Source organism: Lithobates pipiens, unplaced genomic scaffold (assembly GCF_037356315.1).
Source record: "Lithobates pipiens isolate NorthernLeopardFrog02 unplaced genomic scaffold, aLitPip1_a1.2 Scaffold_28, whole genome shotgun sequence".
NCBI classification, from domain to species: domain Eukaryota; kingdom Metazoa; phylum Chordata; class Amphibia; order Anura; family Ranidae; genus Lithobates; species Lithobates pipiens.
Window position 1 is genome coordinate 175,557,581 of NW_027507789.1, and position 144,179 is coordinate 175,701,759.

General features: G+C 43.3%; 1 protein-coding gene across 2 annotated transcripts; it reads right to left on the minus strand.

Moving 5' to 3' along the window:
- Positions 1–5,662: 5,662 nt before the first annotated feature.
- Positions 5,663–120,369, minus strand: TMEM98 (transmembrane protein 98). Of its 2 annotated transcripts, none has more exons than XM_077459967.1 (7): positions 120,256–120,369; positions 33,167–33,345; positions 31,897–32,028; positions 21,973–22,006; positions 18,894–19,009; positions 17,675–17,734; positions 5,663–8,142 (listed from the first exon to the last, which is right to left on the minus strand). In XM_077459967.1, exons 2-7 carry the CDS (start codon positions 33,295–33,297, stop codon positions 7,935–7,937), a joined length of 681 nt encoding a protein of 226 aa, XP_077316093.1. In that variant the 5' UTR covers positions 33,298–33,345; positions 120,256–120,369; the 3' UTR covers positions 5,663–7,934. The 2 variants fall into 2 exon arrangements, with proteins under 2 accessions (XP_077316093.1, XP_077316092.1); XM_077459966.1 differs by lacking the exon at positions 120,256–120,369 and adding an exon at positions 68,449–68,552.
- Between the last annotated feature and the right edge of the window lie 23,810 nt (positions 120,370–144,179).

Consider the following 144,179-nt stretch of genomic DNA (forward strand, 5'->3'; position numbering starts at 1 on the left):
TCTGTCTGCTTGGAACAAAACGATCCAAACTTTGGACTTGCCAATGGGGCTGACCCAAGAGTGTCCCAAAGCCTCAGTTGGTGGTTACTAACCCAGAATCTGCTGAAAGGAAAGTCCTTCAGACCAATTATCTGGAAACTAGTAACGACAGATGCCAGCCTTTTAGGCTGGGGAGCAGTACTAGAGAAGATGACTGTCCAGGGGCGGTGATCAAGAACCCGAAAGAGCCTTGCCCATCAATATCCTAGAGATTTGGGCAGTGCATCTGGCTCTGGAAACCCGGACTTCCAGGTTAAAGAATTGTCCTGTCAGGATCCAATCCGACAACGTCACAGCTGTGGCTTATATCAATCACTAAGGGGGCACAAAGAGTCTCTCAGCTCAGAGAGAGGTGAACAATAGTCTAACTTGGACAGAAAAGAACATTCCGTGCCTGTTGGCAGTCTTCATTCCAGGAGTAGAGAATTGGCAGGCGGACTACTTAAGTCGCCAGCAGTTATTCCCGGGGCAATGGTCTCTTCACCCCAATGTTTTTCGAGCTGTTTGCCAAAAATGGGGGACTCCAGAAGTAGATCTTCTAGCGTCCAGATTCAACGTGAAGTTAGTCAACTTTGTGCCCAGGACAAGAGATCCACTTGCATGCAGAACAGATGCGCTGGTAACCCAGTGGGATCAGTTCTCACTGATCTATGCATTTCCCCCTATTCAGTTTCTGCCACAACTTCTTTGCAGGATCAAGCTGGAAAAGAAAGCTGGTAATTCTGGTAGCACCAGCAAGGCCCACAAGGTCATGGTACGCAGAAATCATAAAGATGGCAGTAAAGGGTCCATAGTCCCTTCCACTAAGGCCAGACCTACTCTCACAAGGGCCAATATTCCATCCTACTTTACGAACACTAAGTTTAACAGCCTGGCTATTGAGACCTACATTCTGAAGAAACGTTGGTTTTCCAGGTCAGTTATCTCCACTTTTAATGCAAGGAAGCCAGCTTCCAGAACTATATATTATAGGGTTTGGAAGGCTTATGTTTCCTGGTGTGAATCCAAGGGTTGGCATCCTCGGAGATATTTCATAGGCAGAATTCTTGCCTTTTTACAATTAGGCGTAGAAATGAAGTTGGTGTTGAATACTATAAAGGGCCAAGTCTCAGCCTTATTGATCTTATTTCAAAGACCGCTTACTATGCATTTTTTAGTCCAGGGTTTTATGCAAGGGGTGATGCTGATTAATCCGCCAGTTAAATCACCTTAATTTAGTTTTGTCAGTGTTACAAAAACAGACATTTGAACCGATACCAGCTTCTTTGTCAGGACTAAGAGAATATGCTGTATGTTTGGTTGCTATATATCCTCAGCAAGGAGGGTTTCAGAATTGGCTGCTCTTTCTTTTAAAGAGCCATATTTGATTTTTCATGAGGACAGGGTGGTGTTGCACCCTCGTCAATTTTTTTTTTTTTTACCAAACGTAGTCTCGGGTTTCCACCTGAACCAAGATATTGTCCTGCCATCCTTTTTTTTCCAAAACCATGTTCCAGGGAAGAGAAGTCACTACATTGTCTTGATGTGGTGAGAGTAGTGAAAATCTATTTAAAGGCAACTGCTCAGATTCATAAGACTGATGTCTTATTTATTCTGCCAGAGGGTCCTAAGAAAGGACAGGCAGCGTTGAAATCCACTGTCGCCAAGTGGATTCAGCAAGTTAGAATTCAAACTTTATGATTAAAAGGATAAGATTCCCCCTTTTCAAGTTAAGGCGCACTCTACCAGAGCTGTTAGTACTTCTTGGGCAGTGCGTCACCAGGCCTCCATGGCTCAGATCCGCAAGGCCGCAACTTGGTCTTCAGTACATACATTCACAAAATTTTATCAAGTGGGTGTGTAAGGAGGACTGACGATATTGCCTTCGGGCGCAGTGTGCTGCAGGCAGCAGTATAAGTCCTCAGGTCTCGGGATGCCATTCGGGTTGTGTCTCCCTCCCCTCAAGTAGCATTGCTATGGGACATCTCATTAGTAATTACTTGAGGCTCTGTGTCCCATGATGTACGATAAAGAAAATTGGGTTTTTATAACGGCTTGCCTCTAAAATCCTTTTCTTGGAGTACATCATGGGACACAGAGGTCCCCCCCCTCTTTTATCGGGTTTAAGTCAATTGCTCAGCTACAAAAACAGAGGTACCAGTGTCAACACCTGAAAGGTGGTCCATAACCCATTAAGTAATTAAGGCTTTGTGTCCCATGATGTACTCAAAGAAAAGGATTTTACAGGTAAGCTGTTTGTTTTTTATTGGTCTTATGTAATAATCTAATTTTCGGAGATACTGGAGTTTGGGTTTCCTTAGCTGTAAACCATAATTATCAGAAAAAAATGCTTGAAATATATTACTCTGTGTGTAATGCATTGATATAAAATGAGTTTCACTTTTGAATTGAATTACTGAAATTTTAACTTTTTGATATTCAAATTTTTTTGAGATGCAACTGTATACCCTGTCCTGCTCCACCATCATATATTGAATTATTACCCAGCAAAATAACACTGCTGCCTTGATTTCCATGTTCCACACACTGTTAGATGTTCCAAGGGGTGTGCCTTACATCAGTAGAAGCTGATCTCCTAGCAGCTACCACTGCAAAAATGTTACAAGCCCGGAAGTAGTAAAAACAGTTTTTTGCTCATACAGTGTATGAGCATAGGCAGATGTTTTGGTTATATACTGGTACCTTCAGGTGATTGGACACTGGCAAAGCAGAGTTGGGTCGACCCCTATATAACCCCTACCATTCAAAGCAATCTTCACTTTTGTTTGCTTGTGTCTTTTAGGTGATGCATGTCTTTTGTCTGAGGAAGTTAAATGCCACTTACTGGAATGTTTTCCCTTTCTGGATTCCTGCTCTAAGTTCCCAGATGTGCATTGGCAACACATGCTAATCGCACAGCTTCTGGATTGGTACCTTAGGCACACCACTGGGACCATGTGGAGATTTGGGCCTGTAAAGTCCCTTTTAGGCACTGGATCCTGCATTTGGTGCTCCTCTTTGGCACGTAGTGGAACACATGAAGTTAACCAGGGTGCTATTCAGGTCCAAGACATTGGCAATCTGCACTGGTGTGACCCAGTCCCTAAATACCACAAGTCATATGCCTTTCCGCAGTAGGTGTACCTTGTCCCCCCCCTTACTCTGGTGAGTTGGATCTGAGCCTTTAAAGGCCTTATTGGTGTCCCCTGTGCTGCTGTTTTTGTCCCCTACAGCGGCATTCCATGGAGAGTAGCCTTACCTGCAAACAAAAGTTGTATGTGTCACAGCCCTAGTAATGGCTGCAACTGTTTAAGCATCTGCCGCTCTCTCTCAGCAGGCACTTCAGCAGGTGGCCTCCCTCACTATTCTGGGTCATTGAGCAGGCTCTGTGCCATCTTTTCTGAGCCTCCATGCATTCTCTGAGCTCCCTGCTCCCTACAGGACTGGTAGCATAGGCTTGGGCTAAATGGCCGGGCACCTACAACCTGAGAGGATACACTGGACAGCTGTAAACCCTTTCCACAGCAAGCTAGGAGTAACCCTTTGGGTACCCCTCACAGCGACTCACATATGACAAAAGGGATTCATACACCCTCTCAGCTAGTGTGTCACTTGGTAGGTTTTTCACATTCTGTAGAGACCATGTATTGGATAGCCAGGGTATATTTTCTTCTGTCGGGATCCCACCCTACCTCTTATGCCTCTCCCAGGTCTCAGGTGTTCCCCATTTCTGCTTCCTGAGCAGGAAGGAGTTTTCTGCCACCATTGCAAAAATCATAGGAAAGATTACTGTGCTCTAAAGGAGGGCTGTGGCCTCCCGGAGGAGGAAGTGGAGCATATGAATGAAGAGGAAGAAGCTATATCCTCTTTGTAAACAGGTTTCAGCAAAGGAGGCAGCTAATGCTGCCATCCCCCCTAAGGAGATAGTGTAAACATTGCAAAACTCTGGGTGGATCCCCAACTTTCAGAAGTCTACAGTGGATCTCTCTCCATCTGGAATTCATGGAAATTGGTACTGGATATGGGTCAGACTCTGGTCTTTATTCCTAAGGAAAAGATCCTTTCCCCTTGCACTCAAGTGTGGACTCTTCTATCCAGAAAGTGCCCCCCAGTTCTCTTTTGCCTTATAGTCCTGTACCTGATGGTAGCCTCATTGAGGCCATGCCTTTTGTCCAGTTTCACTCCAAGGTGCTGTTGCTCAGTTTCCTGTCTGCAAGGGAGGAGCAGAGGAAACTCCATCCTGGTCGATACTCTGTGGAACATGTTCTGGCCTTTATCCAGTTGAGTCTGGATCAATGCTTGGCCATAGGCACCATCAAGGCACAAATCTTGTCCCTGACTATCCTTTTTTTAGTGACTCCTGACCTCACTCCCTGGAGATGGCCTTTGTACAAGCGGTCACTCTGGTGACAACTGTGGGATTTTAATCCTGGTCCTCTCAGCCCTTCCAGAGGCCTTCCCTTTAGCATATCAGGGAGATCTCTTGGCAAACCTTACACACAAATTGGTTTTCCTTGTCACAATCACCTCCAGCAGGTTCTTGGGTGCCTTGCGTGCTACAATTATCTGTTTCACAGATTTGCAAGTTCTCCACCTGGTGTTCTGTTCACTCGTCTTATAAGATTTACCAGATGGGTGCACAGGCCTTTGCTGATGCCTGCTTTGCCCCGATTGCTCCTGGCTAATTTCTAATGTTGTGTCCCTTGACCTTAGGTTTTGTGTTGGGCCTGTTTTTTGCTGTTGTCCACCCCTCATGTTGTATTGCTTTTGGATCTCCCAGTTGTTTAAGACTGCCTGTGTCCTGCACTGTACGAAAAAGAAAACTAGATTTTTGTCTTGCCAGTAAAATCTGTTTGGAGTAATGTACAGTATAGAATGAGTTATATGGGGTGCTTGAGTTCTGCTTTTGCCAGTCTTCAATCACTTGACACTATGATCTTGTAACCCAGTCATCTAAAGCGTCATACAGACAATAAGAATATCAGACGAATGATCGTCCTATTTTTTTTCTTTTCTTTTCTTTTTTTGCATGCTAGTCTTGTATCGAAAAATTAGGCGGTTACCCAACTTATGAAATTCTCATGCGACAGAATACAGCTTCGGACGTGATGCAATGTATTGTATTTGTATTGTATTTTCAGGTGAAAACTGAAAGAAATTTTTTTTTTTTTTTTGTCCCTTCGGATAGTTTTGAATGAGCTGTTGTGGACGGCTTCTGAAAGCTGTGTTTTAACAATCAGATTATTGTATGATCACTTCAAAAGCAGTATTCTTTGTACAATTTTCTGATTTATGTGTTCTACGTTTAAGACTCTATGTCCTGTACTCCAAGAAATGGATTTTATAGGCAAGACAAAAATCCTGTTTTTTAGCTGTCTGGAGAAGGTCAAACAGTCGTTATCTAGAGTGTGGGTGGGGTAAATGTAAACATACCGGCCATGAGCTAGTTTAAATAAGGCCGTGCTAATCCTAAAAGCTAATAACTGGATTCATGCATCTGGTGTGAATTCAACAGCGTGGTCTTGAAATGCATAATATATTTTAATTCTGTACAATGTAGAGTTGTGAAAAGGTTTACATCTAATAAAGAAAGTGAACATTAAAGATGCAACATTAAAGTAAAACCAAGAAATAGAAACGGAAGTTACATAAAATATATATTTATACGAACAAAAAAAAACATACAAAGAAAAGCACTTAAAGCAAAGCAAATGAAAACCTTGTTCTACCTTATTCATTAGGAAAAACGGAAGTGCTGTAGTTACTAATTCTGTGAGTATTTACAAGTTGATGTCTCTACGTCAACTCAACTCTCTTTAAAAGTGCACCCTTGCTTATAAAAGCTGGACGAAAGAAAATGATTACAAGGGCTTTTCATTCTGCAGCCCTGATAGATCTGAATCCTGAAAGCTTCACAACCCCTGAGTATTTTTCTTCCTTTTTTTTTTTTTTTCTCACCTTTTCCAGATGCCTTATGCCATGTACACACGCCGGACTTTCCAGCAGACTAGGTCTGACGGTCTTCCTGACGGACTTTTGGCGGAGTTCCAACGGACTTAACGAACGGACTTGGCCACACACAATCACACCAAAGTCCGACGGATTCCTCTGTGATGACGTACGACCGGACTAGAATAAGGAAGTTCATAGCCAATAGCTGCCCTAGCGTCAGTTTTAGTCCGTTGGACTAGCATACAGACGAACTGATTTTTCGACTGGACTCAAGTCCATTGGAAAGATTTGAAACATGTTCTAAATCTAAAGTCTGTCTGATTTTTCGACAGCAAAGGTTCCATGAAGCCCACACGTATACGTCCGACGGACTTTTGCTGTCAAAGTCCGGCCATGTGTACACGGCATTAGGCTTAGTACACATGAGCCCAATGTCGAGCGGCATCAGTTTCAATAGAAACTGTCTGACATTCGGCCTGTGTGTACAGCAGCTAGGCTGAAAGAAGCCGGCCGTTCGGCCTGCTTCTTTCAAAGGGGTATGACATAAAAAGGTTTGCCAATCGGCTCCCGATGGCTGAGAGCACGGACTGGAGTGTAGTCGTCCATCCCCCCCCCCGTCGGAATACAATAGCACAGCAGGGGAGATCGCTGTACTAACATCGGGTAGTTAGTACAGTGGCTTCTCCTGAGCCATCTGTTTTTTTTTTTTATACAGCCCTGCTGGGTTGAACAAAAAAAAAACTAGTAGTGTTTACCAAGCTGGTCTTGGAACAACCATGGGTCCTTTGTGAGTGTGAGTTGCTGTCCTAGGGGCTCAGTCTTCTGGCCAAGTGACAATCCTGAAGTTTTTATAAATTAACCTGGAGTTTGGCTTTAAGTCAAACCGGTTCTGGTGGGGTGAACAACTTTAGATATCTTGAGTATAAGTGGTACAGCCAGGCAGCTGTGTGGTGCTGCTTCTTGAAGCAGCTGACCAACACTATTTTGTGGTAGTGGGGAAGATATGCAATAATGTAATGTAAAGGATCAGAAGCCCCAGGTCCTATGCTTATTCTAACCATGATGATCATCAAAATTGTTTGCATATTCTTTTGTGAAATTCTTGGGGTGGTACACGAGAGAAGACTATTATAGTAAATGCTAACAGCTTATCCTGTCAGCTGTTTACTCATCCTGGTTGTTTTATATCCCCATACAGGTCGCCCTAATCTCCATTTTAAAACCTAAATTTAAAAGATCTCAATTTGGAACTTTTGATGAGAATGAAGAAGGGGTGAAACCTCTGTCCCATTTGGGCCGATGCACTTCACTATTGAGATACCTGGACAGGAATGGGTGGCACAACATTAGGTAGGGTCACATTTTCATATTTGTAGACAGAGGAAGTGTCAGAACCCTCTCATGGTTTTTGTTCTTATGAGCAACTTTGTTAAGGTTCTCTAATTTCCTGCTGTGTCATTGGGAGAAAAAAATAAGTGTAATCTTCCCAATATATCATTAGAATGTTCAGAGGTTATACACCTTTCACGCTCCGTGCAAAACCTTTGTTTTACCTTTTGGTTGTATAAACATAATTGATATTCTCTGACAACTGGATTTGAGACATATAACTCCATCATCCAGAAATGTGACCCAAAGCCTAGGGTACAACAAAAAAAGCTTGTACTATGTGGCATTAGCATAGACCAGTGATAGAGAACCTTGGCACCCTAGATGTTTTGGAACTACATTTCCCATGATGCTTATGCACTCTTCAGTATAGTCAAGCATCATGGGAAATGTAGTTCCAAAATATCTGGGGTGCCAAGGTTCGCTAGCACTGGCATAGACACTGACCGGAAAAATTTGCTACAAGTCCCATAGGTAAACAAAATTACAATGAGTAAAAAAATTTAAATTCTCAAATACAGGTATCTGTGTGTGCTTGGTTCCAACTGATGTCATCATGAGTATAATCGTAAGTGTTATATTGTTGACTGTTCTTGCAGAAAGTTTTCCGTTCCTGGGATGATTCTTTCTGGTTCTGTGGCCATAGCAGCTTCTCGAAGAACTTGCATGTGCTCCTCTGCAGCTGACAATGATTGGTCTATCCAGTCCAGCCCAACTGACAAGTGGCATGCATTTTTGGTCACCAATACAAGATGGCTGACAGACAAGAGAAGAGCAGTGGTTCTGCAAAAAGAAAATGAAATATTACATACTAAACATTTGTGGTTTCTGGTCATAGCAGTGGTTACCCCCATCCATGTCAAGTACCACCAAAAGTTACATATCTCAGCAAGATTGGATATCTACATTGACACGAACTGGAGGTGGACTGATAGGACAGTCAATTGGCCAGGTTGGAAATTGGTTAGCTATTGACAGTAGTTTCATCACATGGAAAAGAGGGGTCAGAATATTCTATGAGCATGCAGGCTCCCAAAGGCCTTTCTGATTTTTATCAACTTCCCAGACTTTGGATAGTGAGACATCCATTGAAAAGGCTAGACACAAAATCACAGTACCGTTTTAGCCACTAAGGCTCTCTCACTTAATTTAGGAACTTCACAGGGGAGGACTTTAGGTCCAAAGCTGAACCCTCCGTAGCAAAGAGCATCCTTTGCTCTTAAAGCGGAGCTCCACCTCATTTAACATGTTTTGCTTAATCGCATGCCATAAATCTATTCAGTAATAAACTGATATTTTTTTCTTTCGTACCTGTGTTTTTGCAGAAGTCCTCCTCTGCTTCCTGTCTCGGCTCTCTGCGGATATGGGCGGGTAATCTACGGGTATCACGTAATTTCCTCTTTTCGAGTAATGTCTCCTGGGAGCTCCTGTCATTATTCCCATGAGTCATTGCGGATGCCTGCCGCGAGTTATTGCCGGATTTCGCGATGATGCTGCTATTGTGATGGCAACCCCTCAAGTTTACAGCGCTGCCCACTGTAAACACTGAGCATGCGCGGGAAATAGCGGTGAATGCTGGGAGCTTAGCATTCACCATATCCAGGAAATCCATGCTTGTGGGCTTCACATGGCCACAATCTTTTTTTTTTTTTTTTTTTTTTATAAATATTTAAAACAGACAGCAACAGTAAAAAAAAAAACGAAACAGTGTTTTTATGATTTTACATGTGTATCAATGACTGCAAAAAAAAAATAAAAATAGGAATGGTCGCTGGAACCCCGCTTTAAATGGGGGCTTTTAGTCTTGGGGTTTTAAAGGGTTATTTTTTTGACGAATGCATAATTGGAGTTTAAGGGTTTTTCTTGATCTACAGTACAGAACCCAGGCTTGTTCTTCGTTAACTAGGTTATGTGGTTATATATTGCTACCTTCAGGTGATTTGACACTGACAAACAGAGCTTTTAGGACCCCCATATAATCCCTCCTACTGACCGTTAAACCCTGTGTCCTTAGATAATGATTTTTCTCTCTCTGAGGTTTTTCTTTTTTGACTTTTTTTCTTGTTTCTGCTCCAACTCGGCTATGTACAAGCCCTTCTAGCTACTTACACAGCTTCTGATAGGTACCCTAAGCACGAAACTGGGACTGTACCCAGACCCCTCCAAAATAATGGCTCGAGATCCTATGTTGGGTGCTCCTCCTTGTTGTGCAGCACATGGAGTTAGCTGCAAGGTGCTATTCAGATCCAGGGCAGTGGTGATCCAGTTCCTCAAGACCCCCTTGGCAATGTTCTCATCCAAACTGGGGGGGGGGGGGGGGGGGGTGGAACGCATTCGCCCCTAAATATTGTGATAGTGGTTTCCACAGGATGGTAAGAGAACTGTTTTCATAAGAATCTGCCCTTTCCTGTCACTTTGCCAATTCCTTCCTGCCTATTTTTTGTTGGATACCATGAATGGCTATTTATACTTTTTCTAATGTTGGTACTAGTTTACCAAAGAAATAATGAACAGAGCAAAGGTGAAACTGCTTTATTTTTTTACAGAGAGGGATACCTTAGGGGAGTATTGAGGCACACTGATTTTGGAATGCCTATTTGGTGCAGCAGCCTTGCTTGGGGCTGCAACTCTCTCTCCATGTGATGCATTTTATTTTGCTTATGGCCATGATTATATTACTGTTTTTTAATCTGGTTTCAGCGAGCAGCTAAATGACACACTGACCTCTGGGTCAGATATGTTGTCCCAAGGGGGCACAAGCTGGAGTTACTTTTTCCCTCCTCCCCGATTCATGTCTTCTAAGCTGCCTACTCCTCAAATGTTGGAGGATGTGCATGATACTCTTCCGCATCTGCTCACCTCGTGGGACATTGTTCCTATATCTGTAGGTGAAAAGTTTTAGGGGTTTTACTTTTCAACCTATTCAGTCCCGAGAGCCAAGGGTAGCATTCATCCTATCCTGGTTGTAAATTGACATAAAGTCCTTCTTTGGAATTAGACATTTTTTATGGAATTAGCCAGGCCAGTCATTGCATCCCTGCAGCAGGGGGATCTACTTGTATCTGTGGACATCAAGGACACCTAGTTACATATTTTAATGTTTCCCCAACACTAGGGATTTTTACATTTTGCAGTCATTTTCAGTTCGTGGCTCTGCCATGTAGCCTAGCCACGTGCTCCTCCAGTCTTCACTGATCTATTGGTCCCTGTTCTGGTTCTTCCTTGTTTTTTTTTGTTTTTTTTAGGCTGTCCACATTGTGGGCTACTAAGACAACTAGCTAGCGAATGACTTATCCCTGTCCAGGCTTCAAAGAGACTGTGTAGATTTTGCAGAAGTTTTGGTGGATCCTCAACCCTCGGTTTGCACTGCATCCAAATGACCATCTCTATGCCTGGGTCTTTGTTCCTTCGGAAAAGATCAGGTACTTCTGTTCTCAAGTATGGATAGTCCTATCTAGCCAACATCCCTCAGTGCGCTTTTGTACTGTACTGAGTCTGATGGTAGCCTCATTAAAGGCAGTGTCCTAAGCCCATTTCCACTGTAGGCTGCTGCAACTCTGCATCCTGTCTGTGTGGGACAAGCAGACTCTGGACAGTCCCATAAGTCTGTCTTCCTCAGTCCACTTTTCCCTGACTTGGTGGATTTGTTTTCCAGCGTTGGAAGTAGTTTTCTTCCAATGACTTGGAAAATTCTCAGATGCCAGTCTGTTGGGCTGGGGAGTCTTCAGGATGTAGACGGTGCTGGGAAGCTGATTGGCAGAGGAATCAAAACTTCAGATGAATGGCTATGAGCTCCAGAACATCTGATTGTCTCTTTAGCACTGGATGTCTCAACTTTGAGTACTTCTGACACAGTTTTAGTCAGATAACTGTGGCTGTGGCCTATATCGACTTTCAAGAAGGCAGAAGCAGTTTCACTGCCTAAAAGCAAACTGACTTAATTCTGACCTTGGCAGAACATTACGTTCTGGCCCTGATCACAGTGCACATTTTAGGTGTAGAGAATTTGCTGGTTGACTTGCTCTGCCATCAGCGACTGGACCAAGCATTGCCTTCAGCCAGAGGTATTTTCAATATGTTTGTAGCAGGTGGGGGGACACCAGATGTGGACTTGTTGGCATCTTGGTGCAATAACAGACTGGAGAAGTTTACTGCTAGGTCCAGAGATCCTCAGGCTTTTGCAGTAGATGCTCTGGTAACTCGGAGGACAGTCTCAGTGATTTTTGTGGCACTCTGCTTCTGCTCAACCAAAGGTCTCTGGCATGGGGTCCCTTAAATTACCAGTCTGCTTGGCTTACATGGGGAAGGCATTTGTTTCCAGAATTCTTTGCACAGCAATATCCCATTGAGGTAATTTTTTTCTGTGAAAATGGGTGGTTCCTGTCGTAGTTCCTTCCTTTTCTTGTCTTTTAACCAGTCCCCCCATGGCTCATGCAAAAGACCTTGTAGATAAGAAGTTGCATGCCCTTTTTTCCTTAGTGGGCCCTGCCATGAAGCCTATGGTTGCATCTTCTATTGCCTTGATTGTCTGACTTTCTCAGACATCATTGTCTGGATTTAGAGATATGGGCTCAAGCAAGCTTTGCCCGAGATGGAAGACACTGAATGTGGATCAGCTGGCATTCCGATTCAACAAAAAACAGGACAGGTTTGTTACCAGATCTGTGGGCCCCCTTGCAATTGCAGTGAAAGCTCTGATGATGCCATGGGATCAGTTCAATCTAATCTACGTGCCCAGATTCTCCCTCGTGTGATCTGCAGTGTCAAAATGGAGACTCTACAGTGATTCTCATTGCACCAAATTGGCCTAGAAAGACATGGTACTCTGACACACTTGGGACTTGACATTCTCCCTCCTGGATTGTTTGGATCTTCTGTCCCAAGGACCAGTGCTCCATTCTGCTTCTTGGTCTTTGGCTTTACCAGCATGGCTGCTAAAGCCAAGATTCTGAGAGAAATAGGCCTATCAGACCTGGTCCCCCCTACTCTGCAGGCTATGAAATCGACTTCTTTCAAAGTGTACCATTGCATCTAGAAGGCTTTCTTCTCTGTCGCTAGCATTGACAGTCTTTTATTTTTTCCCAAAAGATGTCATTGACAGACTGGCTTGTTTGAGTGTCAAGGAATTCTACCCTAGCAAATACTCCTTCCTCCAGTCTTTTTTGGATCAGTAACTAGCTTTGAGTACCAACAAGGGCAAATCTCGGCTTTGTTCATTTAGTTTCAGAAATTTGACCCTAGTTAATGTCTTCATACAAGGTGTCATACACCTCTCCCTCCTGTACCTTCATGGGACCGTTAATCTACTTTCTCGACCCTGCAAGGGCCACCCTTTCCTCGTTGCTATCACCTCTGCGCAGAGCATTTCTGAGTTATCAATCTTATGCCATAAGGAGCCCTTCCTAGTTTTGTACAAAGACAGGGTTATCTTGAGGCCTAAATGTGATCTTTCCATCTCAACCAAGACATTGTCCTTCCTGCTTTATGTCCTACTTCAAACACCCTAAAGTAATTTCTCTTCACTGTCTTGACAAGGTACGCACTGCACAGTCTCTGCCTTTTCAAGTACTGCCCCATTTTAGGCAGTCTGATTCCCCCTTAATACTTCCTGAGGGTTCCTGCAGAGGCCTTCCTGCTTTTCTTTCTACCATTGCTAGGCAGATCGTACAAGTTGTCATTCAAGCCTATGGTTAAAAAGATATTCCCTTCTTCCCTTCCATGTTAAGGTTTATTCTACTAGAGCTATTTTTGCTTTACCGGCTTTTCAGCATCAGGCATCTGGTCTTCTGTATTCCTAGTGGATGTTTAGGCCTCATCTGTAGCCAGTTTGAATTATGGTGCTACAAGCTGTTTTCTATCAAGCCTATCTTGACCCACTTGTTACGTTGACTTGTTAGCACTTGTTACCCACCCCTCAGACTGCTGTTGGCTGTCCCATGGTAATGATTAAAAAGCTGTGTCCTGTACTGTACAACTAAGAAAATAGGATTTTTTACCAGTATAATTTGTTTCTTGGAGTGCAGTTCCGTAACACAGGTCCCTTCCCTCTGTTCTTGTGATCTCTCTCAATCATTGCTTGCTAATAAAACTGAGGCTAATTGGAAGTGGGATTATATAAGGGGATGTTCCTGCAGACTTTTCATTTTGTCCAGTGTCCAATCAACTGGAGATCTGCATATATGACCTGTGTTAATGACTAAGGATTCTGTGTCCCAAACTGTACTCCAAGAAACAGATTTTAAGGACAAGTATAAAGTCCTGTTTTATTGTTTGCTCATCAGTAGGGATGAGCTTTGTGTTCGAGTCGAACGTACGTTCGACTCGAACATTGGCTGTTCGTCCGTTCGGCGAAATCCGAACATTTTGGTCCGTTCGCGTCAAATTCGTGTGCGATGGCGCAGTGCATTGCTGGCTCATGATTGGCCAAGCATGCACTGTGACCCCGCATGCTTGGCCAATCGCAGCGCCAGCAGCGAGGAGAGCCATGATTGGCCACAGGCAGGATGCCTGTGGCCAATCATAGCTCAGGCTGTGTAGTGCACGCCCCACACTATATAAGGCTGCCATCGCGGCCGCCTCGTGTAGTGTGTTGGCGTCTGAAGCAGTGGGTGTTCTGTGTACCTTCAACACAGTACACACCGATCGTTTTCGCCCGATTTTTCTATCTTGCTGTTGTGTAGTGGTTATTGTCTGTGTGTCCTGACCGCAGTATACACCGCTATATTCACCTCACCTATATAGCTAGTGATCTATCTTTTATAATGGAGCTTGCAGTCAGTAGTGTTAGGAGATAGTGCGTGCTGAGTTAGAGTAGGATTTTGCAATATCAATCAATTGGATCGCTCTGCAAATGCTGTCTCATGTACCCCTTAAATGGACAAAGCCTACTTGATCTTTATGCGCAGCCACTGCGCCCATCAAGCGCAGCCACTGCGCCCATCAAGCGCAGCCACTGTGCCCATCAAGCGCAGCCACTGTGCCCATCAAACGCAAGTACTGTGATCATTAAAAGCAGCTACTGGTGCCACTAGCGGCTGGTGCTCAAAATTTTTGGGGAGGCGCAAACAAACTGAAAAAAGAAAATCAATTGCGGCCATTGTGCCATCAAACTAAGCCACTGTGCCCATCAAGCCCAACCACTGTGTCTATCAAACGCAGCCCCTGTGCCCATCAAGCGTAGCCCCTGTGCCCAGCAAGTTCAGCCACTGTGCCCATCAAATGCAACCACTGTGCCCATCAACCACAGCCACTGTGCCCATCAATTGCCACCACCGTGCCCATCAAATGCAACCACTGTGTCTATCAAACGCAGCCACTGTGCTCATCAAGCGCAGCCACTGTGCTCATCAAGCGCAGCCACTGTGCCCATCAAGCACAGCCACTGTGCCCATCAAACGCCGCCACTGTGCCCATCAAGCGTAGCCCCTGTGCCCAGCAAGTTCAGCCACTGTGCCCATCAACCACAGCCACTGTGCCCATCAATTGCCACCACCGTGCCCATCAAATGCAACCACTGTGTCTATCAAACGCAGCCACTGTGCTCATCAAGCGCAGCCACTGTGCCCATCAAACGCCGCCACTGTGCCATCAAACGCAAGCCACTGTGCCCATCAAATGCTGCCATTATGCCCATGAAACGCAGCCACTGTGCCCATCAAATGCAACCACTGTGCCCATCAAACGCCGCCACTGTGCCCATCAAATGCAGCCACTGTGCCATCAAACGCAAGCCACTGTGCCCATCAAATGCTGCCATTATGCCCATGAAACGCAGCCACTGTGCCCATCAAAGGCAGCTACTGTGCCCATCAAGAGCAGCCATTGTGCCAACTACCATACCTATCAATTGCTGCCAGTATGCCCATCAATTTCTGCCAGTGTACCCATCAATTGCCGCTCCTGTGCCCCATCAAATGCTGCCAGTGTGCCCATCATTTGCCGCTGCAACTGTGCCCCATCAAATGCTGGCAGTGTGTATTACCCCGTCACTTGCCTGTCTCGCAGCGGGTCAGTGGCGGTGTCCTGCGTGCTCCTTGATGTCTTCTTCCGTCCTCTCTATCAGGCGTCCAATCACAGCGTCTGATGTTTCAGCCAATCAGGTGACAGATAACAGACCCGAGCACCTGATTGGCTGAGAGGTGGTTCAGTGTTAGCAAAGTGAATTCCTTCGCTTTGCTAACAAACAATTGAGTGAGCAGCAAACGCACAGCATTGCACCCGCTGTTCACCTTTTTGGGTGCCTATTAGAGTCTACGGCTCTAATCAGGTGCTTCCAAAAAAAAAAAAACATCACTATAATTCAGGTGCCCAGCGCCAGAAAAGGGGCCAGACACCTGAATAGGGGGTGTCAGCGGGGACTATAAATAGATTCATGCAAGGCATGAATCTATCTATGGTGATAGAGCGGTGACAGAAGAGAGGGGGCAGCGCTCCTGCGCCCTTTACGGACGCACTGCCACTGTATGTTATACTTTTCATTTAAAGCCCCTCTCAGAGATAAAATCCACACCCCTGCCTGTTGTAGCCACTTCCTATTGGATGGGCTATGGTAAAAAAAAGGTGGACGTCAGCAGAGAGGATTGGAGGAGACTGGTGGTCCCCTGGGTCGGTGGTACTCCTAACAGTGGGGATGTGGGATCTAGTTTGGGGATTTAGGTGGGTATATCTGGCTTCACACAGTAAGGGGGAAAAGGCCTAATAGAAAAAGATAGTGGGTATTTAAGTCAAATAATGAAGAGGTAGAGAAAACATTTTGGGAGCCCAATGGATCCAGCAAATTATGCATTCTAATTATTTTCCTATTGCATTCTTCTTTCTTTTCTCCAGTACCACTACATTAAACTCCCACTTAAATTAATATTTTATTGCTTCATAGGCAGAACAAATGTCATTTGTAATTATATGGCAGAGGTTGCAGTGTGGTGGCACCAGCACCAGTGCCTAAGGCCCAATTTTTCTGCCCCTGTTTAACAGGGACATGTAATTACAATTCTTGATATAATATTTCACAGGAGGGCCCCTTCCTGTGCCCACCCAGAGTAACGGTGAGGACCACAACCACCAAAGGTCAATTTTTCTACCACTGTTCAACAATGGCATGTAATTACAATTCTTGATATAATCGTTCACAGCAGGGCGCTCCAGCGCCCACCAAGAGTCACTTTGAGGGCTTACAATGTTGTGGCAAAACCAACACCTTGTTCCGCCATTTCTGCAGAGCATATAGGGCAGGCCCCTACTTTCAAACATCCAATTTACAAACATCTCCTACTTGCAAACGGAAGGAGACAACAGCAAGTGAGATGAAAAAAGATGGACGACAAAACAAATTATACAGGGGTGATAACCCTTCCCTATGTTTTCCAAAAAGATGAAAAATAGTTTTTTGGACTGGAGCTACACTTTAAAAATGTACCAGTTGAAAATTACAAACAGATTCAACTTAACACAACAAACCTACACAGTCCCTGTCTTGTTTGCACCGCCTGTATACTGCTGTTCTGAGTATATAGGGCCTGGGGGCCACACGCATTTCCTTTTTTTAATATGGGTACAGGGTTCCCCTTAATATGCGTACAAGACCCAAATAGGCTGGTAATGGGCAGGGAGGGCTACCCATGCCATTTTTCTCAATGATTTTCAACCATATTGCAGGAACCAGATATAACATTAAAACCGCAAGCAGTTTTAAATGGTGTTATTTCCGTTTAATGTCATTTTTTGCAGGGACTGTTCTAAACACGGGAAACACGTGGCACTTCACAGGCATACTACAGACACCCCCCAGGCACGATATTTAAAAGAATATTTCACTTTTTTTTTTTCACTTTAATCGTCATTAAAATCAGTGCTCCCGCCAAAACGGCAGTTTTTAAAACTTTTTTTTGCAGTGACCCATGTCCCCTCAGGCAGGAGTCAGGTCCCCAAACGCTTTTTAGGACAGTATCTTACATATTAGCCGTTAAAATTAGCACTTTTCATTTCGAACGTTCGAGTCCCATAGACTTCAATGGGGTTCTAACATTCGTTCGAATTTGGGGTCCGTTCGAAAGTTCTGGTGCGAACCGAACCGGGGGGTGTTCGGCTCATCCCTACTCATCAGTCTAGCTAAACCAGGGGTCTTCAAACTATGGCCCTCCAGTTGTTCAAAAACTACAATTCCCACCATGCCTAGTCATGTATGTGAATGTCAGAGTTTTACAATGCCTCATGGGATAACAGCTGGAGGGCCGTAGTTTAAGGATTCCTGAGCTAAACTATTAACATAGATGAATAGCTTGTTAGGGAATGCATATTGGCCTGCTGTCATACGTACCTTGCATCAAGCAATTTTGGGTCTAGAGGAGGGTACATAGACCGGACCACATCATCGACTCTAAATAAAAAATAAAAATGGGTAAAATTTCAACTGGCAAACACTGTGGATCATCATCCTTTCAAACATTGTTTATAATATTAAAGTCATTATTATGTCTTTTCTTCCTTTTTATATTGTCGGGAAATTACTTCAACACCCCCCCCCCCCAAAACATATTTTCTGAATGCAGAGGTCCCATAGAACCAAAAAAAGGTTGTTTCGTTAGTTGTGTTATCTTAGTAGAACCCAGATTGCTTGAGAAGATTTTCCACAGGATGGTGCTGGTATGACGCCTAATACATCAATTTAGGCAAGTACACTATATTACCAAAAGTATTGAGACACCTGCCTTTATACACACATAAACTTTAATGGCATCCCAGTCTTCGTCCATAGGGTTCAATATCGAGTTGGTCCACCCTTTGCAGCTACAACAGCTTCAACTCTTCTTGGAAGGCTGCTCACAAGGTTTAGGAGTGTGTCTATGGAAATGTTTGACCATTCTTCCAGAAACGCATTTGTGAGGCCATGCACTGATGTGGACGAGAGGGCCTGGCTTGCAGTCTCCGCTCTAATTCATCCCAAAGGTGTTCTATCGGGTTGAGGTCAGTCATGTTTCTCCACCCCAACCTCGCTCCGCCATGTCTTTACGGACCTTGCTTTGAGCACTGGTGTGCAGTCATGTTGGAACATGAAGGGGCTATCCCCAAACTGTTCCCACAAAGTTGGGAGCATGAAATTGTCCAAAATGTTTTGGTATGCTGACGCCTTAAGAGTTTTCTTCACTGGAACCAAGGGGCCAAGCCCAACTCCTGAAAAACAGCCCCACACGATAATCCCCCTCCTCAACCAAATGATTCGGACCAGTGCATCAAGGTTGTCATAGCAACATCCCCACTGTGCTTTGGTGTGGTCTAAGCCCCATTGGTGTTTGGTCATCAGCAGATTCTTCCCAGTAGTCCTGGTGGCCCTGTTAGACCACTTCCAGTGCGGTCCCCGGTCTAGAAAAGGAGTGCTTCCTGCTGCATGGAGTAACACAGGGTATACCTGTCCGGCTTTAAAATTTTGTGTTTAGCCTGTCACAACCACTTTTAAGTTGGGCAACAACTTCCACAATGTGCGTTTTTTATATAATAAATATAATATAATTATTTTTTTTAGATGCACAGAAACTCACCGTGGGCTGATCCTCTTGGCAACAATAATGATTTCGCTAAGACTGGATGGGGATTTCATTTTAGCTCCAGATCCCATTGTCATAGCCACCAGTCTTTCTGTCAGGGTGTGGCAAATCTACAAACAAATAGTACAAAGTATTGTAAATGTAGTGGTATATGATCATTTGGGAAAGGTGGGGGGGGGGGGGGGGGGGTGGAGGAGAAGTCAAAATTGTAGTGTGCAGGGTTCTGATAGGACTGGAATGCAAAGGCTTTGATTTAATAAGCCATTGGTTCAAATCCCATCAATAAAAAATTCTTATGCTTAAAGTGGTTGCATGGTTTAAGAGATATCCCCTGTATAATTTGTATGTGCCGTGAAGCAATGGCACGTACATGCTGTTTGCTTCAGTGAGTGTGCCGTTACTGGAGTGACGTTATCGCGGCTCCGCCCAATCACATCGCCGGAGCCACGATACCTGGAAGTAACTTTGGGGAGAAATGTGTCTGGCTGGTGCTGTGTACGGGAACTGCATCAGGGGCTTCGATCTCAGGTGAGTTACATAGTGAGCTAGCTCATTATGCCTTTGTCTTGCAGGTCTTTTTTTTTTGTTTTTGTTTTTTGTTCCATGTGGGTTTACAACCACTTTAACCACCTCAGAACTGCACTATAGCTATAGTGCAGCTCTCTCGTTCCTCGAGGGTGTCCATGGACATCCTCCCATAACCATGCCCCCTAGGGCACGCATCAGTGTTCTGATGATCAATGCAGCCTTTCAGTGCACAACAGTGAAGGAGAAAACTTAGTTTCTGTTATAAAATTCTGCAAATAAAAAAAACTTTTTTTTTATTTGCAAAAAAATTAAAAACCGAATGATAAATACCACCAAAAGAAAGCTCTGTCTCAAAAAATGATACAAAATTGGGTACAGTGTTGCATGATCACGCAATTGGCATGCAAAGCACTGAAATCTGAAAATTGGCCTGGGCAGGAAGAGGGTGAAAGTGCCCAGTATTGAAGTGGTTTTAAAGGCTCAATTTTTTTTTTTTTTACCTCCATGTATATACAACAGCCCCCCCCCCCCCAATACTTATCTGAGCCCCATCCTAATCCAGCAATGTGCACAAGAGCAGCGGCTCTCCCGGGTTTTTCTCCTTATTGGCTGAGACAGCAGCGGAACCCATTGGCTTCTGCTACTGTCAATTACAGCTGGTGAGAGTGTGGAAGCAGGGGCCGAGCCACGCACTGTGTGAATGGATACACAGAGTAGCGGCCTGGGTGTCCCCATAGCAAGCTGCTTGGAGGGAGGGGCCAGGAGTGCCAGCAGGGGACCCGAAAAAAGGACTCGTGGGTTGCTCTGTGAAAAAACATTTTACAAAGCAGGTAAGTATGACATGTTTGTCTGCAGTGAAATCTCAACCAGGGTTATTAGCCCTGTCTGTTGAACTACAAATTGATGCATTTCCTCAGCCTTCTGTGTCCTACCCCATATACTTTTATTGATTTCTTTCCAAAGAAGAAATTGCTGCAGCTTTGACTTCCAAGAATCTGCCAACACACTGTGTTGGGGGAAAAAAAAGCTCTTGAGAGCTGTAATTCTGGAAGTGTGCTTACTGTAGGTCAGTATTTATTGATCCCCTAGCAACTGATTTTGGAAAAAGTATACAATATATAGTAATGAAATGTCTAAAAAATACAACCTGCTAAATCCAAAAAATGGTAATTTGCTCAGAATGCATTTATGTTTATGGTGCCCAGAGAACAAGTCGTGGGTTATGGCTGTTCTGAGACCTACCTGTTTCTTGAGAATGTCAAAGTAACAAAAATATTAGTTTTTAATACAGCTAACCTCTTCAATACAGGACATATTCACCCCCTTCCTGCCCAGGCACATTTTCAGCTTTCAGGGCTCTTGCACTTTGACATTTGCAGTGACAGCACGGGAGGAGAGGAATGCCGATAACCAGTAATTATGTTTACATGTGATCAGCTGTGATTGGACACAGCTGATCAGATGGTAAAGGGTCACTTTGGGCCTTTAGCCAGCTGCGTTTGAAGGGCACAGCGATCACGGGAGGGGGGGGGGGGGCATGGTTCTGAGAGGAGGTCCACCGACACCCTCCCAGAACTGGACGACGACGCTGTAGCTGTCTTTTGGCTATAGCGATGTCGGGAAGTGGTTAAAGACGGGCTCTCACAGAGAGGAGCAAATCACTTTTTGTAGCTTTAAAACATCTCATGCTACAGAATGGAAGAGGTCCTAGGGTTAAGTGGGCCAAAATTAACCAGGTTAGATAGCAAGGCTGCAGATACGGCCTTGTATATCATGGGACAGTGTCCAGAATGTGTTGAATCTGTGGCAGTACAGAAGGGGAATGCAGGCTTTAGAGCCAACCTCAAGCGATGGTATCTGTGGCAGACCTCTAACACTATAAAACTAAGAGGGACACTGAGGTCTAAAACTGCAGGAGAAGCTTTTTAAACAAATTAGACTGGCCAACTACATGAGAGGTCCAGCACCAGGGGTTACTAGTGTATGTGCTGTAGACTCCGATGAGGACCATGCATGTCTACCTTTTCTCATTTGCCTTAGTCTTTTCTAGAACATTCAACATATAATAAAGGCTGATCTCCAGGCAAAAAAGTAAATACACAGTTGACACACCTTTGGTAACTGCTTTAACGGCCAAAGGATTTGTTTTTCTATCTATTCGATACTTTGATTTACGCCAGCCTGATTTCTGTATAATGCATTTAAACAACACAGATAGGTCACCTCCTCACCTCTATTCTAGGATTGGACAGTGGCAAAACAGGAACAAACTGATAGTCATCTTTCTGCTCTCTCCTCCTCTCAGCATCAGCACATGTGCACTGTACAATATCTCACTGGCCCTAAATGCGTGCCCCTACCTCTCCCAATCCCAAGAGTTCTACTGTATGGGCATTGCAAGAGCCTAAAAACAAGTAAAATTCAGGTATTTACAGCAGATGCATTTAAAAAAAAAATTTTTAAATAAATTCATAGCTGCATTAATTGGTATGTTTTTTTTTTTTCTGCTTTGAGTTCAGCTTTAATAGGCTCTTGATATACATACCTTTAGAATTGAAATGCAGTGAGACACAAGACCGCTACAAAATGAGAAGAAAAAAGATTGTTTTAATTTAAGTCACTATTGTTAAAAACATAGTTTTCATGGTCTTTAAAAAAAAAGTCAAATACATGCACATTTTTTAAGGAAAAAAAAGTTTTATGATTCCACCAGCAATAATTCAATAACTGTAGAGGGACATCAACAATGAGGACAGGACTGAATGGCATGGCAGGCTGAAATGTGTTACTAATCATCATCAACATCAAATGGAGCTGGTTATGTCCTGCCTCTAAAGACCTACAAACCTAGACCATGGGCTAGGGTAACTACACAAAAACCTGACCCCAACAATGGGCAGTGGCATCTCAAAGCTGTACAAGAAGCCCCTGGGTAATTCTGTGCACTAGCAGCCACCCATGACTAAAGGCATTACAAGGGTAGTTTTTTGTCTCATTCCTGGAGCTCAGCTTTAAAATATTCTGTTGCTAATTGCTCAACAGTGCCTGCAACTACAGAGGTTAGTAAAGGTTGTTTTTTTTATTTGTGTTTTAAGCTCATTTACTGCTTGTTACAAATATGATGGCAAAGGGTGCTGAAGGGTCTATTGATGCTGGCTGCTGGGGGTCAGTTATTGCTGGGAGGGATCTACTGTTGAGGTTGGGGTCTATTGATGCTGGCTGTTGGGAGTCTATTATTGGATGAAACAAAGCCACTCTGGTGAGTGAGACTTCAGTTAATCTCAACAGATACTAGTCGGGTGCTAGCCCAGCTCGCATGCTGTATGTCACAAAGCAAATTATTCCAGACGTTTGCACATCCAAAAATGCTCTTTCTTTATCATACATCATAGGACACAAAGCCTTAAGTATTTATGGGTTATCGGCCATCTTCAGGTGTTGACACTGGTAAACCCTTATTAAGGAAGTTGACTCCATATATAACCCCTCCTCCTTCCAGGAACACATCAGTTTTTTCGCCAGTGTCTCAGGTGTTGGTCACGTGAGAAAATGTACTTAGCTGAGCTCTACTGGAATATTCCTTACTAGGGCAAGCCATGCAACCGGATCCATTCAAAGTGCTTTTTCTATGCCAAATTGAATGGTACCCGGGTCTCATGTCCGAAACGAGGTTCAGCATGTGATGCTTCTGTTTTTAGAGAGCTGGACCCTGGTATCCAGTATTTTTTTTTTTTTCAGCCATATCCCTTCCAGGGTGCCTTACAGGTCCAGAGCTAGGATCCCCCTTTTAAAGTAGGCCCTAGTCCCTGAAGGTTTCTCAAATGGAGCCCACCGTGAGAGGTGAAGATTGGGTATGTTACAACAGAACCCTGCAGCTGGATAAGATAAGGGAGAGTCCTAAGGAATTGTTCTAATTTATTATGTTTTTTTTCTCCTTAAAGTGGGATGCCCCCTAAAAAAATTTAATAAAAACAAAATTAAGTCAGCAGCTACAAATACTGCGGCTGCTGACTTTTAATAATCGGACACTTACCTGTCTTAGGGTCCAGCGATGCGGGGGAACGAAGCCCCCCCTCATTCCTGCTCCGCTCGCGGCGCCGTCATTCTTACTGTGGGCACCGGGGTGTGGCTTTACAGCCGGGCACCCACTGCGCAGGGCGCCATGATACGCCACACAGTCATCTGGGACATGTGACAGGTCCCAGATGACGGTGCGAGGGGAAGTGATGTCACCAGCCCGCCAAGGAAGAAGGCAGACTAGGAGGGACCCCCTAGCAACAGGTATTTAGAGGTGAGTAAAAAATGTTTTATTTTTTTTTAAGAATTTTTAACTATTTTTTATTTTTTGTTGGCAACACCACTTTAAGTAAAATGTTGTTATGTCTAAAGTCGCCACCGGGGGCTGTCAAGAGCATGTACCCGATTCCATGCTTGTCTGTCTTGTCTCTCTGTTTATGCTGCATGCTTCCACTGAGGCCATGCTCTTGGTAGGATGTGGGAAAGGGGGGGGGGGTCTTCAGGAGTATACCCCACAGCCCGCTTCAGGCTAAAAAGCATAAACGGATTAGAGGAAAGACTGATGGCCTTGATCACAAAGTGGAAGAAAGCGCATTAGGTCCCCTTCTACCCAGGACCCCCAAACAGAAGAACTCTGGGGAAAGGGGAAGTGTCTGCTTCACAAGCTGAGAAATTGCTGGTGCAATCTCTTAGGCCGCGTACACACGCGGGGACTGTCTGCCGAAACTAAGTTCGTCAAACAGTCCGCTCAAACTTTTGAATGAACGAACACGCCCACACACGGCACTTTTTGAGCGGACAAATACGGCAAACTTTGTTCGTCGTACTAAGTCCGCGCAACTTTTGAAATGAACGGACTCGCCCACACACGAGGCAACAGTCCGCTCATTTCGAGCGCGTGTGCAGGTAGGCGGGGCCCGCGACGGAGACGTCGCGGGCTCCGCCGCCTGGAATGTACTTAAAGGGGAACCCCAACGCCGAAAAAAAAATCGGCGTGGGGGTCCCCCCAAAGTCCACAACAGACCCTTGTCCGAGCACGCTACCCGGCCGGCCAGGAAAGGGGGGCGAGCGAGCGCTCCCCCCCCTCCCGAGCCGTACCAGGCCGCGTGCCCTCAACATGGGGGGTGCCTTGGGGAAGGGGGGGCCGCGCGGCCCCCCCACCCCAAAGCACCTTGTCCCCATGTTGATGAGGACAAGGGCCTCTTCCCGACAACCCTGGCCGTTGGTTGTCGGGGTCTGCGGGCGAGGGGCTTATCGGAATCCGGCCCCCCACCCTATGTGAATGAGTATGGGGTACAATGTACCCCTACCCATTCACCTGTAAAATAAAAGTACCCAAAAAAAAAACACAACACACGAGATAAAATATTTTATTGCACAGCTCCGGGGGTCTTCCGTCTTCGGGGGTCTTCTCGCCGGACTCCTCCGCTATCTTCTTGTAGCTCTTTTGCTAGCGGAGGAGTCCGGCTTTCTTCCTCCCCACCGCCGGCCTCTTCTCCCGACTTCGGGGGTCTTGTCCCCCTCTTCGGTTCTTCTGCCGGGCCACCGCGCCTTCTTATAGCTCTTTTAGAGGCGGTGGCCCAGTCTTCTGTCGCCGCTGTCGCCTTCCGGTCACCTTCCGTTCTTCTTCTTGTTCTTCTTCTTCTCCAGGAGATGTTGACACGTCGCTCTCTCCGGCCGGAATGCCAGAGCCGCGCTGTGCGGCCACTTATGTAGTGACAATGGGGCGGTGTCACATGGTATATGTCACATGGGTTGGTCACATGGGTTGATGTCACATGGGGACTATGACATCGTAAGGGGGCGGGGTCACCATGTGACCAACCCATGTGACATATACCATGTGACACCGCCCCATTGTCACTATATAAGTGGCCGCACAGCGCGGCTCTGGCATTCCGGCCGGAGAGAGCGACGTGTCAACATCTCCTGGAGAAGAAGAAGAACAAGAAGAAGAACGGAAGGCGACCGGAAGGCGACAGCGGCGACAGAAGACCGGGCCACCGCCTCTAAAAGAGCTATAAGAAGGCGCGGTGGCCCGGCAGAAGAACGGAAGGCGACAGAAGACCGGGCCACCGCCTGTAAAAGAGCTATAAGAAGGCGCGGTGGCCCGGCAGAAGAACCGAAGAGGGGGACAAGACCCCCGAAGTCGGGAGAAGAGGCCGGCGGCGGGGAGGAAGAAAGCTGGACTCCTCCGCTAGCAAAAGAGCTACAAGAAGATAGCGGAGGAGTCCGGCGAGAAGACCCCCGAAGACGGAAGACCCCCGGAGCTGTGCAATAAAATATTTTATCTCGTGTGTTGTGTTTTTTTTTTTGGGTACTTTTATTTTACAGGTGAATGGGTAGGGGTACATTGTACCCCATACTCATTCACATAGGGTGGGGGGGCCGATATCCGGGGGCCCCCTTATTAAAGGGGGCTCCCGGATTCCGATAAGCCCCCCGCCCGCAGACCCCGACAACCAACGGCCAGGGTTGTCGGGAAGAGGCCCTTGTCCTCATCAACATGGGGACAAGGTGCTTTGGGGTGGGGGGGCCGCGCGGCCCCCCCTTCCCCAAGGCACCCCCCATGTTGAGGGCACGCGGCCTGGTACGGCTCGGGAGGGGGGGGCGCGCTCGCTCACCCCCCTTTCCTGGCCGGCCGGGTAGCGTGCTCGGACAAGGGTCTGTTGTGGACTTTGGGGGGACCCCCACGCCGATTTTTTTCGGCGTTGGGGTTCCCTTTAAGTCCATACCAGGCGGCGGGGCCCGCGACGTCTCCTTCGCGGGCCCCGCCTACCTGGAGACGCGCTCGAAATGAGCAGACTTTCCTCCGAGCGGGAACAGTTTGCTCATTTCGAAAGTGGCCTACACACGGGCGGACTGTGCGCTCAAACCAAGTTTCAGCGGACAGTTTTTCGGAATTTCCGAAAAACTTTGTTCGTCAAACTGTCCGCTGAAGCCCCACACACGAGCGGACTGTCCGCTGAAACACTGTTCAGCAGACAAAGTTGAGCCAACAGTCCGCCCGTGTGTACGCGGCCTTACTGAAAAAGTCTGCTGTACATTTGTTACCCGTAGCTGAGCCAGTTGAGAAATCTACGTCTAGTTTGGGTTCACCGAATCCCTCTCAAGCTGCGCATGCTTTCTTGTTCATTTCTTGCTGGAAAAGCTTATATATTCTGAGTGGGGTCACCTAGATAAACATTTTTTTCCCTCCTAAAATGTTTTCAACACTTTATCCTATGAAGGAAAAAATTCACAAAAATGTGGGGTATACCGTAATTTGACGCCGCTATCGCCTCTGTGAATAAAACATTTTTACTTGTCCTGTTGACAACGTTTAAATGCTTACGGATTCAACCGATAATAAGACTCTATCCACCAGGCATCCCGCCTTGCGCTTTTGCTAAAACACATGCATAGAACCCTGTGGTTAAAAGATTGGTCAGCCAAAGCATCTTGCAAAGGGTGTCTGACTAGTTCCCCTTTTTTCATTGGGGAAGATTTGGTGAAATACATCCAAATGATTTCTAGCAGGAAAGCTCTTTTGTCCAAAACAAGGTATAAACGTCCTTTTATTTAAACAGCCTCCTTCCCCTGCACAGGGGAAGTTGCCTCTAGACAGCGGTGATGGCCTCCACCGTCAGACTCTAAGGCATGATTTCCAATGAGTACTCTTCATACCTAAGAGAAGAAAACATTCAGCCCCCGTATACATGATTAAAAATGCTTTTTCCTCTGCCCTGCAGGGCAATTAGCGACTTACTCTGCTATCCAAGGATGGGAAGTGTTAGATCCCCCTCCCCCACCTTAGATCCCTTTATCAAGGGAACAATGGGTAGAGGATGAAGGGTTTCCCTCAGGTAATCAGGAAGAAGGGCAAACCGAGTACTCCTCTGCGGAGGCAACAACTAGAGTTGAACCTTTTTTTCAGCCTCGCAGTCTGAGAAATTGCTGGTACAAATCTCTTACAGAAATGATTTGTGCCTCTTTCAAGCTACCTCTAGTATAGTCAGCTGATCTGTTTTTTCTTAGGTTCCTTAAAACCGTCACTGCCTTTTTTGTGCGTTTCCTGTACATGTACAGATCCACGCAGAAATTCAAACGATCCATTCTAGATCTAAAAGAATCTAAATCAGTTCCTGAAGATCCGCTCCTTTCTATGGAGTCGATCAGGTCAGTAGTTTCTATCCTACAAGGAGGAATACTTGTGGCGCCTATCGGCATCAGGGATGCATATCTGCATGTCCATATATTTCCCACTCACCAAAGGTTTCTGCGGTTCGAAGTAGAACAGCAGCATTTCAGTTTATAGCCTTGCTCTTCGGGCCAGCTACAGCACCCCGAGTGTTCATAAAAGTGCTAGCCCCACCTCTAGCCAGGTCAAGGGCATAGGGCTTAAACAGTCTTGGCATACCTAGACGATCTATTGCTAATAGACCAATCAGTGTTCGGAGTAATTTTTACAGGTAACTTTTTGTAATGTGTACACGTCTGGGTTGCATTCTCAACCTAATGAAGTCTCCCTTAAAATCACTAAAAAAGCTGGAGTATTTGGGTCTGATCATATATACAGAAAAGGGGTCTTCTTGCCCAGACAAAAAAAAAGACAAAAAAAACTCCATAAAAGAGTTGATGTGGATGATCAGGTCAAAAGGAGATCCCTCCATTCGCCTTTGCATGAGGTTGTGAGAAAGGATGGTGGCTTCATTCAAAGCAGTTCCCTATGCACTGTTCAATTCGAGACTGTTGCAAAACAGTATTCTATTTGCTTGGAACAAAACGATCCAAGCTTTTGACTTGCCAATGCGGCTGTCCCCAAGGGTGTCTCAAAGCCTCAATTGGTGGTTACTAAAGAATGTCCCAAAGGGTAAATCATTCAGACCACTTTTCTGGAAAGTGGTAATGACAGAGAAGACAACTGTCCAAGGACAGTGTTCAAGAACCGTAAGAACCTTGCCCATCAACATCCTAGAGATTCGGGCAGTACGTCTGGCTCTAAAAGCCTGGACTTCCAGGTTAAGGGATTGTCCTATCAGGATCCAATCCGTCAATGCCTCGGCTGTGGCCTATATCAATCACCAAAAGGGGCACCAAGAATCTCTGTGCAGAGAGAGGTGAACATATTCTAACTTGGGCAGAAATAAATATTCTGTGCCTATTGGCAGTCTTCATTCCATTGGCACGTGCACTACTTGTGCCACCAGCAGATTATTCCCAGGGGAATGGTCTATTCACCCCGACATGTTTCGGGCAGTTTGACAAGTTTGGAGAACTCCGGATGTAGATCTTCTAGCATCCAGTACAACATAATCAACTTTGTGTCCACAACAAAGGATCCATTCGCATGCAGAACAGGTGATACCGTGCGATCAGTTTTCACTGATCTATGCATTTCCCCCTATTCAATTGCTGCCTCAACTTCTTTGCAGGTTCAAGTTAGAAAGAAAACCGGTAATTCTGGCAGCACCAGCATGGCCCACAAAGTCATGATATGCAGAGATCGTAAAGATGGCAGTGGAAGATCTGTGGTCCCTTCCACTAAGGCCAGACCTGCTCTCACAGGGGCCGATATTCCATCCTACTTTATGAACCCTAAATTTAATGGCTTGGCTATTGAAACCCGAATTCTGAAGAAACATGGGCTTTCCAGTTCAGCTATCTTAACTTTAATCAATGCAAGGAAACCAGCTTCCAGAACTATATATTATAGAGTTTGGAAGATCTATGTTTCCTGTTGTGAATCCAAGGGTTGGCACCCTCAGATATATCATAGACAGAATTTTTGCCTCTCTACAAGTGGGTGTAGAGAGGAAGTTGGCCCTGAGTACTATTAAGGCTGAGACTTGGCCCTTATCTGCTTTATTTCAAAAGACCGCTTGCTACTCATTCTTTAGTCCGGGGTTTCATGCATGAATAATACAGATTAATCCGTCAGTTAAATCCCCTTTTAAGCCCTTGGGACTTGAATTTAGTTTTGTCAGTGTTACAAAAACAGCCATTTGGACCAATACAGCATAGTCCATTAGTCTTCTGACTAGGGAGCTGGTATTTTTGGTTGCTATATCCTCAGCAAGGAGGGTTTCACAATTGGCTGTTCTTTCTTGTAAAGAGCCATAGTTGACTATTCATGAGGACAGCATGGTGTTACACCCTCTTCCATGCTTTTGCCAAAAGTGGTTTCAAGCTTTCATCTGAATGAAAAGATTGTCCTGCCATCGTTTTCCCCAAAACTCTGTTCCAGGGAAGAAAAGTCACTACATTGTCTTGATGTGAGAGCAGTGAAAATCTATTTAAAGGAAAACTGCTCAGATCCGTAAGACTGATGTCTTTATTCTGCCAGAGGGTCCTCAAAGGACAGGCAGCGCCAAAATCCACTGTTGCTAGGTGGATTCGGCAAGATAGAATTCAAACTTATAATCTAAGGGGTAAGATTCCCCCTTTTTCACGTTAACCAGAGCGGCGGTGCTTCATGGGCAGTGCGTCACCAGGCCACCATGACTCAAATCTGTAAGGCCGCGACTTGGTCTTCAGTGCATATATTCACCAAACTTTATCAAGTGAATGTAAAATGGAAGGAGGATATCGCTTTCGGGCGCAGTGTGCTTCAGGCAGCCATATAAGTCCTCAAGTCTGGGGGTGTCCTATGGGTTGTGTCTCCCTCCCCTCAAGTAGCATTGCTCTGGAACATCCCATTAAGTAAATACTTAAGGCTCTGTGTCCTATGATGTACGATAAAGAAAATAGGATTTTTATAACCGCTTACCTGTAAAATCCTTTTCTTGGAGTACATCATAGGACACAGAGATCCCGCCCCTCTGTTTATGGGGTATAAGTATATTGCTTGGCTACAAAACTGATGTGCTCCTGGAAGGAGGAGGGGTTATATAGATAACTTCCTTAATTATGGTTTACCAGTGTCAACACCTGAAGATGGCCTATAACCCATTAAGTAAATACTTAAGACTCTGTGTCCTATGAGGTACTCAAAAGGATTTTACAGGTAAGATGTTATAAAAATTCTAATATTGAAGGTCAGGTAGTTAACAGATGAAGCAGGGGACAAGGAGGTAGATGTATTTCGTGCAAATATTAGCTCTCCGTCATTACCTTTTGGAACTAGTCACCACAATCGCCTATATACTTCTCAAATGAGCCTTCCAATTTTTATCCAGTCTATTATTGCTGGGGTGGATTTATTGTTGCTGGGGGTCCATTGTTCTGGGGAGGTCTATTGTTGCTGGAGGGTCTATTGTTGCTAGCTACTGGGGATCTATTTTACTGCTTTTCTTGTTGTTAACAAATTACATCCAAATTCCTTAGCACCACAAAATTAGGCTTTTTTTTAATTCTATAAAAAGTTGGTGCTGAGAGGTGGGTTGGAGGGGGAACCAAGGAACTGTGCTCGGGGGTGGAGACAAAGGGGTGACTTGGGAGGGGGAAGTTCCTGTACCTATTCTCTGAGGAATAAAAACCCTGTTTAAATGCCTAAATGTACATAGTCTGTGTGCAGAGTCTGTTTAAGGAGAGAGAAATGCCATGGTAAAGCAATGTCTTGTAGAGGACAAAGTAGATCCAGACCTACAATCAAGCCATTTTGTTCCTATAGAGAGGGGTGCTTGAACAAAAACATAGCACATAGTAAAATGATTAGCAACTATTTTTCAAAAAGGATGTTTGTTTTTAGAATGCTGGTTAATAGTGTAAACTTACGGCAACAGCTTATCCCTTATTTATCTGATGAGGACTGGGAGGAAGCATGCTCATCCCAATTATCTGTGTCCGCAGCTGTCAATAATAAAATGATCCACCTTTATATGTTACATCAATCATATCTGACCCCAGTTTGATTGCATGCAATGCATCATCTACCCTGTCTACGACCGGTCTTCGCACACGTTATGTGGCTTTGTCCAGTCATAGCAAGGTATTGGCAGCACGTGACAGAGGTTTTGACTGCAGTTTTAATAGTTCCTGTTCCATGTACCCTACTGGTGTGTTTGCTAGGGTTCCTGGACAGAGAACTGTGGTGGAGACATACTAGGACCATGTTAATGAAAACACTATTTTTGGCTCGTAAAGCTGTAGCACTTAAATGGATTCAGCCCACCTCTCCTTCCACACTTAAGGGGCTTTGATTTGTAAATCAGGTATTACCTTATGTAATACGTATTTTTGAACACAGAGGTTGCCCAGCTAAATATAACAAGGTGTGGGATGCTTGGTGTTCTTGCGCTCAATTCTTGAGACTGTTGCTAAGGGTATTAAGTAGCACTTATCTATAATTCTGCGATTCTATGCTATTAAACATATGTATCTGGATTGGTTTGAAGGGGATTGTTGCATAATTGTACTTATGAAAAACCTTTGGCGTTGTAAATTTACCTCATTGTTCTCTATGCTCATGTTGAGTGCTTTGATTCATGCCAATGTCTTATACCTTTTTCAATTAAAAAGACTGTAAACTTACGAGGCATCTTCAATCCAGTCTTCGTCTTCCAGAATTGCTTCAATCTGGGGGTTTGTGATGACAACATCATCCAGTTCTAGTTCGGATGGTTCTGACTGGGTTTCCATTGCTCCAATTAAATCCACGGTTGGCCTGTTAAAATAGAGCATTAGAAATATTTGCTAGCATGTACTATTGACCCTATTTTTACCCAAAAATATTATGTGAAAGAATGAGGTTTTTGACCATAAACCATAATATGATAAGGTATATCTTTAAGCCATGGGAGCCACATTAAATTAATCACAAAGTAGAACTAGACACTGTGTAAGATAGTTTTGTGATGCACTCATCAGTTTCATGTTTTTTTGCATTAAAACTACTTCAAGAGTCATCTACCAAATTCTCATCCTTTCTTTGTATAGGCTCGGCGACCAATTTATGCCAATCAATTCCTGTGTTCAACAAGCAATGTGCTAAAACTCTACCAATGCATAGAACTTCTACAACTGCTCAATAGAACTGCTTCCTGGGGCTGAAATTGTTTGACTGAACCTTCTCCCTGAAAAGGATTCATCCATGCTCCCTGTTCTCCAGCTGGGGCAGAAAAAAGGACCATTCTCTTCAACTATGTGTAGATTAGCAGGAGCTTAACAAGATTACTGTTTAAAACATTTCCCTCTCCTGTTGATGCATGAAAGACTCAGGTCTGCTATTTTGATTATGTGGATGAATCGGTTTAGTATTGCTGAACGAAAAGGAACTAAATCATCTACGGCCAGCTATTGACTAATTGCATTGAGCCACTGCCTGCTCCCTATAGCGGCCCTTCTGTAATTGTATTTAATACAATTAAGAAAGTATGGATCTTGTTAAAGGTAGAAGCAATAACTGAAAACATGTGATCACTTTAAAATAAGTTATCTACGACCATCTAAAAGGTAAAACTCAACTTCTAGACAGCTGTTGTAGGGTATACCCCTGATGCCCGATCTTGTTCTGGAGAAGCGAAAGTCCAAACCAGATGGTTTACTTTCTCGTTCAAGACTGGACTGCTTTAAGTTTCAGCAGAAGTTCATGATAGTTCATAGATATGCCTATTGGTTTCTTTCTGACATGTAAGCCAACTGGGGTATCATTAAACACCTTCAGAATAAAGATCCTCACACTAGAAACATTGCACTAAAGAAAGAAATGCTAAAATGTCATGGTCCATGAAGGGGAGAATCCCTTAAAATTTGTGGCATCATAACCGTTCACATATATTAGCCCCCTGACAACCTGTTCTTACTTGTTGTTGTAGTGTGTCAGAAGATTCTTGGTCCGACAATATCGTTGTCGACATACCACAACCAGAGCCACAAAGGAAGCCAGAAATATTGTGGCTAGGACACCAATGGCCACAATGACCACAGTCTCCATTTCTTCACTTGGTCACAAGGCTTGTCACATGGAGAGAGATTAAATCATCTGAAACATGAACACAAATAGAGTAGATTATTGGTGGGATTCTTTGCTTAGGGAGCATCCTAGCTATTTTTGTAAACTTTTCATTAGCAGCTAGTTACACAAAAAACAATAAATCATACCATCATTGGAGTTCCAGGAGTAGAGGGAAGGGGTCATTCTGTTCACACCCCCCATTTGTTGTTAGCAGTGTTTTGAGACTGATTTACTAAAGGATGTGAGAATGTTAACACAAACATGTGTTAGGATTAATTTCAACTCGCCAATCATAATTGGATAATTTAAGAGAATATTCACCCAATTAATCTTATTTAGATGTTCCAAAGGGCCCACCTGAGCAATCCATTAAATTTACATACAATCAGAGATGCTCACACACTACATGGCTGTTCTAATGTGTACAGCCAGATTCGGGTCATAGCTGCACACCTCTGTCCATCCAATGAGTTTGAGTATACAAAAACTTCCACCAGGTCCATGACACAGACCAAGGAGGTGAGGCATTTCACTCACACTTTCACTCACACATTGTGCTTCTTCAAAACCCAAGGGAAGACTGAACCACCTCACCTCTAAATAGAGGACGCTCCTGCCTAACACAGGTGTCGGGTAGTGTGATCAGCTTCCCAAACATCTTGACAAGCAGAATCCGAATTAAAGCTAAAAATATTCCAGACATGAGTATAGATATAAAATACCACAGTGAATAGAAAGAACTAAGATCATAAAACTATATCTCATTAGGTGATGACACAATCACAAAGACACATGTGATACCTAATGTCTATGAGAAACAAAAAGGAAAAATAGACATGAATATACTGTCCAGGGACCTGAAAAGCTGGTCAAGATCTACATCAAAAGTAGAAATGAGCATAGATAATTTAAGTTAAAAAGCAGAAATAAGGAAAATAATTGAATATAATATAACCATGCCATTCATATATTACTCAGCCTAGCCAATCACAAATCCCTGTCAGACAGATACGTGTGTGCGAATGGCCATGAAACCCTTAAAGGCCCTAGTTTGTTAAAGATTCAGGTGGGAAAAACACAATATAGTTGCATTGTCACTTAATTTTAATTGTAATAATGACTTGCGTCCCACTCAAAATTTAAGCCAGAGTGAATACAAGTCTGGAGCATAAAGATCCAGAATACCTCCCTGTGGTATAAGGTGCGGAAGATATCCCTACCTCTTTTGGCAGTGCAGATCTTCTCAATGACCTGGACTTTCATGGCAGAGGTGTCCCCACCATGATTCTCCCTAAAATATCTGGCTACATTGGTATTTTTTCTGTACACTATAGATGTGTTCATAGCAGCGGTCCCTCAACTGTCCTGTGGTCCTGCCCACATACTGTATGTGGCACAAGTAGCACGTAATGTGGTAACTCACATACCTGGTGTGAGAAGAGTTTTGACATTTCATAATTTTATGAGTGGCAGTGGTTCGAAATGTGTTGCCCCCCCTGAATGTGGCTATAACATGGGCAATCATGGGCTCCACATTTATAATTCCCTTTAAAGTGCAGCCAAGTGAATGACTGCACTTGTTTGTTGGGATTGAAGAAGCTTGGAGATGAGGACTGACCTAACGCCGCTGCTCTTTTAGTTGCTATGTTGACACCATGTCTTATAGTGTCTGCACAGGTTTCATCTGTATTAAGGATAGGTAAGTATTTAATGATTTCTTTAACTTGGATGAATTCTGCACTAAAGGTAGTAAGAAAAGATGTGTTTGTCATGACAGTCATTCGTATTCTTTTGACATAACAAATCTTCTCTTCTCTTACTCCTTGCTATTTCTAAGGGGGGGGGGGGGGGGAAAGGACACTGAGCCAAGAGAAACCCCTCATGGATACAAACACAGAGGAAGTGAGGGATACATCCAATGTCCTCAATCTCTCTAAAAGTGCTCACTCCACATGAAACCTCCCTCTTATTGAAAGGACTGAACTTTTGTCCTAATAGACACTTCAATCTCTTTGACGCAATCTTGTATGTAAACAAGTGTCAGAAACCTCACTATTATGCAGCAAATAATGATACTGACACGGAGTTGTTTGCACCAAAAGATACAGATATGAACACAACAGAGTTGACATTTTGAGAGCTGTGTGCTATTAGAGATTTAGAAGATTTAGCCAAAAAGTGTCTCACTCACTAGTGGAGGGGTGTAATTGTTCAACCAAATCAGCATCCCTTCAGACTAGATCTGAATTGTATCCTGTCAGTTCCTACACGCCTGACATGAGTCAATTTCAGAAGTTAGTCGAGCAGGATCTGACTGTATTGGCTCATCAAGTCACTGAGGGTTTGTAGCCCTGGCAGGACAACTTCTCGAACAGCGAGTGCTTGGCCTTAATGTTTAGAAAATTATGAGGCCATAATTGTTTGACATGCCAATAAGGGAGGCATGATCGTTGTCATGAATGTTGAGTTCTATTTGGATGAATCTGTCGTACAGCCACACATACATGAGACTTAAGGGAGACCCCACGAGAAATTATAAATCCATACTAAGAATTAGTAAAGGTTTCAGGTTGGGAATCTTTCAAAAGAAAGAAATGGAGTCCCTTATTCTGGAATATCCTACCAGTCCCACATTCTACCATTTACCGAAAACTTAGGTCTTACAATTCCTACAAGGTAGATCTATAATTTCTGGGATTGGCTCCCTTAACAAGAGATTGGGACAATGGCTGGATAGGTATTTACAACTTCCTAGGTATTTGAAAGACGCCAACGATTTACTTCAACACATGGGAGACAGATTTCTTGTGGATCACATGTGATGTCACGTGTCTGTAGTCCTCGATTCCCCATCATGTAGATGTAGAGTGTGCTTTTTCTTGGAGTTTTGCATGGATCAGATACCTGAACATTGCATGTATAATTTATATATATTAGAGTATTTACTCTCATAATTAGGAATAGGGAGCTTCAGACATCAGGGTTATCTTGATAGTAGCATTGGCACTTGCCATTCTGTGTGACTTAAATTTCCATACTGCCTTGAACAAAATCGCAGTGACGCAGTGCAGAGATGACGTCAGGAACAGTCCACTGCTCTAGAGCGCGGGGGGGAGGAACAGCAGGAACCAGTCTTGTGTGTGGACGTTTCCTGACGCCAAGAGAAAAAAAGGTGACAGAGGAGGGAGCTGCAGCTGATTGACAGCATCAGCTTTGTTTCTGTATGCTGTGTGAAGTGGGGCGAGTTCCTTCCCTCCAATCAGCTGGCACAGTTTCACTCACTGTGCTCTGCAATGTGTGACTTCAGCTCTTTACCCCCTTTTTTTTCTGGACATTCCGACAAGCTTATAAATTTAGCAATTTGAATGGATGTAGAGAAGACTGCAGATAAACAGGTACAACATATGTAGGATGATTTGTTTAATCTCTGTATATCACTTGGGTCCTCTCAATTCACTGGGTATATGGAAGGGTTTACAACCACTTTTAAGGCTGTCGCCTATGTTCAGGACCTAGGAGGTATGAATTTTTTTTTAAATCTCTCGAGTCAAGACATGGGTACCCTGTGAATTTTGTGTTCAGCAATATCTAGTTTACACATGGCTGTCATTGTAACATGTAAGTTTCCCTTTGTTTGTGGCTGTTCACTGTTACTGCCTTTACTGTTGCCTTGTTAGATGTGTAACCCGAATAAATATTTTCAGCCTTGGTATGTCAGAGGGTGTGGTGTTGCTGGAAGGGTCGTTGTCATCTGGAATCTGGGAGTCCATACACCAGCAGATCCTTTTCGGAGCTACCACTAAATGGAGCGAGAGCAAAATGGCTGGTTGGAGTTCAGTGTAATGGCTGACATCCATAGAGATGCCTGGACAGAGGAACAGATCTGCCAAGCAGTGATGGCATCAGCTCCTTAACAGCAGGTATTTATCTTGGAAGGGAAGTTCCTTACAAATTACAAGGAGACTGCAACTGTACTAAATGCATTCTTCTCCTCAGGTTTAACTAAGGAAATGGAGGCGTATAACAATCAAGACTGTTTCATTAGTAATGCATCACAGAGTGTACCCTTGTGGATTACAGAAGCCGGTGTCCGAAAAAGACTTGAAAAGTTAAATGCAAATAAATCACCAGGAGCAGATGGTTTTACATACGAGAGTTCTCAAAGAACTCAGTCAGGTTATAGCCACTGCCAGACCGTTGCTCCTAATTTTTATGGCCCGCATACTGCCAGTAATGGTACCAGTAGATTGACAAAAGGCCAACATGGCACCACTATTTAAAAAGGGTTGAGACCTGTACCTGGAAACTATGCTGACCTGGGAAAAGTGTGTGGGCCACTCAGGCTCGATAGAGAGGGGTTATCTAGACAGTACATCCGCAGCTTCTTCTAGGGTGCTGACGGGGTGGAGCCCGCCCTGGCTCCTGCAAAATTCCAAGAAAGGTAGGGTGATCACTGCAAGTCGCACACCTATGGTGTCCTGCTGTAGTGAATGGATGGAGTGGCAACCTCAGCCTGGACTCCAACTAGGCCACGCCCCCAATGTTTCACTCCACCCCCACACCTTAGTCATTGAGACTTCCAGGGGTCACCCTTCCTTCCTTGTATCTTTGCTGTAAACTACAGCCAGTCAGTCATTGATAGTATATAAACTATTGGAGGGGAGGATAATGGACTATATCCAAGATTTTGCTGATGAATACAGTATTAGTGGTAATCAACGTGGCTTTACGAAAGGTCATTCTTGAAAAAGCAATCTGTTAACATTTTATGAGGAAGCGACCTGCCATCTTGATAAGGGAAGGGCTGTGGTGTACCTGGATTTTGAAAAAGAATTCGACAGTCGCCCACAAACACTTAATTTACAAACTGAGGTCTGTAGGCATAGACCATAGGCTTTGTACATGGATAGAAAATTGTTTACAGGAACGTGTCAAAAGGGTAGTGATAATTAGCATGCATCTCAGTGTTTTCTGATGAGTCCAGAGAAGGGCAACAAAGTCCCATACCGACTTATAAAAGATATGAACCTCTTAGAGATTAATGTGTACATGGCACCCCGCATAATTTTTTAGACCAGGGGAGACAGAAGAGAACACCCCCCAAACAGGATTGGCCAGCAGACAGAGGAAGCAGCACAAACACGAGGGGATACAGAGCAGGATTCAGGGTCCAAAAAAAGGGGCCAGTAGGAGAAGGGGTATTTAATCTAAGTGGAATAGAACTTAAAAAGGGTAGAAATGGCAGTTCTGGACAAAGGATTAAAATTCACACCTAAACGGAATCTAAATAAGTTTGGGACCTATATTGATATCCAAAAATACACAAGGAAGCTTAATATTAAAAAGTATATGTTGAATCGAATACGAGCAACTACTAGAGCAAGCACCGAGGAGAATACAGCACAAAGCCAATTTAGAAATAAATCTTTGTTCAATCCAGCAATACATAATAATGAACATGTTGAAGTCTTCAATCATATGATAGTAAAAGAGCTTGAAATCTAAAAATGAAGAAACGGAAGGACCCACAGGATATTAAGATAGGAGTAAAAGCCCTGGAGGAAAGAAAAAAAATGTAGTTGTCAGACCGGCATACAAGGGAGGGGCCATTGTGGTTCTCTCCAAAGAATATTATATAAGAGAACTAACAGAACAATTAAATGATCCTGTCACGTATCTAAAGCTTATGGGAAATCCAACAAATAAATTCAAAAAGAAATTAGAGGTACTTGTTGAAAAAGGCTTGCAAAGAAAGATTTTGACTGAAAAAGGAAGCAAGATATTTAGTACCTGACCACTGCCGAGTACCGATTTTATATATACTATTCCAAAAATTCACAAAGATCAGACCAACCCACCGGGAAGGCCAATTGTTAATGGGATTCAATCGATTATCGATAATGCAATTATTTCATTGATTATTTTCTACAACCCCTCATCAAGAACACTGTATCATATTTGAAAGACACAACATCTCATTCAGGTTTTAATCACAACTGAATTGGTTAATAGTGAATATTTAATAGCGACAGCAGATGTATCATCATTATACAGGATCATCATGAAGAAGCGATCCAGGCATGAAAATGGACATTAGAACATTTTGGAAACTAGGCGAGAAAACAAAAAAAAGTATATTTTGAACTGTTTGGAATTTGGTTTACAACATAATAATTTTTGGTTCCAGTCTGATTATTTCAGACAATTACAAGGTATTGCAATGGGAGCCAAGATTGCACTGAGTGTAGCAAACCTATTTATGTCAAAATGTGAAGAAGTGGTATTTCAAAATCGACCGACTGAATTGGTTCTATACAGAAGATTCATAGACTATCTTATTGTAATATGGAGGGGAGATGAAGAGTCTCTAAAAAATTTATTTGAAAAATTTAATTGATAAACAAATATCTGCCTGTTAAATATTATAAAAAAAAAATATTCCCTTTTTAGATCTCACTATACAGTTGGAAGAACACAGAATTACAACCAAAACATATTTTAAGCCCGTGGAAAGGAATAGCTATATATCGGTGGATAGCTGTCATTTATGACCCATGGCTCATTAATATTACAAAAGGACAGCTTATCAGATTATGGTGAAATTGTAGTAAAATAGCATTGATAAGCGTAACATCGTTGCTCACACTTACCCTTCCCAACACTCCATTCCACTTTCCGGCACATTCCCCCTCTAACACCCCTAAGTCAAGAGCACTTCAGGACCCATATTCCTTAGCAGACTTCACCCTACGTTCCGTTGAGAGCAAAGCCCCTGACCACTCAGCAATCCACATACCATCAGAAGACAGGTTTGACTTCCCAAAAGACCACAAACACTTATCCATAGGACAAATGCATCACACCCCGTCTCTATCCTACTCAGACAAGAAGATCTACTTTCCTCACGGAGAGGGACAAATTGGTCATAAGTCTTGCATTTATTCTACTTGAAATCTCCATGAGTAAACCCATACCTTCCTAACCACCGAAGGTTAACTGTTCATTCTGAACCTTGCTTATTGTCTACTGGTTATCTTTGTGTCCCCACCCCCTTCTTGTTCCCCTTTTCGCGCTTCATCAGACAAAAGACTTTGTGCGGTCTGTATAGACAAGGCCCTTTGGGACCTACATAATCTCTATCGTTAATCCCATATTGATTGTATTCATTATTATCATACCTGTTGATTGTTGTTTCGACATTGTCATTTTACTGTGTTAATTCAATAAAACTGGTTTTGGAAAAAAAAAGAAATTGTAGTAAAATAAAAGATTTTGCAGAGCAGGCATCGATGATTGGAGAAAGGTTTGTCCAAAGGGGTTATAATAAGCATTTTATTAACCACTTCAATACAGCTTCCTTACCAGACCAATTTTTAGCTTTCAGCGCTCTCACACTTTGAATTCCAATTACTCAGTCATGCAACACTGTACCCAAACAAAATTTTTATAATTTTTTTCATACAAATAGAGCTTTCTTTTGGTGGTATTTAATCACCACTGGGTTTTTTATTTTTTGCGGCATAAGTGAAAAAAGAGCGAAAATTTTGAAAAAAAAAACACTTTTTTTAGTTTCTATGATAAAATTTTGCAAATAAGTAATTTTTGTTAATAAATTTGGGCCAAAATTTATACGGCTACATCTCTTTGGTAAAAATAAACCAAATTAGTGAATATTATTTAGTCTCTTTGAAAGTTATAGAGTCTACAAGCTATGGTGCAAATCATTGAAAATTGATCACATCTGATCACACCTGATGCACTGACGGCCTATCTCATTTCTTGAGGCTCTGAAATGTCAGGAAAGTACAAATAGCCCCCAAATGACCCCTTTTTGAAAAGTAGACAGTCCAAGGTATTTAGTAAGAGGCATGGTGAGTTTTTTGAAGTTGTAATTTTTTCCCACAATTCTTGGGAAAAAGAAGAATGTTTTTTTTTTTTGTTTTTTTACAAAATTGTTAGTTAAAAGTTATTTCTCATACACAGCATATGCATACTTCCAATTGCACCCCAAAATACATTCTGCAACTCTTCCCGAGTATGGCGATACCACATGTGTGGGACTTTTACACAGGCTGGCCACACAGAGAAGTCCAAAATGCAGGCAGCACCGTAAGGGGTTCTAGGAGCATAAATTACACCTCTAATTTCCTAAAGACCTATTACATTTGTGAAGGTCCTGGAGTACCAGGACAGTAGAAATACCCACAAAATGACCCCATTTTGGAAAGCAAACACCCCAACGTATATTCTATGAGGCATAATGAGTCTTTTGAACAGTTAATTTTTTTCCACAAGTCTTCGGAAAACATGGGAAGAAAATGAAAACATATTTTTTTTTTACACAAAGTGGTCAGTTTATAAGATATTTCTAACTCAAAGCATGTACATGGCAAAAATTACACCCCAAAATACATTCTGCTACTCATTCTGAGTATGGCGATACCACGTGTGTGACTTTTACACAGTTTGTCCACATACAAAGTCCCAACATGCAGGGAGCGCCGTCAGACGTTCTAGGAGCATAAATGACACCTCTAATTTCCTAACGACCTATTACATTTGTGAAGGCCCTGGAGCACCAGGACAATGGAATTAGCCATGAAATGACCCCATTTTGGAAAACAAACACCCCAAAGTATATTCTATGAAGCAGTGTAAAGGTATAAGGTATTCTCGCGCCAGACTACGTGCCCTAAAATAAAAATAAAAAATAAAAACTATGGTTGCAGCAAAACACCGGTAGGGGTGATAACCCTCCCCAAAAATACGTGATAGTAGGTTAGTAGTTGGTGTTGCGCTCCAAATGAACAAATATATAATAAAGTAACAATAATAATAATAGTAATATAGCTAAATAAACTAGCTGCAGTACCTAAGTGTCAATAAATGGTATATAAATTAAATAAATTAACTACGTGCCTTAATAAACTCAGACAGTATATATATCAACTCAGGTGAAATAAATCAAGCTGTGCACCTAACCCAGTGCTAACAGTATCCAATCAAGTGCTGTGTGCAGAATCAGTAATCGAAAAATAATCAATTGAAGTGAAACAGCGTGTGGCATAAATAGAAATTAAATTAAATAAAATAAAGATAAAAATAACAGACTAAAGGGAAATCCAAAATAAATAAATAAATAGAGGTAGGAAAAATAATAAAAAAAAATAAAAAAAAATAAACAGAATATAAAAAAGGATAAGACTGTAAAAACTTAATAATAAAATTTGGTACAGTGCAATAAAATCCAGTGTATCTTAATCTATAAAGTGCATACAGTGCAAAAAATTGATGATCAAAGTCCATACGCACATCCTAAATGTGCTCTAAAGTATCGCATCAAACAACGGTTATATATAGTCATGCAAAATGTGAGTCCATCCAGTGCCAAATAAATCAATAAGCTGCGTGACCAAACAAAGGGGACTGATTCCACCGGTGCTCCTGTGAATCTTGTGTTCACACACTAGGTGCAATAACTACCTTACCTTACTGCTGTAAGGTAAACAACATTCCAATAAACATACTCTTGCTATCCGCTGGTATAAGCTCAATAGGTAGTTTTCTCTGGACACTCAGTCACCATACATATGTAGTTATCATAAAAAGAAGAAAGGGGAACACTCCAATGGTGAAGTAAGTAGTTACAGTTTCTATTTATTCAGTAAACAAAGTCCTGGGTATTCACATTTAAATGAAATAAAATGTACAGTTTAAAAACGAACGAGCACCGCGCTCGTACTCCGGACTTCACTTCCGGTGTCCTCACTCTCCAATAGCGTTCCTACGCGTATCGTCACCAGTCGTGTGACTTCATCAGGGAGATATATACACTGTCTGAGTTTATTAAGGCACGTAGTTAATTTATTTAATTTATATACCATTTATTGACACTTAGGTACTGCAGCTAGTTTATTTAGCTATATTGTTACTTTATTATATATTTGTTCATTTGGAGCGCAACACCAACTACTAACCTAATATTCTATGAAGCATTATGAGTCTTTTGAGCGGTTAATTTTTTTACACAAGTCTTCAGAAAACGTGGATAGAAAATTAAAATCTTTTTTTTTTTACATAAAGTTGTCCATTTATAAGATATTTCTAACACATAGCATGTATATAGCAAAAATTACACCCCAAAACACATTCTGCTACTCCTCCTGAGTATTGCGATACCACATATGTGTGACTTTTACACAGCCTGGCCATATACAGAGGTCCAACATGGAAGTGGTACCTTCAGGCGTTCTAGGAGCATAAATTACACATCTCATTTCGTTCCTACCTATCTCACTTTTGAAGGTCCTGGAGCACCAGGACAATAGAATTACCCACAAAATGACCCCATTTTGGAAAGCAAACACCCCAATGTGTATTCTATGAGGCATGGGCTGCAAATAGGTACTCTGGTACTCTGACGGACTGGTGACAGGTACTATGGTACTCCGGGCTGGTGACAGGTACTCTGGTACTCCGGGCTGGTGACAGGCATTCGGGTACTCAGATGAACTGTGACAGGTACTCGGCTACTCAGATGAACTGTGACAGGTACTCGGCTACTCAGATGAACTGTGACAGGTACTCGGGTACTCAGATGAACTGTGACAGGTACTCAGGTACTCAGATGGGCTGTGACAGGTACTCGGGTACTCAGATGGGCTGTGACAGGTACTCGGGTACTCAGATGGGCTGTGACAGGTACCCAGGTACTCAGATGGGCTGTAACAGGTACTCTGGTACTCAGATGGGTTGTAACAGGTACTCGGGTACTCAGATGGACTGTGACAGGTACTCGGGTACTCAGATGGACTGTGACAGGTACTCGGGTACTCAGATGGGCTGACAGGTACTCGGGTACTCGGGTACTCAGATGGGCTGGGACAGGTACTCGGGTACTCAGATGGGCTGGGACAGACAGGTACTCGGGTACTCAGATGGGCTGGGACAGGTACTCGGGTACTCAGATGGGCTGGGACAGACAGGTACTCTGGTACTCAGATGGGCTGGGACAGGTACTCGGGTCCTCACAGATACTCGGGTACTCAGATGGGCTGGGACAGGTACTCGGGTACTCAGATGGGCTGGGACAGGTACTCAGATGGGCTGTGATGGGTGATGACAGGTACTTTGATGGGTGGTGACAGGTCCTCTTTATGGGGGGGGGGGGGTAATCAGTGTGATTGGTATGTACACTGAGCGGTAACAAGATGTTACCGCAATCTCCTCCTCACACACAATTAGTGTGTGAGGAGGAGAACCCGGTAACATCTCGTTACCGCGGTTTGTTTACATTCTGTGACCGGCTGTGATTGGACACAGCCGGTCACATGGTAAAGAGCCAATTTCATTGGCTCTTTACTGCGATCGGGGGTTTGGCTGTGTCAGGGTGACAAGCCGCATCCCCGATCGGCGCTCTGCATGCTCCCTAGGCGCGTGCACGAGCCCTATAACGGCACAGTACATGTGACTGGCTGTGATTGGACACGGCGGTCACATGTATCGGGGGGGTCGATGGGGGGGGAAAATCCCACAGGTCCGGGATGGGCTGTGTCCGAGGGACATCCATGATCGCCGTGCGAAATACCGAGGCCGTCATTTGACGTCCACCCAGGATGGGAGATCCCATCTGTGGCCGTCATATGACTATGACCGGGTATTGAAGTGGTTAAAGAAAAAAAAATAGACGAAGTATCAACTGTAAAACGCGAGGCATTGATTAAGGATAAATTAAGACAACCAGAGAAACTATGATGTACCAATTATCCTCGACTACAATATTCAGTTCAGGCAAATTGAAAAAATATTTAAAAAACATTGGTCAATCCTCCAAGCGGATACACAACTTAAAAAAATTCTACCTCAACAACCAAGATTTATTTATAGAGAAGCACCTACTCTACGACATAATTTCAAAAAATGTACCAGATCTACCAATTAAATCAAGCACTTTTTTTCAGGGGAAGGAATTTTATCCATGCAAGAGATGCTATACCTGTAGATATACAAAAATAAATGGGCATAAGTGCAATTTATCTCCACCACTACTCAGAAAGAATATTCAATAAAAAACGTTATTTCTTGTAGAACAGAGGGTGTAGTAGTTAGCTTTTAGAATGCTCATGTTCCATGCAATATGTGGGAAGAACAAAACCACCTGTGTGGAAACGAAAAAGAGCATGTACAAAATATCCAAAATGGTTTCCCCAAACACACTGTCTCAAAACATTTTGCTCAGTATCATGCAAAGGATCCCTCTTGTTTGAAGTTTTGGGCTATAGAGAAATGCAAGCCGCATTGGAGGGGGAGCCATAAAATCAGAGAGTTGAGCAAAAGTGAGTCAAAATGGATTTTTAAACTCAATACTTTTTTTCCACATGCAATGAATGTGGAATTCGACTTAAACTGCTTTATATCAGACTGCTAAATATTTATGCCTAGTTTCCACCCTATATGTGACGTTTGAAATGGATTCTATGGATTTTTGAGTCCTCCCCCTTCCTTGTTTTAGATTGTAGAGATTTTTTTAGATAATTTTAGTTTCCTTTATACTGTCTTTTATGAGGCATCTCAGCGGGTGTGTGTATGTGTATGTATATGTATATATATATATATATATATATATATATATATACTCTAACATTAGCTTATAATTATATCGTTCATCTATGTACAAGATATATGCCCGTATATTTGGAATCAAGTCTCATTGTTCAATTAGAGTGTTTTAGCATTTAGGAGTTTACTATGGATTAAAGTTGTTTGTTTTTATGGAAGTAAGGCATGATGATCCAATGAGTCATCCGTCACCACGGTAACATGCAAACAAACTTGTGCTTAAAACCCCAACGTCACTAGACTCCTTATCCCTTGAAAAAGTCATGTGATTGGTGACGCAGCGCATCGGGAGGAGTTGGTTACGCGTCCATCCGGTGTCTCAGTTACACCGTTGTAACGGTGAGGAGCAGAGCAGTGTCTCCCTAGCCTTACATAATGCAAGATATATACAAGATGATGTAACATGTGAGTGGGATATCGCCATATGTGTTTATCTATGGCCCTGATGTAATTACATGTTATTTAGCTTTGCATGACCCAAGGGTAGAGTCTCCTAAAGAAAGATTTGGACCATCTTACATTTTGTCTGTAACCACTTCCCGACTGGCACACGATGTACGACGGCAGAATGGCACGGGCAGGCAAATTGGCGTACAGGTACGTCCTTTTGAAATTGCCGCCGTGCTGGTCGGGACACCCGTGAGTGCGATCGTGGACTCGATTACTGCGGGGATACCCACGATTGTCTCACGGGGAGGCTGAACAGGGAGGTGCATCTCCCCGTTCTGCCTAGCAATAAGTGACACTGATCTCTGCTCCCTGTGATTGGAGCAGAGATCAGTGTTCACTAACACACAGCTACGCCCCCCACAGTTAGTAACACGCCCCTAGGACATCTAACCTCTACACTGCCACCCCTGTTTAACCCCTTCACTGCCAGTGTAATTCACACAGGAATCAGTGGTGTAGTGGTTAGCACTCTCACCTAGCAGTAAAAAGGGTCACTGGTTCAAATCCCAACCACGACACTACCTGCCTGGAGTTTGCATGTTCTCCCTGTGCCTGTGTGGGTTTCCTCCGGGTACTCCGGTTTCCTCACACACTCCAAAGACATGCAGGTAGGTTAATTGGCTTCTGTCCAAAATTGGCCCTAGTATATGAATGGGGACCTTGGATTGTGGGCTCCTTGAGGGTAGGGACCAATGTGAGTGTTCAATGTACAGGGATAGGGGCAATTGTAGACACTCACTCAGGTTGAACTGGATGGACTGGTGTCTTTATTCAACCTTACTAACTATGAAACTATGAATCACGGAAAGAAAAGCACAGTGCATTTGTATAGCACTGATTGCTGTATAAATGACAGTGGTCCCAAAAATGTGTCAAAAATGTCCGATGTGTCCGCCAAAATGTCACAGTCACAATAAAAATTGCTGATCGCCGCCATTATTAGTAAAAAAAAAAAAAAAAAAAAAGCCATAAAACTATCCCCTACTTTTTTTCAAAATTGTCGCTTTTTTTGTTTATAGTGAAAAAAATAAAAACTGCAGGGGTGATCAAATACCACCAAAAGAAAGCTCTATTTGTGGGAAAAAAAGGGCGTCAATTTTGTTTGGGAGCCACGTCGCACAACCGCGCAATTGTCAGTTAAAGCAACGCAGTGTCGAATCACAAAAAAGTGTGTCTGGTCTTAAGCCAGCAGAATGGTCCGGTCTGAAAGTGGTTAAGAGCTGTATATTAGCCAAGGGGGACGCCTCCGAAGGTGAGCAGGCATTGCATCTGGTGGTGGAAGTGGTGGCACGGATTAAATAATCGACTATTACACTTTGTGGAGGAGCGCTTTTATTCATATATATTGACTATAAACTTGGATTTATCATATATTCTTTATATCCGGTTCCCGACCAGCGCACGCCGATGTACGTCGGCAGAATGGCACGGGCAGGCATATTGGTGTACAGGTACGCCCAATCTTAATGCCAGCGGCGGCGTGCTCGCGTACTGGTCTGGACCCCCGTGAGTCCGGTCGCAGGTCCCGCGGACCCGATCGCCGCGGGCATACCCGCAATCATCTCACGGGGTGGCTGAACGAGGAAATGCCATTGTAAACAGCATTTCCCCGTTCTGCCTAGCAATGCTGATCTCTGCTCCATGTGATTGGAGCAGAGATCAGTGTTCACTAAATTAAAGCCCAGCCCCCCACAGTTAGTAACACACCCCTAGGAACACTTAACCCCTACACTGCCACCCACTGGTTAATCCCTTCACTGCCAGTGTCATTTACACAGGAATCACTGCATTTATATAGCAATGATTGCTGTATAAATGACTGGTCCCAAAAATGTGTAAAAAATGTCTGATGTGTCCGCCATAATGTCGCAGTCACAATAAAAATCGCTGATCGCCGTCATTACTAGTAAAAAAAAAAATTACTAAAAATGCCATAAAACTATCCCCTATTTTGTAAACGCTATAACTTTTGAGCAAACCAATCAATAAGCTTATTGAGATTTTTTTTTTTTTTTTACAAAAAATATGTAGAAGAATACGTATCGGCCTAAACTGAGGAAAAAAATGTTTTTTTAGATATTTTTAGGGGATATTTATTATAGCAAAAAGTAAAAAATAATGATTTTTTTAAAAAATTGTCGCTCTATTTTTGTTTATAGCGCAAAAAATAAAAACCGCAGGGGTGATCAAATACCACCAAAAGAAAGCTCTATTTGTGGGAAAAAAAAAGGACATCAATTTCGTTTGGGAGCCACGTCGCATGACCGCGCAATTGTCAGTTAAAGCGATGCAGTGGCGAATCGCAAAAAGTGGTCTGGTCTTTAACCAACAAAATGGTCCGGGGCTGAAGTGGATATATTATATATTTGAAATGGTCACTATTTATTTTTTGATTGAATTATGCACGTCACTTTATGCACATTATACACAGAGAAAGTGCTCCATTATTTAAGAATTTTATACCTTCATGCTTGAGATCCTTTGGTGCAGCTGCTCTGTGTTGCACCATTATTGGTCTTTATACACACAGCAGTGCTTCAGTATTTTCATATATAAAGGTAATAAGGGGACTGGAGGTCCTCTGTTATGAGGAACGACTACAAACATTACAATTATGCTCCCTGGAAAAGAGACGCTTGAGGGGAGATATGATATCGATATACACGTATCACAATGGTGATTCTAGCATAGGGAATAAACTATTCAGTCTCTGGGAGTATAAGAAGACACAGGGCCACTCAATGAAATTGGGGAAGTGGTTTAACCTTAATCACTTAAGGACCGCCTCACGCCGATGTAAGTTGGCAGAATGGCGTGGCTGGGCACAGGCACATACAGGTACGTTGCCCTTTAAGAATCCCAGCCATGGGTCACGCGCGCGCCGCTGACGGCGCACTCGTGACCCGGTCCTGAGCTCCGTGGCCACGGGACCCGCAGACCCGATCGTCGTTGGTGTCCCGTGATCGGTCACAGCTGAAGAACGTGGAGAGGTAAGTGTAAACAAACCTCTCCTCGTGCTTCCTAGTGTGGCTGTCACTGATCGTCTTCTCCCTGTTATAGGGAAAGACGATCAGTGATGTCACATGCCAAGCCACGCCCCAACAGTAAAAAAAACACACACTCACACTTAACGCTTACACTGCCCCCTAGTGGTTAACGCCTTCACTGCCAGTGACATTTTTACAGTAATCGGTGCATTTTTAACCACTTGCCGACCGCCGCACGACGATATACGTCGGCAGAATGGCACGGGCAGGCATATTGGCGTATATATAAGTCCCTGCCTGCCCGCGGGTGGGGGGCCCGATCGGGCCCCCCCCCGGTGCCTGCGGCGGTCGGCATTCGTTCGGGAGAGATCAGGGATGAGGGGACGGCCATTCATTCATGGCCACCCCCTCGCGATCGCTCCCGACGAATGAAAATCCTCGGTGACATCACTTCCTCTCCTGTATTGTAAACACAGGCAGAGGAAGTGATGTAATCTCTCCTCGTGTCGGTCTTTTTCGTTCCGGCACGGAGGAGAGAGGATCGGTGAGTTGCACCTAACACTACACTAACAGTAGAACACGCCAGGCACACTTTTCACCCCCCTGATCACCCCCCAATCACCCCCCCAATCACCCCTGCACCCCCAGTCACAGTGACACCAAGTGCATTTTTTATTATTTTTTTTTTATTTTTTATTTTTTTGCATTGGTGTCATTTGTGACTGTAATAACTGTTAGGGCAGTTAGGGTTAGCCCCCTTTAGCTCTAGGGTGCCCCCCTAACCCCCCCAATAAAGGTTTAACCCCGTGATCACCCCCCGTCGCCAGTGTCACTAATAAGCGATTTTTTTCTGATCGCTGTATTAGTGTCACAGGTGACGCTAGTTAGGCAGGTAAGTATTTAGGTTCGCCGCAGCTTTTTATAGCGTCAGGGACCCCCATATACTACCGCATAGCCCCCTGATTGCCCCCCAGTTAACCCTTTCACCAGTGATCACCATATAACTGTTACAGGTGACGCTGGTTGGTTAGTTATTTTTTTTTTTGTTTCAGGGCACCCGCCATTTATTACCTAATAAAGGTTTAACCCCCTGATCACCCGGCGGGTGATATAAGTTTGAGGGTCAGATAAGGCCTGCGTCGCCCCAGCGTCAGGTTAGTGCCAGTACCGCTAACACCCACGCGCAAAGCATACACCTCCCTTAGTAATATAGTATCTGATCAGATCTATATTAGCGTTGCCTTCATTTTAGGTTTCCCAAAACGCATTGTTAGCGGGATCAGCCCAGATACCCGCTAGCACCTGCGTTTAGCCCCTCCGCCAAGCCCAGCCCAGCCCACCCAAGTGCAGTATCGATCGATCACTGTCACTTACAAAACACAACACACATAACTGCAGCGTTCGCAGAGTCAGGCTTGATCCCTGCGATCGCTAACAGTTTTTTTTGTAGCGTTTTGAAACAGTCGCTGACAGGCTAGGTGCTTTTTTACCTGTGAGTCTCACTAGTGTACCCCTAAATTTAGAGCCCAAAATGGCAAAGCGAAGGTACACTAGTGAAGAGGCCTACACGTTTCTGAGCATGACAGATAGTGAAGAGGACGTCACTCATCTGTCAGATTCAGGCTCAGAATACGATCCTGTAGAGGACAGCGGCTCCATGACAGATAGCTCTGACGACGGAGATGAGGCCGCTGCTAAGAACAGGTGTGCCCAATCCCGTATGTATTCTGTTGTTGAGGTGCAGGAACCGCAGGTCACTCGTATGGAGCAGAGACGTACTAGAGCCGCTCATCCTTCTGGTGAACTGGCAAGCACCAGCGGCCTAGTACACCCTGGACGTACATCCAGCACTGCAGTAACACGTGGTGACGTGGCGAGTCCCATAAGTGCAGTTCAAGCTGGCGAGGTGGCAAGCACAAGTAGTGTCCCGCTGCCACCAAGAAGAAGACAAAGACAGGCCCGTCGTACCCATAGTGCCCTTCCTGCAGAATTCGCCAATCCTATTTGGGTGCCCACATCTTCTGCAGAACCCGTACTTCCCCCATTCACTGGCCAACCTGGCATTAACGTGGAAACAGTTGATTTTAAGACACTTGACTTTTACTCACTGTTTTTCACCGAAGATCTCTATAGATCTATTGTGGACCAAACCAATTTGTACGCTGCTCAACACATCGCCACTATTCCCCAGTCCGCCCTTGCCAAACAATGGAAACCAGTTACGGTTTCCGAATTTAAAATCTTTCTGGGCCTCTCCCTCAACATGGGCATAACCAAAAAGAGTGAATTGCGGTCATATTGGTCCACTGACCCAATTCACCATATGCGCGTGTTCTCTGCTTCCATGTCCAGGGCACGATACGAGATGATTTTGCGGTTCATGCACTTCAGCGACAATGAACTCTGTCGTCCTCGTGGAGACCCTGAATACGATCGGCTCTACAAAATTCGGCCCCTCATAAACCACTTCAACCAACGTTTTGCAGACATGTTTACTCCCCATCAAGTTGTCTGCGTTGATGAGTCCCTGATTAAGTTTTCTGGTCGCTTGTCATTCAAACAATACGTCCCCAACAAGCGTTCCAGATACGGGGTCAAGATGTATAAGCTCTGTGACAGGGCCACAGGCTATACACGTAGTTTCATGGTTTATGAGGGTAGAGATAGTCACGTAGAGCCGGAGAACTGCCCTGATTACATAGGAAGCGCTGGCAAGATAGTGTGGGACATGGTGTCACCCTTATTCGGAAAGGGGTACCACTTGTACGTGGACAATTATTACACAAGCGTGCCACTGTTTAGTCACTTGTTTGATCAGCAGATTGGAGCATGTGGCACCGTGCGACCTAATCGCCGGGGCTTTCCCCAGCGGCTTGTAGAGTCCCCTCTTAGGCTGGGGGAGAGAGCCTGCTTGCGCAGTAATAATTTGCTCGCTATGAAGTGGAGGGATAATAAGAATGTTTTCGTTCTTACCTCCCTTCATGCAGACACGACGGTCCAAATTCCTATGGCGACTGGTATTGTGCAGAAACCCCTCTGTGTCCACAAATATAACCTTAACATGGGAGGGGTGGACCTCAATGACCAGTTGTTGGCGCCGTATCTAGTTGCCCGTAAGGCCAGACGCTGGTACAAAAAAGTGTCTGTTTATTTATTCCAATTGGCTATACTGAATGCTTATGTACTACACAAAGCTTCAGGACGGACTGGATCCTTCCTCAAATTCCAGGAGGATATCGTCAGAGCCCTTCTGTATCCAGACGGTGCTCCACCTCACCTTCCCCTACCAGATGCAGTAAGCCGGCTGCATGAGAGGCATTATCTTTATGTCCTCCCGAGTACCCCTACCCAACGAGCCCCCCAAAGAAAATGTCGTGTCTGCAGAAAGCGCGGATTTAGGCGTGACACCCGTTATTGTTGTCCCCGCTGTCCTGACCAGCCTGGTCTTTGCATTGGTGAATGTTTTGAACGCTACCATGAACTAGTTGAGTATTAGCGTAGGGTACAGCATTGCACAGGCTAGGCACACGTTCACAGGGTCTCCCAAGATGCCATCGCATTTTGAGAGACCCAAACCGCTGGAACCGTTACAACAGAAGTGTTAAAGTTACATAAAAAAGTGTTTAAAAAAAAAAAAAAAAAAGTAAAAAAAAAAAAAAACCAAAAAAAATATAAAATAAAAAAAACAAAAATAGTTGTCGTTTTATTGTTCTCTCTCTCTCTATTCTCTCTCTATTGTTCTGCTCCTTTGTACTGTATTCTATTCTGCAATGTTTTATTGTTAACCATTTTTTGTTTTCAGGTACGCCATTCAGCTGTAGCGTGGATTTATTTATCTTGACAGCAACAGCGTTTGCTCCCACGATACGTAAAGCCACGACTCCAGCGCTGTCGGAGGTGATTTCACCACCACAGTTAAAAAAAGAGCATATATGCCGAAGCATGGGGGCATAAGGGGTGGAGGAGCGATCTGCTCCTACCTTTTGCAGGAGGATGCCCCCATGCTTCGGCATATATATATTTTAGGCACAGATTGTGTTAAATGTGTTATTTTTTGCGATTTTTTTTGTATTTGCTTTGCAGGTATGGTAAGTCCTACTGTTATACTGTAATGTTACTTTGTTTTATTGTTAACCATCATTTGCTTAGCAGGTACGCCATTCTGCTGCAGAGCGGATTTATTTATCTTGACAGCAACAGCGTTTGCTCCCATGATACATAAAGCCGCGACTCCAGCACTGTCGGGGGTGATTTCACCACCACAGTTAAAAAAGAGCATATATGCCGAAGCATGGGGGCATACGGGGTGGAGGAGCGATCTGCTCCTACCTTTTGCGGGAGGATGCCCCCATGCTTCGGCATATATAAATGGTGCATGTATGCCCACCATTAGAAAGTGGGTGGATGAAGGGTGGTATCTAATGGTGGGCATACCCACCGATCAATATTTTTTTTTCGTTCAGCCCACAGGCTGCATGAAAAAAAAATTACAATATATGCCCAACCAGTTCCAGCAACATACTGGTATGTTGCGGGACTTTGAGTGCTTATACCAGAATGATGCCTGCAGGTTTAGGTATCATCTTGGTATCATTCTTTTCAGCCAGCGGTCGGCTTTTATGTAAAAGCAATCCTAGCGGCTAATTAGCCTCTAGACTACTTTTACAAGCAGTGGGAGGGAATGTCCCCCCCCCCCCGCACCATCTTCCATGGTTTTCTCAGGCTCTCCTGTCCCAACAGGGAACCTGAGAATGCAGCCGGTGGTTCCGCCAGCTGACCATAGAGCTGATCAGAGACCAGAATGGCTCCAATCATCTCTATGGCCTAAGACACCGGAAGCTACAAACATTTCATGACTTAGATTTTGCGGGATGTAAACAGCGCCATTGGGAAATTGGGAAAGCATTTTATCACACCGATCTTGGTGTGGTCAGATGCTTTGAGGACAGAGGAGAGATCTAGGGTCTGATAGACCCTAATTTAAAAAAAAAAGAGTACCTGTCACTATCTATTGCAATCATAGGGGATATTTACATTCCCTGAGATAACAATAAAAATCATAAAAAAATATATATAAATGAAAGGAACAGTTTAAAAATAAAATAAAAAAGCAAAATAAATAATAAAAAAAAATTAATAAAAAAAAACACCCCTGTACCCCCCTGCTAAGGCGCAACGTGGAACGCAAGCGTTGGTCTGGTGGCATATGTAAACAGCAATTGCGCCATGCATGTGAGGTATCACCACGAAGGTCAGATCGAGGGTACTAATTTTAGCAGTAGACCTCCTCCGTAAATCTAAAGTGGTCACCTGTAAAGGCATTTAAAGGCTTTTAAAAATGTACGTAGTTTGTCGCCGCTGCACGTTTCTGCGCAATTTTAAAGCATGTCATGTTTGGTATCCATGTACTCGGCCTAAGATCATATTTTTTATTTCATCAAACATTTGGGCAATATAGTGATTTTTAGTGCATTAAAATAAAAAAAAGTGTGTTTTTTCCCCAAAAAATGCGTTTGAAAAATCGCTGCGCAAATACCGTGTGAAAAAAAAAAAATGAAACACCCACCATTTTAATCGGTAGGGCTTTTGCTTTAAAAAAACACTTCATGTTTGGGGGTTCAAAGTAATTTTCTTGCAAAAAAATATATTTTTTCATGTAAACAAAAAGTGTCAGAAAGGGCTTTTTCTTCAAGTGGTTAGAAGAGTGGGTGATGTGTGACATAAGCTTCTAAATGTTGTGCATAAAATGCCAGGACAGTTCAAAACCCCCCCAAATGACCCCATTTTAGAAAGTAGACACCCCAAGCTATTTGCTGAGAGGCATGTCGAGTCCATGGAATATTTTATATTTTGACAAAAGTTGTGGAAAAAATACATTATTATTATTATTATTATTTTTTTTGCACAAAGTTGTCATTAAATGATATATTGCTCAAACATGCCATGGTTATATGTAAAATTACACCCCAAAATACATTCTGTTGCTTCTCCTGAGTACGGGGATACCACAAGTGTGAGACCTTTTGGGAGCCTAACCGCGTACGGTACCCCAAAATCCAAGCACCACCTTCAGGATTTCTAAGGGTGTAAATTTTAGATTTCATTCCTCACTGCCTATCACAGTTTCGGAGGCCATGGAATGCCCAGATAGCACAAAATCCCCCCAAGTGACCCCATTTTGGAAAGGAGACACCCCAAGCTATTTGCCGAGAGGTATGGTTAGTATTTTGCAGACCTTCATTTTTGTCACAAAGTTTTGAAAATTGAAAAAAAGAAAAAAAATATACATAATTTTTTTTTTCTTCATTTTCAAAAACAAATGAGAGCTGCAAAATACTCACCATGCCTCTCGGCAAATAGCTTGGGGTGTCTACTTTCCAAAATGGGGTCATTTTGGGGGGTTTTGTGCTATTTTGGCATTTTATGGCCTTCAAAACTGTGATAGGTAGTGAGGTGTAAAATCAAAAATTTACACCCTTAGAAATCCTGAAGGCGGTTCTTGGTTTTCGGGGCCCCGTACGCGACTAGGCTCCCAAAAAGTCCCACACATGTGGTATCCCCGTACTCAGGAGAAGCAGCAGAATTTATTTTGGGGTGTCATTTCACATATGCCCCTGGCATGTGTGAGCAATATATCATTTAGTGACAACTTTGTGAAAAAAAAATAAAAAAAAATAAAAGTTTGTAATTTTCCCGCAACTTGTGGCAAAATATAAAATATTCCATGGACTCAACATGCCTCTCAGCAAATAGCTTGGGGTGTCTACTTTCTAAAATGGGGTCATTTGTGGGGGTTTTGTGCCATCTTGGCATTTTATGGCCTTCAAAACTGTGATAGGTAGTGAGGCGTGAAATCAAAAATGTACGCCCTTAGAAAGCCTGAAGGCGGTTCTTGGCTTTCGGGGCCCCGTACGCAGCTAGGCTCCCAAAAAATCCCGCACATGTGGTATCCCCGTACTCAGGAGAAGCAGCAGAATTTATTTTGGGGTGTCATTTTACATATGCCCATGGCATGCGTGAGCAATATATCATTTAGTGACAACTTTGTGAAAAAAAAAAAAAAAAAGTTTGTAATTTTCCCGCAAGTTGCGGCAAAATATAAAATATTCCATGAACTCAACATGCCTCTCAGCAAATAGCTTGGGGTGTCTACTTTCTAAAATGGGGTCATTTGTGGGGGTTTTGTGCCATCTTGGCATTTTATGGCCTTCAAAACTGTAATAGGTAGTGAGGCGTGAAATCAAAAATGTACGCCCTTAGAAAGCCTGAAGGCGGTTCTTGGCTTTCGGGGCCCCGTACGCAGCTAGGCTCCCAAAAAGTCCCACATATGTGGTATCCCCGTACTCAGGAGAAGCAGCAGAATTTATTTTGGGGTGTCATTTCACATATGCCCATGGCATGCGTGAGCAATATATCATTTAGTGACAACTTTGTGAAAAAAAAAAAAAAAAAAAAAAAAGTTTGTAATTTTCCCGCAACTTGCGGCAAAATATAAAATATTCCATGGACTCAACATGCCTCTCAGCAAATAGCTTGGGGTGTCTACTTTCTAAAATGGGGTCATTTGGGGGGGTTTTGTGCCATCTTGGCATTTTATGGCCTTCAAAACTGTAATAGGTAGTGAGGCGTGAAATTAAAAATTTACGCCCTTAGAAAGCCTGAAGGCGGTGCTTGGTTTTCGGGGCCCCGTACGCGGCTAGGCTCCCAAAAAGTCCCACATATGTGGTATCCCCGTACTCAGGAGAAGCAGCAGAATTTATTTTGGGGTGTAATTTCACATATGCCCATAGCATGTGTGAGCAATATATCATTTAGTGACAACTTTGTGAAAAATTTATAAAGTTTGTAATTTTCCCGCAACTTGTGGCAAAATATAAAATATTCCATGGACTCAACATGCCTCTCAGCAAATAGCTTGGGGTGTCTACTTTTTTGTGCCATCTTGGCATTTTATGGCCTTCAAAACTGTGATAGGTAGTGAGGAGTAAAATGACATATGTATGCCCTTAGAAATCCTGAAGGCGGTGCTTGGCTTTCGGGGCCCCGTACGCGGCTAGGCTTCCAAAAAGTCGACCACATGTGGTATCCCCGTACTCAGGAGAAGCAGCAGAATGTATTTTGGGGTACAATTCCACATATAACCATGGCATGTGTGAGCAATATATCATTTAGTGACAACTTTGTGTAAAAAAAAAAAAAATTTTTTTTTTGTCATTATTCAATCGCTTGCGGCAAAAAAACAGAAAATTGTTCCATACTTACCGTAATTTTCTTTTCCTGGTGCCTATCCATGGCAGCATACCTGTGACAAGCTCCGCCTTGGCTCCTCCCTCAGGACTAGTGAATATTATAAAAGAAAAGGTTAGTACAGCCCCCGCATTCTCGTTAATATAGAATACCGAGGGTGGGATTGTATGCTGCCATGGATAGGCACCAGGAAAAGAAAATTACGGTAAGTATGGAACAATTTTCTGTTTTCCTGGTGCCTCCATGGCAGCATACCTGTGACAAATAACTAGCTGAGACGGGTGGGATAATGCTTAGAGGTTTATTAAAGAATTTATTATTTAGAAGAGGCTAAGGCCGAAGTGATTGCCTGTCTGCCAAACTCCACTGAGGAGAGAGCTCCTGGGTCCACCCTGTAATGTTTCAGGAATGTGTGTTGGGATGACCAGGTTGCTGCCCGACAAATAGTTTCGATCGACACATTCGCTCTTGCCGCCCAAGAGGCAGAGACCGCTCTTGTGGAGTGCGCCCTGACCGCTGAAGGGGTCTCTAGTCCCTTTGTCCTGTACACCTTGTGGATGAGTTTGACGATCCATGAAGCGATCGTTCTGGCTGATGCCTCCTTTCCTTTACGTTTTCCCCAGGGAATTATGAACAGTCTGATGGAAGCCCGGAATGGAGCTGTGGCTTGGAGATAGCATTTCAGAGTGGAGGCGATGTCTAATTCATGAAGAGTGACAGAGTCCTGTTCAGAAAATGTTGGGAGTGCCCAGGGTTCTGACATGCTCAAGGATGAAGCGACCTTGGGAATGAACCCTCGTATTGTTCTAAGTTCCACTCTATCTGGGTAAAAAATAATATGATCCTGATCTGCTCCCAAAGCTTGGAGCTCTGACACCCGCCTGCCGGAGGTTATGGCTATCAGAAAGGCTAATTTTAAAGTTAGGTTCCAGAGTGATATTGAGTCCGAAGGGGCAAAGGGTGGATTGGCTAAGGACTCCAGGATGACCGTAAGGTCCCAAGTGGGAAAAGATTGTTTAGACGGTGGTCTGATCTTCCTGACGGCCTTAAAAAATTGGATTAACAATGGGTCCTCCGCCCATCTTCTACTGGTTGCTGCTGAGATCGCTGACACCTGTACCTTCAAAGTACTCAATGCAAGACCCAGGTCCAGGCCTGCCTGCAGGAACTCAAGAATTTGAGATGACGAAGGGGAACCTGGATCACAGTTTCTATCAAGCATGAAGGTCTTGAAGTTGTTCCATACTTTATCATATATGTTGTTTGTGGATGGTTTTCTTGCCTTGAGCAGGGTTGCGATCACCTTGTCGGAGCACCCTAGGGATTGGAACCTTTCCCTTTCAGTTGCCAGATGTGAAGGTCCAGCCTGCGGGGATCTGGGTGGGTGTGACATCCTTGCGACAGGAGGAGGGGTACTATTGGAACTTTGACTGGAGGACTGGTGCTCAGATCCATTGCCGTAGGGAACCAAGGCCTTCTTGGCCAGTATGGCAGAACCGCTATCACCGTCGATGTCTCCCTCACGAGTCTTGACAGGAACCTCGGTATGAGGGGCCGTGGGGGAAAAGCGTAGGCCCGATCGCATGCCCACGGGGCTGATAGGGCATCTGTTGCCTCCGCCTGGGGGTGCGGAAATCTCGAGATAAACCTTGGAAGTTTGGTGTTGGATGCTGTCGCAAAGAGATCTAGCTCGAGGGGCCCCCACTGGATCATTATCCAGTTGAAGATTTCCGGGTGTAAGGACCACTCGTTGGTGTCTGCGAACCTGCGGGAAAGGCTGTCTGCCCTTGAGTTGAGATGGCCGGGCAGATAGACTGCCCTCAGGTCCTTCAGATTCCTTTCGGCCCAGAGGAATATGGGCTCCACCTCGTTCAGGAGGGATCTGCTGCGCGTTCCTCCTTGACGGTGCACATAAGATACCGCGGCCCTGTTGTCCATCCTGAGGAGAACTGGTTTGCCCGAAATCTCGAACTCCAGGGCTAGCAGTGCAAGATAGGCCGCTCTGAGCTCCAGGACATTGGACACCACGCCTGCTGCATTGAAGGACCATCTCCCTTGTACTGAGGTCTTGTTGGAATGTGCTCCCCAACCAGCTGCGCTGGTATCGGTAGTAATTATGATCCAGTCGACATGCCCTAGCGGGCGAGACTTCAGAAGCGACTGTCTCTTCATCCACCAATGTAGACTCCTGAGCATCCGGGTTGTCAGGTGTATGGGTTGGGATAGATATCGTTTGTTCCACATTCTTAAGAACTCCAGCTGAAAATGTCTCAAATGCCAGTGGGCCCAGGGGACCATAGGGATGCATGATGACATCCGACCTATCAGGCTCAAACAATTTGAGGCTGTCAGGTGGGATCTCGAGCTCACCTTCTTCATCTGTTGGATAATGGAAGATACCTTCTGAGGTGGGAGAGACACTGATCCTTTCATTGTATTGAACAGGGCTCCCAGATAGACCATCTCTTGGGTCGGAGAGAGAAGACTTTTCTCGTAGTTTATCTTCCAACCGAAATCCACTAGTGTTGTTAACAGGATATCCCTGTGTTCTAATAACTGGGTTGGGTTCTTCGCCAGGAGTAGAAGGTCGTCCAGATAGTGATACACCCGGAGCCCCAATTCTCTCAGAGGTGCTATGATGGCAATCAGGGTTTTTGTAAAGACTCAGGGTGACGTGCAGAGGCCAAACGGAAGGCTCCGAAATTGGAGATGTACTTGCCCCACCGCAAATCTCAGGTATTTCTGGAACGTAGGGAGTATAGGTATGTGTAAGTAGGCGTCTTGCAGGTCTATTGACAACATCCAATCCCCTGGTTGGACTACGCGAATGATCGTCTGAAGAGACTCCATCTTGAACTTTTCCAGAAAAATGTAGCGATTTAGCCTCTTTAGGTCTATCACAGGTCTCCACCCTCCGTTTCTTTTGGGGACTAGAAACAGGGTGGAATAGAAACCTGAAAATCTCTCGGATGGAGGCACTGGAACTACTGCCCGTTGTTCCTGTAGGGAAAGAAGAAATCGCTTCAGAGCTTCCGCCTTTTGAGGAGATCTTGACACCCTTGTCGGAGAAAAATAGTCCTTGGGGGGTTGGTTTAGGAAGGACCAGGAATGACCGTGTTTGACTGTTGCAACTACCCAGGGATCCCTGCATTTTTGTTCCCAAATCTTTGAGAACTGTTTCAACCTGGCCCCCACAGGGATCACTTGGGCTGGCCTGGCGTCAAAAAGATTTTGATGGCTCCTGTGGGGTAGGTACCGGCCTCTGCCTCCTGGACTTGAGAAACGTAGACTGTGTGCTCTTCCAGTTGTGCCTGAAGCCTTTCCCTTGTCTTGATTGTCGGTAGTCCCTATTTTTGGAATATTGGAACCTTGGTGCAGAGGATCTGAAACGTCTAGATCGCCTGTCTTGAGGAAGTAGGCCTGACTTTCCGCCGGTGACCCGAGAGATGGCTTTGTCGAGTTTTTCCCCGAACAAGGCTTTACCGTCAAAAGGTATCTTGCACCAATTTTGCTTCGAGGCAACGTCCGCTGCCCATGGTTTTAGCCACAGTGCCCTTTTGGCCATTACTGTGTGAAGCATTGCCCTTGCGGAGCAACGAATGGAATCGATGGCGGCTTCTCCAATGAAGTCGGCTGAGAGCTTCAGCTCATCCAATGCCCTTATTATCTCTTCTTTAGGGATATCCTGTTGGATTGCCGACTCTATATTATCTGTCCAGACGCGTAGTGCGTTGGACACTGATGTCAGAGCTATTGCAGGTTTACAGGCATATCCTGCCATCTGATAGGCCTTCTTAAGGTCAAGGTCCATCCTTCTATCCAGAGGGTCCTTGAAGGAGGTTGAATCATCTAGGGGTAAAGTGACGTTCTTGGCCAGCCTTACCACTGCGGCATCTACCACCGGCGGGCCGTCCAGCATTTTGGAATCTGCCTCGGAGAGAGGGTATAATTTTCCCAATCGATTGGTGGAAAGTCTTTTGTCTGTCCTCCCCCATTCTTCCTCGATCACCTCCCTGATTTCCTCCATAAGAGGGAAGAAGGAGATCTGGCGCTTAAGGAAGGGGAAGTATGATTTGGACTTCCTGACCTCCACGTTGGAATCCTCCCAACCGATTGCTTGTTTAACGGCCTGCACATAGGGCTGGACCATGGCAAAGGCAAAGCCAGAGGCATCTGTGTCATCTGAGGAATCCTCTGAAATGGCCATTTCGTCCTTATGCTTAGAGGAGGAGGGAGGGAACAGACGACCACTTCCACTGGTGGATGGACCAGGAATGGAGGCCTCAGCCATCAGCTCCTGAGGAGGAGATGCCGGTTGTTGTGTCGGCCTTATAGCGACCAATTCCGTAAGGGAGTCTTTTACTGCCTTTTTAAGGAGATCTGCCACCTGTAGGCTCTCAGACTCTCTGTCTGCTGCATAGTCTCTAAGGCAATCTCGACAAATTAGTTTGTCCGGAAGTGGGGAGCCTCCGCAGGCCTGACATCTGGTAGGTCTAGGTCTCGGGGAGCGCGAATGACGGCGCCTCTTAGCTGAAGCTTTCCTGCCGCTTCTGTAATGCCCATGTCTGGGTGACCTGTCTCTGCTGTGACAGGAATCATCATCGTCATCTCCATATCGCCTTGAGGTCTTCTTAGACGTCTTCTGGCGTACAGGACTGAAATACAAAAGTATCGTCCTTAGTGCACTCTTTTTTTTTTTTTTTTTTTTTTTTTTAAACTTACCTGGGCGTAGGTCCTTACCTTGGAAGTAGAGTAGGATCTTGAGCGGGCGGCGAAAGGCTCATGTTTAGGCGGCTTAGCAGAGGTAACGGCTAGGAAAGAGTCAGAGGAAAAGGCGTCAACCCGTCGTGCGCTGATTCACGGAAAAGAAGGGAATTTGCCTACAAAAGTGACGATTCCCACCCCCCGTTACTGTGTGTTGTGTTTTGTGTTTTTTTTTTTTTTAAATCCATTTTTTATATATATATTTTTTTTTTTTTTGGAGGCTCCGATTTAAATAATTTAATATATTAATAAATTAATTCTTTTTAAGTGAAAAAGAGACATTCCATCAGAGCTATACCAATATATTCGGATGATCACATGTACAAAAACAAATGCATTTAAAACATGCCTTACCTTAACAGGGGTGGGAATAGCCTGGAACTCTAAAGTGTAATTCTCTTGTTGACCACAGGCATTTCACTTGTGCTGCTGGGGAAATAAATAGGAGGAGGGGAAGTGATGTCGTGCTAAAGCTCCTCCTCTGACACTCTGAGGGCAAAAAGAACCATTTGCCCTCAAAACAGATGGCCGCCGAAGCTTCCGACGCTACCGCACACGCACCGAACGTCAAAACTGACCGTCGAAACATACAACCCGCTGGCGCATGCGCAGACGACGGCGGGAACGCTAGACTATTATAAAATGACACAGACTCGCCGCGCGCGGCCCCTAGTGAGTCTGGGAGTGACAAACAGGAAGGACAGATGAGACTGGAGGGAAAAAACAAACCTCAGGGACAGAGCAAAGCTGCTACCTCTGCTGCCATAGACTGGAGCCTGAATGCCCATACTGCAGGTAAAGCTCTTACTTAAGAGACAAACTGCTTGTCCCAAAAGATCCTACAGAAGGGACTTCCAACCTTATAAGCGCATTTAGCTGCCCAAGAGAAGGAACTGCGTCCGGGAGAGGCTTGAACCCGGACGGACGCTGCCGAATGCAGAAGGTAAGGACGCCGACCAGGATTCACTGCCATGAGGTATGAGGAAAAAAAGGAGAATGCGGGGGCTGTACTAACCTTTTCTTTTATAATATTCACTAGTCCTGAGGGAGGAGCCAAGGCGGAGCTTGTCACAGGTATGCTGCCATGGAGGCACCAGGAAAATAAAATATTCAATGGGCTCAACATGCCTCTTATCAATTTCCTTAGGGTGTCTACTTTCCAAAATGGGGTCATTTGGGGGGGTTTTGTACTGCCCTGCCATTTTAGTACCTCAAGAAATGAGATAGGCAGTCATAAACTAAAAGCTGCGTAAATTCCAGAAAATGTACCTTAGTTTGTAGATGTGACAACTTTTGCGCAAACCAATAAATATACAATTATTGACTTTTTTTTTACCAAAGACATGTGGCTGAATGCATTTTGGCCTAAATGTATGACTAAAATTGAGTTTATTGGATTTTTCTAATAACAAAAAGTAGAAAATATCATTTTTTTTCAAAATTTGCGGTCTTTTTACGTTTATATCGCAAAAAATAAAAATCGCAGAGTCAGTCAAATACCTTTAAAAGAAAGCTCTATTTGTGGGAAGAAAAGGACGCAAATTTCGTTTGGGTACAACATTGCATGACCGCGCAATTACCAGTTAAAGCAGCGCAGTGCCAAAGTGTAAAAAGACCTCTGGTCATTTACCAGCAAAATGGTCCGGTCTGAAAGTGGTTAATCGCACACAGATCTGTGTTAATGCCAATGGTCCCAAAAATGAGTCAAAATTGTCCGTGTCTGCCATAATAAATAAAGTTCATAATGATCCTGCGCAAATACAATGTGTAATGATAAATATTTAAAGTGCTACGTGCTTAAAAATAGATAAATAAATAATAAATATTTAGAAAGCAGGCACAAAATTTAGTCCATATAATAAGTCTTTGAATATTGTTCAACGGCACCAGAGGTATTCAGATAGATAAAATTCAGAGAGACAGCAGTTTTACTTAAATACTACACTATTAGAGCCTTTTCCTTCTCCCTATGTATTCTCATTGAGTGACATATATTAGTGGAAATCGCTACCTGGTTCACAATACAGTTAATACAGGGATGAATGGCCCCCTGGTGGCCCAGTGTGGATGTCCATGATTTTCCAGTTATTTACAGTTGAAGACCCCCTGGTGGTAAAAGAGAGAACGGAGGCTATTTACTTTACTTGATGTGCTATTTTATCAAGGAGTGGAGGTGAGAGTTCTGAGAGCCCATATCTTTCCGTGTTTTAGGAATATTTTTCATCTGCTGTTTCTCTGAATTTTATCTATCTGAATACCTCTGGTGCCGTTGAACAATATTCAAAGACTTATATGGAAACTCACTCACTGCAGCTAACCGTAATGCGTGTAAAGCTGCAGATAGGAACGAAAAATTAACCCTGGTCGCAGTATTTTTCATCTTTTCCTAAACGCACCTAAACTGTATGCAACAAAATGTTGCTAACCGTTTATTCACTATGTATGAATAACATTATTTTGCATTGTGTGAGTCCAGCTGCTTTTATTAACCACTTGCTTACTGGGCACTTAAACCCCCCTCCTGCCCAGACCAATTTTCAGCTTTCAGCGCTGACGCACTTTAAATGACAATTGCACGGTCATACAACACCCAAATAAAATTTTTATCATTTTTTTTCCCACAAATGGAGTTTTCTTTTGCTGGTATTTAATAACTGCTGGGATTTTTTTTTTTTTGCTAAACAAACAAAAAAAAAAATGGAAAAAAAAATAAATCATGTTTCATAGTTTGTTATAAAATTTTGAAAACAGGTAATTTTTCTCCTTCATTGATGTGCGCTAATGAGGCGGCACTGGTGGGCACAGATAAAGCAGCACTGATGGCCACTGATATGTGGCACGGAAGGGCACTGATCAGTGCTGCACATCAGTGCCATCTTTGAGATACTGCTAGATGGCACTGGCAGTGGGCACTAAGGATATGCAGCAGCTAGCCATGATAATTTTTTTTTCTCCTCACGCTGTCAGCACGAGGAGAAAAAATAGCCGATTACCGGCTCTGTTTACATCACGTGATCAGCTGTCATTGGCTGACAACTGATCAAGTGGTAAGGGGTTGGGATCGACCCCTCACTCCGATCTGTGATCCGGCGAGTCTCACAGACTCACTGACCATAGGGCGCGCAGGCCGCTTGGGCACAGGACGATGTTGTCCCGGCAAAGCAGGTCCGTGCTGTAGTCGTCATTAGGTTTCCGACTTAAGGCCCTATGCACATTGGAAATTTAGACCTGATGCATGAACCCCATTAGCATGAGGCTTCAGTGTGGGCTGAAGGCACAGGGACAGCACACAGCTCCACTGGTAGCCTGTTAAACCTCTATGAAAGTCTGAAAGTTGCTGCAACTAGACCTTGCACCCAGTGCTGCTGTTTAGGGCAGTATTATGTGCCCAGGGACGAATACCCAGAATGCTGCACTGTGGACATCCATCCCTGAGCACAAACTGCCCTAAACAATTGTAAAGCTCAATGCATGTACACAGCCCCAGCAGCTGTCAGCCTCTCAGGGTTTAGCTGGACAGTGCAAATGTGCCTTCAAGCATATAACCTATATATTCAAACAGATCCAGCCCATATAGCGTTGCTGCCATCCGATCACTCCGCTCTACTGTACCGATCAGTACACAGAGGGGAGAGTGGTTGCGCAGTCATTTCCCGTGATTCGGGATACGCCACCGGGTGTACCAAGATGGCCGCTGCTCCGGAGCTAGGCCGAAGCCATGGCCTTTCCTAAGGCCAAGGCAGTGGAGTGCTCAGCGGATTGAGTGGTGTGCTGATCCAAACAGGTTGTCCCGTTCGGATCACGGATCGGTGACGATCCGTTGCACCACTACCACTGAGTCTTCCTTTTTCAATTTATTTTGACATTTTCGTATTTGAGTATGGACCTGTGTTTATCCTAACCATGTTTAACCATTTGCCTACCAGACACTTTTACCCCCTTTTCTGCCCAGGCTAATTAAACACCACCAAAAGAAAGCTTCTATCTGCCTCAACAAAAACAATTATAAAAAATTTGTTTGGGTACACAGTGTTGCTTAACCAGGTAATTGTCAAAGTGTGACAGTACTAAACGCTTAAATTTAGCCTGGGTAGAAAAGGGGGTAAAAGTGCGTTTTTATTTTTTTATTTTTTTGATAAACTAAAAAAAAAAAATCGGAAAATCTTGGGGAAAAAATGTTTTTCTTTATTTTTGTTATAAAATTTTACAAATAAGTAATATAAGTTTCACTAATGTGATGGCACTGATAGGCAGCACTGATTGGCAATAATGAGGCTGCGCTGATTGCCAGGGCACTGATCATCAGTGCCCTGATTATCAGTGAAAACAATGTTCTGATAGGCTTGTTTATCCTCCCACAACACAGTGTGGGAGGAAAAGAATGACGATAACTGGCAAGTCTGTTTACATGTGATCAACTGTGATTGTACACAGCTGATGTCATGGTAAAGGGCCGCTGTGATCAGAACACATTGGTCACAAAGCTCGCCACAGGGTTGGATTCTGGGAGGATGTCAGTCGACCACGCTGTAGCCATCTTTCCCCATCCCTTTCCTGACCTGCTGGGCTGCTTGCTCGGATAAGGGTCTGGTATGGATTCTGGGAGGGAACCTTTTTTTATATTTTGGAGTGGGGTTCCCCTCAAAATCCATACCAGACCCAACCCCACACCATTTTTTTACCATGTTGTTTATTGCTGGCAAGTCTTGATTTTACATTCAGCTGTCAGCAGGGCAGATGTCTCATTGGTTGTTAAGGACATGGTGGTCGGCTTCCTGGCCCACTCCTTAAGTGGAGTTCCAGGCAAAAATACATCTCTGTTTTAAACAATTGACCACCCCACTCCCCTCGTTTTTGGATATTTTTTTCTATTTGGTACCTTTTTTTTTCTTCGGGACTTCCGTCCTATGTCACCGTGGCAAGGTACATAACTTCTGCGGTTGCATTTGGCACTTCCCCCCCCCCCGCTGCCTTCTGGGACCTGTGTGTGTCCCAGAAGACAATGGGACCATTCAGACAGCACCGCACGACTCACGAATGTGCAGTAGTTAACTGGCTACGAAGCCTTTACTTGCAATGCCAGTGCCTGCACCCCAAACTGGTGGATGGAACGGCTTGGGGTGCCAACATCGCGGCCTCCCTGGACAGGTAAGTGACCTTATATTAATAGTATTTGTAGCTGCTGACTTTTATTTATTTTTTTGTTCCCCAGGCTTCAACAACCAGCTATACACTTTTTTTTTTTTTTTTTGTTATGGAGAAAAAAAAATGCAAAAGGCATGAAAAACACATCAAAAATGCAACACTTGGTCCATTGAAGTCTATTACATGCAAAATGCAATCCTGCTGCGGGGTCCCTGACCCTTTCCAAAAATGCACCGGCTGAAAAATGTATAGATGTGAACGTGTACCATAGGAAACCATGTTACATGAACTGTGGTGCGTTTCTGCAAGCTGCAAAATACATTTAAAAGCACATAGGTGTGAACCTAGGGAAAAATCAATTTAATGGTTTCAGTTCAAGGATTTAAACATTCCATATGCGTAATATTATAACAATCAACAACATGCACCCACTTTAAAAGTTATGTTGTTTAATGGATTCAGCAACCTGCACCCACTTCCTTTACTTTTGTGTGTTTGGCGTGTATAAAAATATCTTATAAACACAAAAGATACGTAATAACATCACATTGGCTGACATAAAGTGTTTCTAAAATATATGTTCTCCATTTCTAATTCCAAACAGAAGCATATTAATTCATGAAAAAAAATAACAATGTTATGACGCAAAACTTTTTCATATGGGGATTCTTTTGCCATTAACCCCAAGAGTCTGTTAAAATACAAATATCTATTACAGTTTTCATAATAAATGTATACAACCACAACAAGATTAGGACGGCTGCTGCTAAACAAAAAGATAACAAAGTATACATAAAACAGCACATAGAAATCCTGAAAAGTTTTATAAGCGCTGCATCAAACCTGCCCATTAACATTTAATTTTTTTGCCCAAAGTACCATGTATACGGCAATATCTGTTTAATTAACATGTTCTTACCGAGATTTAGACACGGAGGTTCGCTGTCTAAATGACTTCCGTGTAGGCCTCACACTGATACATAAGAGGGTAAACATTCCTTGCCTACGTTTGTCTTCCTTTTAAATCATTAACAGAAATGGATCAAGGGGCGTGAACAATGTTTTATGTTGGCCTTATGACGTCGTGACTTTATCAGTCATGCGCTCCACCTGTCCAGCATGCTACAGCGTACTTGTAAGGTTCACTGTTCTAGAAGATGTTGACTTCTAAGAACCAGGACACTACAAGGCTCCATAATGGAGTCATTGTGGTCCAAAAACTAGATTCGTGCTTATGCACGGACATGATATTTCAATGCATGAACCCAAGTACACATACCTCCCAACTGTCCCTGATTTCGAGCAATGTCCCTCTTTCCTCCTCATTTGTCCCTCATTTTGGTGATCTGATCTATATAGTTGCATATAAAGTAGTTGTATATAAAATACACTTTTTATCTATCAAAAAGTGTTTCCCAGTGCTAAACCTTTCATCCAATTTCTAAATTGCTGCATTTAAAAGCCAATATAAAGGAATAGTAGTGGTAAAAAAAAACAAAAAAAAACTTGTGGATTTAATTAACCTTTTTTTTTTTTTTTTTAGTTGATTCTCCTTTAACCACTTACAGACCGGACCATTTTGCTGGTCAAAGACCAGACCACTTTTTGCGATTCGACACTGCGTCGCTTTAACTGAAAATTACGCGGTCGTGCGACGTGGCTCCCAAACAAAATTGACATCCTTTTTTTCCCACAAATAGAGCTTTCTTTTGGTGGCATTTGATCACCTCTGTGGTTTTTATTTTTTGCGCTATAAACAAAAATAGAGCGACAATTTTGAAAAAAATGCATTATTTTTTACTTTTTGTTATAATAAATATCCCCCAAAAATATATAAAAAAAACATTTTTTTCCCTCAGTTTAGGCTGATACATATTCTTCTACATACTTTTGGTAAAAAAAACCGCAATAAGCGATTATTGATTGGTTTGCGCAAAAGTTATAGCGTTTACAAAATAGGGATAGTTTTATGGCATTTTTATTAATAATTTTTTATTATTTTTTTTTCTAGTAATGGCGGCAATCAGCGATTTTTATTGTGACTGCAACATTGCGGCGGACACATCGGACATTTTTGACACATTTTTGGGACCATTGTCATTTATACAGTAATCACTGCTATATAAATGCAGTGATTCCTGTGTAAATGACACTGGCAGTGAAGGGGTTAACCAGTAGGTGGCAGTGTAGGGGTTAAGTGTTCCTAGGGGTGTGTTACTAACTTTGGGGGCTGGGCTTTCATTTAGTGAACACTGATCTCAAATCACATGGAGTAGAGATCAGCGTCACTAATTGCTAGGCAGAATGGAGAAATGCTGTTTACATGGCATTTCCTCCATTCAGCCATCCCGTGAGACGATCACGGGTATGCCCGCAATGATCGAGTCCGCGGGACCTGCGACCGTACTCACGGGGGGTCCCGATCGGCACTCGAGCGCGCCAGCTCGCTTGCGATGGCAGGGCGGCATTGAAGATTGGACGTACCTGTAGGCCAATATGCCTGCCCGTGCCATTCTGCCGACGTACATCGGCGTGCGCCAGTCAGGAACCGGTTAAAGTGGTAGATTAAGGCTTACCTGTAGGTCCAAGAAATATCTCCTAAACCTATACGGTTTAGGAGATATTTACAAAAAGACAGCTGTAGACAGCGGTGTGCAGGCGCACTGGGCAGGCCGCAGATCGCGGCGATATGCCACGAGTGTCGGCTCCCGTGCGCACACTGTGATTCGCCGGAGCAGCGAGACCCGGAAGTCACTCTGGGATCTATGGCAGCAGCAGACATGAAGACGGAGGACCGCTTCGGGGGCTTCGTTCTCGGGTAAGTTATTCATAATGAGCTAGTATGCTATGCATACTAGCTCATTATGCCTTTGCCTTGCAGGTTGCTTTTTTTTTTTCTCCCCCCATGGGTTTACAACCACTTTAAGGGGGTCTGGCAGGGGACGTGTCCTATGCCTACATACATTTTTTAGTAGGTGTCCCTCATTCCCATGCCAAAATGTTGGGGGGTATGAAGTACATGTAAAAGCACAAAACAATTTAAAAATGAAATGTGGAACTCATGAAAAGGGCATCCAAACCTTTTCCCCCCATTTTACATAGAGTGGGAAAGAATTAGATCCCCTGTCCCCAAATAAGATGTTTTCCTTCACTTATCTTTTGATTTTTATATTCAAGTACAGGTATGTTTGTTTTATGTAGATGTCATGTTAAGATAGGGACCTCCAGACTGCTGATTGAGATGCACATGGACCATTATTTGGTAGACATGGGCACCGTCAAAAAATGTTTAATTTCGTATGGAAAAAAAATTCATAATTCGTGTATGAAATTCAATTCAGATTCGTACGGAATACAAATTTTTGTTTGATTCGTAATCTTTTAGTTAAAATAACGAAAGTTCGTTATGATGTATTTATCATTAAGAGGGGTTCCCACCATCCCTGTGCTGTGCTGACTTCCTGGGTTTTTAACTTTTAGGTTTGTCAACTTTTTGTAAAAATTACGAATGTTCGTTATGATGAATTTATTGTTATGAGGGGTCCCCACCATCCCTGTGCGGAGTTCCCACAGGTCTGTAAACCTGCTGTGTCCATTATGAGGGGTTCCCACCATCCCTGTGCTGAGTTTCTGGGTCTGAGTGTACACCCGCTGTGCCCAAAACACCAGTCACAAATCTGTTCATTTGGATCCGAAATTCGTTACCGAAATTTCGTATAAAATTCATAAGCATAGCAATTCCTATAGGGTTTCCACCATCCCTGTGCTGAGTTCAAGGTCTGTACACCTGCTGTGCCCATTATGAGGGGTTCCCACCATCCCTGTGCTGGGTTCTCAGGTCTGTACACCTGCTGTGTCCATTATGAGGGGTTCCCACCATCCCTGTGCTGAGTACTCAGGTCTGTACACCTGTGTCCATTATGAGGGGTTCTCACCATCCCTGTGCTGAGTACTCAGGTCTGTACACCTGCTGTGTCCATTATGAGGGGTTCCCACCATCCCTGTGCTGGGTTCTCAGGTCTGTACACCTGCTGTGTCCATTATGAGGGGTTCCCACCATCCCTGTGCTGAGTACTCAGGTCTGTACACCTGTGTCCATTATGAGGGGTTCTCACCATCCCTGTGCTGAGTACTCAGGTCTGTACACCTGCTGTGTCCATTATGAGGGGTTCCCACCATCCCTGTGCTGGGTTCTCAGGTCTGTACACCTGCTGTGTCCATTATGAGGGGTTCCCACCATCCCTGTGCTGAGTACTCAGGTCTGTACACCTGTGTCCATTATGAGGGGTTCTCATCATCCCTGTGCTGAGTACTCAGGTCTGTACACCTGCTGTGTCCATTATGAGGGGTTCCCACCTTCTCTGTGCTGAGTTCCCGGGTCTGAGTGTACACCCGCTGTACACATTATAAGAAATTCCCACCATCCCTGTTCTGTGCTGACTTCCTCTGATTGGTGAACGAAACACCAGTCACAATTCTGTTTATTTGGATCCGAAATTCTTTAACGAAATTTCGTATAAAATTCGTAAGCATAGAAAAAAACAACAATTACGAATTTTCGTTATGAATTTATCATTGTGTGCTGTGCTGACTTCCTGGGTTTTTAACTTTTAGGTTCGTTAACTTTTCGTAACAATTCCAAATTTTCATTATGAATTTGGATCTGAAATTCGTAAACGAAATTTTGTATTTTGTACGGAATTCGGATGCAAAAACATTTGTGTTTCGGATTCGTACGAATTTACGGAAATTCCTATGAAACAAATTGCACATTATTTGGATGTACCAAGACCTGGTCCAGATGATAAGGAAAAATGTATACATTCACACATTTCAGAAGGGAAGATAAAGTATAGTGCATATTAGGGGCAAACAATACAAGTGTGAATATATTGTACACCCTGTAAAATTACTTTTACCTACAGGTAAGCCTATATTAAGGCTTACCTGTAGATGCTTGAAATATTGTGCCGCTTCTAAAAGGGGTCACGCTGTGACTGGTGGCTCCCATGCGCATGTGTGAGAATGATGTCGCGCAACTCCAGCCAGTCACAGAGCCAGAGTTCGTGGCCCCGGAGGGAAGAGGAGTGAAGATGGACACTCCCTGCTAGTGGGGACAACGGAGACATCGTGGGCTTCGGTGTCAGGTAAGTGACACATAATGGACTACTATGTGATGCATAGTAGGCCATTATGCTTTACCTTTGCAGGGAAATAAATAGGAAGTATAACCCACCAGGGTTTACTTCCTCTTTAACCGCTTGCCAACCAGCTCACGCCAATATACATTGGCAGAAGGGCACGTATAGGCATATTAATGTACCAGTACGGTGCCCTTTAAAAAGCGGTTTGCGGGCGCGCCCGTGGGCTCTGTGAGTTTGATCGCGGGGTCCCGCGGACTCTGTCCATGGGGAAACCCATAATTGTCTCACGGAGAGGAACAACGGGGAAATACTGATGTGAACAAGCATTTCCCCATTCTGTCTAGTGACACTGACAGTGATCACAGTGTCGTGTCACACATAGCCCCTCCCCCCATAGTTAGACTCACTCCCTAGGACACACTTAACCCCTACTTAGTGGTTAGCCCCTTCACTGCCCCTTCACTGCCAGTCACGTTTACACAGTAATCACTGCATTTTTAATCGCAACAGATCGCTGTATAAATGTGAATAGTCTCAAAATAGCACCAAAAGTGTCCGATTTGTCCGCCGTAATCGCAGTTGCGATAAAAATCGCTGATCGCCCCATTACTAATAAAAAAAATAATTAACAAAAATGCCATAGATCCATCCCCTATTTTGCAGATGCTATAACTTTTGCGCAAACCAATCAATATTTATGCTTATTGCGATTTTTTTTTTTTTTTTTTTACCAAAAATATGTAGAAGAACACGCCCTAAACTCCGGGGAAATTTTTGTGGGGGGGATATTATAGCAAAAAGTAAAAAATATTTTTTTTTCAAAATTGTCGCAATTTTTTTGTTTATAGTACAAAAAATAAAAACAGCAGAGGTGATCAAATACCAAAAGAAAGCTCTATTTGTGGGGGAAATAAAGGACGTCAATTTTGTTTGGGAGCCATGTCGCACGACCGTGCAATTGCCAGTTAAATCGTCGCAGTGCCGAATTGCAAAAAGTGCTCTGATCTTTTGCCAGCCAAATGGTCCGGGGCTTAAGTGGTTAAGGTCCAGTTCCAACTTGTGCAATGCCAGACATTGCTTGTGATTAGCACTGCATTGTGCTGCAGATCACATGCAATGTCTGTACAATACGATTTCAGCCATAAAAACTGTATTACTGAAATCGCATCGCATTTGCACCAAAATGGTGCAGGACCCTTTTTTGTTTTGTTTTTTTGTCAGCACTGGAATCGGATCACATATGCGATTTGATTCCTGCATAATTTCACATTTCGCACTGCGATCTGTAAACTGAAATGGGGGGGGGGGGGGGTTAAATTTACATTCACACCCCCAGGGGTTGGCAGATCTCAGTATGAACCACTGTGCGATTCAGGTACGGTGCAGGAACCGGCATTGGATTTACAGGGTTCCCGCATTGCACCAGTGCGAACCAAGCCTTAAGTGTATTATTTTAAAGGATTTTTAAACCAGTCTTCGGATGTGGTGGAAAAATGTATATGGCCACCTGAAAAATACTTTAAATTGTTACGTTTGTTTTAAATTAAGCACATATTTTAGATATTGTATAATATATATATATATATATATATACATATACACACACAAACACACAAGTATTGGGCCTTACTGGCTTTACACTCGCATGAACTTTAATGGGCATCCCAGTCTGTAGGGTTCAATGTTGTATTACAGGGAGTCAAATTAGGTATATGGGGAAAATCCAAGATGTTGTACATGAGGTCACAGGAATGAATCCAAACCACTGCTGTCATCCATTCAATATATATATATATATATATATATATATATATATATATATATATATATATATATAGAATCTTCCTCTCTATATGGCAAAACTGGAGCGTTGAATATGCTATCTATATAAATATTGAATGGATGACAGCAGTGTTTTGGATTCATTCCTGTGACCTCAAGTAGGACATCTTGGATTTTCCCATATGTCTAATTTGACTCCAGGTAATAGGGGTCAACTAAGTCTGATGAATGCATTGTGTCTCTACATGAGGGTGGAGAGGAGCCTTTCTTATACTCAGAGGACATTATTCACGCTTGGGATCTATATATGGACTTCACAATTTTTTTAATGTATTTTTTATAATTCTTATAATGAATTTTTTTTTTTTTTTTTTCCAAGGATTTTATTGTTTTCCAAAATACATCATACAGGAAATGAAAATCGTATGACAGATAATCAGTACAGAACATTAACAAGTCATACACACAGTATAGTGTTGCTCAATTTATGCATATATTAACCTAAGGTATAACCAATCATTTGATTATATACGAAAATACATGTAGAAGTTTCCAAATGCACGTGAAATCAGAGCGTTTCGCACCGTATATGCGGGGTCATAATTACACCAACATGTCTTTGGTTGGATTGTCATACTGCATCAATGAAGAGCAGGCCTAAGTGAAGAAAGATCATGAGAGAAAGGAAAGGGAGATGGTAGGGATTTACACCTTCTATACTGAGTGCGTACATATCTTTAGGGAGGGGGGGGACTATGTAAAGGAGGGACGGGATAAAGAATTACAGGGAAAGGGTAGGGTAAGGGAGGTCTGTTAATTTTAGGTAATACACTAGGATGAGGGTCCAGAAGTTCCGCTACTCGCCGTCCACAGTCCAATGCTTAGTTAGGGTGAATGATTGTAGTTTCATATGATGAAAGCGATCTCTCTGATATTAGCAATAATTTACTAGGTCTAGGAAGAAAACCAGGGGGTACGAGGCGGTGGATATGTGTACCCAATTATCAGGTGTTTATTCAGGTAGAGTTTTGCATCATGTTGTGGAAGTCTGCAGTAGTCCGAAACTGGTGCCAGGGTGCCCATTTCGAGCCAAATCTAGTCGGTGTGTCGTTGTTGATATGGATCAGTTCTTCTATGTTCGCTATTTTTTTATAAGACATTCTAAATTGGGCATTGTGATGTAGAAGGTATAGAGCTGGAGAGAAGGGCATTATGGTATTTGTGATTTGTTCAATCACCTCATGTATTTTCTGCCAAAAAGGGCGTATGGCCGGGCAGAGCCACCACAAGTGTAGGAGGGTACCGCGTTGATTATGGCACCTCCAGCATGTATCCGGGGTCTGGGAATCCCAGGAGTGAAGCAGTGCAGGAGTTCGATACCAGCGGCATTGTAATTTGGGCTGAGACATTTAACGTGCCTTTATGAATATTGAGAAAGATATTCTCCCAATCCTCCCTTGAAAGGGAGGATTCCAGATCATTTTCCCAAGCCTTGCAAGCCAAAGAGGTTCCAGGGACATTACCCTGAAATAGAAGGGAATGTGTCAAAGAAATGAGATGAGTCAGGGGTGTTTGCGAAGAGCAGAGTTTTTCGAAGGGGGTCAGAGATCTAGTACAGTCAGTTTGTTTATTAGTATATTGTAAGTAGTGTTGAATTTGTTGGTAAGTCCACATGGGTATTGGGGGCATTTGCATGTTTGCAGCGATTTGTTGTGTTGTGAGTAGTCGTCCGTTTTTGTAAAAGGATTTAATGAGTATCGGTTCTCGTGTCCAATGTTTAATAAGGAAGGATTCGTGCATGCCTGGTGGGAAGAGTGGATTTTGTTTTAATGGGGTCAATGGTCCAGGGTTGGACGAGATGTCATTTTGACTACATAAAGTAGAGAAGCATTGTAAAGTTGGGGCGATTAACGGGTGGAGTTTAGTCGAAGGGGATATGTGTGAGCGCTGTATCCATGGCAGAGATTGAAGTGGGGAATCTACGAACGATGCTTCCAGAGTGACCCAGTCTTTATAGGGTGAATGAATGTTCCAGTCAATTATTCTCGTCATATGAGTGGCTTTGTAGTAATTGGTGATATCTGGAAGGCCTATGCCACCTTTATCTTTGGGCAGAGAAAGTTGGGAATAGCTGATTCTGGGTCTACGCATATTCCACAAAAAGTTTGTACAGGCTCGTCTGTACGACTTAAAAAAAGCTTTCGGGAGTTTTATCGGTACAGCCTGTAAAAGATAGAGAATACGAGGAAGGATATTAATTTTGAGAATGGAGGCCCTACCAAACCAAGAAAAAATTGGTCTATTCCAGAGTTTTAAGTCCGTCAAGATCTTGTGTAAGATAGGTAAATAGTTTTTAGTGTACAGGTCTTCTAGTTTTTTCGGAAGTTGTATGCCGAGGTAGGTAATAGTCTCATTAGTCCATTGGAATGGGAAGTTAAGTTTACATTGTTCAGCCAGATCATGAGGTAAAGAGATGTTGAGGGCATAGGATTTACCAAAATTAATTTTTAAGTTGGACATTGTATTAAATAAACTAAATGCTTTTAAGAGGGATGGGATCGTAATTAGGGGGTTGGTAAGGAACAGTAAAATATCATCTGCGTATGCGGCGAGTTTATATTCTCTTGTTTTGGACTGGATTCCATTAATATCTGGGTTATGTCGTAAGCTATTTAAAAAAGGTTCCAGTGTAAGAATATATAGAATAGGGGACAGGGGGCACCCCTGTCTGGTCCCGTTCTTTATGGAGAAGGCACTCGATAGGGTATTGTTCACTCTTATCTTTGCTTTTGGGGCGAGGTATAGAGCATTAATGAAGCAAAGTATTTGAGGGCCTAATCCCATGGTTTGTAGAACACAATGCATATAATCCCACGCTACCCTATCGAATGCCTTCTCCGTGTCAAGGGAGAGGAAAAAGCCTTTTTGTCCAGAAGTGTTGATTAAGTGGTGTAAGTTGATGGCCTTAATCGTGTTGTCCCGAGCCTCACGGCCAGGGACAAATCCAACTTGATCGCAAGAGACCAATTCAGGGACAAGAGGAAGAATTCTGTTAGCGAGGATTTTGGAGAGAATTTTTTTATAATTATAATGAAAATTTGTTTGTTTATTCACTATGGTGGTTTATTATATGTATTTTATGATATAAGGGCGCTTTTATTTTTTTTAGTTTTTTTTCACGTTTTAGGTGCTTTTTACACTTTACACGCAGCTCTCAATTGTAGTTTGTTTGTTTTTTGGTCATTGATTTGTACGGGGTTGTAACCTATTGGCTCCTATATTTTGTTTCAATATTGAGTTGGCCCACCCTTTGCAGCTATAACAGCTTCAACTCTACTGGGAAGGCCATCCACGAGGTTTAGAAGTGTGTCTATTGAAATGTTTGACTGTTCATCCAGAAACGCATTTGTGGGGGGGCCATCCCAAACTGTTCCCACAAAGTTGGGAGCATGAAATTGTCCAAAATGTCTTGGTATGTTGACGCCTTAAAGGTTCCCTTCACTGGAACTGGGGGGCCGAGCCCAATCCCTGAAAAACAGCCCCGCACCATAATCCCCCCTCCACCAAATGATTTGGACCAGTGCACAAAGCAAGGTCCATAAAGAAATTGATGAGCGCGTTTGGGGTGGAGGAACTTGACTGGAACTTGATCCGACAGTGCGACGGACTGGTAAAAAGTACTTCGTCTTTGATCACCTCTATGGCCTTGGAGGACCGAAGCAACGTTGTCACTTCCGGTCCAGGGTGGAAGAAACCAACATTTTTTTTAAAAGCAAAAGATCAAAAAAAAAAATGTATCTTTTGCTTTTAAAGGAGAGATTTGAGGTCTTTTTGATCCCAGATGTCTCCATAAAGTGGACCTGTCATCCTTCTTTGTATTACAAGAGATGTTTACATTCCTTGTAATAGGCATAAAAGTGATTAAAAAATATAAAGGCGCCCCAATTCCTCTGTGCTTGCGTGCAGAAGCAAACACATATGTAAGTCGCGTGCATATGTAAACAGTATTTGCACCACAATTTGCACCACACATGTGAGGTATCACCACGAACGATGAACTGAGTGCAATAATTCCAGTGCTAGACCTCCTCTGCAACTCTAAACAGGTATTCTGTAATAAATGTTAAAGTATCGCCTATGGAGACTGATTGTGCCTAATTTTAAAACGTGACATGTTCAGTATCTGTTTACTCAGCATAACATTATGTTTCACATTTTACAAAAAAAAATGAGGTATACATATTTTTTTTTTTTCTTTAATTCATTAAAGTGAATTTTTTCATAAAAAGTTGCGTTTGCAAAACTGCTGCGACATAAAAAATTGCAACAATCGCCATTTTACTCCCTAGGGTTCCTGCTAAAATGTATACTATTTCGGAGTCATAAGTAATTTTCTAGCACAAGGTACTAATTTAAACAAAAAGTGCCACACAAAAGCTTGGTCTTCAAGTGGTTAAACCCCCAAACAAATAGATATTTTCTGAAATCAGAGGCCCTGTAGAATAAAATGGCAGCAGTTGCAATTTTTTATGTCTCACAATTATTGTGCAGTGGTTTATGCACAAATACATAATTTTTTGAAAAACATACAAAATTTGTTTTGGTATGCACAAACACAATATAATGCCCATTTTTGTGCACACCCGTGAAATAGTAAGATTACCCGAAATTGACCATAGGTGACATTTATACGACTTGCTGACCAGCCACTGCAGTTTTACTGCAGCAGAATGGCACAGCTGGGCAAAACGACGTCATGTAACTTTGCCTCGCCCTGTGACCAGTACGCCCTGGAGCCGATGTGAATGCCCGGCGGGCACGATAACCACGGGGCTCCCGTGATAGCTTGTGACACACCAGGAACCGGGATTGATGTGTGTAAACACACCGAGCCAGGTTCTGTGAGGGGAGAAGAGACTGATTGTCTGTTCATACAAAGCATGAACATCGATCTGTCATCTCCTCTAGACAGTCCCCTCCCCCTTCAGTTAGAACACAGGGAGGGAACACAGTTAACCCCTTGATTGCCCCCTAGTGTTAACACCTTTCCCTGCCAGTGACATTTTTACAGTAATCAGTGCATTTTTATAGCACTAATTGCTATATAAATGGTCCCAAAAATATGTTAAGTCCACCATAATGTTGCAGTCCCGATAAAAAGCACAGATTGCCGCCATTACTAGTAAAAAAATAAATTAAAAAAATAAATGCTATAAATTATCCCCTATTTTGTAGATGCTATAATTTTTGCGCAAAACCAATCAATAAACACTTATTGTGATTTTTATTACTAGAAATATGTATAAGAACACATATTGGCCTAAACTGAAGATTTTTTTTAAATGGGGATATTTATTATAGCAAAAAGTACAAAATATTGTGTGTTTTTGTTTTTTTCAAAATTGTTGCCTTTTTTTGTTTCAGTTATTTTTATTGAATTTTTATACACACAAAAACAAAAATATTCAATTTCCCCACCATATAAAAATATATATAGGCATATACATACACATACATAATACACAAAAACGTAAAACAATTAACACAGACATGAATCTGTCTCATAATATACTCCCTCATGTTAAGTATATTCCACCAAGTCCCCCCACACTGTGAATAACCCGATCCTTCTTTATACATTTATAATGAGGCGAAATTCTTGACTTTTTACTTCTATCAAAAACTTCTCCAATAAAGTTTACCCACTTTTCACGTACCAAAAACAAAAAAGGGCAACACAAAAGATTCCCTTTATAATATCCTCACCCATTGCCTACAGTGTTAGATTTTCTCAGTTACTTCCTATAATAAATTATAAAAAAACAAAAAGGGAGAGGAAAAAAATGAAAAGAAAAAAGGAGGGGGGTGGGGGACATAGGCACGGAGTGGCGGATCACATTGCCACCATATGTGTGCATGCGTTCCGATCTCCCCACATTCCCTCCAACATAGAGGAGACAAGTCTGGATTGATTTTATGCAATTTTATTGGGACATAATACCACTTAATAGTTTATAGTTAATTTACTTCATCCCCGTGTCCATTGAAGATGAGTGAACGTAATCCAAAATTTTACTTCTCGTTGTCTCAGGCACTAACGGGCTTAGTTCCAGTTCCCACCCCTTCAAGGGACACGGGGATTCCCCATCTGGGGGCCTCATCAACAACCTGTAAATATTTGAGATCCCCTGTCTATTTAATCCCCCTTGATCAACTAGTTTTTCCCATGGATTTAGCTCGCTAACTGAGTGGAGTGCTTTTGGGAGAGATTCTATGAAGTGTTGAAGTTGTCTATATCTCCATGTGTGCCATGATGTCACCCCATATTTTCTTTGCAATTCGGATAGTAAGCAAAGGACTTGTCCCTTCAGGACATCTTTTAACCTAAGACAGTCCAAAGAGGTCCATTTTAAGTAAAGTTTATTGTCCTTGCCTGGAGGGACATAATTGTTGCCTGTCAACGGCATCAAAGGACTGTTATATTGCCAAGAAGTATTTTTAAAAAGATTATCCCAAACTCTGTGTTTCTATGGTAATTGGTGCCATTTCTCTCAAATCTCCTCTGTATTTCCTTGGGATCCAGATACTCTGACTCAAAGCAAATTTACTCACCTCTGCCTCTAGCGACACCCATTTTTTGTATGGAGAGCCATGTACCCAGTCCATAGCTCTCCGCAATATTGCCGCCACATGATATTTTTTTCGAAATCTGGAAGGAATAATCCTCCTCTTTCCTTTGGTTTACTCCAAATTTTGTAGGCAATACGATTGCCCCTGTTATTCCATATATAACTTTTGCAGTATCAATCTGAGTTTTAAAATAGGCCACAGGAATATTTATCGGCAAGCACTGGAAAATGTACAAAGCTTTTGGGAGAGTCATCATTTTGATGACACTTATCCTGCTGAACCATGATAATTTTGTGCAGGGTATCCTCTCAGATCTTGTTTAATAGGAGCAAGTAATTATCTCGGTATAGATCCTTTATTGATGTTGACAGAAACACTCATACTCATTTCACACATATTTCAATCCCCTCTTCCTCCACTTAAAGGGATAGAGAATTCTGAGATCCCTTCCTTCATCTGAGGGGCTGGAGATATCTAATATCTGTTTTCTCCATATTGATCTTGAGATTTGATTCAACCCCGTATTCTCATACATAATTCTAATAAAATCTCTGAGTGTTTGTATGGGATTCGTTATGCATAGCATAACATCTTATGTTCTTGCCCTGCCACTTCTATACCTTTTAATTTTATAATTTGCTCTTATAGAAGCCAAGAAGGGTTCCAGGGAAAACACGAAGTGTAGGGGGGAAAGGGGACATCCCTGACGTGTGCCGTTATATAGCTGGAAGGTCTTAGCCCTTGTACACACGGTCGGAGATTCCGACGGAATGTGTCCTATCGGACCGTTTTGTCGGATATTCCGACTGTGTGTGGTCTGCATCGGACTGTTTTCCAACTTGCCGGTAAAATTTTCCAACAAAATGCTCCTATCGGACATACTCCGATCATGTGTAGCCTACTCTGAGGGACAAAGTGCCACGCATGCTCAGATCAAATTCCTAGACCAAAGCTATTGGCTACTAGCCTGAACGTAGTCCCGTCGTAACGAAATAACGTCATCACATAATGTACAATCGGATTTTCAGACAACTTAGTCCGACCGTGTGTATGCAACATCACTTCCGGACCTCTTCCGGAATTAATCCGTCGGAATTACTCAGACGGATTTGGTTGACGGAATCTCCGACCGTGTGTACAAGGGCTTAGATTTCCATTTACTTTGATTTTTTTCCATAGGATTAGAGTATAAAGCCTTTATCCACCTCAGCATTCATGGGCCTATGCCAAATTTATGTAGTGTCCGCAACATAAAGTCCCAATCTAATCTATCAAAAGCCTTTTCGGCATTTATTGATAGGAAAAGAACAGGTTTCATTCCCTTTTTTGCTACATGCATCAATAAAGTTGTTTTTAAAATATTATCTCTTGCCTCCCTCCCGGGGACAAAACCTGCTTGACCTTTCTAAATGCAGTCTGGCATAAATGGTCTGTTCTGCCAAAATCTTTGCATATATTATAATATCCTCATTGATCAAGGATATTGGCCTAAAGCTAGAGCACAGAGTTGGATCTTTCCCTTCTTTACCCTAGAGTGATATATAGGCCCCCAAAGCTTCTTCACGAATCTTCAGGCCTTCCCCAATAGAATTCATATATAAATGGAGGAAGGGTGTCGGGGTACCTGAGAACTTTTTAAAGTACAGAGATGTGTAGCCATCCGGCCCGGGCTTTTACCAGCTTTACTTTTCCTAATTGCCTGCGCAATTTCTTCCTTGGAAATATTTTTTTCTAAATTACTTGCGTCCTTCTCTGATAGGACCGGCAATTTTATCTTCTGTAAGTACTGTTCTATTTTATTTCATCTATTTTGTCTATTATCACTATTTTGAGTATCTCTTACTTTATATAATGATTGGTAGTACTCCAGGAAGATTTTACTGATGTCCCTAGTGGAATATTTCATTTCTCCCTTTTTGTCTTTCATTTTCACAATATAATTTAAATTGCGTCTAGGTTTAATCACCCCCGCCAGTACTCTCTCAGGTCTATTGCTGAACTCATAATGCCTTTTGGCTGTTCTAATAAAAGCTTGTTTGAACTCCTGCTCCATCAAATCTCTCAGAGCCTCCCGTTTTCCTATTAATTCCACCTTTACTTTATTATCATTTAATTGTTTATGTAACTGCTCTAGTTCCTGGATTCCTTGTAGGAGATATTGTTTTTCCTTTTAACTCCTTCTGCTATCAATCTCCCTCTCATAAATGTTTTGAGCTTCCCACAGTACAGTTGGTGCAATATTTTCTACGTTATTCTCTTAATATAAGTTCATATCCCTTTCCAGATCCTCCGCTATGCTTTGATCATGCAGAAGTGAATTAAAATCCCCAGCCATAATTACTTTACCTTCTTTAACCACTTCCCTACCCGCCCATAGTAATATGACGCCCGCAGATGGGATCTCCCATCCTGGGCGGGCGTCATATGACGTTCTCCCATTCCCAGCCGTCTAGGGGGCGCGCGTTGCCGCCGTCGCTCGGGACCCGGTGCGTGTGCCCGGCGGCCACGATGACTGCTGGGCACCCTTGATTGCCTGGGAAAACAGCAGGACCGTGGATCATGTGCTGTCAGAGGAGAGGAGACCGATGGTGTGTTCCCAGTACAGAGGAACACCGACCGGTCTCCTCCCCTTGTGAGTCCCCTCCCCCCACAGTTAAATTCACTCCCAGGGAACATAATTAACCCCTGCAGCTCCCCTAAGGTGTTAACCCCTTCCCTGCCAGTCACATTTACACAGTAATTGGTGCAATTTTATAGCAACGATCGCTGTGTAAATGTGAATGGTCCCAAAAATGTGTCAAAAGTGTCCGATATGTCCATTACAATGTCACAGTCACGAATTTTTTTTTAAAAAGCCATAAATCTATACCCTATTTTGTAGATGCTATAACTTTTGCGCAAACCAATCTATATACGCTTGCGATTTTTTTATTTTATTTTTTTACCAAAAATATGTAGAAGAATACACATCGGCCTAAACTGAGGAAAAAAATTATTTTTTTTTAAAATGGGATATTTATTATAGCAAAAAGTAAAAAATACTGTGTGTTTTTTCAAAATTGTCGCTCTTCTTTTGCTTATAGCGCAAAAAATAAAAACCGCACAGGTGATCAAATACCACCAAAAGAAAGCTCTAATTGACATCCTTTTTTTTCCTCCACAAATAGAGCTTTCTTTTGGTGGTATTTGATCACCTCTGCGGTTTTTATTTTTTGCGCTATAAACAAAAATAGAGTGACAATTTTGAAAACAACGCATTATTTACTTTTTGTTATAATAAATATCCCCCAAAAATATATAAAAAAAAGTTTTTTCCCTCAATTTAGGCCGATACGTATTCTTCTACATATTTTTGGTAAAAAAAATCGCAATAAGCGATTATTGATTGGTTTGGGCAAATGTTATAGCATTACAAAATAGGGGATAGTTTTATGGCATTTTTATTAATAATTTTTTTTTACTAGTAACGGCGGCGATCAGCGATTTTATTGTGACTGCGACATTATGGCGGACACATCGGACATTTTTGACACATTTTTGGGACCATTGTCATTTATACAGCAATCACTGCTATATAAATGCAGTGATTCCTTTGTAAATGACACTCGAAGTGATGGGGTTAACTAGTGGGTGGCAGTGTAGGGGTTAAGTGTTCCTAGGGGTGTGCTACTAACTGTGGGGGGCTGGGCTTTAATTTAGTGAACACTGATCTCTGCTCCAATCACATGGAGCAAAGATCAGCGTCACTATTTGCTAGGCAGAATAGGGAAATGCTGTTTACAACAGCATTTCCTCGTTCAGCCGCTCCGTGAGATCATTAGGGTTTCTTGTAAAAAAAACAACAACTATTTGATGACCAAGTTTTTAGTTTCCACAATATTTGATGCCTTTTCCTAGGGCTATTTAATTCTCTAACATTGTATGTCACTATCTTTAAAGGGGCCATCTCTCAAGCTTGTGCATCCTAGACATCCATAGACCCCTACTAATGGGAAGGAAATAGGGAATTTCTAATGTTCCAGAGATGATCCACTCCACAACACACATTTAAACAAAACATAACACATTAGAGCCCCTTCTAATCTATCCCCAATAGACATCCTATTGTGGGCCCCTCCCCCCCCCTCCCTGTCCCCCTTCCATTGAATATTAATGATATGACCTACCTGGCCGTCGCCCAATTTAATGGTGCCCAGCCAGGCAAGACATCCCCTGGGGGGGGGGGGGGGTCTCAGTATGCCTGCACAGGCCCCCAGATATCATCCCAATTTCAGGAGTGGCTCTGGGGAAGCAGGCAGGCATTGCCAGACCTCCATGCACCCCCGAGCGAGTCATTCCCTCACCCGATCCATTGTCCCCTTATTTTCTTACATTATTTGTTAAACCGCATTGTGTTCTATTGATAGAGCTGTAGACTTTTACTTCCCCCACTCGTGGGTGCTCTTTTCCCAATTCTCTATATTAATACATGGCAGATCTAATTTGCTACAGAATTCCTTTACTTCCTCTGGAAATCACAGTGTGGCTGATACACCTTGATTTTTAGCCATCAAGCAGTCTGGGAAACCCCATGTATAAGTGATGTTTTTTTACTTGTAGCTGATTCACTAGGGGTTTCAGAGCTCTCCTGCGGATTAGTGTCTCTTGCGATAAATCTATGAAGATAAAAATCTCAGTTTCATTCAATTTGATTGGCGCAGTGCTTTTCATGCCATATGAGACTTTATTAGTTATTTAGTTATTTTATATCATAGTGAGAAAATCTCGCTATAACATCTCTTGTGGTTTCTATTGATGATGTATTTCTCTTTTGTATTCTATGGACTCTTTCAAAGCGTATGGGCGATGTCTCGTTATTCAAGATTTTATTGAACACCTCACGAACAGTTTTTTTCTAAATCGCAGTTTTTCACGGATTCTGGTAGTCCGCCTTAAGTTATTCCGTCTATTACGGTTCTCTTGATCTTCCATTCTATATCGGTTGTTTCTCATTTCCAGCCAATCCAATTCGGCCCTTACTCACAATTCCAGAATCGTTTTATGTTCATCTAAATGTATTTTGGATTCCTCTACTCTTTGTAGTACATTCTGTATATCCAGCCTGGTGGCATTGAGTTCTCCTTTGATCATGCACTCAAAGTGCGACATCATCTTCGCCATATCCCGCTTTGTGGGAAGCGCCTGTAGATCCTCCATATCATTTTCTCTTTCCATTAATTGTTGTTCAACTTTCTGCTGGGATTTTTCTTCCTCCATAGCTCCGCTATTTTCCTTCATTTGATCCTCTGGGGAGGGAATTATTCCCTCTACTCTTTCTGCTACTTGTTCCGATCTTTGATGCGTTTTCTCCTCTACCATGTAAGTCTTTATGGAGTTACTGTTCTGGCTATCTGCCTGATTCGTTTTTACCCCCTTTATCCCCATATTTCTTTTCTCAGGTTGTTATTCCCTCTATATACTCACTTTCTCAAAAGAAGAAAAAAAATGTATAATAAAATTATTTATCAAATCCTATCAAATCCCATATAAAACTTAATATATAATTCAAAATGCATATAATGATCTAGTTAATAGAGAATAGATAATCAAAAAAAGAGGTATAGTTATTAACTGACAGAGCAAAGAAAGTAAAACTTATATAAACCAAAATCTATAATATTTCCACTTCTATCTATCTATATATATATATATATATATATATATATATATATATATATATATATATATATATATATATAATATACACACACACTCTTAGAAGCTCCTATAAGGACAGTCAGCAATATTTCGCAAACAGTTTTAGGTAGGCCAAAATAGTTCAGCGTCTGCAGTGACTATAAACTATGAGTTGGGACCAGTTCTCCCTCTATCAGTTTGCATCAGAAAATGTGCAAAAAAATAAGAAAAGATGAATATAAGTAATTGTACTTGCTCTTGCCAATTAATAAGCAAATGATTACATGGATAGTGTTACCCTGTTTCCCTAAAAATAAGACCTAGCGTGATTGTCGGTGATGGCTGCAATATAAGCCCTACCCCCCAAATAAGCTGTTTCCCTGAAAATAAGCCCTACCCTGGATATAAGACCTACAAGGACTTTAACTAGGGCTTATTTAAGGGGGTAGGGCTTATATTGCAGCCATCACCGACAATCACGCTAGGTCTTATTTTCGGGGAAACGGGATAGCAGTTGGTGTCTGGATAAAGGGTATGCAGATAAGGATGCAGAGAAGAGGTGTAAATTGAATTGCATTTACTGTTCAAACTATTACTCCAGTTGTTGTTTAAATTGTTCAGGTTTGCACGGTACCACTTACACACATTTGCGTATAGTTATCTTGTTAAGAAGTATCACAGCAGGGTAAACAGTAGCTAGCAAGATAAGCCAGGGCTAGCACAGTGAAGCAAAATCAAAGCGGAAGCGGACACAGATTGCAGGTATATAGGGTCAGCTTGTGCAGGTATATCTGCTCTACATATCCTATTAAAGTGGTTGTAAACCCTTACAAACCACTTTGACCTACAGGTAAGCCTAGATTAAGGCTTACTTGTAGGTCCAAGAAATATCTCCCAAACCTATACGGTTTAGGAGATATTTGCCCGAAGACGGGCACCGCTATCTACGGCGCATGCGGCGTAGACAGCGGCGCGCAGGCGCACTGAGCGGGGAATAGTCGATGACGGCAATGCCGCGAGTCTCGGCTCCCGTGCGCATGCGCGGGAGTGAGGTCATCGCTGCTCCGGCGAATCGCAGCGCCGGAGCAGCGAGACCCACAGAGACCCGCCAAGAAGATGGACGCTCGGAACTACAGGGGACAGCGGTGACTTCGCTGGCTCCTGTGTCAGGTAAGTGACACATAATGGACTACTATGCGATGCATAATAGTCCATTATGCTTTACCTTTACAGGGAATGAAAGAAGAAGTAAACTCATCAGGGTTTACTTCCTCTTTAAGCTTTAGCAATCGCTTCATAGAGGAGTCCTGTCAGCAAAATGATAGCCAGGCAAAACAGAGCTAAGGTAAAAGGAGTTCCCCAAGCTTGTTCAAAGACAGTTCAGGGCAGACAAGCCTCACATTTACTTTTTATGGCTAACTTTTATTACTCTCATTCCTACCCGGCCATCACTGGCTCTGGTACTAGTTGTCAATCTGCCGCCCGTACACCATGGAATAGCCCACTCCCAAACCTCTCTCACATGCAGGGAGCAGACCGACGTCTACAGGCGCCTCGGCGGCCCCAACCTCTCCTTTGCTCTTAGCCACACCGGCTTGCCGTATACCTCGCTTCGGGGGAAGTTCACCAAGAACTGAAAAGAGCAAATAGAAGCAAATGTCTCCAAAAGCAACTCAGCAAGCGTCCATGTGGCTTCTGGATCAGGTAGGGTATTTAGGCATGATGACTACCTCTCTCATATCATGCCTACTCGCTTGGGGTGGTGCACGGAGCTTCACAGCATGTTCCTATTTTGGCGTCATTGTGGCTCCTCCCCCCACTCAGCACTTCTAAGGCAAGAGTTGTTATATAGCGCAAAAAATGAAAACCGCAGAGATGATCAAACTTGTCAGTTAAATTGACGCAGTCCCGAATTGCAAAAAATGGCCTGGTCATTCAACAGCCAAATCTTCCAGGGCCGAAGTGTTTAAAAGCCCTTTACAGGTAATCAATTTAGAGTTAGCTATGAATGATAGCCCTAGAATTATTGTTCTCACGCTGTCTTCTGTGAACTTTTGTTTCACACTTGGGAATGAACGTATTGTTTTATGAGGTCGGCTTTTTTTTTTACCTATAGCTAGATTAAACATAATACTTATTTGATGTCTGATGCTGTATGGGACCCTGGCCTTTCACTTAACCCTGACTGATGTGTGACGCACTTCATCTGGTCTACTGTCTCTGGCCAACGCTGTTGTAGCATTTCTATGTTTGCACCTTCTGCTCCTAAAGAAGCGGAACTGCTCTAAACTTTATGTGAAAGGGTGGTGGAGCACTCTATTATGTATATTGCTCTGATTGTCCGTTCACAAATATTTTATTGCTATATATGGACGGAACCACCATCCCGTTCGACATTGGGTGCAAAATGCTATTGTGTTTTTAGTTTGTATGGTTTAAACATCTTACTGTGCATTAACGTTTTTTTAAATATACATTAACGTCTGGTGATGCCTATAAAGTCCATGGACTGCGGTCCAACAAGTTCTGGTGATTTTTGTATCGAGGTCCCAGCATTGCATAGTTGATAGCCTATCTTACTGTAGAGAGGAGACTATCTTACAGAGAAGAGACACTCTGCCTGAGTCTGGAGGGAGACATCCAAGTTCCAAGGACACTGATTACAGACCTGCAATAGAATCCTAGTGACTGCTGCTGTTAACCCCTGCTGCACTGAGCTTAAAGAGGAAGTAAACCCTCTCTAAACCCTTTAAAAAAAAAAAAAATACAACCTACAAGACAAATGCATAATGAGCTAGTATGCATAGCATACTAGCTCACTATGTATTACTTTCCTCAGATTGAATCCCCCAAAGCCATACATGTCTCTCCCTCCGGCCGCCAACATGTCATCCCTGAGTTATTTCCAGATATCGGCGCTGCGATTTGCCGGAGCCACGATGACATCGCTCCCGCGCGCGTGTGCGTGGGAGACGCCGGTAACAGCAGGCAGACTGATGCAGCAACACATAGGTGCCATTGCGTCAGTTTTCTCTAGTGCCGCAGGGGACAGGGGATATCTCCTAAACCGTTCAGGTTTAGGAGATATCCTGGTTAGCTACAGGTAAGCCTTAATATAGGCTTACCTGTAGGATAAAGTTTAAAAAAAGGGTTTACAACCACTTTAAAGTGTTACTAAACCCACTAAGGTAAAATGCAGTAAAGCATGCTTGCTATACTCACTGTGGAATCTAAGGGGTTAACCCTCTACATTGTGTAAAAAGGCAGTTTGATCCTGTCCTCCCTGATCCTTCTTTTCCTTCCACAGTCCCCAAATCATCTCCTGATAGTACAGAGCCTTGGGGGCACTCTGCACATGCTCAGTTTGGTGTGTATTGTTATAGTCTTATTTTTTTGGTGGGGGGGGGGGTTCATACAATTAGCAGTGCTGTCCAGGCATAGGTTCGGGGGTTATGCAGCCTCATAGGACAGTCAGAGGAGAATGAAAACTCCTACTAAAAGATTAGCCAGTGCTCGTCTGGATACTGATAGAAGTCTGAAGACTGCTTTATACTGCTAATGAAAAAAGGTATTTAGCAGTTTATATTTACTAAAATAATTGCATTTACATGTTCTGTGTACTGTGAATGCAGGGGACCTGGGTTTAGTAACTCTTTAGGGCTTGCCTGGCCTAAAGCTACATTTGAAGTCTGACCCCTCCCACAATCAAAGAATGGATTACTGCTGTAGGGAAAACACTAAGAATGGAAAAAGTCATTTACCAGCATAGGGGGGTGCTCCAGAAAATTTGAGAAGTTCTGGAACTCATGGTTGGGGACACCAGGGCTTGCCCCGGAGGAGCTGATCATGGACTGACTTTTGAGATTAAATGAGGGATAATGGGGGGCGTGGCCTGACCTTGCATGGAGTAGGACGCGTGTCTCCGGAGCTCCGCCGAGTAATCCTGTCTCCCACGCTGATCCTGTGACACCACAGCACCAATACTTACCTGAACACGTCTGGCAGACGTCCCTCCATTCCGGCGCATATGTCTCCCTCGAAATCCCAGCGATCGGCGGCAGCGCGGTTGTCACAATACCGCCGACATGTGAGTGAGGAGGGGGAGGAAAATGGCGGCGCGGAGGAACCGGGAGACACAGACAGGCTTCTTGAAGCCATTACATTGTGCCGCACGTCCCTTACATCCCAAATTGAGGAAGTGCAAATGGACATCTCTTTAATAAGGCAGGACTTTCAGAAACTGCGTGACCGGGTAAGGGACACTGAGACCCGTATTAGCAATGTGGAGGACGTTCTCCCACCACTGCAAAATGATGCTGACCACATGCAGAAACAAATAGACCTCCTGATTGCTAAGCAGGACGAAATGGAAAATCGCATACGCAGATGCAACATCCGATTGATTGGTCTTCCGGAGGGGGCTGAAGGTAAGGACCCCACAACCTTTCTGGAACAGTTGCTGATAAGTACCTATGGCCGAGAGTCTTTTTCCCCCATGCTGGCGGTTGAACGCACGCATCGTATGCCTGCCAGGCCTCCACCTCAGGGTGCACCTCCACGCACCTTTATTGCAAAGCTCCTGAACTATAAGGACAGAGATGCTGCCCTGCGTATGGCCCGGGAAAAGGGTAATATCCCTGTAGGCAATACTAAAGTTGCAATCTTTCCTGATTTTTCAGCGGACGTCCAGAAACGCCGACAGAGTTTCCTGGAGGCCAAAAGATTACTACGTGCACAACAAGTGAAATACTCTATGCTGTTCCCAGCATGCCTCAGGGTGGAGGCAGGAGACCGGGCACTCTTCTTTGAACAACCCAGGGAGGTCATAGCATGGCTGGAACGCAGAGCGCCTCAAGATAGAGCTGCCTGAGAACCTGTGGGACGGATGAGCTAACACTTTTTTTACTTTTCCCCTGGTGTCCTGGAACTATGACATGTTGCCTGAACTCTCTTTGCTGCTCTATTATCGCTAGGGTGCTTGCATCGGAGGCGTACGTTACCTTTATGCCCTTTCTACTTTGAGATGTGCTGAACTTTCTGATTCTGGGACTTTTACGCCCGCTGATGGTGTCAACGTTCATGGATCAATTTTTTCCCTTTTTTCTTAGTGTCCCTGTTGAGGGACCTTTTCTGCAATACATACCTGTTTGTTTTGTTTCAACAATTTTGGTTTTCCTTTTTTTTTTTCTCTTTTCTTTTTTCTCCCGGAGCAAGGGGAGCCATGTTTGTCATACGGCCTAATCGCACGGTGCAGCGGAAAGCTGCTCCATTGTCTGCTGGGACTTTTTCTTGCTATAAGGGAGTTGGTCACTGGGACTGGACAGCAACTGACACTTTTGTCTCTCTACACGGGTCACCGCTGTGTGATGTTATGCAGGGTACTCTGCTTTGCCTGGCCTTCTGGTACCGGTGGCCGCGACCCTCTTTCAGACTTATTGTTCTAGATTTTCTTCTTGATTTAATGAGACTGGTTTTCCCAGCCAGGCATGTTTGGTTTTTCAGGGAATATGCCCGCACAAGTTGGGGTTGGTGCAGGGTAGGGTGGGGGGAGGGGGGTGGTTTGGTTTGGGTTTCCATGCAGAAGATTACTATAAATAAGCTGAAGTATGTAACTGGACTATGTGTTGCTTTTACAGAATGTTTTTTACAACTACTGCCTATGCAGTCCCTGTTTGGGCTCGATCGAGCACACTTGCATTGGGGTGTGCTTATAGGAGGGCTGTTAGGGGGTAAGCTGACTGCACTCATTACTTTATATGACTCTATATGGCATCTATACGGTTTCTTACCTGGAACGTGAGGGGCCTGTGTGATAAAATTAAGCACGCGGCAGCCTTCACGTTCCTCAAAAAGCAAAGGGCGGAAGTGATGGTGCTAGTTGAGACACATGTGGAGGGTGGAATGCAGATGGCCCTTAAACGCCCTTGGATTGGGTGGGCATTTCATTCCACCTACACGTCTCACTCGAGGGGGGTTTCGGTACTTGTAGCTAAGTCTGTCCAATTTGAACTTTGCGAAATTCTTACTGACCCGCAGGGCAGGTTTGTTTTTCTACATGCTAAATTGTATGGGGAACCCTACCTTATTATGGCCTTTTATATCCCCCCTCCATTTACCATGACGTTGGTTGTTGAGGGACTGTCTTTTATGTCCAGACATCCGGCGGTTCCTGTCATCTGGCTGGGGGATTTCAACACTACGCTTACTCCTTCCCTGGATAGGCTCAAACCCCCCGAGTTGATGGTGGGGCAAGCTGGGACCACTAGGCTGTCCAGGCTTATAACCACCCTTCACCTTGTGGACACTTGGAGACACAAATTCCCTCGAAAGAAAGAGTATTCATGCTTCTCGTCCACACATGGTTCTCTCTCCCGAATTGACTTTATATTAATATCTCAACAACCCACTCCCAGACTCAGGGAAGTATTGTTTTGCCCCAGACTGCTTTCGGACCACAGCCCCTACTCAGTAGTGCTTGACATACCCCTGGGTAGGCCTCCGCGGGCGTGGCGGTTAAATCCGTTCTGGCTGACATTATTACCCGAAGATGACACTATTGAGGCGGAGTGGATAAGATTTTTTGAGGACAATGACCACATGGCCTCAGTTCCAGCCGTGTGGGATACATTTAAACTACACGCTCGATCGGTACTGACTGCCCACATTAATAGGCTCAAGGCTGACTCGGCTACTGCCTTTACTAAGGCTGAGGCAGATTTGAGCTCCATGGAACGCACCTACATAGACGACCCGTCTACGGCAAACGCTGATGCACTTAGACTACAGTCGAGAGTGGTTTCCCAGCTGCACCATGACAGGGCCCGACAGAAACTTTTTTTTACCAAACAAAAATATTTTGAATCCGGGGAAAGAGCTGGTAAGTTGCTAGCATATTTAGTACACAAGGAAGACAGGCCCCCGGTCGTTATCTCTTTGCGTGGTCAAGGTGATACAATGATCACGGACCCTTCTGAGGTGGCAGCTAGATTCCGGGACTTTTTTGCGGACTTATACACCACTATAGTCTCAGACGACTCCACTCCGATGGACAGCTTTCTAGCTCAGGTTTCCCTCCCCCAAGTCACGGGGGAACAGGTGCAGGCTCTAGAGGCTCCCCTGACCACCGATGAAATAGTGTGTGCCATTGCGGAATTTGCAAAATCCAAGTCGCCGGGGTCAGATGGTCTTCCCATTGAATTTTATTCCCGTTACCAAGACGTGCTGGTGCCTAGGCTTCTCGTCCTCTACAGGAGTCTTTTTGATACACTGACACTGCCTCCGTCCATGAGGGAAGCAACGATAGTTTTGATCCCCAAACCTGGAAAAGATCCGGGTTTCCCGGAATCATACCGCCCAATCTCCCTATTGCAGGTAGATATTAAGATTTTAGCTAAAATACTCGCTACTAGATTGAACGGAGTGATCCTTAACCTGATTCAGGCTGATCAGGCGGGCTTTATGCCGGGGCGGAATACGTTGTTCAATCTACGCAGGCTCTATATAAATCTACAGGCAACGCATGAGGCGGTGGGTGAGCGTGTGGTAGTGTCACTTGACACGGCTAAGGCATTTGACTCTGTGGAATGGGAGTATTTGTGGAGGTGTCTAGAAGGATACGGCTTTGGCCCTAACTTTATCCGGTGAGTGAGGCTGCTGTATCATCACCCAACGGCCAAGGTGGTGGCGAATGGGTGGTCCTCCCGGGCGTTTGGCCTCAGTAGGGGTACCAGACAGGGGTGCCCACTGTCCCCACTACTGTATGCCTTGGCTGCAGAACCTTTAGCGGTGTCGATCCGTGTGGACCCTGCGATCTGGGGACTGACGGTGGGTCAACTAACGGAAAAAATCAGTCAATACGCTGATGACACGCTGTTATACCTGGCAGACTCTGGCCCTTCCCTCGCAAAGGCCCTGCATATGATAGAGTGGTTTGGTAGCTTTTCTGGTCTTCGTATAAACTGGGACAAATCCCAAATCTTACCTATTGACAGTTTCCCACAATCAGAATCTCAGGCCAGTCTCCCTCTTCGGCGAGTTGGTACTATTAAGTATCTGGGTGTATATGTCTCTAGGAATCCGGCAGATTATATTGCACTGAATGTAGAACCGTTATTCTCCCTAGTGCGTACCAAGATTCAGGCCTGGTCTCGCCTCCCCCTTGGGGTTTGGGGGCGCGTTAATCTGATTAAAATGGTCCTATTACCTAAAATACTGTATGTGTTGTGGCACGCCCCGGTATACTTACCGCTGAAATACTTTAAATCCCTTGAAAGTCTTCTTAGGCCCTTTGTATGGGGGAATAATAGACACAAGCTTGCTTGGCGGGCTTTGAAAAGCCCGACTGATATGGGGGGCATGGCTCTTCCAGATCTGAATCACTACTATGTTGCCTCACAACTGTCTCAGCTTTTTCATGTAGACAAGACTGATAAACAACGTTTTCTTACCCTTCTCTGCCCCACCTGGGCACAAATTACAGATGATCCGATAGCTGCTATCTCGACGGGGGCTGGGAGTTCTACAATAGAGCCAGGTAAACACTCCATGCTTTTTCACTACAGAAGGATCTGGGATCTGGCATCTGCTAAATTGAATGTTATGTCACCAAATGACTACACCCCACTTTGGCATAACAAACAATTGCCGGAACTTCAAAAGATCCAGGGTGTTCAGTTATGGGTATCGAGGGGAATATACTACATGCATCACCTGATTCACCATGGCACTATTAAAACGTTTCGGGCGCTGCAGGAGGAATTTGGTATTCCAAACACTATGCTGTTTCAGTACCTACAGGTTCAGCATGCACTTAGAGCACAATTTCCGCAGTCTATGCCTCAGCCTGCTCCCAATCCTATTGTCGCCATAGTGAAGGATACTGATCCCAAAAAGCTTATCTCGTGCTTTTATGGTATGCTTGCGGCCCCCATCTCGGCGAGACTAGCGTATGCTCTAAAGTCCCGCTGGGAGGGTGATGTAGGTGACTTGACAGACGAGGAATGGGAGGAGGCTCTGGAGACGTGCAAGCAGGTGTCCCCTAGGCTCCAAGACAGGCTTTCTCAGATTTACATAGTGCATAAAGCATACCTCACCCCCCTTAGGACCGCCAAATATAATACGAATCAATCTGTGTTATGCCCGATGTGTACTTTAGAGACTGGGACGTTCTTCCATCTTATCTGGTCTTGCCCCAAACTGCAGGAACTTTGGAAACAAGTAGTATCATTTCTACATGATGTTATGGGCTCACCCTTGGCTCTCGACCCCAAACCCTGTCTCCTAGGGATATTTCCTGACGTATTAGATAAATTTACCAAAACTTTCCTGCAGGAAACCTTGTTTTCTGCTCGAAAAGTGATAGCTAGACAGTGGATGAGGCCCCTTCCACCCCGGGTTGAGGACTGGAAACGGGAAGTTAATCTCACGCTCCCATATAAAAAATTCATATATAAAAATAGGGGTTGCCCAGCTAAATATCATAGAATTTGGGATAGATGGTTGCAAGAGGCTGCCACGTGTAATTAGAGAATTTGATGTAATGTTGCAGTAAATGACGTGTCGGTGTTATGACTTTCCTTGGCTGTGATGCATACTAGCTACTGTAATGGAGGAATGTCTCTTTATCTACTGTTATGGTTATAACGCAACACCTTTTGAATGTTCGGTGTATGCCACTGTGATTGTAATCTCTGCAATAATGTTCAATAAACATTACCTGTTTAATGGAAAAAAAAAAAAAAATGAGGGATAATGCAGATACCTTAAAGCGGAGGTCTGCCGATTTTTTTTTTTTTTTTTTTTTTTTTAAGTCAGCAGCTACAAATACTGTAGCTGCTGATTTTTAAAATAAGGACACTTACCTGTCCAGGGTGCCCACGATGTCGGCACCCGAGGCCAATCTATCCCTTGGCTTTTGGGTGCTGCCGCCGCCATCTTCTGTAAGGCAATCAGGAAGTGAAGCCTTGCAGGTTCACTTCCTGGTTCCCTACTGCATATGTGAGACTCGCACTGCTCTATCCCACTGGTCCCTGCTGTCTTCTGGGACCTGTGTGTCTCCCAGAAGGCAGTGGGGGGATGGAGAAGGTCGTAGATAAGTGGCGTAGATACCTGCGGATGGCTCGGGAATCTGTGCCCAGAAGTGGGAGCAAAATACCTGTATTAGGTATCTGCTCTCCTCTCCCCCCTGAAAGGTGCCAAATGTGACACCGGAGGGGGGGAGGAAACGGAAAAGCGGAAGTTCTATTTTTGGGTGGAACTCCGCTTTAATGATTAACTCATTTATTATGGGCAAGAGGCAAGGTCACTCATACTCCGGTTGTAAGGTGAAATGGGCTCTGGTTTTAGGATGTGAGATTTTTTTATTTTTTTATTGTATTTAAGTCCAAATATGAGATCTGAGGACTTTTTGACCACAGATCTCATATTTAAGAGGTCCTGTTATGCTTTTTTCTATTACAATGGATCTTTACATGCCTTGTAATAGGAATAAAAGTGACTCAATTTTTTTTTTTAAACAGTGTAAAAAATAAATAAAATCAAGTAAAATAAATAACAATACCAAAAAAACCCCCATTTTTTAAAACGCCCTGTCCCGCCGAGGTCGCGCGCAGAAGCGAACGCACCATTGAAAACAGTGGGCAAACCATACAAGTGGGGTATCTCCACGATCGTTCGAACAAGAGCAATAATTGTAGCCCTAGATCTCCTTCGTAACCCAAAACATGCAACCTATAGAAGTTTTTAAACGTCGCCTATGGAAATTTTTGAAGGTAAAAGTTTGACGCCATTCCACACAATTTTGAAGTGTGACATATTGGGTGTCAATTTACTCGGAATAACATTATCTTTCACAATATAAAAAACAATTGGGCTAATTTTACTGTTGTCTTATTTTTTATTCAAAAAAGTGATTTTTTTCCAAAAAAAGTGCGCTTGCAAGACCGCTGTGCAAATAAAGTGTGGAAAAAAGTATCGCCATTTTATTCTGTAAGGTGTTAGGAAAGAAAAAAACAGTATATAATATTTGGGGGTTCAAAGTAATTTTCTAGCAAAAAAAGAATTCCAGACGGAAAATTGTTGTCGGAAATTCCGATCGTGTGTGGGCTCCATCGGACTTTTTCCCGTCGGAATTTCCGACATGCAAAGTTTGAGATCTAGATCTAAAATTTTCCGACAACAAAATCTGATTGTTTAAATTCGGATCGTGTGTAGACAATTCCGACGCACAAAGTGTCACGCATGCTCAGAATAAACTACGAGACTAAAGATACTGGCTACTGGCCTCTTTATAGCCCGTCTTATGTGTTGTACATCGCCTCATTCTGAAGGATCGGATTTTCCGACAACTTTGTGCGACTTTGTGTATGCAAGACAAGTTTGAGCCAAAATCCGTAAAAAAAAAAAATCAGACAGATTTTGTCGTTGGAATGTTCGAACGAGCATTAAACTTACCTGCTCTGTGCAGTGGTTTTGTACAGATCAGCTCTGATCCTCTGGGATCCCCCCGCCGGTGCTCCAGGATCCTCCTCTCATAGGTGTGTACACAGGGTGTGCCGGGGGTTCCTTGGCACACCTTAATCACCCTGTGCAGTGCCGATTCCTCCTGCTTCCTGGCGTCCCCTGTCTCCCCCCTGCATCGCTGCCAGCTTCCCTCCTCTCCTGCCTGCTGCTGTGGGGGATGTTTTAGGATGAATGAATGAACACAGGGCATGATTAGTGATTCGCTCCTGTGTTCATTCTTACCTGAAGCATAGTAAACTGTTGAATGAACAGGAAGCCGCTCAGCAACAAGCACTTCCCATTCATTCACTGTCCAATGTAGCTAAGGCTGCAAAGAAAGAGACTATGGAAGCTCTTTCCTCTGTCCCTTTCTCTCTGTTTAGACCCTTGATATTTCACCAATGCCCCCAACGAGGCTCTAAAATATTCATTTAATTTAAGACGCTTATTTATTTGGATTTATCCCTCTGAAACTTCCAAATATTTATTAACTTTTTTACTTTAGGCTCGGTTCACACAGGGGGCGACATGACTTGCCGCGCCGCGACCTGACAAGTCGCCCCCGTTCTGTACTACGGAACCGTTCTAAGAGGAGCGACTCGAGTCGCTCCGACTTAGAAAAAAGGTTCCTGTACTACTTTTGGGCGACCTCGGGCGAATTGCATTGACTTCTATACAGAAGTCGTTTGCAAGTCGCCGCTGAGGTCGCGGCAGGTCGCGGCGCGGTAGGTCGTATCGCCCCCCATGTGAACCGAGCCTTAGTAGTTATTTGAGTCTTATTGAGTCTTCAAAGCACTTTAATTTTTAGTTCTTTGGTAAGCGCCACATTCCCCTTTCTATTGTTATTTTTACTACACAAAAAATATTGTAAAAAAAAATTAAAACTAAAAAAGTGTAAAAAACAAATTTAAAAAATAATAAAAATAAAAACTACTGACAATGTCCAATGCCCTACTGACAGCAATCTCTGCTTTACTGACACCGTTACCAGCTCTGCTGATGCTCTGGGGTGTACACCCTAATGCAATAGGCTGTGAACACCAATGTCTCCTCTTCTCTGTGTGCCTCCATAGCAAGCACACCTGTGGGCTCACTCCCAAGCCGCACTGTGGCGCTGCCTATGTTTATAGACACACACAGAGCGGCTCTGCCCCGGGCCCTCCTAACAGCATTTGTTGTACAGCTTTTTTAATAAAACAGGCTGCCATAGCTCCAGTTTTTCCTAAAAAAGTGTCACAATTACGCATTTGCCAGAGCGAATGTATGACTTTTATTGTAATGTTTTTAAGACTGATTCTATAATTTGTTATACTTTTGTATTATCAGGATTGTACTTTGTTGTTCATTTTTGTGAATAAACTAATTATTGCACACAAGCGTAATTTTGTTAAACTGCTGTATTTTTTTTTGTATGACCTTATTTTTAACAAAATAAAATAAAATGGTTTATCATTAATTTTCCAGAACATATTGTACCCCAGTTTGCCTACAGCATTATTTATTTATGCTGTTAACTTTCTGAAACTTAAAATAGCTTTATATAAAGCTGATGTATTCTGCAATTTCCAGCACATGAACGTTAAAATCCTTAATAGGATTAAAATTCCTGATGTTTTAGATTAGCTGGGTTACTTAGAAGAAAGAAAACGTTTAAAGAGGTATTTATATATACATATATTTGTATGCATGTGTTAAAATTGAAGTATGTACTTTTTGACAAACACACACAATAAATGTCCTAAATAAATATACTGTAGCTAAAATGTATTGCATGAGTATGGAAGCAACATATGAGACACAGTAGGAAAGACTTTTTCTGGCACTTTTTGTTTAGGTCTGTATTTTTTTTGCTAGAAAATTACTTGGAACCCCCAAACATTATAAATTTTTTTTTTAAGCAGTGGCCCTAGGAAATAAAATGGCGATTGTTGCAATTTTTTTATGTCACGCTGTATTGGCACAGCGTTTTTTTAAACACAATTTTTTGTTAAAAATACATTTTAATGAATTAAAAAAAAAACCCAATTGTTTTGTAAAATGTGAAAGATGACGTTACACCGAGTAAATGGATACCTAACGTGTCATGCTTTAAAAGTGCACACGCTCGTTGAATGGCGATAAACGGTACTTAAAAATCTCCATAGGCCATGTTTTAAACACCTTTACTGGTTTCTTGTTTTGAGTTACAGAGAAGGTTCAGCACTAGAATTATTGCTCTCACTCTAACGTTCACAGCGATACCTCATGTGTGGTGCGAACACAGTATACATATGCATGCGTGACTTGTTCGCTTCTGTGCGCAAGCATGGAGGGATGGGGGCTCTCTACATTTTTTTTCCTATTAATTTTATTTTTTATTTTTATACTGTTTCTTTAACCACTGTCGCGCGATGTGACTCCCAAACAAAATTGATGTCCTTTTTTTTCCCCACAAAGAGAGCTTTCTTTTGATGGTATTTGATCACCCCTGCGGTTTTAATTTTTTACGCTATAAACAAAAAATGAGTAACAATTTTGAAAAAGCGCATTATTTTTTACATTTTGCTAGAATAAATATAACCAAAAAAAATAAAAAAAAATAAATTATATATATATATATATATATATATATATATATATATATATATATATATAAAACTATTTTTTTCTTCATTTTAGGCCGATACGTATTCTTCTACATATTTTTGATAAAAAAATCACTATAAGTGATTATTGATTGGTTTGCGCAAAAGTTATAGCATTTACAAAATGGGGGATATATATATATATATATATATATATATATATATATATATATATATATATATATATATATATATATATATATATATATATTATGGATGCACCGAAATTTCGGCCGCTGAAACATATTGGCAGAAAATGCCCTTTTCGGCAATTTGCCGAAAGAGAAAAACGGCCGATAATGGAGACGAAAATGGGGCGTGGCCTGGGAAGGGTGCCGCCCATCATGAAAAGCTACATCATGCTTTGGTGCAGGAGAGCCTCCTCCACCACCCATTTAATCACAGCGCGGGAACATCACAGCTTTCATTTCAATAGCTGTGTGTTCCCGGCCGCGCGCCGTCACGTGCAGCCCCTCCCCCTTGTCCGGGCACTTTGATAGACAGATCACCCGCAGGATTGGACGGATGATCTGTCTATCAAAGTGCCCGGACAAGGGGGAGGGGCTGTACGTGACGGCGCGTGGCCGGGAACAGAACTGAACTGAAAGCTGTGATGTTCCCGGCGCTGTGAGGAGGCGGCTCTCCTCTCCTCTCTTCTCTTCACAGGTTAGCTGCAATGGGGAGGACACTGGCTGCAATAAGGGAGGACACTGGCTGCAATAAGGGAGGACACTGACTGCAATAAGGGGGGACACTGGCTGCAATAAGGGGGGACACTGGCTGGCTGCATCTGACGGGCACTGGTGAGGCTGCATTGTATCATGTGTCGTGTATCGTATCTCTTGTATCATGTGTGCAGTTTCTGACCATCTCCTGTACCATGTCCTCTGTCTCAGACCATCTCCCGTACCACGTCCTCTGTCTCACCATCTTCTGTACCATAAGGAAAAAACTGGGCATATAGCTCAGAACAACCAAAAGGAAAAAACCTCAGAGAGATGAGTTTCCTATTGGTTCAGTGGGAACAGGGACTATTGCGGTATCATAAATTAATGTGAAACAATCATTAAAACACGATTACATTTTATTATAATTTGATCCATATAAAAGATAATACAAAGACATTGCTGTAGCAGAACCACATTATTAAATCCAATCACAGGACCCAATTGGTTCAAATTCTAAACAATTGGATATTTTACGGAGATACAGAGATGACGCATAAGTCCGGAGTAAGTTTGGACTTATGCGTCATCTCTGTATCTCCGTAAAATATCCAATTGTTTAGAATTTGAACCAATTGGGTCCTGTGATTGGATTTAATAATGTGGTTCTGCTACAGCAATGTCTTTGTATTATCTTTTATATGGATCAAATTATAATAAAATGTAATCGTGTTTTAATGATTGTTTCACATTAATTTATGATACCGCAATAGTCCCTGTTCCCACTGAACCAATAGGAAACTCATCTCTCTGAGGTTTTTTCCTTTTGGTTGTTCTGAGCTATATGCCCAGTTTTTTCCTTATATACTTATTGGGACGATGGTATCCGGTTGATTTTGGAGGCTTTTGACTAGCTATCTTCTGTACCATGTCCCTAGTCTCTGATCATCTCCTGTACCATGTCCCCAGTCTCTGACCATCTCATGTACCATGTCCTCAGTCTCTGACTATCTCCTGTACCATGTCCCCAGTCTCTGACCATCTCCTGTACCATGTCCCCAGTCTCTGGCCATCTCCTGTACCATGTCCCCAGTCTCTGGCCATCTCCTGTACCATGACCCCAGTCTCTGGCCATCTCCTGTACCATGACCCCAGTCTCTGGCCATCTCCTGTACCATGTCCCCAGTCTCTGGCCATCTCCTGTACCATGTCCCCAGTCTCTGGCCATCTCCTGTACCATGTCCCCAGTCTCTGGCCATCTCCTGTACCATGTCCCCAGTCTCTGGCCATCTCCTGTACCATGTCCCCAGTCTCTGGCCATCTCCTGTGCCATGTCCCCAGTCTCTGACCATCTCCTGTACCATGTCCCCAGTCTCTGGCCATCTCCTGTACCATGTCCCCAGTCTCTGGCCATCTCCTGTACCATGACCCCAGTCTCTGGCCATCTCCTGTACCATGACCCCAGTCTCTGGCCATCTCCTGTACCATGTCCCCAGTCTCTGGCCATCTCCTGTACCATGTCCCCAGTCTCTGACCATCTCCTGTACCATGTCCCCAGTCTCTGACCATCTCCTGTACCATGTCCCCAGTCTCTGACCATCTCCTGTACCATGTCCTCTGTCTCTGACCATCTTCTGTATAAAAAATTTTTTTTTAAATATGTTTCGGTATCGGTGCTGTTTCGGTATCCGTTTCGGTTTTCGGCCTAGTGTATTTTTCATTTTCGGTATCGGTTACGGCACCAAAAAACCCATTCGGTGCACCCCTAATAAATATATATATATATATATATATATATATATATATATATTTTTTTTTTTTTAAATGGTGACGATCAGTAAATTTTATTGTGACTGCGACATTATGGTGGACACATCAGACATTTTTGGGACCATTGTCATTTATACAGCAATCAGTGCTATACACATGCACTGATTCCTGTGTAAATCACACTGGCAGTGAAGGGGTTAACCACTAGGTGGTCCCATTCTAGGTGGGCGTCATATGATGTTCTGGGCTACCCGGCCATCTCAGGGGGGGGAATGCGCATCACTCGGAAACCGGTGTGCTTACCCGGTGTAAACACACACCTGTCAGGGGAGAAGAGACCGAGTACAGAGGAACACTGATCGGTCACCTCCACTTGTGAGTCCCCTCCCCCCACAGTTAGAATCACTCCCTAGGTAACACATTTAACCCCTTGATCGCTCCCTATTGTCAACCCCTTCGCTTCCAGTTACATTTATACAGTAATCGGTGCATTTTTATAGCACTGATCGCTGTATAAATGTGAATGGTCCCAAAATAGTGTCAAAAGTGTCCAATGTGTCTGCTGCAATGTAACAATAAAAATTGCAGAGCGCCGCCATTACTAGTAAAAAATAAATAAAAATGCCATAAATCTATCCCTAATTTTGTAATTAATTTACACTTATTGCGATTTTTTTTTTAACCAAAAATATGTAGAAGAATGCATATCAGCCTAAACTTTTTTTTTTTATTATTATTATTGAGATTTTAATATAGCAAAAAATTTTTTTTCAAACTTGTCGCTCTTGTTTATACCGCAAGAAAAAAAAACCACGGAGGTGATCAAATACCACCAAAAGAAAGCTCTATTTGTGGAAAGAAAAATGATAAAAATGTAATTTTCGTACAGTGTTGCATGACCGCGCAATTGTCATTCACTATCCAGCACTGTGCTACTTTAATGCCTTCCCGCTGGCCGCCTCCTGGCCCTTTAAGAGTTCTAAACTGAAATGCATAATTTATAGTGACATTATGTTATACTAATGTGCTGCTTGTATTATCTACTAACTAGAAAGCTTGGAAAATTAAGTGGAGCCTGAAGAAGCCCATTTTTGGGTGAAACGCATCAATCCTACCACTCTTTGTCCTTTTTCTGATGCTCTGTTATTCGTATGACATGCCTGGTAGCATGATTTTAGACTGTAACACAAGATTTTAATTGTGATAAATAGTTTATTTTTATCCATTTTGTACATTGTGGTTGCATTGTTAGGCACACTAAATATCCCACTCTGCCCCCAATCCCTCTGTTTGGGAGATTCGGGGACACTTTATCCTTGAATCTGTTATAAGCAATAGTTTAAGCTGACATAAATTGCTTTCATTCATGACAGTTTGATTTCTCTTGTGATCTGTGAATAAATAAAGCTAATAGCATGGTATAAGCTGCTGTGATGTGCCCGGATACCATGTGATAACTGTGGGCCAATCACAACATCACAATATTAAGCAAAACAGTCATGACTGTAAGCCATTTGTGACAGTTTTGTTGACATTCTAATCATGTGATCGCTATAAACAATCATAGCAATCACATGATACTGTGCACACAGCGGGGCGCACCAGTGCACCTACTCACCGTGAATATACCATTATGTTGCGGTGCCTGCACCTACCGCCTGCTCGCAGGATGTTTACTGTGATCAACTAGTGGTTAAAAGCCAAAATTGCATTAAGGAGGCATCATAACCTTGTCTGGCCCACTACAAGTGTGTGTTTTTAAAATCTTTATTATTAACCAGTTCCCGACCGATGCACGACGATGTACATCGGCAGAATGGCACGGGCAGGCAAATTGGCGTACAGGTGCGTCCATTTGTATTTGCCGCCCCTGCCATCGTGTGCGTGCCGCCGGAGGCGTGCGCGTGCCGGTCGGGACCCCCGTGAGTCCAGTCACGGGTCCCGCGGACTCAATCGCCACGGGAATACCCACGATTGTCTCATGGGGAGGCTGAACGTGGAGATGCCGATGTAAACAGCATCTCCCCGTTCTGCCTAGCAACAAGTGACACTGATCTCTGCTCCATGTGATTGGAGCAGAGATCAGTGTTCACTAACACACAGTCCAGCCCCCCACAGTTAGTAACACGCCCCTAGACTGGCACACTTAACCCCTACACTGCCACCCCCTGGTTAACCCCTTCACTGCCAGTGTAATTTACACAGGAATCAGTGCATTTGTATAGCACTGATTGCTGTATAAATGATAATGGTCCCAAAAATGTCCAATGTGTCGCAGTCACAATAAAAATCTCTGATCGCTGCCATTACTAGTAAAAAAATAAATTATAAAAATGCCATAAAACTATCCCCTATTTTGTAAACGCTATACATTTTGCGCAAACCAATCGCTTATGGCGATTTTTATTTATTTATTTTTTTACCAAAAATATGTAGAAGAATACGTATCAGCCTAAACTGAGGAAAAAATGTTTTTATATATTTTGGGGGGATATTTATTATAGCAAAAAGTAAAAAATAATGCGTTTTTTTTCACAATTGTCGCTCTATTTTTGTTTATAGCGCAAAAAATAAAAACCGCAGGGGTGATCAAATGCCACCAAAAGAAAGCTCTATTTGTGGGAAAAAAAGGACGCCAATTTTGTTTGGGAGCCACGTCGCACGACCGCGCAATTGTCAGTTAAAGCAACGCTGTGCCGGATCGCAAAAAGTGGTCTGGTCTTAAGCCAGCAAAATGGTCCGGTCTGAAAGTGGTTATGGTGCCAGAAATTTCAGTAGAAAGATTCAAGGTTATGGAATGATTCCGATCGGTTTCGGAGAATGTTGTGAAGTTTTAATCAAGTGAAATTCATGCCCTGCTTCTACCAAGATGACCACCTCCATACAGATATAGTGGAGAAAATATTTGATCCCCTGCAGATTTTGTAAGTTTGCCCACTTACAAAGAAATGGAGGGTCTATACAGTGCCTTGAAAAAATATTCATACCCCTTGAAATTTTCCACATTTTTGTCATGCCACAACCAAAAACGTAAATGTATTTTATTGGGATTTTATGTAATATACCAACACAGTGGCACATATTTGTGAAGTGAAAGCAAAATGATCAATGATTTTAAATTTTTTTTTACAAATAAATATGTGAAAAGTACGGTATGCATTTGTATTCAGCCCCCTGAGTCAATACTTTTGTAGAACCACCTTTTGCTGCAATTACAGCTGCAAGTCTTTTCGGGGATGTCTCTACCAGATTTGCACATCTAGAGAGTGCCCATTTTTGCCCATTCTTCTTTGCAAAATAGCCAAAGCTCTGTCAGATTGGATGGAGAGTGTCTGTGAACAGCAATTTTCAAGTCTTGCCACAGATTCTCAATTAGATTTAGGTCTGGACTTTGACTGGGCTATTCTAACACATGAATATGCTTTGATCTAAACCATTCCATTCTAGCTCTGCCTGTATGTTTAGGGTTGTTGTCCTGCTGGAAGGTGAACCTCCGCCCCAGTCTCAAGTCTTTTGCAGACTTTACAGAACAGGTTTACATCTAAGATTGGCCTGTATTTGACTCTGTTCATCTTCCCATCAACTCTGACCAACTTCCCTGTCCCTGTTGAAGAAAAGCATCCCCACAATATAATTCTGCCACCACCATGTTTCACGGTGGGAATGGTGTGTTCAGGGTGATGTGCAGTGTTAGTTTTCCACCACACATAGCGTTTTTCTTTTAGGCCAAACAGTTCAATCTTGGTCTCATCTGACCAGAGCACCTTCTTCTAAATGTTTGCTGTATCGCCCACATGGCTTCCCGCAAACTGCAAAGCGGACTTCTTATCAACAATGGCTTTCTTCTTGCCACTCTTCCATAAATGCCATATTTGTGGAGTGCACAACTAATAGTTGTCCTGTGAACAGATTCTCCCACGTGAGCTGTGGATCTCTGCAGCTCCTCCAGAGTTGGTAGGTCTTCAGTTGTGCCATACTCTTTCCATTTTTGGATGATGGATTGAACAGTGCTCCGTGAGATGTTCAAAGCTTGTTTTGTTTTTTTAAAACCTAACCCTGCTTTAAACTTCTTCACAACTTTATCCCTGACCTGTCTGGTTTGTTCCTTGGCCTTCCTGATGCTGTTTATTCACCAAGGTACTCTAACAAACCTCTGAGGGCTTCACAAAACAGCTATATTTATACTGAAATTAAATTACACACAGGTGGACTCTATTTACTAATTAGGTGACTTCTGAAGGCAATTGGTTCCACTAGATTTTAGTTAGGTAAAGGGGGTTAAAATAAAGAATCAACCAGCGCTAAACACAATAAAATAAGTAAAAAAAAAAGTGAAAAAATGCAGCTAGAATACTATAGGTCAAAATACCAAATCCCACATTACAAAGTAAAAAAATAACAGTACAGCGCAAATAAATAATAAAATATTAATATAAAAAGTCCATAAAATGAAAAATAGATGAATAATAGATGCAGTGATCAGGAAGAATCCGCTTGTGCAGTGTCTCTTTAATCAATGTAACAAGTGACGATGTGATCCCTTCACCATTGAACAAGTTGGACTCTCACCTCAACTAATGGACCCCTGATATATCAGACAGGTCAAAAACACATGTTCCCATCAAGGGTAGATCATAAGATTTCAGCAGACCAAACGGAAGTACTCCAAGGAAAGATCCTCCTCCGTGTCATCAGATCAATATGATTTCATGTATAAATATAAAGAACAAGCAAATCTAGTGCTCTCCGTTGATATAAATTTATTTTAAAAGCAAGTAAAGAGAAATTACACTCACATTTGTAAGCACTGATCTCCAGTGCCGAGTGCTAAGCAAAGAAACGAATACCATGCGTGGATCAGTGTGTTAGCCTGCGGATGACGTCACGGCGCGAGTCACGTGGTCCGTACGCGTTGCGTCCCAAAGAGTAGGCGGGACTTCATCAGCGGTGACGGCATGACGTCGAACGGCCGCTTTTAAGCCAACACGCTGATATTAAGCCAATGAAAAGCAGAGTTATGCGCAAGACAAGTACCAGGGGAAGCACGTATCAAACGTGACCCTGGAACACAGATCTGCGCACAATAACAATATAAGGGAGAGAGGAAAGATGTATTTAAAAACAATACAGATAAAAAACAAAAACAAAAAACAAAACCAGAGGTAAGCGCAAGTATTGCCTACTGAATGGCAACATGCAGCAATCCTCTAGTTGTTCCCACATGAACTATGTGAGAAAATATAAAAAAGTATTATTGCCAAAAAAGCAATGCGATATTATAGCACTGAAATAAGGCCACACATGTGTATATCTCCTAATCAGTCCAACATTACTGGCAATAAAAACATAAAATGTAAAACCACATAGCCGCTGATATCATCAGCAAGCTACACTGATCCACGCATGGGTTAATGAAAAACAAATATAAAAAAATATAAATATAAAAATGCAAAAATAATAATAATCATAAGAGAATATATATATACAAAATATATATAAAGAAATATATATAAAGATAAAAAATACTAATCAAAAAATACGAAACTAGCAATACAAATAAAATTAAAATTAAAAAAGAAGAAAAATTATTATCTGTCCGAAATGAAGCAATTTAAATCAAAATCCACGTTTAAGCCTCTCGGGGAGAGAACCCTTGTTTCATGGATCCAATAAGACTCACGTTTACTTAGTTGGCGTATGAAGTTACCTCCACGCCAATGTTTGGTTACCTTCTCAATCCCCCAAAAGCTCAAACTCTTAGGGTTCTGAGAATGTACCGATTTAAAATGGCGAGACACATTATGAGTCTTGAGACCCTTTTTAATATTATTCACATGTTCGCCCAACCTCACATGTAGGGGTCTAGACGTTCTACCGATATATTGGAGACCGCATCCACATTGTAACATATATAATACCACCCCTGCAGTAGAACAGGTGATAAGTTTATCAATCTTATATTCCCTGTTATTACTAGTGGCAATAAAAGATTTTCTCCTTTTTATATTACATCTGGAATGTCTGCATGCCGTACACCTACCGCACGCGTAAAAGCCAGATAAAAAAGAGAAAAGTCTACTTTCAGTATGCACAGGAGGATCGATAACACTAGGTGCTATCTGGTCACGTAATGAAGGAGCTTTCTTGTATATGAAAGAGGGCCGTGCAGGTAGGAGAGGACCCAACACACGATCCTGTTTCAATATGAACCAGTTTTTGGCAACCACTTTTTCAAATTTCTTGTGCTGTACATTATAATCCAGAACCATTCTGAAGTTAACCCCTTCCGCTTTTTATTCTTTTACTTTATCTCCAACTAAGAGAGATCTATCCATCTGTTGGACCAAAGCCATTTCATGATCAAGGGCAGATCTATCATATCCTTTTTCCTGAAATTTAGAGGATAAGGTTTGGGCCTGAAGCATAAAATCATCCACACGAGAACAATTCCGCCTCAGTCTTACATACTGTCCTCTGGGGATATTGCATAACCAAGACTTATGGTGGCAGCTCCCCAGAGGAATGTACGAGTTCCGATCGGTTGGCTTGAAATTATTTTTTAATACTAGCCCATCATTCGCTTTAATGATCTCCAGGTCCAAGAACACCATCCGCTCTTGGCTGATGTTCCATGATAACTGGATGTTTTTATCATTAGCGTTCATGGTGCAGATAAATTTATCCAAACCAACCCGATCACCATCCCATATAAAGATCAGGTCATCAATGAATCTATTGTAGCAAATTAGTTCCTTGGGGCGGTTCCGAAAAACAACATCCTCCAATATATCGGTAGAACGTCTAGACCCCTACATGTGAGGTTGGGCGAACATGTGAATAATATTAAAAAGGGTCTCAAGACTCATAATGTGTCTCGCCATTTTAAATCGGTACATTCTCAGAACCCTAAGAGTTTGAGCTTTTGGGGGATTGAGAAGGTAACCAAACATTGGCGTGGAGGTAACTTCATACGCCAACTAAGTAAACGTGAGTCTTATTGGATCCATGAAACAAGGGTTCTCTCCCCGAGAGGCTTAAACGTGGATTTTGATTTAAATTGCTTCATTTCGGACAGATAATAATTTTTCTTCTTTTTTAATTTTAATTTTATTTGTATTGCTAGTTTAGTATTTTTTGATTAGTATTTTTTATCTTTATATATATTTCTTTATATATATTTTGTATATATATATTCTCTTATGATTATTATTATTTTTGCATTTTTATATTTATATTTATATTTTTTTATATTTATTTTTCATTAACCCATGCGTGGATCAGTGTAGCTTGCTGATGATATCAGCGGCTATGTGGTTTTACATTTTATGTTTTTATTGCCAGTAATGTTGGACTGATTAGGAGATATACACATGTGTGGCCTTATTTCAGTGCTATAATATCGCATTGCTTTTTTGGCAATAATACTTTTTTATATTTTCTCACATAGTTCATGTGGGAACAACTAGAGGATTGCTGCATGTTGCCATTCAGTAGGCAATACTTGCGCTTACCTCTGGTTTTGTTTTTTGTTTTTGTTTTTTATCTGTATTGTTTTTAAATACATCTTTCCTCTCTCCCTTATATTGTTATTGTGCGCAGATCTGTGTTCCGGTGTCACGTTTGATACGTGCTTCCCCTGGTACTTGTCTTGCGCATAACTCTGCTTTTCATTGGCTTAATATCAGTGTGTTGGCTTAAAAGCGGCCGTTCGACGTCATGCCGTCACCGCTGATGAAGTCCCGCCTACTCTTTGGGACGCAACGCGTACGGACCACGTGACTCGCGCCGTGACGTCATCCGCAGGCTAACACACTGATCCACGCCTGGTATTCGTTTCTTTGCTTAGCACTCGGCACTGGAGATCAGTGCTTACAAATGTGAGTTTAATTTCTCTTTACTTGCTTTTAAAATAAATTTATATCAACGGAGAGCACTAGATTTGCTTGTTCTTTATATTTATACATGAAATCATATTGATCTGATGACACGGAGGAGGATCTTTCCTTGGAGTACTTCCGTTTGGTCTGCTGAAATCTTATGATCTACCCTTGATGGGAACATGTGTTTTTGACCTGTCTGATATATCAGGGGTCCATTAGTTGAGGTGAGAGTCCAACTTGTTCAATGGTGAAGGGATCACATCGTCACTTGTTACATTGATTGAAGACACACTGCACAAGCGGATTCTTCCTGATCACTGCATCTATTATTCATCTATTTTTCATTTTATGGACTTTTTATATTAATATTTTATTATTTATTTGCGCTGTACAGGTAAAGGGGGTTGAATACAAATGCATGCTACACTTTTCAGACATTATTTAATTGTATTTAATTGTAAAAAAAATGAAAACCATTTATCATTTTCCTTTCACTTCACAATTATGTGCCACTTTGTGTTGGTCTGTCACATAAAATCCCAATAAAACACATTTATGTTTTTGGTTGTAACATGACAAAATGTGGAAAATTTCAAGGGGTATGAATACTTTTTCAGTGTCTTTTAAATGATAGAAACACAACCAGAAATTTGGTTTCTCAACCAGAAATCCAGAAAAAACACACAATTCAAATGTTATAAATTGAGTTGTAGTCCAGTGAGTAAAATAAGTATTTGATGCCCTACCAATTAACAATAATTCTGGCTATGGCAGGGATCTCAAACTGGTGGCCCTCCAGCTGTTGCAAAACTACAAGTCCCATGAGGCATTGCAAGGCTGACAGTTACAATCATGGTTACCACAGGCAGAGGCATGATGGGACTTGTAGTTTTGCAACAGCTGGTAGGCCACCAGTTTGAGACCCCTGGGCTACAGTATGTGGTACACAGATTATTCCTGTCAATTTAAGAAGGTGCTTTTAATGACAACTCATTGTATGTAAAAAAGAAACATGTCCATAGAACTTTTATTCCGTTCAAAACTCACCATCATGGGCAAGACCATAGAGCTGTAAAAGGACATCAGGGCCTGCACAAGGCTAGAATGGCCTACAAGACCATCAGCAGCAAGCTTGGTGAGAAGGAGACAGCTGTTGGAGTGATTATTCACAAATGTAAGAAATACAAACTAACCATCGATTGTCCTCGGTCTGGATCTCCATGCAAAATTTCACCTCATGAGGTAAGGATGATCATTAGAAAAGTGAGGGATTAGCCCAGAACTACACATTCACAAGAAGCTTGTTGAATGATCTCAAGGCAGTTGGGACCACAGTCACCAAACAAATCACTGGTAACACAATACACTGCCATGGATGGAAACCCTACAGCGCCTGCAAGGTCTCTCTCCTCAAGTAGGCATATGTACAGGCCAATCTGAAGTTTGCCAGTGAACATCTAATAGATTCAGAGAATGATTGGGAGAAAGTGCTGTGGTCAGATGAGACCAAAATTAAGCTCTTTGGCATTAACTTTACTCGCCGTGTTTGGAGGAAGAAAAATGCTGACTATGACCCTAAGAACACCATCCATACAGTCAAGCATGGAGGTGCAAACATTATGCTTTGGGGCTGTTTCTCTGCTAAAGGTACAGGCCGACTTTGCCGCATTGAGGGGCTAATGGACGTGACATGTATTGTAAGATCTTGGATGGAAACCTTCTTTCCTCAGCCAGAACCTTGAAGATGTGCTGTGGATGGATCTTCTAGCATGTCAATAATCCAAAACATACTGCCAAGACGACAAAGGAGTGGCTCAAGAAGAAGAACATTAAGGTTGTGGAGTGGCCTAGCCATTCTCCAGACCTTAATCCTATAGAAAATGTATGGAGGGAGCTGAAACGTCAAGTTGACAAGCCAAGAAACCTTAAGGATTTAGAGAAGATCTGTAAAGAAGAGTGGACCATAATCCTTCCTGAGATGTATGCAAACCTGGCAACCAAATGCAAAAAATGTCTCATCTCTGTGCTTGCCAATAAGGGTTTCTTCACCAAGTACAAAGTCATGTTTTTGCTTGGGAATCAAATACTTATTCTATTAACTGTAACACCATTTATAACATTTGTATCATGTGTTTTTTTCTAGATTTTTGGTTGATATTCTGTTTCTATCATTTAAAATACACCTATGATAAAAAATGATAGACCCTTCATTTCTTTGTAAGTAGGCAAACTTACAAAATCTGCAGGGGATTAAATAATTATTTTCCCCACTGTACAATGCACAAGAAGGCGTGGTAAGTCAGTAATGGGGAAAAGACCAGCTGTAGGAAGCCAACGTATTAGATCAATGTCTATGACTTAATATATGAATATGACTTAATATAGCCAAGTGCCCACATTAGTTCAATGTCCTTACAAGCATTCCTGCCACTTTGTATAAATGCAGGGTGCGGAATTGCCCACCTCCAGGCCATTGTCTCAGTGACAGCTAACTTCTGGGTTTGGACCAAACCAAGCTCATCCCTGGCAAATAAGCTGCAAGTATGACTACAGGTAGAACTTCTTTTTTTTGGATAGAGTGCAGAGGGATTAGAACACCTGTCAGTTTTTATTGCTGTCTGTGCCCCCATTAGGGACATTCACCCTCTTTATTTGTCCTGCTTACTATTATCACTGAGAGTGAAATGAAAGAAAATCCCAAATTTCGAGCGGTCACCAAAACAGAAAGCCCTTGTACACACGGTCAGACATTCCGACGGAAAATATCCGATCGGACCGTGTTGTCGAATAATCCGACTGTGTGTGGGCTCCATCGGCCTGTTTCAGTCGGAATATCCGGCGGACAAAGTTTTAGAGATGGGCTATAAAACTTTCCGACAACATGATCCGATCGGACTTTGTCCGATTGTGTGTAGAGAATTCCGATCGGACAAAGTGCCACGCATGCTCAGATCAAATTCCTAGACCAAAGCTATTGGCTACTAGCCTGAACGTAGTCCCGTCGTAACGAAATAACGTCATCACGTTACGTACGATCGGATTTTCCGCCAACTTTGTCCGACCGCGTGTATGTAACACAAGTTTCGGACAAAATCCGTCTGACAAAATCCGACGGATTTTGTTGTCGGAATGTCCGACCGTGTGTACAAGGGCAAACAGTTGAGAAACCTTCCAATGTTGATGCTAGTTCTGGTGACAACCAGGGATTTCCTCTTACTTTCTGTTTTAGCTATGAGGCAGGAAGTTAAAGGAATTCTCTCCAATAGACACAGATGGCAAAAAAAAAAAAAAAAAAACTAGCCCACCCTTTAGCCAACATAGAAAAAAGTTTTGGCTTTAGTTCTACTTTCATTTTGGCAGAGAAGGGAATGGTAAACTCTTATTGTATTTTTTTCCCCTATTGGGGAGAATTCTCTGTTTTGCAGAGACAACAGGAAGCAAGAGAAAATCTTTCCAAAGTGAGACATAGACATTTATCATCGAAAAAACGATATCCAATATTACGCGTCACATCTATTGCTTTTCTGATGACAAATCACAATTTTGGATTTTACATCAGCCGATTGCCTCTTGGGGGATCAGGAAGGAAATTTTTCCACTGCTGGAGCAAACTGGACCAATTTTTTCTGGGATTTTTTGCCTTCCTTTGGATCAACTGTGGGTATAGGATTGTGTATATGGGATTGTATGATTTATTCATTTTTACATTTTTTCCTTTTTATTGGTTGAACTAGATGGACTTTTGTCTTTTTTCAGCCTGACTAACTATGTAGGTAACTTTCTGACACAATGATAAACAGAGAAAAAAAGGAGAAAAAAATGCGCTAAGGTAAAAAAAGAGGTGTGAGTTATATATACTCTTATGTAATACTTATAGGAATAAACGTTTAGCTGCGGCTTTACTGTGTCACATAAATACAGAACAAAAATTGAAAAATACTAAGCCGCGCTTAACTTATACAAACAACTAATTGTGCAAAAAATTGAAAATAAATGGTAAACAAAGTATAGCGACCATATGTAGATTAGTGTTACTTATAACGTGCGTAATATAAAACACACATAAAAAACTCAAAAAGTAGAACTTAACCCTTGCAATATAAATTTCCGTTATATAAGCCTCTATCAGCATAAAAGAGGATAGGACAAAAACACCCAGTGTTTGAACAGTGAGTCCGTATACATGAACCACAAAACTAATTGTTACAAGGCTGTGAATAAAGTCCTCCAAAAATAGACCACAATATTCATAAAAATTTGCCGCTTACCAGAAAGACATGACCCCCCACTACAGAGGGTCACACGAGACTTGTAAGAATGGATATAACTTCCAGCCAAGGGGGGATCCTCGGTGCCCCTGGATGACGCAATTTTGTTGCGAAACGCGTAGGGCTGAGCGGTACGCTATACATCACCTCGTGTTTGTGACGGCTTCCAGGAGAACGGGTCTGTCTGTGTGCGTCCGGCCGGCGCAACGGACTTAAGGCTTATTTTCTTCTATACATTTGTAAGTGCATTTTTACTTTTTTATCTTGAGTAATAAAGGGTTTTACACTATTTGGAGTTTTTTTCCCTTTATGGTTCTGATGTCCCTACTTTTGAGTCCTCTTTTGGGCCTTTGAGGAAGACGCCCGGTAACAGGTCTTCTTCCCAACCCCCACTGGAGTGGTGGAACCAGGAGGACACAGGATCCCCCCTTGGCTGGAAGTTATATCCATTCTTACAAGTCTTTTATCGCATGCTGGTGGTGGATTGAACATTCTTTTTCCCATTGGACTGAGTGGCGGATTTTTTATGAATATTGTGGTCTATTTTTGGAGGACTTTATTCACAGCCTTGTAACAATTAGTTTTGAGGTTCATGTATACGGACTCACTGTTCAAACACTGGGTGTTTTTGTCCTATCCTCTTTTATGCTGATAGAGGCTTATATAACGGAAATTTATAGTGCAAGGGTTAAGTTCTACGTTTTGAGTTTTTTAGGTGTGTTTTATATTACGCATGTTATAAGTAACACTAATCTACATATGGTCGCTATACTTTGTTTACCATTTATTTTCAATTTTTTGCACAATTAGTTGTTTGTATAAGTTAAGCGCGGCTTAGTATTTTTCACTGATAAACAGGACCAATGTAGAGGGCGCATCTACCGAGCTGACACACAGACATCAATTAGAACAACATACACAATCATACGGGGGGGGGGGCACACCCTAAAAATGCATTTACATTCAAGTCCCTTCAGTTCTCCCATAAAAAGGAGTGTCTCTCCCATGGTTGAGATGCAGGATCTCTTTCTATTATTAGTGTAGGACCCACTGATAATTGGTGACGAGGTAAGTGGGCTCAGCACTATATGACCATATAGTGTGACCAAATCCCCATATTTTTTAATATGTTCAGGTGTTTTTAAATAGCCTTGCAGGATCTAAATGTAATTTTTGTATGTGTGCGCTGTAATCTATTTTGAGCAATTAAAACAAGCCTACTTTATTTCAAATTCATATTCTTTCATTTTTTTTCTCATTCTTTTAACAATTTTTTTAAATACTTTTATAGTGTCCAATTATTGCTACCCCATAATACTTGTCCATAGTTCTTTAGACTACATGCAATTTTAGTTTTGGTCCACTGGCACTGCTATAGCGGTGATGGTGAGCCTTGGCACCCCAGATGTTTTGAAACTACATTCCCCATGATACTCATGCACTCTGCAGTGTAGTTGGGCATCATGGGCAATGCAGTTTCAAAACATCTGGGGTGCCAAGGTTTTCCATCACTGTGCCATACCATACACTGCATTTTATTTTGATAGCTGGTGGTTCACCTTTTGTTACTGGTAGTTATTTATTTCTGTTGGATGACCTGGGAAGGAAATTACATGAACACGTGAACAGTGAGCCATTTTCAGTCTTCTGCTCCGGCTGGAATGCCCACCGCGGCACTGACACCGGTTAAAGGAATACATGCCACTAATATGCCTTTGCTCTCCATCCTAATTCCTAGGCCAGTGATGGCGAACCTTGGCACCCCAGAGGTTTTCGAACTACATTTCCCACGATGCTCAGGCACTCTGCAGTATAGTTGAGCATCATGGGAAATGTAGTTCCAAAACATCTGGGGTGCCAAGGTTCGCCATCACTGTCCTAGGCTGTACATAGGTAGGACAATGCTTCTCTATTTTTTCCTTTTTTTTTCTTTTTTCTTTTTTTATACTTCATTAGTATGTGCAATTATATGGCCACTTGTAGCCTGACAGAGGCATGAATTATTGGGGCGTCCCTTGTGCACCTCATTCACATCAGAGGATTTTTTCCAGCCCATGCAGACACAAAGAAAGCCTTATTGTCATATAAATATTGAATATGAATAACTAAGATTTATTTTATTATAAAAGATTTTTTTTTTTATATTTTATTATATTGTTTATATATATATATTTATATTATATAACATTGTTTTTAGATTTTATTATGTTTGTTAGGTTTTATTATATTATTTTTACATTATATTGTATTATATTACATTATTTTTAGATTCTATTTTTTTGTTATATTATACAATATAAAATCCATTAAAAAGATAATAAAATGTTGCAAAAGCTGCCTGTGTTGTTTTAACCTCATAATGAACAAAGAGTCTAGCTAATGATCCTAATGTTCAACTAAGATTTATTTTATTATAATATATTATTTTATATTATATTACATTGTATATTTTATTATATTATTTTTAGATGATATTTTATAATATAAATTTTATATTATATTGTATTATATTATTTTTAGATTTTATTATAACATTTTTAGATATTATAACATTTTTAGATTTTATTATATTTTTTTAGAGGGTATTATATTACATTGTTTTTAGATTTTATTATACTATGGTTATGTTTTATTTTATTATAATATTTTTAGATTACATTACATTATTTTTACATTTTTTGTTATACAATATAAAATCAATAAAAAAAAAAAAAAAAAGAGTAAAAACTGACTGTGTTTAACCATATAAAAAACAAAGCCTAGCTAACAATCCTAATGTTCAACTAAGATTTATTTTATTATAATATATATTTATTTTTATATTATATTTCATTATATAATTGTTATATTATATTTTATTACATTTAATTGTAGATTTAAAAAAAATAATAAAATAAATACAAATAATAAAATGGCGTAACCTTATGTTTAACCTTTATAAAGCACAAAGAAAGCCTAGCTAACAATACTAATGTTCAACGAAGATTTATTTTATTATAATATATATTTATTTTATATTATATTTCATTATATAATTTTTATATTATATTTCATTATATAATTTTTATATTATATTTTATTACATTTAATTGTAGATTTAAAAAAATAATAAAATAAAAATAATAAAATGGCGTAACCTTATATTTAACCTTTATAAAGAACAAAGAAAGCCTAGCTAACAATACTAATGTTAAACGAAGATTTATTTTTATATAATTTTATATTATTATATATAATTTTTATATTATATTTTATTGCATTTAATTGTAGATTTAAAAAAATAATAAAATGGCGTAACAAAGAAAGCCTAGCTAACAATACTAATGTTAAACGAAGATTTATTTTATTATAATATATATATTTTTTATATTATATTTCATTATATAATTTTTATATTATATTTCATTATATAATTTTTATATTATATTTTATTACATTTAATTGTAGATTTTTAAAAATAATAAAATAAATAAAAATAATAAAATGGCGTAACCTTATGTTTAGCCTTTATAAAGAACAAAGAAAGCCTAGCTAACAATACTAATGTTAAACGAAGATTTATTTTATTATAATATATTATTTTTAAATTATACTTAATTATACTGTTTATTTTTTTCATTTTTTTATATTATTTTTATATCCTATTATATTATATTTTTATATGATATTTTATTATTATTTTTATATTATATTACATTATTTTTATATTATATTACATTATTTTTATATTATTATGTTAATATATTTTCCTAGATTATTTTTATATTCTATTATAATATATTATTGTTATATATATTTTTTTGTTATATTATGCAATATAAAATAAAAAAAAGCATAAAAAAAATGCCTGTTTTATAGAGGGTAACGCTATTGACCAAGATTTTAATATAAAGTTTTGAATAGTTTGATAATAGAAGAAACTGAACAATGAATAAAGTTTTGGGAAAAGTACCACAATGATGTGAAACTGAGATGGAGACAGTAAATGAACGAAACGTTGAATAAGTCTCGTCAACAGTTTGCTTAAGTGATACAAAAAAAAAAAAAAAAAAAAAATGCCTGCGTTTAACCTTATAAAGAACAAAGAAACCTAGCTAGCAATAAAAAAGAAAAAAAAAAAAAAAAAGAAAGAAAAAAAGTAGAATATTAAGAGTCTCTATGGATGATAACAGAAATATTGAAGCTTTAAAATAATTAAGAATAATATTAACATAATAATAATATTAATAATAATATAATAATAATAATAATGTAATGTTCCCCTCTACTATTTAATAGAGATACACAACTCGCGAACATCAAAATTCAACTGTTATGTACAAAAATATTAAAATTACCTTTTATTCCTAAGCAAACATTGGTCAAAAACCCCACATTTAAAAACCAATAAAATACAAATCATATTACACGATTAATATTAATATAGTGGACCAGGTTTTCCAAAAGTGAGCCTCTTCACTTTTATGTCCACCCTTCACTTTTTACATTTACTCCACATGTCCCATTTTTAAGCTTTAAAATAACATCCAAGTCAAGCGGGAAAACATTTTAACACAACGAAAAGTCTGCTAAACCTCTTGTGAAGTTCAAGAAAAAAAAAAATAAAAATCAATCACCCCCTTCCCCCAATCTGCACTTTAAACACAACCACGTTTTATCCTCAACAACGACTATTTCATAGTAAATTTATACCTTTTATGAACATTCTCTCGGTTCATAAAAAGGTTTGCAGGGCTGCCAAGAGTCGCTGAGAGCGTCAATAAAATGAAATAAAACGGTGAAGCTCACCTTTTTGTGGTTGGTTTCCTCCATTCCCACATTCCAGTTCTTATCTGGGACACAAGGAGAAAGAAACACATTCCAACCTGACAGATTACGGAGATCCTGGCCCGTTGCATGATGGGATTCGAATGCTCAAAGGGAGAAAAAGTACAGTTTAAGTACATAAGGAACTATCCATGGAAAGTTTAGAAAAAGTTGAAAGTTTTTTTCCATCACATGCAGATTGCTAATTTTGCGCCAAAGTAGAAAAAAAACAAAAAAACAACGGTAGATTGTGAAGAGCGCGTCAGCTCATACCTGTGTACGCTTTTATTTTGTTAGTAATTTACTTAGAACCCCAAGCGTTATATATTTTTTTTAAAGCAAAGGCCTTAGAGAATAAATTGATGGGTTTTGCATTTTTTTTTTTTATCTCATGGTATTTGCGCAGTGTTTTTTCAAACGCAATTTTTGGGGAAAAAAAGACAAAGTTAAAAAAAAAAAACATAAAAAGGCATAAAATTTTTATGCAAAAAAACTGACATAACCCAATTTTTCTTGGTAAAATATAAAAGATGATGTCACGCCGAGTCAATAGATACCAAACATGTCACGCTTTAAAATTGCGCACGCCTACACAGCGGCAAGAAACAACGTCAATTTTACTTTCCATAGGTAATGCTGTAAAAGCCTTTACAGGCTGCTTATGATCTGAGGTTCACGTCGATACCTCACATGCGATCGCTGTTTGCGTGCATGTGGGACTGACACAAGCGCTCACCTTTGTTACGGGGACTTTTTTTTTTTTGTTATTATTAATTTATTTACATTTTTTTTTATTTATTTTTTTATTTTTACACTGTTGCTTTAATTTTCTTTTTTTATCACTTTTATTGCTGTCACAATGAATGTAAGCATCCTTGTGACAGGAACAGGTACTCTTTATGGCTGGATCTAGGGTCTATAAGACCCCAAATCCCTCCTTTGCACTTGAAAGCATTCAAAACGCCAAGATCAAAGTTTTTGAATACTTTCAGTTTTCAAAAAAGGGCGCCGTTGATAGCCAGGTAAGTGATGGCATGTCAACAATTCTGGATTACCATAGCGGTGACTCAATCAAAGCCGATTCCCGCATTGTATGGGTCTCCAGACAGCCAATGAATGTGCCAGACGGGAGAGCCCAAGAGAGCTGGGGGGGGGGGGGGGATATCCACTTCTGCTGCTTGAAATAGCATTTAGTTAGCCACTCCAATCAGGGTCAGCATCATGGGCCCCTGTGCAAAGTAGTGCACTGGGGCCCCTGCAAGCATGCCTTCCAACTTTCTGAGATAGGAATGAGGGACACCTATCAGCAAAAGTATGCAGGCATAGGACACACCTTTTGCCACGCCCCCTTAAAGGAGAATTGTACAAAAAAATCTGCATATTAAACCCACAAGTGCTTATTTTACCACTACTCTTCCTTTATATTGGCTTTTGGAATTTACAAATGCGGTAATTTAGAAATCAGATGAAAGGTTTAGCACTGGAAAACACTTTTTGATAGATAAAAAGTGCATTTTTATATACATCTATATAGATCAGATGAGGAATGAGGAACATTGCTCCAAATCAGGGACAGTCCCGCAAAATCAGGGACAGTCCCGCAAAATCAGGGACAGTCCCGCAAAATCAGGGACAGTCCCGCAAAATTAGGGACTGTTGGGAGGTATGCTACAAGCCTGTCCCAATTTCCACACCTACTCAAGAATTAAAGCGGAGGTCCACCCTAAAGTGGACCTCCGCTCATCGGAACCCTCCCCCCCTCCGGCGCCACAATTGGCACCTTTCAGGGGGGAGGGGGGTGCAGATACCTGTACAGTACAGGTATTCTGTACCCACTTCCGGGATAGCTCTCTGCGGAAAGGGGCGTAGATTACGCCCCTTTCCGCAAGTGCCCGCCCCTTTCCGCAAGTGCCCCGCTGCCTGCTGGGAAACACACAGATCCCAGAGGCAGCGGGGACCGTCCTTATTGCGCAGCGCGCTTCGCGCATGCGCAGTAGGGAACCGGGAAATGAAGCCGAAAGGCTCCATTTCCTGATTCCCATACCCAAGATGGCGGCGGCAGCACACGACAGATGATCTAGAGATCGGCTTCTGGTGCCGACATCGCGGGCACGCTGGACAGGTAAGTGTCACGATTTTAAAAGTCAGCAGCTGCAGTATTTGTAGCTGCTGGCTTTTAAAAAAAAAAAAAAAACGCGGAGTGCCGGCGGACTCCCGCTTTAAGGTATAAATGATTATACACGATTATACACAAAATAATTGATAGATTTATTTGATTTCTTATTAGAATTAGTAGAGCCGTGCTGCAACTTCCCCGCAACCGTGTGCAATGCATGTGATTGTGGTGGGGTGATGCAGCATTTTGGGAGTTAAAACAAGTGGTGAGGAGCTGACATCGCTTCCTCGCTCCCTGACAAATGTCTCTAAAAAGAAATCCACGTGTGGATTGTTTTTCAGGGGAGTGGCAGCCTTTTTTCAGGATGTATTTACATGTATTGCAAAGCTGCTGGAACGATTCACCACACCGGCAGCTCTGCAAAGCCGACTGTGGTAGGGGCAGTGTGGTGCGCAATTCAGAGCATCGCATGGCTCCCTTGTTTTAGTATAAACTTTATTTGTAAAAAAAAAAACATACACTTCAATCAATAAAATGCATTTTATGTAATTTACAAAAGCTGTTTTTACTGTTAAGATGATGAATGATCAAATAAATAATTTCAAAAATCACGACTTACACTGAGCAGCTTTTTACTGACCTACATTTCAGAGCCAGCATCTGCGCCCACGCCCAGCTTGCCGACCAGTCCTAGTCATTATACTGCGGCAGGTCGGCATGTTCCCGCGAGACAACGTAGCTGTACATCGGCTCTTTTAAGCGGGATAGTAGGCGCGCCCGCTGCTCAGCAGGGGTGCCGATGCTCGTGGACAACGGTTGCGATGACTGTCGGCCATGAGCGATCGCGGCCACGAGAGGCAGAACAGGGGCGTATGTGTGTAAACACACAAATCCCTGCTCTGTTCTGTGAGGAGAGACCGATCGTGAGTTCCTACAAGCTGGGAACCACGACCTGTCAGTCCCCTCCCCCTACAGTTAGAACACACAGTCAGGGAACACAGTTAACCCCTTGATCGCCCCCAGTGTTAACCCCTTCCCGGCCAGTGACATTTATACAGTAATCAATGCATTTTCTATAGCACTGATCGCTGTATAATTGTCAATCGTCCCAAAACTGTCCGATGTGTCCGCCATAATATCGCAGTCAAGATAAAAATCGCAGATCACCGCCATTACTAGAAAAAAACTTACGCCATTACTAAAAAAAATAAAAATGCCATAAATCTATCCCCTATTTTGTACACACTATAACTTTTGTGCAAACCAATATATATATACGCTTATTGCAATTTTTATTACCAAAATATGTAGAAGAATACATATCGGTGTAAATTGAGAAAAAATATTGCTTTTTTTAAAAAAAATTGAGGATATTTATTATAGTAAAAAGTACAAAATATTGCGTTTTTTTTCAAAATTGTTGCTCCTTTTTTTTTTATAGCGCAAGAAATAAAGGTGATTAAATAACACAAAAAAAAAAGCTCTATTTGTGGGGAAAAAAGGGCGTCAGTTTTGTTTGGGTACAGCGTCACACGACTGCGCAATTCGGTTAAAGCGACGCAGTGCCGTATCGCAAAAAAAAACACTGGTTATTGAGCAGCCAAATCTTCCAGGGCTGAAGTGGTTAACCACTTCAATACCAGGCACTTACACACCTTCCTGCCCAGACCAATTTTCAGCTTTCAGCGCTGTCACCATTTAAATGACAATTGTGCAGTCATGCTACACTGTACCCAAACTAAATTTTTATCATTTTGTTTCCACAAAAAGTTGCTTTCTTTTGGTGGTATTTGATCACCTCTGGGATTTTTATTTTCTGCTAAACAATTAAAAAAAAAGACTGAAAATGTTGAAAAAAAGTTTTTTTTGTTTGTTACAAAATTTTGTAAATAAGTAAGTATTCTCCTTCACTGATGGGGCTGCACTGATGGGCACTGATAAGGCGGCATTAATGGGCACCAATGAGGTGGCACTGATATGCAGCACTGATAGGTATACATAGGTGGCACTGATAGGCAGCACTGGTGTACTGTAATGTATGGTACTGATGGATGCCAATCAGTACCAAACAATAACGCCTGCCAATCAGTGGTGCCCATTGTGGGCACTGGCATCCATTGTGGGCAGATTGGCTTTCCTGGTGGTCTAGGGTGGCATACCTGGTGGTGGGCATCCCTGGTGGTCTAGGGTGACATACCTGGTGGTGGGCATCCCTGGTGGTCCTAGTGGTGTCCCTGGTGGTTAGACATGTGCGATTAGTTTTGTACGAATCAAATTCGTATAATTTCCGGAAATTTGTACGAATCCGGAATACATATTTTTATGCATACGAATTCTGTATGAAATACAAAATTTCATTTAAGAATTTTGGATCCAAATTCATAGCGAAAATTCGTAATTGTTACGAAAAGTTAACGAACCTAAAAGTTAAAACCCCAGGAAGTCGCCACAGCACAGGGATGGTGGGAACCCCTCATAATGAACTTACAGCAGGTGTGGTTCCCAGGTCTGGGAACTCGGCACAGGGATGGTGGGAACCCTATGGGTATTTCTATGCTTACAAATTGTATCCGAAATACGAAATTTCGTTAACTTATTTCAGATCCAAATGAATAGAAACGTGACTGGTGTTTTGTTCACCAATCAGAAGAAGTCAGCACAGCACAGGGATGGTGGGAACCCCTCATAATGGGCACAGTGGGTGTACAGACCTGGGAACTCAGCACAGGAATGGTGGGAACCCCTCATAATGGGCACAGTGGGTGTACAGACCTGGGAACTCAGCACAGGGATGGTGGGAACCCCTCATAATGGGCACAGTGGGGGGTACACTCAGACTCGGGAACTTGGCACAGGGATGGTGGGAACCCCTCATAATGGACACAGCAGGTGTAGAGACCTGGGAACTCAGCACAGGGATGGTGGGAACCCCTATAATGATAAATTCATCATAACAAACTTTTGTTATTTTAACGAAAAGTTTACAAATCTAACGAAAATTTAACCCAAATTGAATTTCGGACACGAATTACGAAATACTAATTATTTTTAATACGAAACCAAACAAAATAATTTTTCCCCAATCGTCTTTCAGGACAGCCACCTTTGAGAGACACTGGCTCCTCCCCTCTTAGGAAACACCGCCTTCATTTTCATGGTTTAAGCCTCCTCCTCCCTTCGTTCCTCAGTTATGGTGTTTCCTCCGGTGGGGAGACATCGCTAAGGAACCTTAGCTGAATTCGGTTGGTGAGACTGAAGCTATCCGAGCGGAGCCCCGGCCCCACTCGGTTACCCGACCGTCTATCGGTCGGCCCTTGACAGTCGGATCAGCGGGGAGCTGAAGCGTTCGTACTGTCTATACACCCTAAACTTCGCTTGGGGAAAGCAGGAAGTTTTACAGGGTCGTCCGTTCGTTCACCCGCGGGTGTTTTAACGGAACAGGCTGTCCGGTCGGCTGGGGAAGCTGAACTTTTGACTGACCTTTTTCTCTATACGCACTCCAATCTTCGCTTGGGGAAAGCAGGAAGTTTTTGGGGAGGTTCATCCCTGCGTTTCGCCCAGTGGGGCGCTGCAACGAGGACGTCCAAGGCCCCCCTGTGTATCCAGTCGGCTGGGAGCCAGGGGCCGGACCGGTTGGCGGGCGACGTCAATTCCGGTGGGGGCGGACCTCTTGGTTGGATCCGCGTCTTCCGGTTCCGGACGCGGCACGTGGAGGGGAACCTAGCGTTCGGCTGGTGCAGCCTCTCTTTCTACAGTTGCACAGGTAGCTGTCGGAGGCACGTTCGTACCACTCTTCCTCAACAGGAGAATGTCCAAAGCAGTGGCTTCAGGAGCTCCAGGAGTAACGGCAACAGCCACTCAAAGGTAAAAGCCCTGGCGAGGGGTTCCCTTACCTTACAACCAGTAGCTCCACTGGTGTTTTTTCCCCCTAGGTGGTCGGGGGGAAGGGCAGTGCATCTGGGATCCAGATGGAGATTGATCCTAGTCGAGGGCACTCCCGGTGGTCCTCTTAAGTAGTGCTGGTGTTTCTTTTTTTAGGATTTTATGCTGCTCTTTTATCTCTAGGTCTCTGAAGGACATGAGCAAGTCTCCCCTTGGTTCTAGGAGGGAGCGTCCTTCATATAGAGCCTCTTTGGGGGAATCCCTGGTTCAAAGGCACTTGGTAAAGAGTGTATTGAAGCACTGGATAGCTCAGTCAGACCTTTAACCTAAGGTTCCAGTGGCCTCAGAGGGTTCAGGTCCCTGTTTGAGCGCCATCAGGAAACAGGCAGCAGAACACGGTGCATATCTGGCGGCTTCTGTGAAGGTTCCAGTGGCCTCAGCTCCAGAGCACCCTTTCACCAGCACAGCAGAGTGTTCCACCTAACCCGATGGATGTTCCTCCTGCAGGTTAAGGGAGAGTCTAGAGGGTTCCAGAGAGGAAGTTGAGGAAGAAGTTGACAGTGCCGTCTCAGGCCGCGTACACACGGGCGGACTGTTCGCCCAACTTTGTCCGTCCAACAGTTTCGGCGTACAGTCCGCTCAAACTTAGCATGGACGGACATGCCCACACACGACGAACGAACAGTTTGCTGAAACCGTGCGCGATGACGTTTCGACACGTACGACGGATCGAAAATTTCGACGTCCAATACACTGCAATGCAACTTTCCGACGTGTAAATCCTTTCTGAGCATGCGCGGAACTTAGTTTGTCGAACAAGCCTACACACGGGCGGACTGTTCGCTCAAACAAGGTTTCAGCGGACAGTTTTTCGGAATTTCCGAAAAACCTTGTTCATCCAACTGTCTGCTGAAACTGTCCGCTGAAGCCCCACACACGAGCGGACTGTCCGCCCAAACACTGTTCAGCGGACAAGGTTGGGCGAACAGTCCGCCCGTGTGTACGCGGCCTCAGACTCCCAAGGGAATCTGATAAAGGTGAGGGCTTGGGTGGGGAACCCAAAAGAACCCCTCGATATAAACTTCTCCCTGGATGAAGTGGATAAGCTCTTGAGAGCTATTCATACCACTTTAGGAAGAAGGCATTGTCACCCCACGATCAGATGTACTAGGACCTGGGGGAAGCGGGTGTTCCCGGTTCATGATGTCTTGATCGATGCCATCAGGAATGGCGGGGTCCCGAAGGAAAACCTTTCTTTTCTGGTGCATTAAAGCAAAGGTTTTTTCTTGGGCAGAAGAGGAAGCTCTTGTCTGGAATAGAATCTCCAAGGTTAGAGACTACCTTTCTTCAGATGTCCAGGCATACTGACCTGTCCTCGGGGACATGGGAATACTTTCAGACCCTATGTTTGAAATGATGGACTCACTTCTGAAGGATGCATGGGCTTTTTCTCTTAAGAAAATATCTAAGCCTGCCATAGCGGCCACAGTGGTGGCTCATAATATGAAGTGTCGGCTTAGCCAGATTAATGCATGAAGCAATGACGGCAGAGGAGACTTTCTATCCTCCTTTCCCATGCTGCTTAAGGAGTTGGCATACGCTGCTTCGATTCAATCCAGGCGAATGTATGGAAGATCTTCGGCTCTGACCAACTCAGCCTGGAGGGCCTCAAGGCTGAAGACATGGCAGGGGGTCAAGGCGTCCAAGGCAAAAGCTTTGTGTAATCCTTTTTTACAGGAAACCTGCTGTTTTTGCCAGGTCTTGAAGCAGTGCGAGATCGCACCGCTGATAAGTAAAAGGCCGTTTCCCTTAAGAGGAAATATAAAAAAAAAAAAAAAAAAAAAGGGGGGCCTTCCTCCCCCAGTGGGAGATGAGCACCTCCAATTAGTTTGTGATGAGGATCATCAGAAGGAGTTACAGTTTGGAGTTTTCAGAACTCCCCCCTGTTTGAGACTCCTTGTCACTGAGCTGCCAAAATGTGCCCTTCTTTCCTCTTCAGGAGTTAGAGGAACAGGAAGTGGTAATACAGGTCCCAGCAGGATATATAGGAAGGGCTCCTATTCTCACATTTTTGTGGTTCACAAGCCTTTGGGAAAAAAGTTCAGGCTCATCCTGAACCTGAAACGTCTGTGTGTCTTAGTCACCTACAGATGGCTTTCGTTGGTTTTGGTCACTGGGTGAGGGCACCTCTTCCACCAAAACTGTTTCAGGGCATGGATAGTAAGGATGCATACCTGCATATTCCCATTGCAGAGAACCACCAGCGTTTCCTTAGGCTGGCAGTGATAACTTCTGTAGGGGTGCTACACCTTCAGTTCAAAGCACTTCCCTTTTGGGCTATCCCTTTCCTCCTCCTATCTTCACCAAAGTGATGGTAGAAGTTCTGGCATTCCTGCGTCTCAGGGGAGTCTCGGTGATCGTGTGTCTTGACGATCTTCTCCGGTTTGTACCTTCTCTGGCGCAGTCGATTTGGGATCCACAGGTAACAAAAGACCTGTTAGTGAGCCTGGGTTGGCCTCTGAACCTAGAGAAACCCAACTTAAATTCCTTACCAGGGGGTCACCTTCCTGGGGTAGGTGCTGGGCTCAACAGAACAAAAGGTCTTCCCTCCTTCGAGAAGATCCAGAATTTAGACAGAGCACTGTTGTTTCTCCAGGGCAACCGTCAAAAACTCAGTTAGGCAGGTTGAGTTTACTGACAGCCACGCTCCTAGCAGTTCAGTGGACGGGGTCATGTTACCGTCCTCTGTAAACTATTCATCTTGAAGGTTTGGGACAGCAGTCAGGGGTCCTGGGACTCTTTGGTTTCGGTTCCAACTCAGGTAAAGAGGTCCCTTTGGGAAAGGGAGCACGTTTGTTACAAGACCTAGAATGGAGTTTCCCAGTATCCAGGGTGGTTACAACCGATACGAACGGCTTAGGTTGGGGACACACCTAGACTCCTGTTTGGTACAGGGTACCTGGGAGAGGAAGGAATCTAAGAGATCCTCAAATTGGAGGGAGTTGAGAACAGTAGATCTGGTTCTCAGGACCTTTCAGAGTTCTCTGGAGACCTCATGTAAGAGTCATGGAAACAGTCCCTTGGCAGTGGCTTACGTCGACAGGACGGGGACTCCTGGAGCGGATCCTTATGGGTCCTAGCGAAGGCCATCCTCAGATGGGCCGAATATTAAAATCCTGTCCTTTCAGTGATCTGTTTTGAAGGAGAGCAAATCCTGATATTAGATTTCCTCAGAGCAACCAGGTTCTCAAGCAGGAGGTTCTTCGAATGGATCACCCAGAGTTGGGGGATTCCTTGGATAGACCTCTCTTTTTCTCAAGGGAAAACGCAAAGGAAGCCATCTCCTGTTCCATGAACAGGGGAGATGGGAGGTCGGGAGCAGACACACTAAAGCACAGAGTTAGGGTTTCTCTAAGTGCTATGCTTTCTCCCCTCCCGTTCTGATTCCTGCAGGGTCAGGGAAGTTTTCAGGTGGAGATTACTACCTGTTTTCTAATCACACCTCTTGGGCCCAGGAGGCCGTGATTCTCCATTCTGAAGGGCCTGTCAGTGGAACCCCCCCCCCGGGTTTTCCCGGTCTAGGAGTGTCCCTTTTCCCAGGGTCCAGTCTGCGGTCCCCAGGTGGATTCTTGCAGCTTGGCTACTGAGAAGGAATTGCTGAAGGGCAAAGAGGTCTCAGACTGTTTAATAGCCACTCTTCTGAATTGCAGGTAAATAGAAACTCAGACCATTTTCTTGAAGGTATGGAGACAGTTCAACAGCTGATGCTCCGAGAACTCCTTCAATGTGCACAGCCTCGTAGCCGTTCTAGAGTTCCTGCAGTCAGGGGCAGATAAAGGTTTAGCCCCATAAACATTGAAGAGTCAGGTTTTCGCTTTTAGCGTATTCCTGGAAGGGCATCTAACATCAGACCTTGGTATAGTAAGGTTCTTAGAGCCTTAAGTAGGCAAAGACCAAGCCTTTGGTCGTCCCCTTCCCAGTCGGGGTCACTCATTAGTTTTACAGGTTCTCACAAAGGAACCTTTTTCAGCAATTGGAATCTGGCTGGTTATGGTTGATCACTCTCAAAACTGTGTTTTTTGTGGCGATCACTATGGCAAGGAAAGTGAGTAAACTCGAAACCCTTTCTGTTAAGGCACTCCCTTTCCAGACCATTCAGTTTTTAAGACCATTCTGGCCTTTTTACCTAATGGTAGTCTCTAATCCTCAGAGAGTCCGAGAGATTATGCTGCCTATTTTTCGTTCAAAACCAGTGAGCGAACAGGAACACATCTTATTGGACGTTAGAAGATGTGTCCTTCATTAGTTTGGTTACACAAAGCCAGTTCAGGAAGTCTGATTTACTTTTAGTGTTACTTCCAGGGGCTAGGAAGGGTTCCAAAGCCTTTAGACGTACGCTAACCAGATGGTTAAGGTCAGCCATTGGGCAGACTTGCGTGGTTGGGGTATTAAAGCCTCCAGTTAGAATTAAAGCACACTCAGCCAGGACAGCGGCAACTCCGCAGACAATGTGGGCTGGTGTGTCTCCTGAACAGATCTGTAGAGCCGCAACGTGGTTCAAGTTTTCTACGTTCGTGAAGCGCTATAGATTGGATCTTCTCTCAGCCAAAGACCAAGCCCTTTGGTCACAAGGTGCTGCAAGCAGTAGGTCCCACCCTAAGACAGGGTACTTGCTTATCCTCTCAAAGGTGGCTGTCCTGAAAGACGATTGGGGAAAAATGGAATTACGTACGGTAATGTCCTTTTCCAGGAGTCTTTCAGGACAGCACCGGTTCCCACCCAAGTTTTTTGCAGATCATCGGGAACTCATTACATGAGGCCGTCAGGTAAGACTTAAAAGTTTGTTTATTTGACGTGTTCTTGTGTCTCCCCAGTTGGCCGGAGGTACTCTGGAAGAACTGAGGAACGAAGGGAGGAGGAGGCTTAAATCATGAAAATGAAGGCGGTGTTTCCTAAGAGGGGAGGAGCCAGTGTCTCTCAAAGGTGGCTGTCCTGAAAGACTCCTGGAAAAGGACATTACCGTACGTAATTCCATTTTTTGGATGGTGCCCATGGGGGGGGGGGGGGGGCGGCTGCGCTGATAATCGATTAGCACAGACCCCCCCGTCAGAGGAGCAGCTGATCAGCCCTATTTTTCTTCTGATTTGTATTTTTTTTATAGTTCATATTTCTGGATGTTTTGAGGCAGTGTTTCCAAAAATGTGATCATCCTAATGTATTCTCTTTACCCTAAAATATCACTCCTTGCCACCCCTTAAAGTGCATCTGAACCCAAGATATCGCAGCTTACCAGTCCTTAGATGTGGTGGCTGCATTTGTTTTCCATTTTTTTCCCTTTATTTTTACTTGGTGATACTGCCAGTAACATACTTCTTGTCCTAGGGTGAGATAGGGTTGCCACCTGTCCAGGATTCACCCGGACAGTTCGGGTTTGGGTTCATGTGTCCGGGTTTCATACTGTCTGAAACCCGGACACATTATTTAGACTTGACTATGGCTTTTCAGTGGTTGTCTCAGCTGAGAGTGTCTGTTACAATCTTTCGCAGCCCCTAAAGGCAGCACTAACAACCACCCCCCCCCCCAAACACATACAGATGGGAGAGGAGAGAGGGCTCGATCTGCACCTCTTCCACCCCACCCCTACCCCTCTGTGTCTGCACACACTCCAATCCCTGGTGCTGTGCCTCAGAAAAGGAACGTGGGAGCCGGAAATTTGAAGTCCAGCAACCTCAGATCCATCTGGTGCTGACTGCTAAGGGGTGAGTGGGCTCACCATCCATCCATCCCTGTCTGTAACTGAAGTCTCCCCTATTCTCTCTCTTGCCTCTGAGTAAGTACAGTAAGGCAAATTAGGGTTCTCAGAGCACCCTTACATCAGAGTTCCCCTTTACACCAGCGGCCGTAGTGTTTCCCCTTACATCAGAGTCCTCTTGGTACATCAGAGTTCTCAGTGTTCCCCCTTAAATCAGGGTTCCCAGTGCATCCCTTATGTTAGAAGCCCCAGAGGTCTCCCTTACATCAGAGTCTGCAGAGTCCCCCCTTACAGTGAAAGGGAACTCTGCGAGTTCAGATGTAAAAGGGGAACTCTGTGGACTCTGATGTAAAGGGGGACTCCTGTTATTAACTTCATATGATTAGAAATGTTATTTAGTAGCAAAATATATGTATAGTTTATATAAAAAATTGCTGTGCGCCACAAAAGTGTTCGGGTTTGACTTGAAGAAAAGGTGGCAACCCTAGGGTGAGATCACTTTCCCATTGTACTGGACCTGTAGAGGAGCAGCATTGTCCTGACATGTTAGGCCTAACATGCTCCTTGTCCTAGGATGGAGCCTACAGTCAAGACATTTAAAAAGATAATTGTGATGTCGCATACACATGACCGGGCATTCCGTCAGAATAAACTCAGACGGAGTTCCAACCGAACGGACTTGCCAACACACGATCACACCGAAGTCCGAAGGCCTACGAGCGCTGCCTATCAGTGCCCTTCAGTACCACCTATCAGTCCTCATTAGCTGCCCTTGCGTTGTTTTGGTCCGTCGGACTAGCACACAGACGAACGGTTTTCCCGAAATTGATTCAGTCGGAAAGATTTAAAACATGTTCTATTTCTAGGTCCATCTGAATTTTTGAGGAAAAAAGTCTGCTGCAGCTCACACACGATCGGAATATCTGATGAAATTATTCCGTCTGACCTTTTATGCCGGAAAGTCCATTCATGTGTACGCGGCATTAGGGTTTGCATAGACTGTAATGCATTTACTTCAGGTTTGCTTTAACGACATCCTGCCCGTTCTATAGCGGAAAGATGGCTACAGCATTGGCTTTACTTTTGCCCCCTCCTGCTGGGCGTCCAGGTGGCACACTTTGTGATCGCTTAGTCCTTCGGACACAGCTGATTACAGATCAGGTTAAAGGGCCAATCACAGCAGCTCTTTACCACATGATCCGCTGTGTCCAAAAAAAGCTGATAATGGATATAAACACAAGCCAGTTATTGCCCTTTCTTTCCTCACGCTGACAGCATTAGGAGAGGAAAAGAGAGACGATAACTGGCCTGTGTTAAAGCGGTAGTAAACTCCGACAATGTTACTCCAAATCAGCAATATGCAGCTTGTTTAAAATCTGTGCACCGCTTACTGTATGCAAAAAGAACCTTCTTACTTGATAGAATAAATTTCTTCTAAACGCTCCAGCTTGTGTGCAGCCACTGCCATTATAACGATAAGTCTTCCGTGGCTCAACAGTCATTTATTTCTGCCCTCACTCTGTCTGCTTGGCGAAAATCCCAAGCGTGCGCATTATTCCTCAAAGCCAGGCTTCTCAATGGGGAAGGGGTGTCGTGGGATCTCAGAGCTGATGCCAACCTAAGGAAATGATGCAGCCCCAGCATATACACAGAATTTTTCTGGCACAAAAAGCGCTAGTGATGTCATTAAAAGGAAAATGAAGGATTACACTAAAGCAGGTAGGAAGCCATAAACACACAGCACACAGTACTATAGGTTGCATTGATTCATTTTACAGAAACTTGCTTAAATGTGTTTACAACCACTTTAAAGGAACATTGGCACCAGGGCTGGATTAACATAGGGGCTTGTGGAGCTGAAGCTCCAGGCCCCTTCCTCAATATAGGCCCATGCCAGTGGCTTATCACTATCTGTAGCCTTCTTACAGGAAGAGGAGCCGTCTGTGCACTGCACACATGGAGGAGACAAGTGTAGCCACTGCAGTCAAGGCTTGTCTCTGCAGATGTCTGACTGCTATCACAGGGGGACATACTAAAAGGAATGACAGAATGGAATGCCCATAGACTTTAACAGGGAGATGGAATGTTTTAGTATGTCCCATCACAGGATCTGTTCCACTCACACAGATCCTCTGTGTCTGGGAGATGTCTGGGGGAGGGGCGCTAGTGTTCTCCTCACCAGCAGGAGCCCGGGAGGAAGGACATCTCCCATGCTGTTGACATGAGGTTAGTAAATTTGTCAGGGAGGTGTTGTGTAATTGTGCTAGGGGACACACTGCTGCTTCCCCCCATGTAATGTGCTCTCTTGTGCCCAGTGCCCCCCATGTAATGTGCTCTCTTGTACCCAGTGCCCCCCATGTAATGTGCTCTCTTGTGCCCCCCATGTAATGTGCTCTCTTGTGCCCAGTGCCCCCATGTAATGTGCTCTCTTGTGCCCAGTGCCCCCCATGTAATGTGCTCTCTTGTGCCCCCCATGTAATGTGCTCTCTTGTGCCCAGTGCCCCCCATGTAATGTGCTCTCTTGTGCCCAGTGCCCCCCATGTAATGTGCTCTCTTGTGCCCCCATGTAATGTGCTCTCTTGTGCCCAGTGCCCCCCATGTAATGTGCTCTTTTGTACCCAGTGCCCCCCATGTAATGTGCGCTCTTGTACCCAGTGACCATCATGTCATGTGCTGTGCATTGCAGTGCCCACAATGCAATGTGCTATGCCCACCATGTCATGTGCTTTGTAATGCAGTGCCCACCATGCAATGTGATATGCCCACCATGTCATGTGCTGTGTAATGCAGTGCCCACCATGCAATGTGCTATGCCCACCATGTCATGTGCTCTGTAATGCAGTGCCCACCATGCAATGTGCTATACCCACCATGTCATGTGCTGTGTAATGCAGTGCCCACAATGTCCTGTAGTGCCCACAATGTCCTGCAGTGCCCACCATGCCATGTGCATTGCAGTGCCCCCATGTAATGTACTGTGCCTAGTATGTCATTTGCTGTTCATTGCAGTGCTCACTATGTAATGTGCAATGCCCACCATGTCATGTGCTGTACATTGCAGTGCCCTCCATGTAATGTGCTGTGCATTGCATTGCTCTTTATGTGATGTGCAGTGCCCACTATGTCGTGCTGTGCCTTGCAGTGCCCACCATGTCATGTGCAGTACCCACCATGTCGTGCCCACTATGTCATGTGCATTGCAGTGCCCCCATGTAATGTGCTGTGCCCACTATGTCATGTGCTGTGCATTGCAGTGCCCCATGCAATGTGCTGTGCCCAGGATGTAATTTGCTGTTCATTGCAGTGCTCACTATGTAATGTGCAGTGCCCATCATGTCATGTGCTGTACATTGCAGTGCCCTCCATGTAATGTGATGTGCATTGCATTGCTCTTCATTTGATGTGCAGTGCCCACCATGTCGCGCTGTGCCTTGCAGTACCCACCATGTCATGTGCTGTTACCACCATGTATTGTGCAGTGCCCACCATGTCATGTGCAATGTGCCATGCAGTGCCAGTCATGTCATGTACTGTGCCATGCAGTGCCTGCCATGTAATGTGCAGTGCCCACCATGTCATGTGCAATGCCCACCATGTCAGGTGCTGTGCCATTCAGTGCCCACCATGTCATATGCTGTGCCTTGCAATGCCCGCTATATAATTTGCTGTGTCCACCATGTCATGTGATGTGCCATGCAGTGCCTGTCATGTCATGTACTGTGCCATGCAGTGCCTGCCATGTAATGTGCAGTGCCCACCATGTCATGTGATGGATCCACCATGTCATGTGCAATGCCCACCATGTCACGTGCTGTGCCATTCAGTGCCCACCATGTCATATGCTGTGCCTTGCAATGCCCGCTATATAATTTGCTGTGTCCACCATGTCATGTGATGTGCCATGCAGTGCCTGTCATGTCATGTACTGTGCCATGCAGTGCCTGCCATGTAATGTGCAGTGCCCACCATGTCATGTGATGGATCCACCATGTCATGTGCAATGCCCACCATGTCAGGTGCTGTGCCATTCAGTGCCCATCATGTCATATGCTGTGCCTTGCAATGCCCGCTATATAATTTGCCGTGTCCACCATGTCATGCGATGTGCCATGCAGTGCCCGTCATGTCATGTACTGTGCCATGCAGTGCCTGCCATGTAATGTGCAGTGCCCACCATGTCATTTCATGTATCCACCATGTCATGTGCAATGCCCACCATGTCAGGTGCTGTGCCATTCAGTGCCCACCATGTCATATGCGGTGCCTTGCAATGCCGCTATATAATTTGCCGTGTCCACCATGTCATGTGCTGTTCCATGCAGTGCCCACCACGTCATGTGCAGTTCCCACCATGTCATGTGATGTTCTGTGCCCACCCTGCCATGTGTTGTGCTCAGCATGTAGTGTGTTGTGCCCACTGTGTAATGTGCTGTGCTGTTCAGCAGTGCCCACCATGTAATATGCTGTTCCTAACATGCAATGTGCAGTTGCATTGCCCACCATGTAATGCGCTATGCCATGCAGTGCCCACCATGTAAATTACTGTGCAGTGCCAACCATGTCATGTGCTGTACCCACCATGTAATGTGCTGTACATTGTCCACCATGGCATGTGTCGTGTAGTACCCACAATGGAATGTGCTGTGCAGGGCTCACCATGTCATGTGCGGTGTCCACAATTTAATGTACTGTGATCACAATATAATGTGCAGTGCTGTGTCGTGCAGTGCCCACCATGTCATGTGGTGTCATGCAGTGCCCTTTTTTCATGTGCTGTGCAGTGCCCACTATGCCATGTGCAGTACCCAACATACAGTGCCTTGCGAAAGTATTTGGCCCCCTTGAACTTTTCAACCTTTTGCCACATTTCAGGCTTCAAACATAAAGATATAAAATTTTTATTTTTTGTGAAGAATCACCAACAAGTGGGACACAATTGTGAAGTGGAACGAAATCTATTGGATTTTTGAAACTTTTTTAACTAATAAAAAAATGAAAAGTGGGGCGTGCAAAATTATTCGGCCCCCTTGCGTTAATACTTTGTAGAGCCACCCTTTGCTGCGATTACAGCTGCAAGTCGCTTGGGGTATGTCTCTATCAGTTTTGCACATCGAGAGACTGAAATTCTTGCCCATTCTTCCTTGCAAAACAGCTCGAGCTCAGTGAGGTTGGATGGAGAGCGTTTGTGAACAGCAGTTTTCAGCTCTTTCCACAGATTCTCGATTGGATTCAGGTCTGGACTTTGACTTGGCCATTCTAACACCTGGATACGTTTATCTGTGAACCATTCCTTTGTAGATTTTGCTGTATGTTTGGTATCATTGTCTTGTTGGAAGATAAATCTCCATCCCAGTTTCAGGTCTTTTGCAGACTCCAACAGGTTTTCATCCAGAATGGTCCTGTATTTGGCTGCATCCATCTTCCCCTCAATTTTAACCATCTTCCCTGTCCCTGCTGAAGAAAAGCAGGCCCAAACCATGATGCTGCCACCACCATGTTTGACAGTGGGGATGGTGTGTTGAGGGTGATGAGCTGTGTTGCTTTTACGCCAAACATATCGTTTTGCATTGTGGGCAAAAAGTTCGATTTTGGTTTCATCTGACCAGAGCACCTTCTTCCACATGTTTGATGTGTCTGCCAGGTGGCTTGTGGCAAACTTTAGACGAGACTTTTTATGGATATCTTTGAGAAATGTCTTTCTTCTTGCCACTCTTCCTTAACCACTTGAGGACCGCCGTATTGCCATTGTACGTCAGCACAATGGCACAGGCAGGCATAATCACGTACATCTACGTGATTGCCTTCCAGCGGGTGGGGGGTCCCATCGGACCCCCTCCCGCTGGTTACGGCGGTCCGATTCGGTCCAGGAGCGCTCCGTGATGAGGGGATGGCCGTTCGTTTTCGGCCACCCCCTCTGGATCGCTCCTGGCCAATGAGAAGCTTCCTTCCCTGTGTATTGTTTACACAGGAAGGAGGAAGTGATGTCATTCTCCTCGGGGCGGTCTTTTTGACCGGACTACGAGGAGAAGAGTAAAAGTAAGTCTGCACGAACACTACACTGACATGTAGGTACACACAGGCACACAAACCCCCCCCGATCCCCCCCCCCGATCGCCCCCCGATCCCCCCCCCGCCCCCCCTCCCCCCCCCCCGCCCCCCCTCCCCCCCCAGTCACAGTGTCACTGATTGCATTGATCATTTCTTTACTGATCAATGCATTCAGTGTCAGTTGTGACAGTAAAAACTGTCAGGACAGTTAGTGTTAGGTCCAGGGTAGCCCCCTATCACCCCCCAATAAAGATTTAACCCCCTGATTGCCCCTAGAGTTAACCCTTTCACCCCCTTTTGCCAGTGTCACTAAGCGATCATTTTTCTGATCGCTGCATGTGTCGCTAGTGTCGCTAGGTAGCTAGTTATTTTTTTAGGTTCACCGCCAGGTTTTTATATCGCTAGGTACCCCGATATACTACCCAATAATGTTTTTAACCCCCTGATTGCCGCTAGTTAACCCTTTCACCCCCTTTTGCCAGTGTCACTAAGCGATCGTTTTTCTGATCGCTGCATTAGTGTCGCTACAGTCGCTAGGTAGCTAGTTATTTTTTTAGGTTCACCGCCAGGTTTTTATAGCGCTAGGTACCCCGATATACTACCCAATAATGTTTTTAACCCCCTGATTGCCGCTAGTTAACCCTTTCACCCCCTTTTGCCAGTGTCACTAAGCGATCATTTTTCTGATCGCTGCATGTGTCGCTAGGTAGCTAGTTATTTTTTTAGGTTCACCGCCAGGTTTTTATATCGCTAGGTACCCCGATATACTACCCAATAATGTTTTTAACCCCCTGATTGCCGCTAGTTAACCCTTTCACCCCCTTTTGCCAGTGTCACTAAGCGATCGTTTTTCTGATCGCTGCATTAGTGTCGCTACAGTCGCTAGGTAGCTAGTTATTTTTTTAGGTTCACCGCCAGGTTTTTATAGCGCTAGGTACCCCGATATACTACCCAATAATGGTTTTAACCCCCTGATTTCCGCTAGTTAACCCTTTCACCCCCTTTTGCCAGTGTCACTAAGCGATAATTTTTCTGAACGCTGCATCAGTGTCGCTAGTGTCGCTAGGTAGCTAGTTAACTAGGCTCCCAAAAAGTCCCCCACATGTGGTATCCCCGTACTCGGGAGAAGCAGCAGAATTTATTTTGGGGTGTAATTTGACTTCTGCCCATAGCATGTGTGAGCAATATATCATTTAGTGACAACTTTGTGCAAAAAAAAAAAGTTTGTAGGGGTGTCTACTTTCCAAAATGGGGTCATTTGGGGGGGTTTTGTGCTATTTTGGCATTTTATGGCCTTCGAAACTGTGATAGGTAGTGAGGAGTTAAATCAAAAATTTGCACCCTTAGAAATCCTGAAGGTGGTGATTGGTTTTCGGGGTGCCGTGCGCGACTAGACTCCCAAAAAGTCCCACACATGTGGTATCCCCGTACTCGGGAGAAGCAGCAGAATGTATTTTGGGGTGTCATTTCACATATAACCATGGCATGTGTGAGCAATATATCATTTAGTGACAACTTTTTGTAAAAAAAATTTTTTTTTTTTTTTTTTTGTCATTATTCAATCCCTTAGGACAAAAAAAATAAATATTCAATGGGCTCAACATACCCATCAGCAATTTCCTTGGGGTGTCTACTTTCCAAAATGGGGTCATTTGGGGGGGATTTGTACTGCCCTGCCATTTTAGCACCTCAAGAAATGAGATCGGCAGTCATAAATTAAAAGCTGTGTAAATTCCAGAAAATGTACTCTAGTTTGTAGACGCTATAACTTTTGCGCAAACCAAAAAATATACGCTTATTGACATTTTTTTTACTAAAGACATGTGGCTGAATAAATTTTGCCCTCAATGTATGACTAAAATTTAGTTTATTCGATTTTTCTTATAACAAAAAGAAGAAAATATCTTTTTTTTTCAAAATTTTCGCTCTTTTTCCATTTATATCGCAAAAAAAAAAAATCGCAGAGGCAATCAAATACCATCAAAAGAAAGCTCTATTTGTGGGAAGAAAAGGACGCAAATTTCGTTTGGGTGCAATATTGCATGACCGCGCAATTACCAGTTAAAGCAGCGCAGTGCGAAATTGCAAAAAGACCTCTGGTCCTTAAGGTGTTTATTGGTCCGGAGCTGAAGTGGTTAAAGGCCAGATTTGTGCAGTGTACAACTGATTGTTGTCCTATGGACAGACTCTCCCACCTCAGCTGTAGTTCTCTGCAGTTCATCCAGAGTGATCATGGGCCTCTTGGCTGCATCTCTGATCAGTCTTCTCCTTGTCTGAGCTGAAAGTTTAGAGGGACGGCCAGGTCTTGGTAGATTTGCAGTGCTCTGATACTCCTTCCATTTCAAAATGATCGCTTGCACAGTGCTCCTTGGGATGTTTAAAGCTTGGGAAATCTTTTTGTATCCAAATCCGGCTTTAACCACTTGCTTACTGGGCACTTAAACCCCCCTCAGTCCCAGACCAATTTTCAGCTTTCAGCGCTGATGCACTTTGAATGACAATTGCGCGGGCATACAACACTGTACCCAAATGAAATTTTTATCATTTTTTTCCCACAAATAGAGGTTTCTTTTGGTGGTATTTAGTTACAGCTCGGAGTTTTATTTTTTGCTAAACAAACAAAAAAAGATGCAAAAAAAAAAAAAAAAAAAATCATGTTTTAATAGTTTGTTCTAAAATTTTGCAAACGGGTCATTTTTCTCCTTCATTGAAGTGCGCTGATTAGGCGGCACTGATGGGCTGCATTGGTGGGCACTGATAGGCTGCATTGGTGGGCACTGATAGGCTGCACTGGTGGGCACTGATAGGCATAGTTAAAGTGGAAGTAAACCCACTTTTTTAACTTTTACCTACAGGAAAGCCTATAATAAGGCTTACCTGTAGGTAAAAAAAATATCTCCTAAACCTGTACGGTTTAGGAGATATTCCCCTCGGTATGCGCCGCTGACTGCAGCGGCGCATGCGCACAAGGGGGTTTTCTCCGCGAAAATCCGGCAGCGCTCGTCCGGCCGGATTTAAATCTCCCGCGCGCATGCGCGGGAGTGACGATATCGCGGCTCCGGCCACTCACAGCGCCGGAGCCGCGATACCCGGAAGAGACGCCGAGGGAGCATGTCGGCTTCCTCGGCGTGGATCGGGCGAGATGTCGGGGCCTCGTTCTAAGGTAAGTATTTCATAATGAGCTAGTATGCGGTGCATACTAGCTCATTATGCCTTTTGCTTTGCAGGTTTTTAAAAAAAAAAAAAAAAATGCGGGTTTACTACCGCTTTAAGGCAGCACTAATAGGCACAGATAAGGCGGCACCGATGGGCACAGATAAGGCGGCACAGATAAGATGGGCACAGATAAGATGGCATGGATGGGTGGCACGGATGGGTACCACTGATAGATGGGACTGATGGGCACTGATAGGTGGCACTGATAGGTGGCTCTGATAGGTGGCACTGCTGGGCACTGATGGGCGGCACTGCTGGGCACTGATGGGCGGCACTGGGGTGCAGCACCTTTGAGGCAGATTGTGGGCACTGTGGGTGGCACTGTGGGTGGCACTGCTGGGTGGCACTGTGGGCACTGCTGGGTGGCACTGTGGGCACTGCTGGGTGGCACTGATGGGGGGCACTAACTTTTATTAAATTGGCACTGCAGGGGGCAGGTGGGCACTGGCAGGGGGCAGGTGAGCGCTTACATTACTGGCCGTGATCGGGACTGATGTCCCGATCACGGCCGCCGGTGATCGGCTTTTTTTTTTTCTCCTCGCGCTGTCAGCGCGAGGAGGAATAATAGCCGATTACCGGCTCCGTTCTATCACATGATCAGCTGTCATTGGCTGACAGCTGATCACGTGATAAGGGGTCGGGATCGACCCCTTGCACGGATCGGTGATCAGGCGAGTCTCATGGACTCGCCGATCACAGAGCGCGCCGCACGCGCCCCTCAGGGGGCGCGCAGGCCGCTCGTACACGGGACAACGTCAATAGACGTCGTCCCGGAAATGTAGGTCCGCACTAATGCCGTCATTTGGCAATAGCGCGGTACCGAAGTGGTTAAACTTCTCCACAACAGTATTACAGACCTGCCTGGTGTGTTCCTTGGTCTTCATGATGATCTCTGCGCTTTCAACAGAACCCTGAGACTATCACAGAGCAGGTGCATTTATACAGAGACTTGATTACACACAGGTGGATTCTATTCATCACCATCAGTCATTTAGGACAACATTGGATCATTCAGAGATCCTCGCTGAACTTCTGGAGTGAGTTTGCTGCACTGAAAGTAAAGGGGCCGAATAATTTTGCACGCACCACTTTTCAGTTTTTTATTTGCTAAAAAAGTTTAAAATATCCAATAGATTTCGTTCCACTTCACAATTGTGTCCCACTTGTTGGTAATTCTTCCTATCAGGGCTCATTAGTGCCACCTATCAGTCCTCATTAGTTTCGCATATCAGTGCTGCCTACCATTGTGGCCTATCAGTGCCGCCTACCAGCATTGCCTATCAGTGCCACCTATTAGGGCTCATTAGTATCACCTATCAGTGCCCTTCAGTGCCACCTATCAGTGCTCATTAGTGTCACAGATCAGTGCCGCCAACCAGCGCTGCCTATCAGTGACCTTCAGTGCCACCTATCAGGGCTCATTAGTGCCACCTATAGGTGCCTGTTCAGTGCCACCTATCAGTGCCCACTAGTGCCGCCTCATCAGTACCCATCAGTGCAGCCTCATCCACGCACATCAGTGAAGGCGAAAAATTACCTGTTTGCAAAATTTTATAACAAATGAAAAATGATTTTTTTTGTTTTCAAAATGTTTCATCTTTTTTTGTTTGTTTAGCAAAAAAAAAAATCAGCAGTGATTAAATACCACCAAAAGAAAGCTCTATTTGTGTGAAAAAAAATGATAAAATGTCATAAATTTCATACAGACCACACAATTGCCATTTAAAGTGTGAGCGCTGAAAGCTGAAAATTGGCCTGGGCAGGAAGGGTGTAAAAGTGCCCAGTAGGGAAGTGCTTAACTAGATGCTGACCGCCGGCCGTCAAATGACGGCCAGGCGGCGCACCTATTGTGGCGGGAGGCCGTCATATGACGGCCTCCCGTTTAAACAGGGAATGCGCGCAATTGTGCGCGCGCATCCCCGTTTCTTCGGTGGTGGCGTGTCACGAAGACACCGCTCGCCACCGAAGGGGGTGAACAGCCATTGGTTATGGCCGTTTACCACGTGATCGGCCGTGATGAAGTCACGGGCGATCACAGATGGTCACACCCCGACTGTGCACGGCGCATGCGTGCGATCGTGAGCGCGCTGCGCGTGCACGTCGGTGGCGGTGTGTTCCCCGGGAACACTGCTCGTCACCGACGCTGGTAAACAGCCATTGGCCGGCTGTTTACCCACGTGATCGGCTGTGATCCTTTCACAGCCGATCACTAAAATGTAAACAAACCGCGGTAACGAGATGTTACCGGGTTGTTCTCCTCCTCACACACCGATCGTGTGTGAGGAGGAGATTGCGGTAACATCTCGTTACCGTCTAGTGTACACCAATCACAGTGATTGCCTGCCTGCCCCCCCCCCAATAAAGAGGACCTGTCACCACCCCTCATAGTACCTGTCAATCACAGTCCATCAGAGTACCTGTCCCAGCCCATCAGAGTACCCGAGTACCTGTCACAGCCCATCAGAGTACCCGAGTACATGTCCCAGCCCATCAGAGTACCCGAGTACCTGTCACAGCCCATCAGAGTACCCGAGTACCTGTCCCAGCCCATCTGAGTACCCGAGTACCTGTCACAGTTCATCTGAGTACCCGAGTACCTGTCATGGCCCATCAGAGTACCCGAGTACCTGTCACGGCCCATCAGAGTACCCGAGTACCTGTCATGGCACATCAGAGTACCCGAGTACCTGTCACGGCCCATCAGGGTACCCGAGTACCTGTCACGGCCCATCGGGGTACCCGAGTACCTGTCACGGCCCATCGGGGTACCCGAGTACCTGTCACGGCCCATCGGGGTACCCGAGTACCTGTCACGGTCCATCGGGGTACCCGAGTACCTGTCACGGTCCATCGGGGTACCCGAGTACCTGTCACGGTCCATCAGGGTACCCG

Coding starts and splice junctions, on each gene's coding strand:
- TMEM98 (XM_077459967.1), bottom strand. CDS start 33,297: ATGGAGACTGTGGTCATTGTGGCCATTGGTGTCCTAGCCACAATATTT. Junction 19,010..21,972: donor ACTGCATTTCAATTCTAAAG/GTATGTATATCA, acceptor ATTTGTTTGTAG/ATTTGCCACACCCTGACAGA. Junction 17,735..18,893: donor GCCAAGAGGATCAGCCCACG/GTGAGTTTCTGT, acceptor TTTTTTATTTAG/AGTCGATGATGTGGTCCGGT.